This window comes from Microtus pennsylvanicus, chromosome 12 (assembly GCF_037038515.1).
Source record: "Microtus pennsylvanicus isolate mMicPen1 chromosome 12, mMicPen1.hap1, whole genome shotgun sequence".
NCBI classification, from domain to species: Eukaryota; Metazoa; Chordata; class Mammalia; order Rodentia; family Cricetidae; genus Microtus; species Microtus pennsylvanicus.
In genome coordinates this window covers 13,970,691-14,114,869 of record NC_134590.1, presented here as the reverse complement: position 1 = coordinate 14,114,869, position 144,179 = coordinate 13,970,691, and the positions used below count along the sequence as shown (strand labels likewise).

At 40.9% G+C, this 144,179-nt stretch overlaps 1 protein-coding gene across 1 annotated transcript; it reads right to left on the bottom strand.

Moving 5' to 3' along the window:
* Nucleotides 1-78,729: 78,729 nt before the first annotated feature.
* Btc (betacellulin) lies at nt 78,730-125,612 on the bottom strand. The gene is made up of 6 exons (XM_075942876.1): nt 125,250-125,612; nt 99,378-99,476; nt 88,264-88,381; nt 84,028-84,174; nt 82,313-82,420; nt 78,730-80,517 (listed from the first exon to the last, which is right to left on the bottom strand). The coding sequence occupies exons 1-5, from the start codon at nt 125,311-125,313 to the stop codon at nt 82,315-82,317; spliced, it is 534 nt and encodes a 177-aa protein (XP_075798991.1). The 5' UTR covers nt 125,314-125,612; the 3' UTR covers nt 78,730-80,517; nt 82,313-82,314.
* Between the last annotated feature and the right edge of the window lie 18,567 nt (nt 125,613-144,179).

Genomic DNA, 144,179 nt, shown 5'->3' with positions numbered 1-144,179 from the left:
TACTCTGCTGTACACAGCCTTGCGCAGTCTGCTCTCCTGTAGAACTGTGGTCCCTGTTCTGCCACTTTCTCTATCCCTGCTTCCCCCCAGGGTGTCAGAAGAGCCATGGCACAGCCAACATACTGCCCCTTTGGAGATCTTTACTTACTTTTCCCTCTGCAGAAATTATTTGTTTCAAAGACATTTGCTTAACTGACTCTTAATTTCTCCATCAAAGATCTGATGAGCCCTACTTCCCAGTGAGGCCTCCTTTGGCCACTCCATCTTAATCTCCTTCTCCCCATTTTCTCTTGCCATGAACCAATGCATGTTGATTACTTTCCTTTATTTGGAGTGAAGTTTAGTATTCATTAGTAGAGCTCATTAATGTGGGAGTCCCCTCTATGTGCTGTGATTACCACTAATGAATTAAAAAAAAACTGCTTTGGACCTATGGCAAGGCAGAACTTAGGTAGGCGGGAAAATCTAGGATGAATGCTGGGAGAAAGAAGGGTGGAGTCAGAGAGAAGCCATGGAGCCGCCCCTGGGGTCAGATGTGCTGAAACTTTGCTAGTAGACCACGAGCACATGGTGATGCACAGATTAATGGAGATGGGTTAAATTAAGATGTAAGAGTTAGCCAATAAGAAGCTAGAGCTAATGGGCCAAGCAGTGATTTAAATAATACAGTTTCTGTGAGATTATTTCGGGGATAAACGGCCGGGAACAAACAAACAGGCTTTCTCTAACAGCTCACAGTATAGTATAGTCACATGAGAGAAATGTTCAATAAAATCAAGGTAAATCTGCATTCTTTCAGTAACAAGAGCCTGACTTGGGAGGCAGGCAGATGTGAATTGGGAGCCAAGCTTTGCCCAGCCCAAGACAAGGTAAGTGACCATGCCACAGCAGGCTGCCTACTGGACAGGTTTCTCATGAGGAAAACTCTCTAATCCATCTCCTATAAGAACCCCATAAACAATGGGCATAACTTGCCTAATATGCAATGTAACTGATTTCCCAAAATGATTATTCTTTTTAATTTTTTTCCCTCTTACTTCCCTGCTTCATTTCACCCAGGAATATAAGCTCTTCTTATCACCAACATAAAAGACTAAATCCAAAGCCTCGACTAGGTGAAGAAAATGTGGCCTTCAAAAATATGAGCCCCAGAACCCCCAAGTTGAAGACTCACTGCTGTGACCCAGCATGCTGAGCCATAAGGTTTAAGACACAGCTGACTTTGGAAACAGACTGGGACATTTTCACAGCCAGATAATCTGCTGTTATCCCTCACAGTTCATCGGTTTTCTTCTTTAAAACCTTTCTTTGAAGAAACATTTTTAAATGACTCTCATTGGAAGATGCCAGGTCTGAGAACTGTCTGTACCCCTGGGAGGAGGTTTCCAAGTAGCCAGACTCTTTAAATATTTGAGGAATAAGTGAAAGAATAAATAAACGCATGGGTTAATTAATGAACACTGTTTCAGAGGCCGATGAATAGCCCTGTGGTTTTGGTCTTTCAGCAGCCACTTAGCAGCAAGGAAGGGTAGGGTAGCTGCCCGCGGGCCCTGCGGGTATGACAAGCTTTCTTAACTTGACTCAGGCTGGACTAGGTGGCTGTTTTGCCCTTTTGCTTCCACAGAAATCCTGGGTATGGCCACAAGAGCTGAAGGCTAATGTCAATATTTTCCTGGTTGAATTGTTTCCCTCTTAATCTCAAGAAGTCACTTGTTTCTTCTTAGCATTTGAACAGGTATTTGCTTGTGGGTTTTGACTGAGCACAGATCTGCAGTGGTTAGTGAGATCATACTAAGGCCTATCTGCCGAGGAATCCTACACTCCATTTCCTTTATAGAGCCGCGTGTTTCGTCCCTCTTTCTTTGTGCTTAGCACGGTAACTCTTCTTGATTTATAAATATCCCTTTGAAAAACATAAACAAGGCCCATGCAGATTCTTCCATTGAATTCTTGCAGTGATCAAATGCCCTGAAGAAAGCAGCTAAAGGGGGAATTTGTCGGGCTCACAGTTCCAAGTTACAGCCCTCACTGAGAAGAAGTGAAAACGGCAGGAACCTGAAGCAACTAGCCACATTGCAACTGCAGTAAAGAGTAGTAACACATGCACAGCAGTACTCACACTTGCTTCCTCCATTTTTATACTGTCCCAATCCCCTGCCAGCGGAATGTGCCACTCACAGTGGGTTGGTCTTCTCACCTCAATGTAATCAAGAGAATTCTCCACAGACCACTCTGATTAGACAATCCTGCAGTAAGACTCTCTTCCTTGGTCATCTAGACCATATCAAGTTGACAGGTAATTCTAATCACCATGATGTTATTGCCTGTTTTCTCAATTATAAATTATCCTCAGTAACATTACCCATGATGAGATGTTACAAGGAAGAGATACATACTGTCTCGAAAACCAAAAAAAAAAAACCAAAATAATTGAAAATGTTAGCTATTATCATTTTATCATAATAGACCCATGATATGTCATTGTTATTCCAATATATCTTTTAGAAATATATTACATTTATACATTTAATGATTTTTTTTTAATTTTTCCCTCATTGAGTACAACAGCAGCTAATCACCTTTTCTGCCCCACAACTTCCAATTTCAGCTTCTGCTCACACTGCTTTCTCTGAATGTTTTATTGGTGGAACTAACTGCCTTTCAAAGTTCCAAACCAACAAAGTCAAAAAAGAAAAGGAGACAATGAACAGAAAGATCCAAACAGTAGACAAGAAGCTACTGCATCTCTGTGTTATTTAGTCATAGCATCTACGCATGACTTATGCAAGACTATGGCTAAAAACATCTGAAATGAAAAGATGCAAAAGATTATAAATACATGACAGCTACAGAATGGTCCTAGAATTTTAAGAAATTAAAACCATGGTTATCACCCACAGAGTGAATGCACGCAGTTCTCTGTTTTCTAGAAACTGGAATATTTATATGCACGTCTCCCACTAAAATAATACTGATGGAAGAAGAGAGGCTCGGACGCCTGAGAATCAGAGACATTTCTCTGGAAAATTCTATGACAGACTATGACTACATTCTTAAGAACAGCTTATATTTCAAAACTTATACCAGAACTTTTGACATGAAACCATCTTGATTTTGACATGAAACCATCTTGGTTTTGAATAACAACGGAGTGTGATCTTAGCACACACAGAGTGAGTTTCCATCTAAACATCTTCCACGTTCTGCTCTTTGGCCTGCTTGCCCCTGGGTGTGTGCAATGGAAAGGATGCAGAGGAAATGGAAGTTCTCACTCTGCAATGTTCAAGCTGCAAGAGGAATTGTCTCACCTTGGGAATCAGCTTGTTGACTGGGCACAGCAGTCCCCAGTGAAAAAATAAAATAAATTTTAAACTAAATTCAGGAGTCTAATAGCTTGCATGCAGATGTTAGTGCAGAATGCAGTTTGCTTGAGGGGATTAAACTGCTAAACCTAAGAAGCAGAGTGGAGTAGTGCCTGCCAATCACCCCAGAACTTGGAAGGTAGAGGCAGAAGATTAGTAATTCAAGATTTTTCCCTCCTTCAAGGAGGAAAGACCCAGAACTCTTCTGAATCCCCAGCACCAAACACCAATTTCACATTCACCTCCACACACTGACCCTCACATCCACATCTCACGTTTGTCTCTACACATCCACCAAGAGAGCAATCCTCCTTCAAAAACAGCAAAAGCCAGTGCTCGGTTAGCAGAGAATAAACAAATGCTTGCCAGACTCTGGCCTTTGGCTTTGTTCTGGCGAGTCCATTACAGGTTGACATCATCACACGTTGGAAGAGCTTTGGATACACTCGACACGCAGGGTATCCTTGCTTAGCCATACCCACTTTCAGTATCTCAACTCGCATAGGCTAAACCGTATTTGGCCTTCATGAGATGCTAACAGAAAGAACCACATTTAAAGTATGGCATCTACTGACCATACTCCATGCTCACCTCCTTGCATAGTCAGTTACTCTAAGCTGAGGACAGTGTGGACATTGTGCCTACTTCACTGAAGAAAGCAGCTTTGTGAAGGTGACAGAAACGGGAGGGAATAGAGGGGTAGCAAGAACAGTGGCCGTTGAGCAGTTACCAGGCAACAGAGCCACTGTGAAAAGTTTGATGGCGTGTAATTTTACAAAAACCAAACAACAGTAAACAGGAACAAGGGGAGCTGGGGCCACAGCTAACCAGGAGTAGCCCTAGTACCATGAGATCAGAGACTCGTTTTTGAAAATCTGGGGATTTGCAATGGCCTGAATGTGTATTAGAAATTTTCCCTTCATAGCTTCTCCATGAGACTTCTTCGGATTGTATTAAATAACAATTCTTTGAAAATTTAAAGGTGTTGTATTGTAACTCAGTGTAAGATTCTCATAATCCTTAAGGTGAAACTTAGATCACTGACTACTAGGTTAAGGTTTCTTTCAACATAAAAAGAAACATCTGTGTTTATTGTTAATCAACGTCCTAATAAATTCCTAATAGAATGAGGAACGACTATTCTGAGATGCCCTTGAGCTGTGAGATGCCAGTGCGGCGATCCTCGCTGATAATATGCTTGCTCGCACCCCCTGCTGGCACAAGGTGACATGATAGAAGCTAATAGTTACTGAGAGCCGGTCTCTGCCAAACCCTGGCAAGGCACAAAAGCTACAGGGATCATCACAGCATGGTGCTTTCCCCCTACTGCCAGATGAGGCCAAAAGTACTCTAAGAATGCCAAGAGCTTTCAAGCCCTGGTCACTTGGCACTTGGTCCTGTTTCTGTGGGCCTTGCCAGGTCCCACTCCTGTGGGAGAGCATGGCGGTCGAGCTGATCCTAACAAAGGCACAGGCTGGGACCAAGCCTTTAGCATGCAGACATTTGAGGAACATGTAAGGTCCAAACCATGGATGTTTATACTGGAATCCTCCATTTTTTAAGTGCTGGAAGCAGAAGCAGAGTAGAGAGAGAGCACTCAAGTCTATTGCATAGACTAGTGCCCACTCAAGACTACGAGTTTCCGGGGAGGACACTGCACCACCATTCCTATAGGAGCCACTGGAAAGACTGCGAACCTGTCAGGATAGCCAGAGAGAATTTGTATAATAGGAACGTTGGTTTGTGTACAATATAATGAATATATTTTTTCAACATCAATAAGATAGTGAGTAAAGCATCAAATATTCATGCAGTGTAATACTGTACAGCAATAAAGATAAAATACGTATGTATTAGATCATCTTCTAGGGAAACCACCAAGAAACAGATAAGACACACTGCTGATGTGTAACGAAACAAGGCAGACACAATTCCATTTAAAAAATAGGAACATATGTTTCAACGTGTTACCATGGATCTCAGGGTATAATTCAACATCAGGCAGAATGCTTAGCATGTGCTCAGTCTTCATACACACACACACACACACACACACACACACACAGAGAGAGAGAGAGAGAGAGAGAGAGAGAGAGAGAGAGAGAGAGAGAGAGAGAGATAGGGAGAGAAAGAGAGATGTCTAGACAGAAATGTAACCAGTAGTTTTTGTTTCTTTATTTTTTTTGCACCTATATAAAGATCAAATGGTTTTTAAAAAGAAAAATACAATTGCTTTTTAGAAATCTAAGAACTTGGGGCTCTTACTAACCTTCCCTGTGTGTGTCTGTGTGTATGCACATGTGTGTCTCACATGTGTCACAGCGCATCGCGGAGGTCAGAGGACATCTTGTAGGAGCTGATTCTCTTCTTCCACCATGTGTGTACTCGAGACTGAACTCAGTTCTTCAGTCCACCAGGCACGGTGGCAGGGTTGCCACTGATCTGCTGAGTCATCTCGCAGGTGCAGAACATGGAGCTGTGAATGGACTACTCTTTAGCGTGGCATTTGCTATCTGTAATCTGTTAATTCTCAGTTTGATTGGATTGAACCCTTGATTGGATCAGGTAGACCATATTCCACAGTCATAATAGACTTATTCTCAGGGCTACTGAAACGCTGCCCATCAAAAATAAAAGAACAGGAGCTAGGGACACAGCTCAGTGGGGGATGTGCTGGTTACACAGCTGGGCGGGGGAAGTGCTGGTTATGCACGCGTGAGGTCCTGATGTCAATCACCAAAACCTATGTGGAAAAGTGGGCCTGGTGACACACTCATATGGAAGGAGAGGAAAAGACAGGAGCAACCCTGGGTCTCCGGCCAGCCATCTTGGCTTACTCAGTGAGCTCCAGGCCAACAAGAGATCTTGTCTCACAAAAGGAGGTTGATAGCACCCGAGAAATGGCATCTGGGGCTGATTTCTTGCCTTATCAGACATGCTTATACTCCTACCCAAGCATACACAGGCAATTAAAGGCAAACAAATAAACAAATCCAAGATTTAAAATTGTTTCTATCAACCAGGAAGTGGAGGCTAAAATATGTTGAACTTTAAATAAAGTCCTATGCCTAAAATTGGGAGAAATATACATAAAAGAATATGGAAGAAACCTAGTTTACAAGAAGATATGGAAACAGAGTTGATCTCAAGTTCAATATATATTAAAAATGATGAAAAGACATGGACCTGATATTTTCTAAGTATCCTTTCTGGATCAAGAGAGGTCACTGTCAAAAAGCATCTCTGAAGTTTTCTTCATTGTATGTTCAAGATGTTGACACACCGGAGGGGGGAAACTGGGCGTGAGGAGTCTAACTGAATGCCAGATGAGATCCTTCTTTGGAGTAGGAAAGGCTCTGTATCCAAACACTGGAGACCATGTCAGGCAGAATGAGAGAATTTCTTCAAGGTAAAGGACAGAATATATGAAAACTTCCTAAGACCCCAAGAACACACAAAACCCACAGTTTAGTTTGGGGGATAACAGTGTTAGTAACGATGGTGGTGATTTCTGAGGCCAGTAGCTTTCAAATGGAAAAAGCCCACAGATGAATGGAAAATCCCAACTCCAACTTTTCTGTCCTAGGTCATGGGATGTGATAAAGTTAGCCATCCAAAGGAATATAGAGAGCCGTGGCAGGAGGCAGGGAGGGTGGCAGTCTGATGGTGTGGACCCTAGCGAATTAGGAAGAGACTGCAGTGGATAAAGAGAGACTAAAAAAGAAAAGAATGCTTTTAAAACAGCATTTTTCTTTTCCTTTTCACCCCTGATCGTGCCCTTCTTAACAAATGAACACAGTGTTTCTTGCTGAATTGGGACACTTGAGGTTTTAAAGAGAGAACTTTAGAACCGTAAAAAACACAAAGTCATCTAATAAACATCATAAGATATTGCACAAAGTGAGAACAAAATGAAGCCAAAGTGGAGTTTAGACACACTGATGCAACACAAATTCCTTGTGAGTCATAAAGGAAGCTGGGGACAGGTCCTACCAAGATGACATCAGAGAGTCTGCACTTCCGTCTTGCCACAAAGTCCGTGGTGCTTTTCTAAGAGCAACAAACTAACTAGATGAATGGCAAGTGAGGTCTAGAGTTGACCTGCTAATGTTACTATTCTGTCTCCTTTTCCAAGTGAGACAGAGCCTGGGTCTGTCCATGTTAGCCAGTTGTCATGGTGAGAAGTGGGATTGCATAGTCTTGGACTGAAAATAAATATACCTAAGATCTCTACATATGTGCGACAATTGTCTAGCTTGGTCTATTTGTGGGACTCCTAGCAGTGGGACCAGGGCCTGTCCCTAACACTTGAGCTAGCTTTTGAGAGCCTTTCCCCATACTGGGTTGCCTCTTCCAGCTTTAATACAAAGGATGGAGCTTAGTCCTACCTCATCCTGGTATGTCATGCTTTGTTGACACTGTGGAAGGTCTGCCCATTTCTGAACAGAAACAGAGGAGTGGATGGTGGAGCTGAAGGGAAGCAGGGATGGTAACAGGAAGAGAGGACTGTGGGAGCAGATAAAAACCCATTCCTGAAGTTAAGCGAGAATAGGGTCGTTTTGTCATGGACACAGATGTAATTAAGCTGATTTAAAAGATAAAATAGATGTTGAACCCCGTAAGAAAGCAGATGGTCACTTGGTCAATATATCACTACAATATGGATGTGAGATAACACATCAAAGCCTGGGTTAAGCCACACAGACAAAAATGGCTTTTCGTTGGATCATCCAATGGTGTTGAGGGAAAGAGTAAGGCAGTCCAATCAGACTCTCATTCAAAAACAGCATTTCTCATATTATCTTGTTGGGAATATGAAAGAAGATGGTGAAAAGTAAGGTCTTCCAAGTTGTGTATTCCTTGTCAATGTAAACGAACAGGTTTCCTCCTTCATGGCTCTACCTTATTCCAGGTGTGTCTTGTACAATAGTGTAAGGCTCTCTACAGTGTTGATCTACAAAGGCAGTGCTGCCAAGGGAAAAAGGTAAAGATTGTTTCACAGGTGGAAAAAAAAGCATGATAAACGGGTATGGTGTGGTATATGTCTGTAATGCCAGGTCTTGGGCGGCAAAGGCAAGCAGATCTTTGTGTGTCCCAGGCCACCCAGGGCTGTGCAGAGAAACCATGTCTGAACCATGGTTTAAAGCTTTTTTGCTAGCAGAAAAAACAAAGGTACCCCAAAATGAAGATGGCCTCAGTCTCCTGCTTTTCCAAATGTTGTACCAATGTAGCTCACTGGTGGGATCTGCTTCCCATACAGAAGCTGATGAAGAGGGTGTTACATGGGAGAGCAGGAGCTGTGAGCCCTTTATAACCTTGCCACACTAGGAGGGGCTTCAAACCAAGCGATGTCATCACCAAGTCTGCTGCGGTCATTAACTGACCTCCAAGAGCTTGATCACCTAGATTCTGATCATTAAAATGGGTATATGAAAAACCTTCATCTGATGTTTTAGCTCTCTTTGATGGAAACATTCTGATCACAAATTTATTTCTTGTATTCATTGTCTACTGAAAGGGAATGGACCGGCCAGAGGGTCCTAGTCTTTCAGCGCCTGTGACCTCACAATTAACTCCAGTGTTTAACCACATTCCGTTTCTTTCAAAAGACCCTTAAGAAAAACAAACACACCTTGTTGGAAAAATTTCTCCATTGAAAGAAATACCTTATATTCTAAAGGGTTGTCACACTCAAACGTGCAATTTAGTATTAGCAAATGCAGGAATAAATTTGCATTCTTTAATGTCATCTGGATTGATTCTGAGAATGAAGTCCGTTTTAGTCTGTTCATGTGCTTTGGTTTCCAATATAACCCTGCTGAAGGTTAGTTAGGCTTGTGGGGGGCAGGACTTAGAGCCAGACAGTAGCATCCTCTTGCAGACCGCTTTTCATGACCACTGCATCACGCAAAGTTTCTTTCTCAATCCTTTTTAGGACTGTAATAACCACAGAGAAATGTTAGCAAAGGCAAAAGGCAGATGAAACTCACTCTTCCTGCCTCACAGTTTTGGAGTCAATAACTCCCATGACTCAGGCGCAGTACTCTTCTTATTTTTTTGCTACTGTTTCATATGTATCTTGAACCGTGAGAATCAATATGTGAGGTACCCTCAATCTATAACTAAACAAGTAAGACGAGATCAGAACTCTATGACCCAATCTTATGGAACTGGTCACCACCAGTCTTACCTTCAGTTATTTACCAAGAATCCAGCAATTGCGAGTTTGAGAGACCATAGAAGAACAAAATAGCAAATCCATATTCAGTCTTAGCAGTCTAGGAAATACAACAGAGAAAAACAAAGCCATTGTATGAACTCATACAATTACTCTTTCAAGGAAAATGTGGGTTGGGGGTCTAGCTTTGCATCTCCCTGTTTGTTCAGTTTTGTGAAAGCTATTGATATCACTAAATTTATATCTTCACAATAAAGAGATACGGCAGTAGCTACTTCCTGGCTCAAATTGACAGTAATCTATTGTAGGTAAGTGCTTAGTACTGAGTTCAGCAACGGGACACACTAAAATAGAGTCAGTATTCCAATTATTAAGTACGTAATTGTTCAGAAAGGTATCTAACACAAAGAACAGTGTGGGTAAATGGTGGAAAGTCTTTAGTGGAAGAAAACATGAAGCCACTGACTCCAGGATAAAACCTATTCTGGCCATGGATATAAGGTTTTAGCAAAGAATTTCTTTAAATGGCCTGAGGTGGCTTTGAACATGAACAAGAGAAAGATTTGAAGCATAATGGAAAATGATATACAGCAACAGAAGAGTTTCCCTGAGAATTGCATTCTACCCTCTAAATATATATATAGTGTCTTCAAGAGACAGGTATCAAAATGCCCGCGTTGTCCTGTCCTGATTCACAGAGGCCAGATTCCCTTTGGTGTTTACATTTGGCTTTAGAGTCTCAAGCTAGATTTAAACACAAATACCATTGACCTTAAAAACCCCGTCTTTATCCTGCTTTCATATCTGATCTATTTTTCTATGCTGTCCTAACAGTTCTTGGGAAAGAAGCATGCTTTGTAGGCATTATGTTTTCAAAGACAAAAATCATAGCAGGGTTCACAAATCCCTGCAAAGAAGAAAGAAAAATGATCAGGAGAAATAACAAATATGGCTGAATAAAGACTTTATAAAACTGAGACATGGCGATCACAAGTGGATGGATGCTTATGTAGACAACAGGCCAGTTCCTTCATCCCACCCCTTCTCCCTCAGCTTCCTGTTGTGGGCTGATGGCTCCCTATTCCTTGTCTAGACTGTAATGGGGGAAAGTGCGTGGCTGGCCTAAGCAAATTGGCATCATCAGTTCTTAAATGAGTCATTCGGAGGAAGTTACTCCCTGTTTCCTGTCCGGGGCCAGCTGAGCACACCTCTGAAGTGGTTCTGGTTCAGTTTATCTTGATGATCTGACCTGAGCTGTCGTTCGATTTGTTCAGTTTCCTACAGCCATCTCCAAGCCTGGGGTTGGGGAGAGAGCTCAGTCAGTAACATGTGTGGGATCATGAGGACTTGCGTTTTGCTCCTCAGAACCCATGTTAGAGCTCCATGTAGCAGTGAACATTTGCAACCCCAGTGATGGGAATGTGGATACAGAGATAGACGGCTCCCTGGAGCTCACTGGCTGACTCATCTTGCTGAACTGATGAGCTTCAGGTTTGGTGGGAGAATCTGTACCAAAGATTCATTAGAGGAAGACACCTGACATCAACCTCTGGCCTCTAACACACATGTTCACAAACATGCATGTATATATACATGCACATAAGCACTAACACATGGACACAGAAATGTTCGCACACAGAATCTCTAGTTTGCAGTTTCTCAGTAACTCAATCCACTGAGAGTAAAGTCAACCACAGCATCTCCAATTTTCCCCCAAAAGTATTTTTTTATTATTTTGTTCTCATAAGCCCAAAATTTAGTGCCTGAGCCTTCAGATGCACAGTCTGAGACTTTCTCAGTCACCTCGGGCTTCCAGAGTCTCTGTCACCAATAATGAATCAACGTCACAGTCATCAAATTTTCTCCTTTCCCACTGGGGTCACCCTGCCTTGAGCACTTCTGCCTTCTCACTTAGACTTCTGTAAATGACTGGTCTCCAATCTTCCTATCTTTCTTTGACCCAATGGAAAGAAACCTCATAGTCAGTCATTACATCATGAAGTCTTGTGATGCTTTAAAAGCCTCACATGCTCCCACCCACCAGTAAACTAGGACCTCTTAGCCCTGAAGTCAAGACTATCTGTTATCTTTCTAGACATTTCTCTCCCATGACTCCTGTACTCTTATCGATGTTCCATTCAAAGTGATCATAAATACCTACTGTCAACCTTGCCCTTTGTCTGTATTCCTCGGGCAATGGACTTCTAGACTTTTGACAGTAAATGAAGGACCGCTCTGCCACAGTGGCAAATTCTTTGCCTAGGTGCTCTTCTCTGGCTGCCCCCCACACACACGTAGGCTATTTTTTAGAGTGCTTTCTCCACTTCTTCTGCTTGACTTTACTGCATTAAATGTCCCAATGTTTGTTCTACCCTGTACCTTCTGTTTCTCTTATTACAGGAGTAGACAATAGTCCCCATCTTTAGAGGTTTCCCTGAACCTTTGAGGCATCCTTGAGAATGCAACCCACACACATCCAATGTCTTGAAGCAAGACTGATCAGGAACCTCTGGTTTTGGTTACTGTGATTTAAAATTAATCAATATGTCTATTCCGAGACAATGATTCCTGTGAACAAGCAACTTCCTGTAAGAAGTGACTTAGATTCATGTGATGACCAACTTTGAAAACTCCACGCTGGGCTCAGCGAAAGAGTTTTAGATTTTAGCTATATGGTAGGATGGTCTAGGATGCTTCCAGCTAGCTTTCCTTTCTTCTCTTTCAGTTGGAGTTAGACTTGCCTCCTTTCTTAGGGCCATCCCAGCCTTACTGTAAGCGAATTCTCAAGTATTTAGGTCACTCTTAGAAGTCTTGACATCTTGCCTCTGTACCATCTTGTTGTAGGAAGCAAGGAACAAAAACAAAGGATCTAAAACATGCTTGTCTGACCCCACTTAAGCTTGGCCTTTGAAGTCAGAAGAACAATGTGACCCCGGTTTCAGAACAAGATGGAGGCACCGAGTCTGTCACAAGAACAAAAAAATGGTCAGAGGACACTGCTGCTCCCCCTCCCCCCCCCAGTCCCCAGGCTAGCAGCTGTTTCAATGTTGTGAACACAGATCTGGAGAGCTATCTCAGCACATTGTTAGTGAGGACAGACAGTGTGAACTTGCTGTCTTTTGCCCATATCAGAGCAAGACACAGAGCAGTCACTTTCCACACATCTGAACAGGCGAGCAAGTGCTTTTCATGATGACTTCCTACATCCAACAAGGTTTTCCAGAAAAGAAAAAATGTCTTCAATAAATAACACCTGTTAGTTTGGCCATCATTAGAAGCCCATGCTGTTCGTAGTAATTCTGACTCGGCTACTCACCAACGAGATTCCTTCATCTCTCTGTGACTCAATTTCCTCTTCTAAAAATTGGAGCTAGTAACCACATGAACTCATAAAATTGTTACTGGATAAGAGGTAATTAAAACACATCAAGGGCTTCAAACAGTGCTCGTCATTGGTTAAGTGTTTTATTCGTGTTACCCAATAGAATGTATTTAACTAGGGTAGTAGGAAGAAGCAAAAATGTTCATCTACATCATCCAGAAGTACCAATAAACTCGTCGAAAGTTGGGAACTAGATAACAAAACAGCAGTACTACTAAAATTTTCCCTGTTTAAAGTGATGGTCTTGTTTTTAATTCTCTCTCTCTCTCTCTCTCTCTCTCTCTCTCTCTCTCTCTCTCTCTCGTGTGTGTGTGTGTGTGTGTGTGTGCTTGCTCACACATCCAGGTGCCAATCACCTTTGCAGATGCCGGTTGTGGGGTCTCCTGTTCACTGCTCCGCATACCAGCCTAACTGGCCACTGAGCTTCCAGAGATCCTCTGTCTCAGCGTCCCATTTCTCAGTCAGGGCACACCAAAAACCAGCGACACCTGCGAGTTCACATTATCTGTTCTCATCTAGTAATGCCTGGCTTTTATTATGTGGGATCTGAGCTCCGACCTCGGGTCATCAGGCTTGGCCTACTGAATAATCTCCACAGCCTCAGTAATATATCCTAATTGTCAGTCTATAACCCACACTGTAAAATATTTTACTGCCGTTATCTCCTGCAATAGAGAAAAGCAAATAATTTGACTCTGAAGGGAGAGGGGTCCCCGGAAAAAGAGTAAAGCATTGAGCTGATTTTAAACGCCCAGGTGGTAGTCTACTTTAGAGTTTCCATTGTCGCACTCTCGAATGTCTTGGGGCACAGTCCTTGGCGAAGTTCAGATAAGCGCGCCAGGGAGAGTTAAGTGGAGTCACAAGGTGCCTTCACCTCTTACGCGGCTGTCCCAAGGTGCGTTCCTCTTGCTCGGAGCTCCTAAACTCCCTGTTCCTGGGTGGGTGGTTTCCTGTCTGTGTTTGGTTTGAACCAGTTCCAGGGCTTGTGGTTTGGGCCAGGCTCACGCTCCGGACTATCAACCAAGCTGTTGGTTGTGCAATGGGCGTGTGACGCCAGCATTTCTCAGAGGGAATTACGCGAGCTTTTCTTTCATGTTCCGGTCTGCAAGCTCCTCTCAGGTCTCCTCTCACCCTGAGCTGCTCTCACCCGCCTGGTCCGCAAGCTTCGCGCATGTTTACGTTTTCTGTCCTCAAAGATGACAGATGGGGTTCGAGTACTAGAGTCGTTCATGAAACAGGAAATTCAACCAAAGCATTCAGCAAGAGAAACAATTAGAGAAGCTTAGATTTCTTACAAAGACAAGGGCAACACTCGAATATGAATTTGTCATAGGAGTAGGTAAAAAGAAGTATAAAAAGTTGTGAATAAGCCAGGCGATGGTGGCGCACACCTTTAATCCCAGCACTCGAGAGGCAGAGGCAGGCGGATCTCTGTGAGTTCGAGACCAGCGTGGTCTACAAGAGCTAGTTCCAGGACAGGCTCCAAAGCCACAGAGAAACCCTGTCTCGAAAAACCAAAAAAAAAAAAAAGTTGTGAATATTGAATTATTAAGAAGATGTGGAAGAAACACCTTTTATATTGTGGTTTCCTTGCCCATCCATTTAAAAAACTATTTCCTTTACTGAAATCCTGGGTATATTTTCCGAGTTTGAGATTCTATTCTTTAGTCAGAATATTTCTGGGAGGAGATGGTATTTTAGGACTTGATGCCAATCAGACATCAACTATGTCTTAATATCAATATCTATGTAATAGCCCCTCCCTCTTTCTCTCCAAATTGATAGCTACATCAAATCACCATGTGATAGGATAGGAGTCGGAAATCTTCTATAGCCATTTTATTTATCAGAAGGAATACATTGCAGATGCATTTCCTGTTACTACTATATCTCACCTCAGAACTAAAGACTAAACCAGACAGACAAACCTGGCTCTTTCAGTAAGCTGTCTGAGGAGAAGAAGAGACATATGAAAACAATTTGAAACTCTAATATTGTTTCCTTTTTACCACCTTAAATATTAGTGAGATTTTCCTGAAAGCCCTCAGGCTAAACAATATTACCCAGATTTCACCGGTCCTTTTTGCCATGGAGCTGTACGTCACGGCCCTGCAGTATGAACAATAAATGAAGCACAATATTATATTTTCTTCCTTTTCTTCACTTGTTAGAGGAATCCCAAGTTCTTCAGGACTGCAGAGGCTAAGCAAGAAAGTGTGAGCCAGGCAGTTGCAGGAGTTTGGGGTGCAGCGGAGCACAGTGAGAGTGTAAGGGAGGTGGTGGCGGGAGTCTGGGGTGCAGCGGAGCACAGTGTTCTAGACAGGAGCCCCACAGTGCAGGCACATACCATTGCATCGCTGGGTCTTGATAACACATTGACTTCTCCCGCGCTGCCTCATTTGGCATTAGCTTCGCTATAAAGCAGGAAATCGTGGCTATTACAGCTAAGACTTCCTATTACCTGAAGAAATAAGAGCGTCGTTGGAGTCCAGGTGACCGTCTACTGCCGATTCAGGTGAAGAGCTGCGAATATACTTTTATCTCATTATCTGCCACAGGACTGTGGTTAGCATTGGTACCTTTGCCTAGAGAAGGACTTGGCTGCTTAAGCACCTTAAAAAAGCCTTGTAACTATGATGAGCTCAGATTCAGAGCCATCGCTTTTTCTGCAGTTTGACAAAGGAACATCTTGATATATACAATTTAAGGAAAGAGCCTGTGACTGTGGCACAATGGTACTTAATAGAGTCCTTGTCACAAACCTGGAATTTGGTGTTTAAATTCATTTTGCTGATAATAAGTCTTAAGTTTCAGAAAATATATAATATGCATATTTATCTTAGGGGTAAAGTGGTATTGAACTAAATATACCCCGAGCAAGCAAAAGCCTTTATCGAAAAAAGAATACATAAATTAAGATTTTTGCTTAATAAAATTTTTAATATAAAAATCTGAACTTAAAATCAAGTAGTGGAGTGATTATTCACTTTATATAAAAGAAACGTGTGTGATTTCTTTAAATAATTAGTATTTGCCATGTTTAGTGTGGTTTTACTTCTCCATATTCTATTTCTTCTGGTGTGTGAGATAGGTTCTTACTGTGTGCCCAAGCTGATCTTGAACTCATGATCATGTTGTACCATTCTTCGTGAGTGCTGGGGCTATAGGTACGAGCCAACTTTGCTACTCCAAGCGCTACCTACCAACAACACATCGGAAACAATGCTTCCCAGTCTAAGAACGTCCCAGCAATTCTCAAAAGAGGCAGTCAATGTGCGTGAGCATCACAACTTAAAAGCTCAGCCAGTGAAACACAGTTCCTAGACATGGAAAAATCAGTTTTGAATATTCAAAAATAGGAATGTCGCCACTAAGAGCTACACTAAGAGAGTAGACCAAGAGCTTTAGTGTTCCGCTAAAGGAAGTCTGCTGGAATGTTCCCAAGGATGAAAACATCAAGAGACACAAGACACTATTAACACAGAAGTCACTGTGTTAACTCTATTCAAACAGGCAGACTGAAGAAGCCTGGCTTACAAGGCCTAGTGTGGGAAAGAAGGGCTGCGGTGGGGGGACTCTCGGTCCTAAGCACCAAAGCCCGTGATTCATCTGTCTCCAGTGCCCATCTGTGATCTCCAGTTGCCATGGGGAACCTGAAGAGAAACTGAGGCCATGGTAATAGATTTTGTTAGCTCATGTTTCCAGTTTTCCAGGAAAGCCTCAGCTAATGTCAGGCCACCAGTCCTTAGACGATGTGAGGAATTTCCGGCACTAAGCTCATATGTCAGACACACAGAGCTGTAACCCCATCACTCCTTTCAGTGTGGCCTTTGTCAATGAAATCTGCTCATTTCTCCATCAGTTCATATCGGGGAAGCTGTAAGGGTCACACACAGCTCATCCTTGATTGCTACTTGCTTCCTCAGGGATCTCTATTCTGGCATCGCAGTCTCAAGAAACTGCCCCCAATTTTCATAAACAAGTTTCGTAAAACAAGAAGATCTATGCTATATAATTTCTTTCTCTTTATCATGAAACCAGGAGAAATAGAAGTCGGTCCCCTCTAATTAATTACAATTGCTGAAAACAAAGTCACAGAAGACTAACACGACTATATTTTTCATGAACTCTTCATGTTTCTTACTGTTTCTGGGAGTTAAGAACATGGAGACAACAGCAGGAGGTTTTGATCACTGCTGCATGGCTATTGTTAGTTAAATTAGGTGATATGTGGGTTTTAACTCGTATGTCAATTCTGGCCAGTTGGAAATAACTTAAAATGATGAGGACTCTGACGCTGCACCTGCCACTCAGGAAAAGTCTTCCAGGAGGCTATGACAAGGAGGGGCACAATGGTAACATTTGCCAATGGTTCTGACCTGGGAGGCAAGTGCTCTGCTCTTGTTTCTACAATGATCTGAACCTCAAAAATACTTTGTTCTCTAGGTGACTTGGGATAAATATGGAGTATTGTCGTAAGAGGCCGCTTGTACATTTTCCAAGCCACCCAGACTCCTGAAATAATCATACAGAAACTATATTAATTAAATCAATAAGAAGCTCTTGCTTCTTCTTGGCTAGCTTTTACATATTAATTTAACCTATCTCTATTAATCTATCTATTGCCACATGGCTGTGACTTACTGGCAAGTTTTGGGCATGTCTGTTCCTGGTGGCAGCTCCATGACTTCTCCCTGACCCCGCCTTCTTTCTCCCAGCAATCAGTTTAGTTTTCCCTGCCTAGCTCTGTTCTGCCCTGCTCTGCTATAGGCGCAAATCACTTTCTTTATTAACCAATGGTATTCACAGCATACAGAGGGGAATACCACATCAGCATATGAAAAACAAAAATCTATACATTTAAATCTATCACTTTAGAATATCTCAAAGGGAAGTATATCTTAGATAATGGCCATCACCATTACAACATTGTTATTCTCCTTCTGTAAAATATGTTAGAAGTAGAAAACATTGGATACATTCAAATCTTCCTTGTAGGTAGCATAATTATAAATAAATATCTAGATAAATTTGCACTGAAAAAATAAAAATGGTTTATTGCCCATATCCTCATTTTCTGCACCAAGGAATCTGCAAATCTATGTTGGGTTATGTCTATCTTGAATATAAAAACCTGAATTTTGAAAGCAAATACTTCATTGATTGCTTTCTATTATAAGTATACATTATTAATGCAGTTTTACAAATACATCTGTGATAAGAGCACTCTTATTACACTTTACAGATAAACTGTGGGGAGGAGAGCTTAGGTGACCCAAAGCTAAGGGACAGAGCTAGAATTTGGGCACACAGTCTAGCTGCCAGTCTTGCTGTTCTGCACCACTAAGGTAGGTTTTATTAGATTTCTCTAACTTGTTTTGCAAGAAGCTTTCCTTAATGTCAGGTCATTAACTCCTGGGAGGGTTGGAGAAGTCGCTATTGCCAATGTACATGTCAGCCATGCAGACAGACTGCCTCACCACCCACCAATTGCTGTGAGGAAAAGCAAAAGGGATCCAGCCCCAAACTGTGACATCTTCTGGAAGATTCAATGTTTTTATTTAGCTTTAAAAAGAAAAGAGCAATTGAACATCACCTTAAATCTTGCTGTCTCTTATTTTCTAGAACTTTATTGACAAATAAATTTCTTAAAACCCTTTAGTCATATACAGGGCATTATGCACAGGACCTGTGAAAACAGAATGCAGTTGTTGGTCATTGATATGCATGTTGCCCTTATTTCTAGGTCCCAGAACCAAGGAATAGAGCTGTCAGCAGCCTAGCTGTTTGGACAGAGACTTGGGAGTAATAACAGAACCACTGTCCTCTGTGGCCTGGGTAATTGGGAGAAATTTTCCTTTTTAATATTTATTTTAATATTTAATTTTAACATTTATTTTAATATTTAATATTCATATTTAATTTTTTGAAAATATATGTGCAATATATTATAGTAAGATTATAGGTGATATTTGATCTTGACAGATTATTTCTTTCTCAATCTGTTTTAAGTCCCATTCATAAGGTTGTCTCTCTTTTCAGTGAAAAGAAATTAAGGAAAGGAACATCAAAGATAACAAACAGATCGTACAGCAGCTGAAGTCATATCAAAGTAAATTCAATAAAAAAAATTGACTGTAATCTAATAAATTCCACATAAAGCCCTATTATGGCAAAGATAAATATCCCAATATAAAAACAATGGACAAATTTCCTCATTAAAAATGAGACTCTTGTTGGTATCATATAATATTCATCAACTCTAGACTTTCACTAATCATTACCAGCTACACACTTGCTCAAGGAACTATTCACGCCCACTAACCACAGTTAATCGCAACATAGGTTAGGTTAAATATAAATTCCAACTCAGAGCTTTTAATGCACTGTTGGACTATCTTAAAAACAAGGAATCCACCCAAAGTATCTTCACATAAGTGCAAGAGGAAGGGAGAAGTACAAGAGGAGACTTGGTTTTTTAACATGGTTTGAATGTTTGTATCTGTTTCCCACTCAAAATGTATACACTGGAACTTTATCCTCAAGATGACAGGGTCAGGAACTGGGCCTTTGGCACCATAGCCAAGGACTCCAGGGGATAATGAGACCATGTTTAGCCTCTTGGGGAGAGCAGCCTCTTTGCCACATCTGCAAATGAGGTGACATCCATGTGTCAGGAGTCAATCCCTGAGCAGGCACTGAATTTACTTCCACTGAAATTGAACTTGTCAGTCTGCAGAATTGTGAGAAATGAAGTTCTTGGATTTTACACTCTACATAGTCTAGGGGATGGTTGTGTAGCTATCAAAATGGACAAAGATGTCATATTTTTACATATATCATGTAAAAACTAATGAATATATAAATACTTTTAAACTTGGGGATTACTATTACTAAAATTCTTATGAGGTATAGTATTCTATATCTTTTATATTAGCATTGTAACAGAAGTAGTCACCAATTTAGTGATCTAAAATAAAGGTAAAAATGTTTTGAAAATAAAAATAACTATAATTAGTAACAGATTATAAGATTTTCTATAAAGACATATTAAAGAATTTATAAGCATAATTTAAGAATTGCTGAGTTAGAATAATGTTGGGAACAATATCTATTATAATATTAATATGAGAATTAGAAGTGGGGTAGAGAGATGGCCCAGTGGGTAAGATTGTTTGCTGCCTTCCCAGATAACCAGAGTGGTTCCCTGAATTCATACCAGGCATCTTACAACTGTCTATAATTAGAGCTAAAAGGGACCCAATACTTTTTTCTCATCTCTGTGGGAACCCTCACACAAAGAGCATAGAAACACAGACAGACATGCATACACATAAATAAGAACAAAATTTTATGAATAATTAGTTAATCACGTCTACTAGTAATTATTAATTAGAAACAACTAAATTATAAAATCTCATTGAGATGTAAGGAAAGCTTGGGACTGGAGAGATGGCTCAGCAGTTAAGATCACTGACTACTCCTCCAGAGAACTAGGGTTCAATTTTTATCATCCACATGGAAACTGTCTGTAATTCAGCTTCTAGGAAATTAAATGCTTCTTCCAGCCTCTAAAGGCACAAGATACACATATGGTACACATACAAGAAAAACATTTTAAAAGTTTAAAACTTCTAATTACAAAGATAAGGAAAGATTATAATGCTTAGTAATTAATTTAATAACAGACATGTATGGAGAAAACTTCAAAATGTTACTTAAAGGGCATAAAATAATACTTGGAAATAAGGAGATATACCTGTTGTATAGATGAATCACCTCAATATAGTAAAGACGCTGTAAATACAGTGAATTACAATCAAAATGCCAGCAAGGGAACTTGTAGAATTAAATAAAGATGCTTTCTTACTTATGTAGAAGAAATTCATATAGCCAAAAATAACTCCAAGTTTTTAAAGATAGTTGGAAAAACTAATGTGTGTTGGACTTTTGCAGAGCTACAGTGATTAAGAAAGGATATTGGTTCAGAGACAAACCAGGCCAGCAATGACAAGATCCAACATCTTTGCATTCATGTGAAGATTGGCATATGTCAGAAGCAACATCAGAGCAAGGAAGGTGATCTTATTCTACAGCTCTTTAATTGAAGATCCACTCAAGAAGAGGGAAATTATGGCTGTTACTACAACCACCACTTTACTGAACAACCACTGTTCTCCATCAGCCCTCCAGATCTACCCACCTAACCTTGACTGCAGTTTTTATGCAGTTTATAAGCAACCCCATCCAGTGTGTGCTATCCATATATGCATAAGTATGGGACCATTACTACAAAGAGTGCCTGCCACTATTACACTTCTAAGGTTTTTGTGTGGTATTGTTGGTTGCTGTGCCTCATAGCTAGGTAGGACTGTTGGATGCATTTTTCTTTGGAATCTTGTGGTGTGCTTCTGGTACCATGAAATCTAGTCCTCAAGAAGGAAGCATTCAGGTCCATTCTAGCTCATGGGCCTGTTGGGAAAAAGATTTTTAAGTCATCAGGAAACTTATTTGAAATCAGAATGCTACTCAACAAAATGGTCATTTTCTAAACAATCAAACAAAAACAGTTTTCAAGTAATCTTCAATTAAGTGCATAAAAATTCCATAGCTATTTAGGAATTAGTTTAAGAAACAAAACCTCTTCAGAATGCACAAGGACATGTATATGCTGCAGGTTTCAAAAGGATCAGGGCTGCTGAGATGCCACATTTTCCCAAAGACAGGGAAATTAAAATCAGTTCTAGTATCTAAATACAGCCATCTTACCTTAAATATCTTCTGGAAATGTAAAACAATGAATGAGAAGTCAAAATTTTAGAGAAGAGCTAATCCTTTTGTAAATCAATTAAAATAAGAATCTGAGATGGGTATATCAAAACATCAACAGAAGAGAAAAGATCCAGTGGGAGCTATCTTCTGAGTCCTTTGCTATGGCACTTTACATGATAGAGCCTAGATTAAATTAAAGCCATTTGACATAACATATACTACAGCTTTCTCTTCAGAAGATAAATATGTGAGACTACCTTTAGAAAAAGAATATCATTAAAAAATATTGGTCAGAATACTAAAGTATATTACATAATTTAAATAAATAGAATAATGTGATCCATGGCAGAAATATCTCATGCAGATGAGACTCGTTGATTTTAAGTCGTCAATTAACTATTTGCTGAATGAATAAATTTACCAAACTGCCCATGATGAATCCATTTTATCCAAAAGACTTGAATGGCATTTGTCAAATATGTTAGTGTGTTCAAATTTTCATTGGGGTGATTGTTACAAAATCAAACCTCCTCCCCCCCATCCTTAGGATAGTCACGATAAAGAACCGAGATCGGGAACTTCAGTTTTTAACACATCCTGTGTAGCCCATGGCACAGACTGTCCTGGAAACATTCTAAGTTTTATCAAGGAAGAGCTAGGTTGGCCACAGAGAATGAATCACAGCTGAATGGGGAGTTCATTTTCACTCAGAGCAAGACAACTGTGTGGTTGTCTTGAGTGTCCTGCAATAGTTTGGGCGGGGGGAGGATATTCAACAGAATCAACTGTAAAGACTTAGAACGACACCTTGAGTCCCTGTGCTCCTCAAGCCCTCAACAAGATAGCCTCGCTGGGCGGCTCCTTCCCCCTTGTCACAGAAGTGGTGATGAAATCAGCTTGTAATTGTCTCCTATTGCCTACATTGATTTCAGAGAACGATGCAGCTCCTCCTCTCTCAGCCAGGTTTTTTAATCTGTAAATATCCAGTTTCAAAGAGCAATAAACAGCTTCCCTCGCTGTCTTTCTTTGAACTTTCGTCTCCCAGATTAGAAGCTGGAAAGATTAGGAAATGATTACATCATTCTTATTGACCTAAGACCTGTGACTCTCATGTTGTAGAAAATACAGCAGGCTTGTCTGAGTGGTATAACGTAACCCTTACTCAATTCCATTTAGGCTGCTCTTCTTTCTACACAAAAAGCTCATGATGTTTACAACTCTGATTTTTGACCTATTTATGAATCATAAAACTAATTTAGTAAATCTTGACCAACATTTTTCAATAGAAATAAAATAAGTTAGAATAAGAAATGTGATACATTTCACGGAGCTGGAGCCAGTGCAACTCCACTGAAGAAAAAGAACTTATCCTCTTATAACATCAACTAATAGCCATACCTCTCCTTCTCCCACTGGGAAATCTCTTGGTAATGTCTGGTTGTATGGTATGTGTATACAAATACAATAAACTTCCCAACTGTTCACTAAGATGGCCATCATTACCATCCCTTGCTGGTCTCCCGATTTTGAGAGATTCAATGAAATACCCTGCCTCTCGAATCTGAATTCCCAGACGACTATGATGCTAAGTGTCTAGACATTTGTGTATTTCTATACATTTTACATGATCATTTTTAGTTAAATGTCAAATTATTTTTCAACTGTCATCCTCTTCATATTTCATCAAAATGTCATTGGTCAGGCATAGCTGCAAATGTTTCTCTCCAGCTTGAGATCCACCCTCATGGTGTCTCATCATCTTCCTGCCCTGTGGGGTTTCTTCTCACTACTTTCTAATTCCTATTTTTGTGTTATTTTGACTTCACCTAATATTGCCTGCTCAATGTTACCAAGGCTTTCACTTATGATTTCTTCAAGATTTTTAAATTATTATCTTTATATTTGAATTTGAGTATAAGAAGCCTTTTTCCAAAATTAAAGATGAAATCTCAGTTCATTTCATATTTTTTCCAAACCTCAGATGAATTCACCAGTCTGGTAAAGCAGGCCTAACTCCAGAATGGATTAAATATTTAATTATTGTTGTACATAACATTGCATTTATTACTACAAGTCCCCTTAGATTATAAAAGGATATTCTCAGAGCTAAGAATTTTTATCAAGGATAACTTTAAATACAAAAAAAAAAGATGCCCTAAACAGAAACTAACTAAAGTTTATTCACTTTAGGAAATGTTTAAATTTTTTGAATGAAAACAATCATTCTCAATCTCCTCCACAGTTATCCTTGTCATTGTTGTGGTTTGTTTATCCTTATAGCTAAGCTTATTCATGACAGATGAATGACACCATGGGATCTGTTTGCCTTATAGAATCATATTCTGTCTGTATCTAAAATTCCACATAGGATTTGGAAAACTCACAAATATAACTATAACTTTTCTTTGGTGATGACTCTACACAATTATTTTTGTTTTTGAAAGTCATCAGATGTGGGGTCTGAGAAAATTAACTGCTTTTTAATAACTCAGTGGAAAAATGGAATACCAAGGCCACCTAAACCCCAGGAGGATACTTCCCGTGCATTTTCTAGGTGACCTGGTGGTGCACAGACCTAGAGCTATAAGAAGGGAGATGCACAGAGGAAACTACTGTGAACTGCACACTTATTCCCTTCTCACTTCCTCCAGTGTCTGATGAACCGTGATCTGACCTAAGGACTTTCTTCCAAGAATGCTAAGGAATGCTACATTAAAGAAACTGACCGCAACCTACGCCACTACCTCATAACTGCTATGGGAAACCTGAAACAGGAAAATTCTGGAGCGTGTCCCTGTGTCCTCTGACATCACCTTGCCAAGGTGTGCAAGAGGAAGCTGGGCCACTCCTCGTTGGTTAATGATTCTCCTGGGTGATGATGTAACAGGTAGAAAGGTAGGTTTCTCTAATACATCACCCCTGGCCTTGTTGGCAAGGGTTTGCGGGGACATAGAGTCATGCTGCTCTTTAAACTGAAGTTAGTTTGCATGTGAAAAATGATGATGTCACATGCATCAGAGCCGGCAATAAACCTCGTGATGTCCGGCTGTCCCCTTGGGATCTGATCTGAAGTATTTCCTTATTAGTGCAGGATTCTAACTTAGATTAGCTTTCCAGAATGAAAGAGTTCAGGGCATGGATTTGCTTTTCAATGGCTACCCACCTGCCTTCTACTGAGTGCAACTTCAGTTCTAGCGATGAATATGACACATCTCTGTCCTCGTCCAGTGGGATACTGCCAAGTCATACACCCTGCAGATGAGTATAAGTTACTGTGCTTTTCGTAATGCTCTGAAATATATCATAGTTGTCAACAATCTTAATTCCTTTGTACAAATCTCTCTGCCTTTCATCCCTTACCACAGTGAGTCAAAAATCAAAAGGGGGCAGGTTTCTGGGTCATCACCCTCAGTTCATGGATTTCCTTTGGGCAGAGGGATATATAACAGGATTTCCTAACCAAAAAAAAAAAAAAAAACCCACCAGGTCCCAAGTCAAACACTTTTTCAAAGGAGAGCCAAGTGCTTCACTCCTTTTTGCTGCCTTCTGTTCGAGGGAGGGCACTATGGAGGCTGAATTTAGTTTATCCTCTCTCAGCTCAGCACGTCAGTGTTTCCTCAACACTTCCATTCACCTGAGAGATTTTAACAAGTCGTTTTGCAGAGTTAGCATAGTGTGCAGCCCTCTAGACTAACTGAGCCTTTGGTATTAAGAGAAAAAAATAAGTTAAAAAAAAACACAAGCAAACGAAAGCTTGTGGTGGAAGCAGGGGACACAGGAACAACTAGACAACCAAGGGACAAGGCGAAGACTGATGTCCTGGTGGCCGGAGTTACATTTGAATACATACTTGAATGAAAGAAAGACAAGAGCAATGTCATTGCGTTTTAAGAGAAAAATGAGTTTTGTATAGTTTTATAATTTAAAAAAATAGCAGAGATGTGTGAGGGCACATAAGCTCCTACCCCTAGCTGAGGTGCTATTGGCAGTTGTGATTGCTGGAAGGGGAGAGTGGGTTTTATTTAGGGTTGTGTCCCTGCTTGGTTGACTGTGTTCCATTGGAAGGTTGCATGCCATGTATATGGACAGTACTAATTGGATTCACTGTGTTTTTTTTTAAGAGGACATCAAAATCTGAGGGGGTGTGGGGTCAGGAAGTGGAGAGGTTAGAGGGAAAATGTGGGCAATGAATAAACACGTATGACATTCCCAATGAAGATTATTATTTAAAAATAATAAATTTAAAATGGAATAAAATTGTTACAAATAACAACAAACTGTCAACTGTTCTTAGCACTTATCAAGGCAAAATGAAAGAGAATACCAAGCAAGGACCACATTTTGAAGGCTGTTTGGACCACAGTCTAGATGTAGAGAGAAGATACTGTTGGGTTAATTTTCACAAGAGAAGGACCCGAGATTTTCAATGGAAAACTTACTATGTGGAAAGGAGAATAACTTTCCCAATAAAAGTAAAATGCCTTTAATAAAGCCAGCTTGGCCTTCTATTCTGAGCCTTCCTTTTAAAGTTCCTTCATCTTAAAGCACCTCCCAGTACACTTACAGACCCAAGCATGAGCTGACAGGCACTGTGTCCACTCGTGAGCAAATGCAGGAGGAAGATAGCTCTCAAATCCCTTCCTCTATTCACTGACTGTCCAGGCCTTAGCTTGATGTGTAGCTTTGGCTCTGCACAGGGCTTCCATCCCAGTTCCCTCCTGCTCCAGCTCCTCCTCTGACATCTGGAAGCAGGATGAGGCTCCCTCTCTTCCCTTCTTTTCTTTCATTTTCCTAATGCCCATTGGGATATAGCTTATTGATAAAGCTCAGTTGTGTAACACTTGAAAGATGGTCACATGACATTTCAGTGTGTCCTCCAAATGTCAATTGAAGAATAGAAGCTCTCCTCTATAGATCTCTGGGGGATTCTCTCATGGAAAGATGAGAGATAGAATAGATGAAAACAAGCGCATGTGTATAAAAGGAGTCTGTGTTGTCTCTTACAGTGAATTTGAATGATGTATTCATCCCCACTATTAAAGAGAAAGCTCTGATTCGGTTGATGGGCATGATATTATTACCAAAGTGAAGACAAAAGCTATGCTAGATTTACCTCCATATGTTTCTAACATAGTTTCACTTTTTTCCCCAATAAAATTGCAAAAACCTTATTGAAGGTTTTACTCTAATGAGGAGAATATATATTTATATTTCAAAATATTATTTAGGATCTTTTTGTAGTAATTTATTTGATTTTTTGCTATGTAGATGCTTTAGATTTCTTCATGTAGCATAGCTCAGCCCCAATGCACAAGGCAATTGTAACTCTTAATGGCAAACACCTGATCCACATTCTGTCGGCTTTTTCTAAAATCTTTCCCCAAGGAATAGGGCACTGGTCTTGGAAAGGAAAAATGAAATAGAAATGATACTGAGACTAAGCTGCTGGCGTGAGGTTTTCTATTCTATGGCATGTCTATAAAATCTTGAAATGGCCAAAGTCTATTTTCATGATCAGTAGTTTCCTATAGCCAGCAGGTTAAGACAAGCGTAGTGTAGGTGTATGAATAATAATCATAACAAAATAACCAAATGAGCTTCCTGTCGTGTCACGGGTGGTAAGAGTACTTGCACAAACCACCCTTCAAACCATTATCCCTGTCCACTAAGTTACAACTTTTAATTCTTTAATTGTCTCCTCTTCCAAGCCCTCCAGTGAGTCAAAAATCTGGCATCTGGCCCTACTTCTGGCTGACTCAGAAGCACTTCCCTTGCAGCTGCCGCACATTTTTGGAAAAGAAGGGGTGGATCTGTGGCTGTGAGTCAAGAGACAATGGGAGACAGAGGCAAATAGAGAGGCAGAGTTCATAGCACAAATGCATTTCACGAAGAATGGTCAAGGGGATGGGAAATTCAAGGGACAGCAGGAGGAGGGTTAACCAAAGCAAAAGGTGTGTGAAAAAGACATATGGAGTCCTACTACCTTGTGATCTGATTAAAGGGAAACTCCACATGGCTGGAAAACACTGTTCACAGAAGCAATGGATTACTAGAGAGATCCAAGAATTAGGTACGGGATACCTATGTAGGACTTGCTTGTCGAGGAGGCCCTAGAAGTTTCCTTGGTCTCTCTACACATTGCAGTCCATGTGGGTGGTATCTTCAGTAGTAATCCTGGAGAATAACCAAGAGGAATGACAAAGGCCTTTGCCATTACTTTGTACACAGTCAGGTGCTGAGTCAGCCTTCCTCATCAGCAGTGGTAAGGGTCTTCAACCCCTGAGGACTTTGGGCCTTCCCAGGCCCACCTGTGCAATTGCGACACAGCTGTAATGGGGGTGACTAGCTGCTCGCTATTTAAGACCCACTTCAGAGGAAGGAATATAGCTTCTATATATAGTAATGTAGTACTGTAACCTAGTTAAATACCCATGGGTAAGAAAGCTATAGGTCCTCGTGGTAGGGGGGACACTTATCACTGTTATGTAGGTAGACCAACATAGCATCAAACTAACTTCAAAACATTTGTATCCCATAGACAAAGAGCACTCTGAGCCTTCATCAAAAAAGCCTCTTTGTGGTAAATCCATGATGGCCCAAGATGGCAAGAATAAGAGCTTATTTAAGGCCTGGTCCTAAACAAGACATTTATTCTACCCTTTCTGAGGGTCAGAGAACATTGTGTTAGAAGGGGCAGAAAGATGATAAGAGCTGGGAGACAGACTACACAGTGTCATCTTCTAGGAGGACACATGTGATTGTAATCGGGAACTAACAGGAGAAAAAGTCACTCTCACTGAGCCCACAGAAGACTGATCCTGTCAGCTATGAATAAAGAAAGGACACATGGTGCCCTTCTTCTTCCTGTTGACTATTGGCGACTCATAGATTCTGGGGAGGATAGCCATTATTAGTTGTATACCCACAGGGAAGACCACCAGACTCCAGTATATAATTCCAAACACAAGACCGCAAAGAAATCCCTTGATAACCCCAGCAGATTATAAAACACAATAAAAAGTAGAGACGTGAGATGGGGGAGGGGGGTTGTAGAGAAAAGTCATGGGGGAGGGGTGACCGGACTGGGAAGGAAATCAGAGAAGGAGGTAATGGGAGGGATGACAGTGCATTATATGCACATATGAGATTGTCTAATTAACAAAAAGACAATTTGACATATTTATCATAGAAACTTTTGGAAACATAAGAAACTAAACAAATTTGAATGATTTTTCTTTGGTAATGAAGCTCCTCTCTTAACCTCACACAGATATCCACAAGTACTGACAGTGGCCATGCTCCCTGTCTTAAATGTAAAACTCACCATGTTCTCCTTGCTTATCCAACATACAGTCTGCTTCAATTCTGGATCATTTTGTTCATTAATTGATTAAGGCCAGGCTTCTCTCTTCCACTTGATCACTGAAGGTGGCGCACAGCACCTTTGGCTATTGACTAGACAGAGACTTCTAGAAAAGTTCAACCAGAACAAGCTCTCTCAAATGATACTTACCATAATCACAGAGATTTAAAAAAACACATAAAACAAGCAAGTGTTCACTTGAACTTTGCAAAATAGTCTAACAAACCATGAGTCCAAGACTACAACCCAGTCTATGCCGCCACAGAAGTCATCACCTCTCTGGGGGCCAGGGAGTTCGAAAGCATTAAGTTTCAAGAGCACTAGTTCAGAACAGGCCCGAGCTACAGTTTTAGAATTTAGATAATAATTTTTCTCAATATTTCAAAAGACATTTTGATAGTCTAAAATATTTAAACACTGTTTCTAAATCAGTAATCTGTTTAATTTTTACTTCCATAGTGTTACTATTTCTGAAGTACAAATAGCCAAATTTTTAGCCAAATGATTCCAGGACCAGTTGGATGTCAAGTGAAAGAGAAGAAAATGGAGAGCAGTTGTGCCATGGTCTTCCTCCCTTCCATCTGCTCTACGGAATCTTCTGGAGTGACCTTTCTGGACACAGTAGATGGAGTAAACAACACCAGGTTGATTTGTGTGGCTTGGAATTGGTTTCCTTTTATCCTCCACTCATGTATTTAGCTTTCAACCTCATTGTGCCCTGCTCTCTCCAACCTTAAAATGAAGATACTCAGTTACTTGCTTAGCAGACTTAATGCAGACATTAAGTGTGAAGTGCTCAGAACAGGGCCAGGTACATAGTAGCTGTTGGGAGAAGGAGCACTCCAGGAACACAATGGTGGGGTCAGGAGAGTAATTCCTTTACCTTGGACACCACACCGAACTGTGATCTGAAGGGAAGTCTCTGAAAGCCCTTTTATCATGGTTGCTCATTCTTCCTTACCTGGAGCTATGTACCGGGTGAATAATTGCCATGTGAAATAACTATAAACATTGAAAGCTTTAGCTAAAAACCAAAGTGAACTTTTTTCTTTCTTTTTAAAAAGAGAGGTTTTATGGAGCAATTAAAATCTTCTGAGCTAATTAAACTCATTAAGAAAGAAAAAGTTATAAGACTGGATGCCACAGGGGCTGACATTATCCTGGAAGCCAATGGACTGTTTCTTCACCTGGAAGACCCAAGTGTAGAGAGAGCTGTTGTGGTGGCCATTGTCACAATAGAACCATGACTTCTGTTTTGAAGGACTAGTTAATGACAGAGCGACAGAATAAGGCCACTGACTTCAGCCAGCTCCTGTAGTCTCCAGATCTCGGCACATAGCTGCTGACTCGGTACTATGAGAGACACCATGAGTCCCTCACAGTCATCACCAGCCCTTCACGCTGCCAGTCTCCTCCCCACAAAATACACCTTTTTCTCAAGACAAGGAAGTCGCCTGAGACTCAGCTTCTAGTCAGACATGATGGCATTTTCACTTGCTACAGGATAAGACTCGCAGGGAACGTATGTGATGCAACTGAAGTCCTGGACGTAAGGGCACAGTGGAACACATCAATCATGGCAGGACTCCTTCTGCACATGACTCACTGAAATGAAGAAGGCTGTCCATTTTCACATTCGGGTACTTTGGGAATGCAGCTCTTTATAAATTCTATAAACTACCGGTTGTCCCCTCAAGAATGCCCCTGGCACCATTTTGAGGTCTGAGTGACAGGTGACTTGCTCTTTAATGTAGCTGTCATGTAAACTGGATAAACTAACTTATGGTAAACACTCTCAATTTCTGCTCACCCCACCCCGTCCTAACTAACAGAAATTCTAACCCAACCTAAAATTCCTGTGATGAGTGGGTCCTCCAGGTATGATGATGGTTCTGACAAAACCTGACTAAGAGTCTGCACGACTGCCCCTCCCCGGCAGAGGAATCAACATGCAGAAAACGCTAAAAGACAATCATTCTGTTCCTTCCATGACACAGCTCCCCTCTAGACAAATATTAGTCAGTCTGGAGGGCGTTCAAAAGAATTCCGCCTTCACTTGGGCTACCAGTGTAACAGCCATCATCCTTATCAAAAACCAGTAGCCAGATTTTACATATTTGCCTGGTCTCTCAAGTTACCTGTATAACTATTTACTAAGGGTTCTGCCAAGAACAGAGACAAGGTATAAAGGTCGTACCTATTGCTGTATGCAGACACCAAACAAAAAGGAAACAAACCATCTCCTTGGGAATGGAAGTGCTGATAAGAATGCAAGGCATTTTCAAATACGGTGGAGAGTGGGTGCTTATGAGATAGGAAAATGACCAATGTAAAACAAACAAATGTAAAATAAGTTGTGTTAAGTGAAAAAACATATGTAGCATTGCTACAATAATATAGAACACATCAACAATGACAAGACTTGGGAGTTATAGACAGAATAAAAGAATAAACTGAACCACAGCAACTCCTTAGCAGACATAAGTTTAATTAGTATAGTTAGTAACTGCAGCGTTGTCTCTGAAAACTATCCATGTCGGACTAACAATGGCTTAACCAGACATACTTTCCTTGAAATAAATAAAGTTTTCTGAAGATGTGTAGAGTTTGGATGAGATGGGGAAGATAGGGAAAAACTGGAGGAGAAATTCCAGACAAAAAGTCAGTCAGGGCAAAGTTCCAGAGACCAACATGGTCCTGTATTCCCCAGAAGTCTAAAATGAGGAGAAAATAATTCCTTTATGAAACATGATTAATAAAAACTCAGGAGCAGAAATTGGGGTTCAAGCTGAAGATCTGAAAAGCAAAACAGCCAGCCACTGGCTCTTACCTCACCTCAGTCTGAAAATGACGATCCTGCCTCCAGGAATCTCGGAAAGAGACTGTCTCTGAAGAGCTGTCTTCCCCCATCTTATATTCCTCCCTAGGGATGGGATTAAAGGCATGCACCACTGGGATTAAAGGCATGCACCACCCTATTTCTATGACAACTAGTGTGGCTACTGGAATTAAAGGTGTGCATAACCTGGTTTGAAAGGCTCACCACTGGGGCTATTTTACTCTCAGATCTTCAGGTCTTTATTCATTGAAATACAATTGAAATGCCACTACACCTTTGTCTTGGTTTGTTGGAATGAGGTAGAGAAATATGAAAAAGTAGAGTCATACAGCAGTGTAATGTTTCAGGGAAAGGACACCGAAGAGTAACAACAAAATCCAGCAGTTATTCTAGCAACACCATGAGCAAAAGAATCAAGTCACAGGAAACAGAAACATCCTTGATCATCCTTAGATGTGAAGTGAAAAGCAAGAGCTAAAGCCAAGATGAGGTCGAGGGAATCATCTAGACAAGGGTAAGAACCATAAAAGGAAGAGGATGGTTGGGTAGTAATATAAATGGTAGCTTCAACTGATACGGAAGGAGAAAGACGCGAAAGATTGGTGTTGTTGCTCCAGGATAATGCGGCATTGAAGTAGAGATATTTGTTTAGAGTATACAAGAAAACATTATAGATCAAAAAACAAACACAGATATACATCGTAAGTGGTATGTTTATAGGTGTTTCTTTTTTAAAAAAAAACTGTGTTACATGCTGTGTGTGTGTGTGTGTGTGTGTGTGTGTGTGTGTATTTGCATGTTTATACATGTATCGTGAGACTCATATGGACTCTGTTCTCACCTTCCACCACTTGGGTTTCAGGGATTGAACTCAGGTCATCAGGTCAGGTTTTATGGTGCCCACCCTTATCACTGAGCCATCTAATCAGCCCAGAGTGTTTCCTAAAGTAAAAGGGCACAATAGTGATGATGTTAACCCTTTGTTTCCAGAAGAACTTTCTTTAAACCAAACATAAGCTAAATGCTAAATGTTTCCTATCATTAGAAAAAGACTAAATGTTTTGCAGGTGTGAAGGTTCTAGAACCACTTTCTGTACCTATTCCCCTATTCTATGTGTTCTAGGAGCCAGTAGACATGGGGACATGCATAAGAAGGCAATGGAATAGTGGGCTGAACCCGATTAATCGCACATCTCATGAACTGGGTGAACGTGAGCCATAATACTACAGAACTCCTGCCTCAGATCTGACAGACAGAGGGAAAAGGCCAACTCCAAAGAGAAGCAGAGATGAGAAATGTCCTCTTGGGCCTTTGCAGAGACAGCACAGTGACTGGTTAAGACTACCAAAGACCTAACCCAAACCTCTAAATCTGAGGTCAAACTTGCTCCTTCTACCCAGCTTCATCTGACTAAGCCGAGCTTGTCCTCTCCTTGTTTACTTAGGGGAGCCCTTACCCCACTTCCAAGCTGCTGCAGAGCCTCTCTACTGCTATCCAGATAGCCCTGTCCCTTGCTACACAGCGCTGACACACCACAGTGTGATTGGTGTGCGTATGTCTACCGCTGTCTCTCTTGACGGCCTGGTTCCACTTTCTACCCATAGAGCCTACTGCAGAAAACAGTGCTCGGTAATCATTAGTGGGAGGAGGTAAGGAAAACAGAAGGAAAGAATGGGAAAGGGAAGCAAGAAAGCGAGAAATGTCCACCGGAAATCACTATCAACACAGCTTCCTTCCTCCCCAGGGGTTGAAGGGTGCATTGATGATTTCCATATCAAAGACAAAGAAGAAACTGGTAAGCTGGGTCCCTCACATCCTAGAGATTTTAACAAAGTTTCTTACATGTTTTCATTTATTTTTACAAATAAATCACCTTTTATTGCAGTGGAATAGAAAGGGTAGCAAAGCCTCCAGCTGAGTTCCATTGCCTTTGGCAGAATCCTCAGGGCAGCCCAAGAGAGGGGCAGAAGTGCTGACATAGAAGGGAGGTTTGATGGAGGGCAAAGTGGGGAATAAAGGACCCAGGTAGGAGGTTGTTCCTTCCCATTGACTTCTAAGGGATGTAGGCAGCTTGATAACTCATAGGAGAACAGCCTAGTGATTGTCAATTGGGTAGAACAAAGCACATTCCAACAATAAAACTAGGACATGGGTCACATGACACAACTGGCTTCAGCTGTAAGACTAGAAACTCTGCAGAGATATTCAATAAGTCACTGGGTCCCCTTCTAGAAGAGTATTCAGCCATCTCAGCTGAAGACTGTGTTTTTGGTCACCAAATCCTCATCCATGGCCGCAGTACCGGACCTAGACTAAGTGACAAATGGATGCTCACTGAATGAATGCCTGCATATGCTGTGTTTCCATTAACAAGAGATGAAGCAATGCAGTTAAGTGGCCTAACTCTCCTGACGGGCAAAATGCTTCCGCTGACTCAGGTGCATCTGCGACTTCTCTGTGGACGCGATATGCTGAGCCTCCCGTTCTCGGCCCTATTGTTTATTATGCTTTCATATAGGAAGTTAAAACAGCAAAAGAGTATTAACACTAATTAGCCTCGGACATGAGAGGAAACCCACGCACAGTTTAGTGCTCGTTGACAGCCTATGATGAAGGCAGGAATCATCAAAAAGCAAGCCATTAGGCTGAGCGTGTAATTGTCAACAGAAATGCTATCTCTTCATCGGCTGGGCGTTAGTCAGTGGAGGGACCTCGGTGGTGACATTCATCTTCGCAGGTCTTTCTAATGTGTTAGTGTCAGAGCTCCAGCTCAACCGTCACTGCCTTCTGTTCCCTATACAGGCTCAACTGCACTTTTACTAAAGAAATACCGACTCCAGGGAATTCTGGCCCACACCGGTGTCCTACAAATGCCCAGCAGCTAATCCGTTCCTTTCTCTCTTCCCTTCCGTCCCCCAGGGAAGGTGAGCCTCCAGCCCTGAGCAACGCACTGATGACATCCCCTGTGTGTGGATTTCCTCTTGTGAAGTGGAAATCCAAAACAATCAAAAATTGGTTGGTTTATCCCTATAATAGACATTATTACACCACCCCATATTGTTGCACACAGGGTCCACAGCAAAGTTAAGACTGTTCGACATGAGTTTTCCCCAAGGAGGATGGATAGTACCTTCTGGAACTATGAAAGGAGGCTTCCAACCAAGTGTCAGTGTGATATCTTTATATTCTGCGACCAAGGCATTTGGCCTTTTCAGTATCAGGGTCTTAACATCTAGTTCCAGTGAGAAACCAACCAATACAAGCAATACCAGGGATGGGAAAGATGGTTCAGGAGGAGAGAGAATTTGCTTTACAAGCATGAAGACCTGTATTTGGGTACCCAGCAGCCAATCACATTAAAAGCCAGGCATGGGCATGTGCACCTATAAGTCACAGCACTGGGTAGATGAAGGCAGGAAGACCCATGAGGCTTGTTGGCTGCCAGCCTAGCTGAAAAGTGACGGGCTCTGGGTTCATTGAGAGACACTTTCTTGGGAGAAGAAAGCAGAAAGAACTAGAGGGAGCCTGATAGCTTCTTCTGTCTCCACATGTGTGCACAGGTGTGTTCTCATGTGCTCTCACACACACAAACATACAAAGTCCATACACAAAAAAATTAAAAACCAACTTATTCTTTTTCCTGTGTAGTTCAATTATTCAAACTTCTGCCTCCCTTTTGACTTTATGCAAAAGACAAGATGCCCGCGTCACTGCCTCACAGATATATGATATGTAAAAGATGCATAAATATTCATTGATTTTTGACACGTGCTTATATGATGCAAAAATTAGAAGCACTACTTATATGATAGACGGTTCGATTTTAGACATCAGAGGATTTCCGGGCATTGGATTGCCTTGAAGATTGTCTTTAAATTAAATAAAAAGGACTGAATTTAGATGCATTTCCTAAACTTTGTACACCTATGTAGTGGAAAAATAAAGTTAGAATCCACCACTTCAAGTCGAGTAATTTATTTATCATAGTATTTATTTCTTCAAAGGCTAATGTATGAGTAACTAACTGGTGAATACACAAGAGTGTGGCTGAGGGCTTCCTTTATGTTAGGATTGCTCCACCACTTCAGGGAATAAAGCAATCAGGGTCACTGTTTTCGTGGGGGAAATGATCAGATGCCTATGCTAGAAAGAAAGATATTGCGGTATATCAAGAACACATGGCTGAAGAAGAACCCGTCGTTTCCTGGGCGGTTTGGTGCTCATATTTGGAGTTTGATTTCCACCCCATGGATCTACAAGGAGGAAATAGCTGGGGGTGGAACCTGGATGGAATAAGGTAGGTCATTGGGGCCATGCCCTTGAAGAGAATATTGGGGTCTTGGCTCCCTCTTCGCTGTCTCTTGCTTCCTTATTGGTTGATCACTTGGTGACTGTTTCTCAGCTGGGCTTTTGCTGTATAGCCTATGCTGGTCTCTACCTCACTGTGTACTTTAAACATGCAATCCTCCTGCCTCCCAAATACTGGATTACAGGCCCTTGTGACCAGGCCTAACTTGTTCAAAATTCTGAACTCACCTTAAATTTCTTCCCATTTCCCTGTTGCGACCTGGTTCTAACATCCTTTGCCTAGGCCCTGAGAGCCAGCAGGAGCAAGAGAGACCAGAAGGCAGAGATTCCCACATGGATTCAGGCTCCAGACTCTAGGTCTGGCAAGAAGCTGGCTCGCTCTCTTCTGGGATCCTACAGGGGCTGTCAAAGACCTCCAGCCCTTCCCCTGGTGCGGGCAGAGGCTCCTGCTGGAGGTGGTGGGTTGGTGGGTAGGGGCCCTAAGGATTCGCCCGTGGCTCACAGGCATCTAACATCTCACCCGTTCTTCTGGGTGACTAGAAGGGAGTCAGTTTCTGCCGATGGTCAATTTCCACTCTCCAGACACAGGCTGAACACCAGCTGTGTCGCCCAGCTGATGACCCCATTTCAAAGCACTCTCAGGACCTGCCAGCCATTTCTAGTCCAAGGTTGGAACGATAAAAAAAGAAAAACCTCCATTGTTTTGTTCTGTTTTCCAAGAGAAAGAAGATGAGGCCTCAGATGAAGGCCATTATCCCTTCATTTCAAAGTCTTCTGCTGGCCAACACCACACCCAAATCTCACCTGCAACCCACCCCATATTTGACTTTATCTGTAAACTGGCCAACGTTCTGGGTCCTGTGGGTCAACATTTTGCTTGTAAAACTGCACCTCCAGCCTGGGAAGGCATCTTGGTGTTCAATTGCATATCGTGTGCCTGTTGTGTGGGTGTTTGAATAGCCGCGCATCTCCCTAAGCTGGCCCCACGTGGAGCATCTGCAGAGGAAGTGAGGGAGGGGGTCCCTTGTCATAGGCTGTAAAGGTTGCATAGAACCATCTTCCTTGATTCATGACCATCTTCTCTTTCCTTAACTCAGCTGGGAGTTATCAACTTTGATCAACTGAATTACAGCTTTTAAGAAAGATAAAAAGAAAACTAACCGCAGTTGTAATTCAGAAAAGGTTTTACAAAACAATACTTCAGAAAAGCACGTCTTTCCTATATAATTCCATGTTATTCAGCTTACCTCCAGGTCCTCTGCAGTGACACCGGCTACCAATGTCTGTGTAATTAGCTGGGATCGTTGCGCCCTCTTGTGGTAACTCCTAAGTGCTGCAGCGCAGGGGCCCATGACTTTCCACAATTCACTCTTCCGGGAGTGCTACTGTTCACTTAAGCCTGGTGGTTTTGAGTGACAGAAACGCTCTTAGCCGCCCTGTGATCTAAGTAACTTCTGGTAACATTTTGCCTGAAAATAGTGTAAACATTCAATGACCAAAAGATTATTAGGTACATTTGCAAATTATTTCTTGCTGCTGGCACGTTAAGACTGTAATAATTCTTTTTTAACTAATTATCTCATCTGTTTTTAATTAAACTTTTGATTTTTAGATAATTTTAAGTAAATTTTTACCTGTGGAAAATGTCACAGGGATTCTATGTGTTCCTTACTCGTAGCTGCAAATGGGGACATCATGCAAAGCTTCATGGGAGATGTGGGATACTCACACCACTGAGACCCCTGTAACGTCGTTCCCCTCCCCCTCTGCATGCCCCTCCACAGACCCCTCGCTTCCGCTTATTATCATCACGTGGCAATCATTAATTTTATGTTTTCTGGAGTCTTATTGTTTCAAAAATCCCAGTTCCTTTCATTGGAGAATACTGTATGATGTTTTACTCTTTTGGCTTTTTGGGAGGAGTCTTATTGTTCCAAAAACCTCAGTTCCTTTCATTGGAGAATACTGTATGAAGTTTTTCTCTTTTGACTTTTGGGGAGGCCCACCACCCAGCTCCCATATAAATCACACACGAAGGCTATGCCTGATCATAGCTTGGCTTGTTTCTAGCCAGCTTTTCTTATCTTAAATTATCAAAACTACCCTTTGTTTCTGGGCTTTTTTTTTATCTTTCTCTATTTCTATATACTTTTCTTTACTTTTACTTCGTTTGCTTTGTTTTGTTTTTTGAGACAAGGTTTCTCTGTAGTTTTGGAGCCTGTCCTGAAACTAGTTCTTGTAGATCAGGTTGGCCTCGAACTCACAGAGATCCACCTGCCTCTGCCTCTTGAGTGCTGGGATTAAAGGCGTGTGCCACCACCACCCGGCTCTTTCTTTACTTCTTTCTCCGTGGCTTGCTATGTAACTGGGTGGCTGGCCCCTGATGTCCTCCTCTCCCTGTTTCCTTTCTCTGTTCTCCCATTTATTCTCTCTGCCTGCTAGCCCAGCCTATTCTTGCTCCTGCCTCACTATTGGCTGTTCAACTCTACTAAGGACCATCAGGTGTTTTAGACAGGCAAAGAATCACAACTTCACAGAGTTAAACAAATGCCACGTCAACAAAGTCACACACCTGAAAACAATGTTCCCCAAGTGGAGAATGCCATTAGGGGCCAAGATGTGGGTGCTGAGCATCCTCTTGGTTGTGATATTTTTGCTTCAAGGACCTCTGAACTCTGCTGCAGAGTAACATTAAGTTACGGAATAGTATCTTAACTAGGCAAAGATGTGTTACATCTGTTTATGCTGCAGAACGTTATTTTAACTTCATGTGAAGGTGTGTTACTTCGGTTTGTGCTGCTTTGTGTAATGATGTAAAGATGTGTGTTTAACTATGTAAAGATGTGCTGCGTTTGTTTCATCTGGTTTGTCTTGCTTGCACCTGATTGGTCTAATAAAAAGCTAAACGTTCAATAGTTAGGGAGGAGAGGGATAGGCAGGGTTTTCATGTAGAGAGAAAAACTAGAGGGGAAAAAAGGAGAGAGGAGAAAATGAGGGAGCTATCTGGGGCCAGCCAGGCCGGGGCCAGCCAGTACACACAAGAAGCAGTGAAAGTGAGATACACTGAAATAAAAAATAATAAGCCCAAGACAACAGGCAGATAAAGAGAAACAGGTTAGTTTAAGTTAAAAGAGCTAGCTAGAAATGAGCCTAAGCTAGGCCAAGCATTCAAAACTGATAAGTCTTGGTGTCATGATTTGTGAGCTTGTTGATGGCCCAAAAGAAAATGACTGGTACAAACACATGTGTGTATGCTAATGCATATATGTCTGGGAGTATTCTGTCTGTGTTCATGTTAATACAAACTGGAGCTAATACTGACTCTAATCCGTCACTGCGGCCTTTTTACTCTACATGTGTGTAACCTTCAAGCCCAACAGGAAAACTATTAGTATCTTTATTCCTCTCTATATTGGCTGCCTATTATGAACCTACAGTTGCCTATTACCTGTTCTAACTAGAGAGACTGGAACACTGAGAACAAAATGCAGAATGTCTGATGTTGTGAAGATCCTAGGAGCCAGCTGACGTAAATGAATACTCACATCTCATGTCTGTGTTTCTTGCTCACTTCTATTTCAGTGATTTTAAAATGTTATTTTTCTATTTATCCATTATTGTTTTCAGCAAGAAATTTTCTCAGAATGCCTATTCAGACTTGTTACCAGAAGAGGAAGTCAGAAACTTTTTTAAAACTTAATTAATTTACAGGCACTTTGTGAAATGATTCTTGATCTACAGATACCAACGCATTGTTAAATGTATTTGCCACTTGGCATAATGTAATAACACTTACCACTTATCCTTATTTCAGTCTGTGTCTATGGCCTTTCCATGATTCTGTTAAAGACATTTACAGTCCCTGAAGCAGAAGTGTTTGGAGGGGATCTATAGAGTATGCTAGAACAGCCTTTTAGTAATCATATAGGAAGATCATTGGGAAACTCAGAGACTATGTCCTAACAAAATGGTACAGACAAGAACAGGGGAAAATGTACCCAGCGTGCCCTCTTGGTCTCCCTCAGCTTGGTCTCATGCTCCTACGAGATTAAAGGAGAGATTCTGGTGGGAGAGGAGATGTCAGGGAATAGATGAGCTGGTGGGAAGAGGCATTGCCCAGAGCTTTCTGCTGGCTGCTCAGTTCAGTAAGCCCTGTGGGAACTAACACATGCAGTAGCCATGGCTCCTCAGAGGACCAGTGCTCTTATCTCCTTTCTCTGGGTTCAGGGCTTTCTCTATCTAGTTCTCCGCGTGAGGTCTGTGTTTTATCCACCATCCCTGAGGCTTTACGGAAGCCCATTATTCTATTCTATAGTGCTACCACTAGACTGTGGTCAGCCATGTCAGACAAAAAGCAAAACAAACTCCGATCCTACCTCTGATGAACATTGGTTGGAAGTGTAGGGCAGAAGTGGACATCCACATGTGTGTATGTGTGTGTGTGTGTTACAGATGCATGCGCACACAGGCACACTCACTCATATACACACACATATCTTCTTCATTAGACTTAGGACAGACTTAGACTGTTTAAGTATATCTATTTTGCCTTGTTGTAAATAAAGCTTTAGGGGAAAACTACAGTCATCCTAAGGATGATGACATGCGTGGACCTGGAAGATGTGCTTTCTGTCACTGTACCCTGAGCACATCAGTGGACAGCAGTAGCCAAGAGGCCACCAGCAAGCACTAAAATGGAAAATCTCTGCATCCTTTGGGAACTCATGAAAGTGAATTATTTATGATTAAGCCCTTAAGTTCTAGGTTTAGCACCCAAACCATTTAAGGCGTACAAAGGCTCCTGGCAACAGTGAGAACCACTGCATCCGATGCCAGGATTCAGCCACAGTCTTGGCAGTGGGGCCAGGGGCAGCCACTGTAGCAGCCAACTCAAGTGGATTCTCCCAGAGAAAGGGTTTTGACAGGAGAGGTGTGGAATGTCAACCGCAATAAAAGCCAACCTGCCATGGACTCTACTTCTGCTAACTCAGGGCTAAAAATACCAGGCCAACATCAACATACCCACACACACCTCATTCATCTCTGTCCCAGATGGCATGCCAGCAAATCATCTGCCCCTGTGAAATACCTGAAGTCCAGCAAGCAAGAGAGAAGGGAGACTTGGAAGGCAGCTTAGAAGAAAGATGGACAGAGCAAAGATTTCACCAACATCCCTTCTTATTTATATTTTGTGTGTGTTTCTAATTGTCTAAAGTCTCAATTTTAAATTGGCCATAATTATACACATATAGGGGCTACACTCTAGCATTTTGGTACCCATCTACGGTCCACAACATCACATCAGAGAAACTGGAGCATCACCTCAGGCAGACATCATTCTCTTGTTCACCAATGTTTTATAAAGGCTTCTAATTGGAGTCATCAGTTACTCAGGCTTGTAAAAAAATGAGTGTGTAAAAGGGGATCTGTGCAGCATCTCTTCATCAATGACGCACGAACCCTCTTGTGATAAGTTTCAGGAGTGTTTCACACACCGAGTGAAGGGGAATCTCAACCAATCATCTTGTTTGGAAGGGTGTTTGCTTCGGGGCCCCCCAAAGCTTATAAAACCATCCATGTGCGCTTGTTTGTCTCTTTTGTTTCCTGCTCTTCATTGGAACCTTGGTTTTGCAAGTTCTCCCCTTATTAAAGCTGATACTGAGCTTGCCTGGTTAATTCTGTTCGCCGTTCGTTTACGCCGTAACAACCGAGCTCACAGCTCACCAGATGGTGTAATTACTTTGGGGCTTACACATGCACAGAAGAAAGTGGAGACACCTCCCCAGACACAGAGGACCTCGGAGGCTACAACACCCTTCTGTGCAGCAGCCCCTTGTCGTCACGCTTCTGTCTATGAGGTGTTTGCCTCGCGCTATGCACCCTTTCAGCATTGTCTACACCATTCTTTTCTCCTCAAGGGAAGAAAAGTGTATAAGTAAACAAAATACTACTCCGGAAATGCAGCAGCAGAACCTACTCCCGACATAATCAATGAGCAGCAGGGGCAGCTTTACAGGACCTGAAACTTGGGGTCATGTGCTGAGGTTCAAATACCTAAAAACCTACGTGCCAAAAGCTACATCCCCTAGCACCATAGAGGTGAGCCTTTAAGATGTGAAGCCTGCTAAGAGGTCTTTAGGTCCTTGGGGACATGGATCCCAAAGAAGACAAGATCCTTTTATACCTCCTGTCTTTTTCTCTTTACTTCTTGGCTTACAACAGTTTTGATGGCCACCCAGTCTTGTCATGATAAACTGTCTTTGCCAGAAGACCAAAGCAAATGGAGCCACTAGACTGGGTCTAGGGGTTCCAAAATTAGGAGCAAAAGTAAACCTTGTTTCTCTTTAAGTTAATGGCCTCGGCTACTTCATGGTAGTGATGGAAAGTTATCTTTTCCAGGAAATTTCAGATGTTACTTATTTCCTCCTTGATGATAAAGTTCTTGATGAATCATTACGCTCCTTTTCCATAGCCAGCTTCTAGCCTGTTAATTGCTATCTGCTTGGTCTAGGGAATCACCTTTAATCTAACAGGTGATTACTATGGATCCTCTCAACTAGTCATGGGTTGGCTTATCCAATCAGAATCTCTTTCCTAGGAATGGCTGTTAATCATGTTGCTTCTAAGGATGGGTCCCAAGTACCAAGCCAGCACAGCTGCCAAACACTCTTTCATGAAAATTGTCTTCTTTAGGATGTAAATGCAAGAAGAAATCCCATTACATAGCATAGAAATCCAGTGTCTTCAACTGTACCAAAGGATAGGGAATGTGCAGAGTTCTACTACGTGTAGGCATTCCATATACAAAATTAACCAGAGAAAACAGTATAGAATTCTAAATTTTGAAATAACTGTGACTCCTGAGGAAACCCAGGCTTGGCTGACCACGTGTTTACTCACAAGGCAGTATCAGTGTTGAGAAGGTTCCATTGAGAAGGGGCTGAAATCGATGTGCAGTGCCCAGGATGGTGCCATCCCTAGGTCTGTGTGGGAGAAGCCGCAGCTGCAGTCCTCACTGAGGCAGGACTGGGTTCCTATTTTACCTAGCTGGAAAATAACCTGCCTTCCAGCCTCAGTAGATTCTGCAATTCCTACACAGCAAGATTCGATATTTTCTATAGATCAGGGACTACTTTGGGTTTACCCTTCTCTGACACTGCACATTGAGCATACTGAACACCCTAAGTTTGGGGTTATAGGTCACTAGAACACGAGTTCCCATCAGACCCAATAAAGAAAGCAGAGAGGTCTTGAACATTAAGTGATACAATGAGTCAATGAGACTTTGGTGTGCTCTTCCCCCAAAGAAGAGCAAAGGGGAGCATGCTCAGTGATGTAAAAGGACTGCCAAGGAACTAGAGGAGGACAAGAATTTTGTTTCTTCTATCAACAGCTGTTTAAAATTCCTTTCTCTTATATCAGCATTTCTCAACCTGTGGGTCACGATCCCTTAGGGGGGCTACCAACTCTTTCATGGGTGTTGCATATTAGATAGCGTACATATCAAATATTTACATTATGATGCATAACAGTAGTAGAATTACAGTTACGAAGGAACAATGAAACAATTTTATGGTTGGGGGTCAATACAACATGAAGAATTGTATTAAAGAGTTGTAGCATTAGGAAGGTTGAGAACCACTGACCTAGACCTTCTCTCATAGAGACTGGGAAACAGAAAGATCCATCTCACTCAGAACCAGCCCTAGGGATCCACGGGACCAGGAGAGGCTTAACGAGAATTGCTCATGAATCTTCCAAAACATGTGATTGAGTTTTAGGGGTCAGACTTAGCAGGAATTCCCTTTCACGTTGACCATTTTATCTTCTCTCTAGAGAAGGCATATTAATACCTGGAGCTTTGGCAACCATTTTTGCAGTAGTGATGATGATATTTAGAAATGGTAGGAGAGGAAGACTGGAGAAGCCACTTTGACATCCTTGAATGGAAGCAACAATGTCATCCCTGTTACCGAATGAGAAGACAATTTCCTGTCCAGGGACACTCCAGTGATCAGCACTTCTGCTATTTGGATTTGAATTAATTTGTAACTGTTACATAAGTACATGTCCAAAAGCAATTGAAACTCATATATGAGAGAGAAGAATAGTCACTCAAAAAAAATTGTACTAAAAAATTTGAAATAAGAAAAAAATTGTTCTGTGGACAGAAAGACTAAAGAAATACTTAAACCAAATAACTATACGAAGAAATACAATACACAGAATGTCTCAAGCTTGTTTCTTCCTCCATTTTAATGACTAGTTTTACTAGAATAAATATTGGTAAATGCTTCTATTTAAAATATTAAAAGGGTTTGGAAAGATGGCTCAGTGTTTAAGAACACTGGCTTCTCAATTCCCAGCATGGCAGCTCATGTCTCCTATCTAACTCCAGTTCCAGAAGATCTGACACCCTCTTCTGGCCTTTAGAGGGCACCAGACCCATATGTGGCTCACAGACATGCAGGCATTCAAAACACCCATACACATAAAATAAAAATAAATTAACAAAAATAATATAGAAAATAATGGTCTTAAGCAAAATAAAACAAGTTAAACATACCTACTTTTAATTACTAGATTATTGATTATCTGTGTCATCTTCTTTATATCTATCTGTAACTATTCATCTTGCTTTGCTATGCTCTAAATGAAATACCACCTCTATAAATCATTTATGCAATTACAAAGACACAGTCAATATCATTTGTCACGCTGCCGTTCTGCTTGTCTGGGTGGAATGAAATGAACTAATGTAAGCTCCTGCACATTGTGCTAAATTACAGAATTGCATTCTGGTAAATTACCTGGCTGGATACCATGACTGTTCTCGGGTTGTCTCACAGCTTAATGAACGTCTGTTTAAGCCAGATGTGGTCCAGTGCCTATTATCGTAACTTTGAGGCAGAAGGATTGTGGTTTTGAGGCCAGAGTGGACTACATACAGAGTTCCCACATTGTAAGACCTTGTGTCAAAAACAAAACAAAACAAAACAAAACAAACAAACAAACAAAACCTGTTTACTGAAAACCCTTCTGACCTTTCATGTGACCAGTTGAGGTGGTAGCCATGGGGGGGGGGGGGGTTGGATCTGGGTCCTCAGACTTTTGGCTAAGATGATCCTGAGGCATAAATGGAAAATTCCAAAAGAAGATAGAAACTGCTCCATTAGGGTAATATGAAATTCTTAATGCCAATGCCCCTTTGGAGCTGTCAAAGTGATGAAAATAGATTAAGGGATAATTCATGAGTATTCGGATTGCCAATATATCATTTCTTCTGTGTGTATCCCAGCAACTGTATATGGGTGCAATATAGTCAAAAACTTTTTGCCATAAGAATATCAACTATTTTCTGTAATTTGTTTGAACAGTGGCTGTTTTTTCTGTGCTTAAAAGATGCAAAAGGAAACACATAACTTGAATATCAAATCGTTTTGCTATCATAGTCATTAAAAATGGTGTCTGAGAGTTTTGTGGGAATAATATATGACTAGCATTCTTTATAAGTTCTCTCTTTTCTTTGCAACATTTCTCTAAGTTTGCAGCCATTATAAATGAATGAATTTTCTAAATATATAGTTAACAAAATACATTAAACATCATTCTTCACCTCTCTAAGCCTATTTCGGGTCACTGAGGAATGCCAGTGTTACTGGTTAGAGACAGCCAGTTGACTTGTCTGTAGACACGGATGCTACAGTGATATGGAGGATGGTCTCTGAGTATGGCTCACACTGCTGAACCCCTGACATCTGTGTTTAGGCTTGAACGGGAGGCAGACCTTTGCCGTTGAGCGGCTAATTTTGTAAGTGAAAGTTCCATAAACTAAAGTAAAGAGTAAAGATTGTTACTTCATAACCCTCTATACTTTCCCAGGTAGTTCCCCTGCAGCTGCAACAGTGGGGACCCTTCTTGCAGATCCCTTCTATGTGTCTCGATCCTTGAGGACTTGGCACTTCTTAAGTACGTAATAGTCATTAGTTGGGCAAATGAATGTTTCGAGGTTGCAATTTATACCTTGATCTGCTAAGAACCCATTAAGCCTTTCCACTAAGAATAACAGATATATTAATAAATAACACATTTACTAATTGTCAGGTTCAAATACTGAAGCTAAGGCACAGATCTAAGGTTCATAGAGTGGAATCACAACCCTTGTCACCCTGAGGCTCTGGCCCATTATCCCTCTATTATTTCCTGTTGCCTTCTGATGAGAAACCAGTGACGTCAGCTGCAGGTAAGGAAGTGAACTGAAACATGGGGTGCAGCTTAAGCATAGGATACCTCAAAGCCAGCTCCCACAGAGACACACATCCTCCAACAAGTTCACATCCCCAAATAGTGAGTTTATAGGGGGTCTATTACATTCAAACTTTCACATTGGGTATGAACACCATGACACAGGTAAGACATAAAAATCATAATTTATCCCACGTGCTTATCCTAACAGTCAGAATGGTCAGCAAGCATGGAGTATTGGCTTTCCTGATGTCTATTTGAATATTTATATTAGTAAACTTTATCATCCAACTGGTGCTTCAGAATTTCTTGTTTATAAGGTTTCCATGAATTAAAATAGAAAACTCCTAAATTTAGCAAGTCTCATCCACATTTATGTGTTTGTCTATCTATGCTTTGAATAGTGTTCAACTTCATATTTGTATTCCCATATAGAGTTGCCCAGAGAATTCACAAAAGCTTTCTATATTTGGTAGATCTGCCTCAGACAGGAAAAGGTGCACATTTGATTCCAAAGAACATACTGTGCTTTGCACAGAAGAGCTCCCCGTATTCTTGGCCTTTTTTTTTTCATACACAAGAAGAAATATTTTCAAGCTATGCTATGGCATAACCATTTCCTTAAAACCAAGAATCACCTGTGGGGGTCTGTGGGCTTCCTAAATAGAAGTGTCTATCAGGTAGGTGCTGATTCACAGGACCAGGCACACAAAGTCTTCTTTAGGACAACAGCCAGAATTTTCATCCTTACCCACCTGATATAATCTTCCTCTAGTTTTAAAAAGTGGATATTGCACACAAACCAGGCATTCATATTTAAGAACTACAAAATGGGATACGCCGCAGGGGATTGAATGGTAGCTCCTCGGTGGCAAGTTCTGATCTGCAGATGCTACAGATGTCACCTTAGGTAGAAGAGAGCGGTTTGAGAATGTGACTTTTTTGAAGAACTGGGAATGAGGAGGAAATCCTGGAGTACCTGGCTGCCCCCTAAATGTCATTACAAGTGTCCACACAACAGAGAGACCGAGCACATTATACTTGCCAAGAAGACCACTGCAGAGATGGAGACCAAGAAGGGAGTGAGTGGCAGAGTCACAGCCAAGGAATGCTGGCACCTTCCAGAAGCTTCATTAGACAAGAATAGATTCTCCCTGGAGCCATTTAATTTTAATTCATGGAAACTAACTTTGGAGTCTGACTTCCAGAATTTACAGTCAAATAAAAGTGACTTGCGTTGCTGTTTGCTGTGGTAGCTATAGCAGGTGGATAAATATGCCAAGCTGACATCCACACTTCAACTGGCCCAGAATATAACTCATTAGGATAAGAGAACAAATCCTCAACAACTCACAGCTTGATTAAAGCGGTCCTTTCAGGAGTTTTATAGCCAAAAATGATAAGTGGCATGCAAAACAGGTATATCTTAATATATTTAATATGAAGATTCCAAAATTAGGAGTTCCTAAAAATGTGAATGCTTAGCATAGTCTGGGACCAGAAATACTCCCTAGTTACATGAGAACTTTCATGGTAGCTTCTCCAGCCTAAGCAATTAGTGGGGAAAGGCCATTTCTCCTTTACATATTACCCATCCCCTACATAAAGTCACCTTTGATGAAGATAATATTTTGTTGACTGGACTTACTTTTAATTGTTATTATCTTTTTCCTTTTTTCTTAGTTTTTTTATTTATTAGATTTTTTTAAAAAAATAACAATCTAAGATCCCACTCCCTCTCTCCTCCCATTCCGTTAACACTCCCTCCCACTCCACCCCCATACAATCTTCAGAGAGGGTAAGGCACACTGCTTTGTGGAAGGTCCAAAACCCTCCCTACTATATCTAGGCTGAGCAAGGTATACACCCAAAGAGAATAGGTTCCCAAAAAGCCAGTACATGCAGTAAGGGATAAATCCTGGTGCCATTGCCAGGGGCCCCTCAGTCTGTCCCAATCATGCAACTGTCAATCACATTCAGAGGGACCAGTTTGGTCCTGTGCTTGTTCCTTCCCAATCCGGCTGGAGTTGGTGAGCTCCCATTAGCTCAGGCAGATTGCTTTAGTGAGTGAACCCATCATGGTCTTGACCTATTTGCTCTTATTCTCATTCCTCCTACTCTTCAACCGCACTTTGGATACTCAGTCCAGTGCTCTGATGTGGGTTTCTGCCTCTATTTTCATCAGTTGCTGGGTGAATGTTCTATGGTTATATTTAAGATATTCATCAGTCTGACTACAGGGCAAGTCAAGATTAGGCCCCCTCTCCTCTATTGCTTAAGGTCTTATCTAGGGTCATCCTTGTGCATTCCTGGGAATTTCTCTAGAGCCAGGTTTCTGCTAACCCTATAATGACTCCCTCAATCAAGATATCTCTTTTCTTGCTTTCATCTCTGTCCTTCTTCCATCTCAACTATCCCATTCCCTCAAGTTCTCCTCAACCCTCCCCTTCTTCCCTCCTCTTCCCCTTCTACCTTCCTTCCACCCCAATGCTCCAAATTTTGTCAGGCAATCTTGTCTGTTTCCAATTTCCAGGTGGAATTATATATGTTTTTCTTTGGGTTCACCTTTTTACTTATCTTCTCTAGGATCATGAGCCATAGGCTCAATGTCCTTTGTTTATAGCAAGTATCCACTTATGAGCGCATACATACCATATTCATCTTTTTGTGTCTGGGTTACCTCACTCCAGATAGTGTTTTCTAATTCCACTCATTTGCATGCAAAATTAAAGATGTCATTGTTTGTTTTTGTTTTGTTTGTTTGTTTGATTTAACCTAGGAGTAGTACTCTAATGTGTAAATGTGCCTTTTTTTCTTTATCCATTCTTAGGTTGAGGGGCATCTAGGTTGTTTGCAGGTTCTGGTTGTTACAAATAATGTTGCTATGAACATAGTTAAACAAATGCTTTTGTAGTATGATTGAGCATCTTTTGGGTATATGCCCAAGAGTGGTATTGCTGGATCCTGAGGTAGCTTGATTCCCGATTTTCTGAGAAACTGCCATACTGACTTCCAAAGTGGTTGTACAAGTTTGCATTCCCACCAGCGATGGATGAGTGTTCCCCTTACTCCATATCCTTTCCAGCATAAGATATCATTGGTGTTTTTGATCTTTGCCATTCTTACAGGTGTAAGATGGTATTTCAGAGTTGTTTTCATTTGCATTTCCCTGATGGCTAAGGATGCTGAACATTTCTTTAAGAATCTTTTGGCCATTTGAGATTCTTCTGGTGAGAATTCTCTGTTTAATTCTGAGCCCCCTTTTAAAATTGGGTTATTTAGAATTTTAATGTCTAATTTCTTGAGTTCTTTATATATTTTTGGAGATCAGTCCTTTGTCTGATGTGGGATTGGTGAAGATCTTTTCCCATTCAGTAGGCTGACTTTTTGTCTTATTGACTGTGTCCTTTGCTTTGCAGAAGCTTCTCAGTTTCAGAAGGTCACATTTACTTATTGTTGCTCTCAGTGTCTGTGCTACTAGGATTATATTTAAGAAGTGGTCTCCTATGTCCATGCATTGAAGACTAAGTTCCCACTTTCTCTTCTATCAGGTTCAGTTTGGTCATTTTATATTGAGGTCTGTAATCCATTTGGACTTGAGTTTTGTGCATGGTGATAGATATGGATCTATTTTCATTCCTCTACATGTTGACATCCAGTTATGACAGCACCATTTGCTGAAGATACTTTTTTCCATTGTATAGCTTTAGCTTCTTTGTCAAAAATCAGGTGTTCATAGGTATATGGATTAATATCTGTGTCTTCAATTCGATTACATTGGTCAAACTCTCTGTTTTTATGCCAATATCAAGCTGTTTTCATTACTGTAGCTCTGTAATAGAGCTTGATGTCAAGGATGCTGAGGTCTCTGGAAGTTCCTTTATTTTAACAGGACTGTTTTGGCTCTCTTGTTTTTTTTTTGTTTTTCCATATGAAGTTGATTGTTGTTTTTTCAAGTTTTGTGAAGAATTGTGTTGGGATTTTGATGGGGATTGCATTGAATCTATAGATTGATTTTGGTAGGATTGCCATTTTTACTATGTTGATCCTACCTATCCAAGAGCATGTGAGATCTTTCCATTTTCTAGTATCTTCTTCAATTTCTTTCTTAAAAGACTTAAAGTTCTTGTTAAATAGGTCTTTCACTTCTTTATTTAGTGTTACCTCGAGATATTTTATGCTATTTGTGGCTATTGTGAAAGGTGATGTTTCTCTGATTTCCCTCTCTGCTTCATCTTTTGTATATAGGAAGGCTACTGATTCTTTTGAGTTGATCTTGTATCCTTCCATATCACTGAAGGTATTTATCAGCTGTAGGATTTCTCTAGTAGAGTTTTTGGGGTCACTTATATATTCTATCATATCATCTGCAAATAATGAAAGTTTGACTTCCTCCTTTCCAATTTGAATCCCCTTGATCTCCTTTTGTTGTCTTATTGCTATTGTCAAAATTTCAAGAACTATGTTGAAGAGATATGGACAGAGTGGACATCCCTGTCCACTTTTCTTTATGACCTCTATTTCAGTCTTCAAGTCTTGAACTGTTTGTTTCACCTGTTTGATTGTTTTATCTTGGATTTGTGTTTGTTTTCTTTGAGGGATTTATTAATTTCTTCCATTTTTATTTGTCTTTTCCTCCATTTCTTTAAGGGAGCTTTTTATTTCCTTTTGAAGGTCTCCATCATTTCATAAAGTTACGTTTAAAGTTGTTTTTCCTACTTCTTCTGGTTTAGGATGATCAAGCCTTCCTGTTGTGTAACCGCTGGGTTCTGGTGTTACCATGTTGCTTTTTAGGCTGTTGGAGGAATTCTTGCATTGGCGCCTACCCATCTCTTCCTTCAGATGAGGCCAGCAGTGTCTTTATGTCTTGGTCCAATCCTTGCAGTGGCTGTCTGAGTGGAAGTTTTTCTTGGTCTGCTTTGTACTGTCAATGTCTGTCTCAGTGAGCCTCTGAGGTCTCTATAAGTCTGCTCTCTTGGTCTCCTCTCCTGGTTTGCTCTCTTGGTGCTGTCTCTTAATCCCCTAGGTGTTGTAGCAAGCTATTGGTCCCCTCAGTATTATAGCAAGCTCTTAGCTCTTAGGCAGGGTGTGGCTAGTAGTGTGGAGGGTGCAGTGAATGGGTTTGGGTTTGGGGGAGCCTACCCGCATGAAATTCTCTGTTGGCTGGCTAGAAAAACCAAGGGAGTTGGGGGAGGGGTCCAGGGTTTTGCCCCACTGTGGAGGTCCTAGAGAGTGCCCTATCCTACCACATGGCTGTTCATGTCCCCTCAGTATTGAAACAAGTTGGGCAACATAATAGACTTGGCTCTAAGGGTGTGGGTGAGCCAGCCCTAATGCCATGAGAGTAGGAGAAAATCTTAATCGTCATTTTCTTAATGACCCTGACCACATATTAAACACAAGTAGAAAAATGTGAGCTTTGTTTATAATCCACAATATTTTGCTTTTTCCAAGGAGTTCTTCGCTGAGATATCTAATAGATTAATGGTTTTCTCAAAAATATTTAGAAGCCTAAATAACTAAGTCTAGGCCCTGCTTGAGCAAACTCTGAGCATGGCTGCAGTTGACAGTGGGAGCCAGGCACTGACTGCTCCCAGCATAAGTAGCTCATTTGCAAACTGAGGACTGTCACGTGACCTTTACACAGTCGCTTTCCCTTCCAAATGTGTGATGCCATTTGAAAAATGTCAAAATCTGTTTGATACTATCTTTGCCATGTGATTTTCCTGTGTGTCTTGAAATTTTTGTCAAAAGCAATAATCCCAGTGAGAAGCAGAAAACAAGAGGACAAGGAAGAGCACTGTTCATTAGGTTTGCTCATCATGTGTGTTCTAAGACAGAAGCAACTGCCATTGTTTTGCTCCCTTGCCTGCCTGCCATCAAAGCTGCCTCTTCCACACCGACCCAGCCTAGATCTGCACTGCGCTTTGCTGGATGCTGGCACTGTGTTTCCTATATGCTATGCACTAGTCCTTTCTGGATCGCCAAAGGAAATCAGTGTGACTTATTCAAGTCCCTATCATGGTGAAACTAAGCAAACACAAACAAAAACTGCTTTTTATGAAATTGTCCTGTGTACAGTAATGTGCTTCATTCAAGACGACTTCAGTCTTAGTCCCACTTTGACCTGTGAGGCAGCAACTGCGGTCTTCATGTTGATCTCCCTTCAGCTGCGCAGTCTTTGTGATCTCCGGGGAATGCAAAGAGTGGAAGACAAGAAGAGTCTATTGCAGAAAAGGCTGGGATACTCTTGAGGAGACAGTGACTGGAGTCCCTCTCTGGAACTCTTCCATAAGTTGCTTTTGGTCATGGCGTTTGATTTCTAGCCATAAACCAAGGACATTGAGCTTATAATTAGTGATCCTAGAGAAGCTAAATAAGGAGAACCCAAAGAAAAACATATAGGCATCCTATGAATATTAACCTTCAGCAAGCGATGAAAGGAGACAGAGACCCAAATTGGAGCACAGGACTGAAATCTCAAGGTCCAAATCAGGAGCAGAAGGAGAGAGAGCACGAGCAAGGAACTCAGGACCGCAGGGGGTGCACCCACACACTGAGACAATGGGGATGTTCTACTGGGAATTCACCAAGACCAGCTGGCCTGGGTCTGGAGAAGCCTGGGATAAAACCGGACTCTCTGAACATAGCGGACAATGAGGACTGCTGAGAAGTCAAGAACAATGGCAATGGGTTTCTGATCCTACTGCACGCACTGGCTTTGTGGGAGCCTAGGCAGTTTGGATGCTCAACTTACTAGACCTGGATGGTGGTGGGGGTTCCTTGGACTTCCCATAGGACAGGGAACTCTGATGGCTTTTCGGGCTGGGGGGGACTTAATTGGGGGAGGGGGAGGGAAATGGAAGGCGGTGGCTGGGAAGAGACAGAAATCTTTAATAAATAAATAAATTTAAAAAAAGAAATCAAAAAAAAAAAAAACAAAAAGTAACACACTGACTGCCATGGTACAAAAACACATGCAGTGCTTACCTGTCTCACCTAAGACGACATGACATACTGTTAAAAACGGAGTCCTACTTAGTCTGACCCTTATTTCTTCCTTCTAGGATATTATGGATGAGTGGATGGATGGATGGATGGATGGATGGATGGATGGATGGATGGATGGATAGATGGATGGATATGTCCTTTATAAATGAGTGTGTCTCCTTTGTGTAAAGAAATTCTATTCCCAATGCCATTCAAAAATCAACTCCCCCATCTCCTCTCTCTGTCTCTGTCTCTGTCTCTGTCTCTGTCTCTGTCTCTGTCTCTGTCTCTCTCTCTCTCTCTCTTCAGGAACATAGCCATTATGTAAGTGAGGCTTTAGGCTTCAAAGTCCAGCCATCTGTTCAGTCTTCAGTATCCTTTATAAAACGGCCTTCAGTAGATAATGACCTGACAGATGTACACTGGCCTGAAATCCTTCCCCAGCTCTGACAATTACATTTTGTTCCTGCCCTCTGAAAGCCAGGGTAATGTTTCAAAATGGAAATAAATAAAAATAGCAAGAAATCAATGTACAGTTTTCGTAATATCCTTAAGCAACGACCTAGAAATAGCAACTGTGGAGTCCAGGCACGTTTAAATCTGGCGGGATCACCAGTGATATCAAAAACCAGCCCCCTTAATCCACAGATAAGGAAACTGAGAGTCAGAGGGGTGAAGCATTTTACTAAAGGACACCCAGCTAGCAAAGGCCAGGTCTAAGATTCAAATCTAGTCCACTGCTGTTTGAAAAACCAAGAAAATGCAACTTTTCAGTTTCAGGCTCACCTAGAATTTTGTCCCCTTTAACTCCATTCTAGGACAGTGATCAGTAAGTTTTTCCCCTAAATAAATAACCCTTTTATTATTCATAATTCTGAACTGGTGTGAGATTATTTGGTATGATGGAAGTCACAAAATAATCAAGCAGGAACAGAGTCTAGCAGCAGGAAGCAGAGCCAGAAGCAAGAGAGAGCAGGTGCACATTTACCGCTGCTTTTACCATATAAGAGACCACACCCAAGTGGGCTGGTATCTTAAAGGCTATTGGCTGAAGGAGTGGAATGTGCTCCCACAGCACTCCGTGAAGTATTTGGCCAAGGAGGTCTTCATTTGCCAGCTACATGCATTTAATTAAAACATTCCAAACCAAGGCGGACTGTGTCTCCTAGTTGTGTGTCATCAGCAATGCTGTGTCTGGTTATTTCAGTAAGGTCTGTCCCTAGAACCACTCTTGTCAGAAGGCCTTTCCTGACTTGTTTGTCCAGATTTTAATCTTTTTGTACCCAATCGTTACATCACGACACAAGCAGGTTTATTGACTACTCAGACAAAGCCTGGGCAAACCAAGAGCTAAACATTCATTGTGAAATTTCTTGTGGTTAGCTGAAAATTAGATCAAATAAAAATCTTAAAATGGAAAACACTAATGTTTTACATTATCTGTTTTTATAAAGAGTCATATTCCAAAAATGTAAATGAAATCATACCTTGATATAAAATTAGAAAGAATAATCCCAAATTTGTTTATTTTATGGTCATGTATTTTAGCCAATTATATTAAGTTATGTTCATTTTGATTTTAAAAAATGAAAATGAGATAAACTTTATTTGGATTTAGCTGCACCTTCAAGAAGCATAAGAATTTAGACAATCTAATTTTCTGAATACTCCCAGTTTCTTATTTGTGTATTAAGGGAGGTAAAAAACTAGAATTGACTATTTCTTAGTTCCTGTCCATCCTGTCCAGTCCTGCTGGCTGTGGTCTTTTGTGCTCCATACGGTGCAGGGGGATAGTGGAGAAAAAACTCAAATGTGTTCAAACTGTGAAGTGTAAAATATAGATTTGTTCCAAGATTCTGAATATGCTACTTCTGTTCCTTTGGTAAAGTGGGCTTTTTTTTTGTTTAGAAAAATCCTGACATCTACACAGCATTTATCTAAGAAGAAAATGATAGTTAGCTTGTCTGCCCGAATACTGTTACAAGCCACTGGGGAGAAACTAATGAACAGCTCGCTGCTGTTGGGAAACGGGCTAGAAATCCTCCACACTCAGCTAGCCCATTTTGCTTTATTTTTGTTCTTACATTTACTTCATTTTTTTTGAGAATTTCATACATGAATACTCTGTTTATATCATTTTCAACTCATCCTCTGTCTCTCAACTCTAACTCCTACCATGTGTCTCATTCCCTCTTAAATTCATGGCTTCTTCTTCTTACATTTTTTTAATTACATATATAAATATAAATTCTGAGTCCATTTAGTGTTGCTCTTATGGGTATGTGTTTAGGGTTGATAATCTAGGATTGGATAACCCATCGCAGGATGCATCCCTGGGAAAATGATTCTCCCCTCTCTTAGCAACCAGTGATTAACTGTCCATAGCTCTCCATGTAAGAACAGGTCCTTGTGAGGTGTCTCCCAACCCCAGCACAATGTCAGCTGGTGCTGTCATTGCTCACTGTGTCTCTACATTGGCCCCTCCAGTGCTCTACAAACATCTGAAGTGCCGGTTCATGTGTAGAATGCCAAGTTACTTCTACTCGTCGAGAAAAGTTACCAGGAATATAGGACACCTTAGTGTTGTTGGCCATGACATCCTCACCTTACATCAATCTGTTCTGTTACTAACCCAGTCCACGTGTGAGAGAATCCTTCTTTCCCATAAGAACCCAGTTCTGGAAGTACAGTTCTACTCATCAATCACCTGACTGCATCTTAAAGACCCAACTACTGCTCAGGACCTTTTTGTTGGGAAGGGAATTTCAGCATGAATATCAGAATGGGCAACTGATATTCCTGTGGTGATATCTTCGTACAAATAATGCTTGCCTGAAAATCAGAGGGCAGAGCTAGCCATTAGCTAACCATAGAGGTCTGGATGTCTATACAGACAGACAGGAAGTGATATGGATGGGCAGAGGGAGGAAGTGATAAAGTGGGAAAAAACAATAACTCAGCCTCTTTTTGGCTGGGAAGCTCCTTCGTCTCACTGATCTCACTACATTTTCTCCAATATCTGACTCTGGGCTTTAATTGTTAAGACCTATTAGAATTTGTGCTACATATTCCTAAGCATAGGGCTGCTTTTTAAAGATTTATAAATAAACCCCCCTTCTTCATAGGAAATGCATAAAATATTATGACATTTTTATTTCTGTCTACCAGTCCATTCTGGATTCAATTACATTGACTTCTTCTGATCCAAAATGTACTGGCCTCCTTTGGCTACCTCAAGACTCAATACAAGGTGGGCCAGGTCTGACCAATGAGTATCTTACAGTTTTTAACTTGTTTAAACAGGAATGATATTCATTGGATGGGGTGTCTTACTACCTCCTCATATTGTACAAACTTCCAAACGTAAAAATGTCAGTTCTTCACGTATGTAACATTCAATAGTGAAAGAGGCACAAATGACAAACTCTCACACAAAGAGAAAAAACACAGGAGCAGGCGACAACTGCTCTCTCACAGCAATTCTGAAATCCAGCTGAGTGCTGTTCCCCAGAAGCCCCTCCAAGGAGAACAGGAAATAATTAGAATACAGTTGTGCTTGCAGGAGTAGGTTCTTTGTCCGTTGTTCTTTGTTTCTTGGATCCCCCCATACTCATCCAGCTACCAATGAGACTCTGCTCATGTTTCCACAAGGAATGAGAGCACTTGAAACTGGGCTGAGTTCTCAGAACTCTTCCCTCCTCTTTTTCAAAATGTGAGCTCTCTCTGTCCACTTTATGCCCAACAACTAATTTGCCGCTATAACATTTTTTTAAAAAATTTCATGGATTTTCTTTTGAGTTCATCTTCTGTCTCTTCATAATTCTTTTCCTGGCAAGCTTGTCTCTGTTTTGGGTGTGCAGGCTAGCACTATGTCAACTTGACCCAAGTCAGAGTCATTTCAGAAGAGAGAACTTCAATAGAGAAAATGCCCTCATCATACTGGCCAGTGGGCAAGACTATGGTAGTTTTTTTCTTTTTTGATTGATGATTGATGTGGGATAGACCAACTCAGTGTGGTTGGGTGGTGCCATCCCTGGGCAGGCGGTCCTGGGTGCTGTAAGAAAGCAGACTGAGCAAGCCATGAGAAGCAGGACCGTAAGCCGCGTTCCTTCATGGCTTTTGCTTCAGTTTCTGCCTCAAGGTTTCTGCCTTGAGTTCCTGCCCTGACTCCCTCCAGTGATAAACTATTAACTGGAAGTAAAAAATAAAATAAACCTTTCTCCCTAAGTTGTCTTTGGTCATGGTATTTTATCCAACAATAAAAATTCTAGTTCATAGTACATAGCCACTGTTCATCATACTTTAAAATACTTAAACATTATTTATTTACTTATTATTTTAAATTCTGTTATACTTTATAACTTTACAAAAATCTCAAGGTCTTAACAAAAATCTCAAACTTTTCAAGGTCTTCCAAAGACCAATAAATACTACTTCAAACTGAGAAGTTATCATTGATCCTTTATCTCCCTTCTCAGATACTTTGAACACTTTGCCTATCAATCTGATTGGTTTACTGGAAACACCCTATCTTCCAAGGGACTGCAGCCATTTTGCTAGCACATGCTACACGAGACTGATTCTAGTTTTCTACTTGCCAGAGCACTTTCCACTAATTTCCACTCCAATGTCTGGGCAACTTTATCCAGCACTTCCCTTTCTGATTTTCAAGCTTGTATCAACCACCTTGTCTCCAAATCAGTGCCACTCTTTAGGTTTTGGTCATGGAAATATTCCATGTTTGTAATTTCTTTTATTAGGTCTTTTCTTCTCTTGTTTGACATACCACCTCCAAACTTGATGACATAACAGCAACCATTTCTTCTAGATTACAGTGTGAGAGTGCTGGGGTAGCTGGAAGCACCATCTAAACCAGCTTCTATCCTGAGCTAGCCCAGGTATCTTTGAACTAGCCTAGGTATCTTCCCTTGGGGAATTATTGCTTGTTTGCTTTTGATTTATTGTTTTTTCTTATACTTGTGTTTTGTCTGCAGGTATGTATGCATAATTCATTCATGCCTGTGGAGACCAAAAAGGTATGTCAGATCTGAAACCATAGTTACAGTTGAATGTAAGCCACCGTGTGAGTACTGGTCACCAAATGCGGGTCTTCTGCATGAGCAGTGAGTAATTTCTCCAGCCCCTTCCCAGAGTGTGTGACATCCTGATTCCCAGTAGTAATTTCTGTGACATAAAATATCTGGTCTTGTAAGGAAGCTCTTTAAGGAACAGAACTCTCGAAAGGGAAGTAAAACATTCCCTCCTGCTTCAAAGAAGCTCCTTAACATGCAGGGTGTTCTGAAGAGAGATGAGAGGCTCTGTCCTAAGGAACACTACCTAAACTCAGCAAATAAACAGCTCAGAAATTTTAAAAAGATTCTGAAGCCGATCAGACTCCCTATGCTTGTCCTATTCATAAGTGTCTCCAACAGTAAGAAATGTTGAGAAACACTCTTCAAAGAGCTGAGCTACCTAGAAGATTTTTAGACAAGCTGCTTTAAAGTAGCACAGGCAAGCTGAGTCACCTGGAGGTGACAGAGACCAGGCAAGCTGCCTACAAAAGGCTCAGACCAACTGAACTGCCTGAAAGAGTCATTGTCCAACCCGATGATCTGCCTGAAAGTAGTGTAGTGCACTCCAGGTTTTCAGCTCTCAGCACCCTTGCTACCATCAGCTTTTGGTGATGCAACTGTCTTCAATTTCATTTCAGCTGTTATATGTAATCCCTCATACATACGCCTGCAAGTAACCCCAATAAAACTCATTGAGTGAGATGGACTTTGAGAGTATCTGTACTTTGATCTGCTATTGGTTCCTTATCTGTGGGGAGTCATTTGCTCATATCTCTCCAGGAACAGTGTCACAGAGCTGATGTCCTGTCCCAGGGGGCACATACTTTCCAAATCCATTGATACATGCAAATACAAAACTAACTCAGCACAGATTCAGGGGCTGTTAACTGACCAGACTGGATCCTTGGTGGAAGAACTGAATAACATTGTTTACATTTGGTCTTAATCCCTCATTCCCTCAGTTCTCCATACTCCTCACAAATCTGCTAAATTACTTGGATCCTGGGTCTTCCCCTCCATCCAGCTGTAACCTTGGATAAGCAATTGCATGGCCCACACCCATAATTTCCATCTACAAAAACAAGAAGCTTTGGCTCAATGAGAAATGAAAGGTTTACACATTTAAGTGATATTTTAAACAAGTCAAAACAATGAATACTAGGCTCAAATTAAAAGGAAAAAGTTCATCTACCCTCATTTCACCCCTAAGCAAAGTTATCCTCCTTGGTATTCTTTTTTATTTATTTTATTGAGCTATACATTTTTCTCTGCTCCCCTCCCTTTCTCTTCCCTCCTCTCACCTTCAACCCTTTCCCATAGGCCCCATGTTCCCAGTTTACTCATGAGATCTTGTCTTTTTCTACTTCCCATGTAGATTAGATCTATGTATGTCTCTCTTAGGATCCTCATTGTTGTCTAGGTTCTCTGGGATTGTGAATTGAAGGCTTCTTTGCTTTGCTTTAAGTCTAAAAACCACTTATGAGTGAGTACATATGATAATTGTCTTTCTGGGTCTGGGTTACCTCACTCAATATGATGTTTTTTAGATCCATCCATTTGCGGGCAAATTTCTTTTCTGCTGTATAGTACTCCATTGTGTAAATGTACCACATTTTTATTACCCATTCTTCAGTCAAGGGGCATTTAGGTTGTTTCCAGGTTCCAGCTATAACAAACAATGCTGCTATGAACATAGTTGGGCATATATCCTTGTAGTACAATTGAACATCCGTTGGGTATAAACCCAAAAGTAGTATTGCTGGGTCTTGAGGAAGGTTGTTTCCTAATTTTCTGAGAAATCTCCACACTAATATCTAAAGGGACTGTACCAGCTTGCATTCCCACTAGCAATGCAAGAGTGTTCCCTTTACTCCACAATCTCTCCAGCATAAGTTGTCATCAGTGTTTTTTATCTTGGCCATACTTACAGGTGTAAGATGAAATCTCAGAGTTGTTTTGATTTGCATTTCTCTGATGACTAAGGATATTGAGCATTTCTTTAAGTGTCTCTCAGCCATTATAGACTCCTCTGTTGAGAGTTCTCTGTTTAGGTCTGTACTCCATTTTTTATTGGATTATTTGTTCTTTTGATGACCAATTTCTTGAGTTCTTTGTATATGTTGGAGATCAGACCTCTGTCTGATGTTGGGTTGGAGAAGACCTTTTCCCATTCTGTAGGCTGTTGTTTTGTCTTGTTGACGTGTCCTTTGCTTTACAGAAGCTTTTCAGTTTCTTAGGTTCATTTATTGGAAAATTTTTTCCTAACCCTTTACTCTGAGGTAATACCTGTCTTTGAGGTTGAGGTGTGTTTCTTGTATGCAGCTAAAGGATGGATTCTGTTTTTGTATCCATCTGTTAGCCTGTTTCTTTTTATAGGTGAGTTGAGTCCATTTATATTAAAAGATATTAAGGACTAGTGATTGCTATCTCCTGTTAATTTAGTTTCCATTGTTGGTGATGTTATTTTGTGTGTTTTTTCCATCTTTGGGATTTGCTGCTATGAGATCATCAATTGTCTGTGTTTTTGTTTGTGTAGCCAACTTCCTTGGGTTGGAGTTTTCCTTCTAGTATTTGTGTAGAACTGGGTTTGTGGCTAGGTAATCTGGTTTTGTAGTGGAATATCTTGTTTTGTCCTTCAATGGTGATTGAAAGTTTTGCTGAGTATAGTAGTCTGGGCTGGCATCTGTGGTCTCTTAAGGTGTGTATAATGCTTGACCTTCTGCTTTCATTGTTTCCATTGAGAACTCAGGAGTAATTCTGATAGGTCTACCTTTATATGTTACTTGGCCTTTTTTCGTTGCAGCTCTTAATATTCTATTTTTATTCTGTATGTTTAGTGTTTTCATTATTGTAATGAGAAGCTGCTTGTTTGTTTCCCAGCTGCCTGGCAGCTTAGACTTGAAATATTCACATAGAAAGTATATTATTTAAATCACTGCTTGGCCCATTAGTTCTATCTTCTTATTGGCTAACTCTTACATCTTAATCTTAACCCATTTCCATTAATCTGTGCATCACCATGAGGTCGTGGCCTATCAGCAAAATGTTTGCATGTCTGTCTCTGGCAGCAGCTCTACGGCTTCTCACTAACTCCTCTTTCTTTCTCCCACCATTCAGTTTAGTTTTCCCTGCCTATCTCTAGTCGCTGCACAGGCCTAAGACAGCTTCTTCATTAACCAATTCATTAGTAAAATGCTAACAGCTGGTACATTAGCAAGCACATAATGCATTTTAGGAGTGGAGGTAACATCCAAAGGTTGATGACCTGGGTGTGAGTCCTGCATCTGCACTTCCCTAACCGGGCAGTCCCCAAATAAGCACTGAAAAGGTATTCTGTGGCTCCTAAGAAAATTAAGACTCCAAAACTGTAATGACGTTCAAAAGTTTGATTATCCACTGTGTAGGTAAGGCATTGAGTGTATGATCTGAAATTCAGGCATACTGTTTCTGATCCCAAATTCACACCATAAGCACTCCCCTACATCCAGTAAAACCTGCCTTCCTAAAACCGGAAGGAAAAGCTGTTGGCTAAGTGGCAATAATATTGTCATTGCCAACAATGTCCTTCATCCTTTACAGATTAGCAAAGATGTTTTTCTGAAGACATTTCTGAACTCTAGAGAAACCATTAGAAATTTGCATCACTGATTTTTTTTCGTATCAAAATACTTTAGCTACAGCACTAGGAAAATTATGTTTATCAACAGAAACTAAGCCTCATACTTGAATATGAGCAGTAAGATGTTGGGGGAAAATGCACTGGCTCTTGAAGCTCTCATCTTCTAGAGACAAAGAGAGCTGTTCAACTCCAAAACACATTGTCAAGATGCTCCATGAAATGAGAATTTCCTGTGTCAAATGATAATGGGAACATCCTGTCGTGTCATGCTTACCCGGGTCTGTCTGACTCCAGTCTCTGATCGTGTCTGCCACATGATTGCTGCCCCTCAGGATCATTTCAATGCGATTCTCAGAATTTCTCCAAGAGGTCAAGATAGGACTGGTGAGGGACACTAAAATGTGCATGGCTTTTAGGACAGCTGTAGCTTTTCAGAATTGGAGAAAATTACTCAGTAAAGCCAAGCAAACTCTTACTATTCAGTCTTAGCACTGTTCCCTTTTGGCTTGGTTGCCATGACAACGTGTATTTATTGCTTGATTCCTGGTGTATTTGCTGGGGCAAGCTTCAGCAAGCGGTTGCTTTCCCTCAGCCTCGGGTGGGTATGAGAGAGAAGTCACTCAGAAAGCCACAAGTATACAAGGAACCTTGTTTATTATTTTTGTGACTATTCTCTTAAAATGCCTGCCTTCATGATAATCATAATCAAAAAGTAAAATTAATGTCAATAATATGATTAGGATGAGGAAGAATGAGGCAGAGGGGAATATACACAATTAACCACCAGCTAAGTAAGCCATTTGTACTACTTGTCTTGATGCTTGAGGCATTTCTTCATGCCCTCCCCTCTCTATATCCTCCCATGACCACCACTGTAGCATGATTAATAAAGACCCAGAGACAGATATTGTGGTTCAACCTAGCAGCCAGCCACTGACTCTTACCTCAACTTCAGTCTGAAAATGCCAGCCACTGACTCTTACCTCAACTTCAGTCTGAAAATGGTGATCCTGCCTCCAGGAATCTCAGAATGAGACTAAGAGCTGTCTCCTCCCATTTTATAACCCTCTCTAGTTCTGGGATTAAGGGTGTGTACCATTGGGCTTTAAGGCGTGCACCACTGGGGTTAAGGGCAGGCACCACTACCACTTGGTTTCTATGGCAAGCTAGTGTGGCTACTGGGAGTAAAGGTGTGTGGCATTGCTACCTGGTCTGTAAGGATAGGCAGTGTGGCTGCTTTATTTTTCTGATCTTCAGGCAAGCTTTATTTATTAAAATACAAATGTAATTCTATTACACACCCCTCTCTGCATCTTCTCCATGCCCAGCCCTTTCTGCATCTTCTCCATGCCTAACCTGCCTGCATCTTCCCCATACCCACCCCTCTCTGCATCTTCTCCATACCCACCCCTCTCTGCATTTTCTCCATACCCACCCCTCTCTGCATTTTCTCCATACCCACCCCTCTCTGCATCTTCCCCATACCCACCCCTGCCTGCATCTTCCCCATACCCACCCCTGCCTGCATCTTCCCCATGCCCACCCCTGCCTGCGTCTTCCCCATACCCACCCCTGCCTGCATCTTCCCCATGCCCAGCCCTCTCTGCATCTTCCCCATGCCCACCCCTGCCTGCGTCTTCCCCATACCCACCCCTGCCTGCATCTTCCCCATACCCACCCCTGCCTGCATCTTCCCCATGCCCACCCCTGCCTGCATCTTCCCCATGCCCACCCCTGCCTGCATCTTCCCCATACCCACCCCTGCCTGCATCTTCCCCATGCCCACCCCTGCCTGCGTCTTCCCCATACCCACCCCTGCCTGCATCTTCCCCATGCCACCCCTCTCTGCATCATCTTCTCCATACCCAGCCCTGCCTGCATCTTCCCCATGCCCAGCCCTCTCTGCATCATCTTCTCCATCCCCACACCTCTCTGCGTCTTCCCCATGCCTACTCTTCTCTGAGATACCTCTCATCTTTCTGCATCCAGGCAGTGATGTCTGCTCCTGCGACTGAACAGAAACAGAAAATAAGCACAGGCTGACCTACAGGGATATTGTATGCCAGAGGTACCACAATGTTAGAATCTCTCTTGTCTCTGATTCTCTGACTCTTTACCGGAGAGTTCACTGCAACATCGAAGGAATCAGCTGTTAGCAGCACAGTACACAGGTAGGCGATTATACTGCTATTAGTGATAACCCCCAAACAGTAAGGAATGGGCATCCATTAATTAATACTCGATCTCAGCACAGTTTTGGTGGAATACTTCTGTGGGTATTGACCAGTTCTTCTGAGAGACCTGCACTAAATTGTTCACAGCAGCAACCCATTCACTAATACACCCGAGAGCTGCTCAGCTTCTCAACATTCCAAGTTCCCACATACATTCAGAAATTAATTTCTGGAAAAACAATCATTCTCAAATTCTCATCTCAAAGCCTGCTTTAAAATGAATGCAAATGAAAATACTAAGGTACTCCTTTATTGACACCACTGTTTCTAATGAATAATATATTAATAATTATTAATATTGCTAATTAAAGCAAAAGTAAGTTGGCATTTTGAGGGTCGCCACTAACCAATGTCTGCTTCACCGTGGGTTTTGTTCCCTTGGTGAAACAGAATCTCCATGTACCCCCATCAGAGGGCTAACTGCAGAGCATTTGAGGCTCAACAACCATCTAAGACTAAGGCATGGAAGGTTAAGACAGAAGCAAGTGACTTGGTTACACACTGGAAAGCATTGCTCAAGTTAGGGCCGCTTTCTGTTCACTGATTTCCAACTGGGGGACCGGATCTCTGTCCTCTCCTACCTCCCACACGGTGTGAATTAAAGTTCTAGCCTGGAACCGCGAGAGGAAACGTGAAAACATGCAGCTCTGGGTTTGATTTCCTCCTTAAGATTCAGAGTGGACAGAGAAGGGGATGCTCACAGAACAGGAAGTGTGCAGCACACGCAGTAGAACCCACCAAAGAAGCCAGAACTCAGCGTTAGACCGTGCTGGACAAACAAGGAAAACACTTACCACCCAATATCTAGACAGCACAAACACCATCATGTGTCATCCTTTTGTTTTATTAACCAAAATTAGGCAGAAATTCTAGTCCAGGTAGACTCAGACCATGGTAACTGAGACCTAAACATACATGTCCATTCATCTTAATTAGTCAGACGTCCCTAGTTACCCTGTTCAGCCCTGCATTTAGGAAACATCTTAATGAATCCAAGTCGTAAATCATTCTCCCTTCTGCAGCCCAACATGCCAAGACCCGCTCCTCCTGCCAGGTTCCATATTTAAGCTATAGCTATGCATGGAGGAACATTTACTTATGAGTTTACTTTGTGAGATAAGTGCTGACTCAGGTTTTACTCCAGGCAGGACCGTGTGCCAATGCACAGATACCTGCAGCTTTCTGCATGTCGAATTAACTGTAATTTCATCTCAGTCCACCCTCCTAGTGCCTGATGCCCCCATCCCTTGCTTGCTGGCTTCCTCCCACTTTGGCTTTGGTTTTCTTCACACCGAGTCTGTTTCTCCTCCCATCTCTGGTCTTTCTTTCTCTTCTATGGTTGGGTCTACCTTTTTCAGTTGGGTATCTCCTCCAAATCATCGTTGAAAGTCTTCCAGCTTTCTCTCTGGAGATTATTAACACTCGAAGGTCTAATAGTCATATTGAGATTCTAATAATCCTTCAAGCCAGAAGAACTTGGCATGAGGATAAATGATCAGATTCTTGTGAAATTTCACCCCCCCACCCTTGACTATAATCTCTTGCTTGAATTCTCTGGTCAGAATATCCAGTTACCTCAAATAAAAAAAACCGAGTTTCTAGGCATGCTTTAGTTTCTATGTGGTTTGAATACTGAGCTAAGAATTAGACAGGCCCCCTGAGGCTGGCAGTGGCAGTGCAGAGACAGCCTGAAGGTGTGAGGGACAACTGGACTGAAGGCAGAGGGAGAATGAGAGAGAAGTCAGCAAGACAGCAGAAAGGAGTCAAGTCATAGGGAAAGGATGAGTCCTTAGTTCATGCTTACACCCAGGAAATAGGAGCCTAAGTTCCTCTGCCGCAAGAGCCAGCATTCATGACAAAAGAAGCAAACAACAGCCAGGTGATCCAGGGTCATGTTCTCAAGGCAAGACCTCCACCCTTGGATCAGACATAAAACCATAGAAAAATAAACAGAAGGTTGGAGACATTCTGAGAATTTGAGATTTTTTCTTAATTCCAAACAAGCCAAGAAATGTCTAGAAAAGCCCCTTTAAATTGCTCTAGTGAATTTAAACCAGATGGGACATTTCATTACTTTGGTTTTATCCTTTTTTTTAAATAGGAAATGAACATGGCATAAGAAAAGTGATTAATATATAATTTACTATATGTATTTCATGTGCAACCAATTTGGAGAGTGAAAATCTCTCTCTCTCTCTCTCTCTCTCTCTCTCTCTCTCTCTCTCTCTCTCTCTCTGTCAAAGCTCACAAAATTGCAAGCCTCTCCAAGGCATTCACGGCACTTCTGAGGGTTAAGATTTAGATTTTATATTCGTATCCTCAAGATCACTATCAACTTGTCATGACGATTTTTCCCCTTTGCAAACTCCGTGGTTTGGGCTGTGATGTATAATTGACGCTAGCAAGATACCTTCACTCGCAGCTGCATAAACAAGCTGATGCCCGGTGAATGCACAACAGAGCCACCGTCCCTCCTCACACTCAGCACTACTTCACCTCGGTCTCACTGTCCTGAGCATGCCCAGTTTCCTTGTCCACACTAGCATCAATGTCTCTAGGCCTCATCTGTGTCTCCTACATCCCCACTGCAGCCCAGATCTGCTGATCTTTCTTCTTCCTGTATGTCTAGTGTCTGTTTCTTATCTCTGTTCCTATTGTCATTAGTGCACATCAAGATGCGGGTCCCCTCAGGGTCCCTCCCTCTGCCCCGTGGCCTCATTATCTGGATGCATTAGTCCATTTTTAATTCAGCAGTATCAATCCCTAAACATACTGATTTTCCTAGCCCTGTGTGCATAAATTGAATGCCTTCGCCATTGTGATGAAGCGCATAAGCTGTGGCAGTAAGTGGTGCACTTTGAGGCTTGCCTTCGCTGCTAACCTGAATTTCTCTCCTGTCTTTCCACGCTGCATAGCTAGGTTTCCTTTTGACGTCAGCACAGGACTCTTTGCTCTTCACCATTTCAATAACTTACCTTTCAGCCAAAGGAAACAGTCGGTGGCTCTTTTAGAACGTACCTGAATTCCCATTTCACTGTTTTCATAATTGTAATTTTTAATTTGCAATTTTATCATCCATTATTAAGTAAAATAAGGATTACTTGAACATAGCACTGTGAAGCTGGGACCTCCAGTCTGATATCTCCGGTGACTCTTAGGAGACTAAGGGGTGGGTAATGCACACAGTGTAGGGGTGATTGACAGACAAAAGCATCTTTCACATTCCAGCTGATGGAGAGCAAGACAAGATCCCCTCCCACGACTTCAAATGGTGTACAATGATTAGTTCTAATGATTCTCATATAATGTCTTGGTACTGGGGTTGATGGGGGTAACTAAAGCCACGAGAAACAAAATGCTACCACGGGGAAACTGCTGTTATCTGGGGCATTCCTCTTGGAGCTTTGCTATCTCAGTCCCCTGCTTAAACAGTCTTTGTCTTGGCCGAGACTATAATAATTTGCGAATTCCAGGTGATCACTCTAATATATTCAGACTCTTCAAAACTACATTATTGTTCTGAAACCAAAGTCATTCTCACCAAGGCCTCCAGCCCCAGTGCTCCTTGTTCCCCGATCCACATCATAGTTAATCATAGGAAAATGTCATAGACGGGGGCTCAGAGGATAAAGGTGCTCACTGTCCTTACAGAGTCCCTGAGTTCGATCCTCGGCACCCATTTTGGGTGGTGTACAACAGCTCGTAAACACAGCTCCTGGGGTTCTAATGGGCTCTCTGGCCTCCACGGTAGTAGAGGGGGCCTTGGACCTTCCCCAAAGCAACATGCCTTACCTTCTCTGAGGACTGGATGGGGTGGGGTGGGAAGGTGTGTGGAGGGAATGGGAGGAGAAGAGGGAGTGGGAACTTGGATTGGTATGTATAATGAAAAAAAGATAGTTTGTTTTCTTTTTTTTAAAAAAATGAAATAGCAAAAATAAGAACTGTTTTTATTGTTTTTAATTATGTGCCTGTGTGAGTGACTGGCATGCGTGGGCAGCCTCTCTTGAGGTGCCTTTGTACCCTATTTCCATTATTCCGCATAAGGGCTGTCAGATTGAGCAACTATACAGAGTGTACAACTGAATGTCAGTATTTGACACATACTTAAATACACATTACTTGTTATTTTCTACAAATGCAATTCCAACAAGTCTCTGACAGCTGGCAGCGTAGACCAATGCAGGAGTCACCAGATGCACCCTCACTCACTAGCCCATGATAACTCATCTCTGGCTGTTTTCTCTTCAAATGCAAACCTTCATGACACCTCCCCATCATTCCATCAATCTCTTAGCAGTAGATGCGGTCCAGCCTCTATTCCCCACTAGGGCAGGCATTATCTACTTCCCTGTATTAAGATGAACTTAAAGCTGCACCTTCCTCTTCTTATCACTGCAAGAGATGAAGTAAGGCATAATTTTTTTGCCTTACATAGTAAAGCCAAAATATTTATTTTCAAGAAGCAGTGTTTCAGTTAGGGTTCTAGTGCTGTGATAAAACACTGTGACCAAAAAGAAAGTTGGGGAGGAAAGGGTTTGTTTGGTTTACACATCAGCGTTGCTGTTCATCACTGAAGGAAGTCAGGACAGGAACTCAAACAGGGCAGGGTCCTGGAGGCAGAATCTGACACAGAGACCATGGAAGAGTGCTGTTTACTGGTTTGCTTCTCATGACTTGTTCTGTCTGCTTTCTACAGAACCCAGGATGGTTGATCACTAGTTGAGTGATCAATTAACCTTCCCCATTGATCACTAATTGAGAAAATGCCTTCAAGCTGGATCTTATGGAAGCATTTCCTCAACTGAGGCTCCTTCCTCTCTACTGACTCTAGTTCATGTCAAGTTGACACACAAAACCAGCCAATACAATCAAATTTAAAATTTCACTAATAAATAGCACGAAGAGTTCTCTCTGGGGCATGATGGGAGGTGAACTCTCTTAGGGGAAAATTTACTTGGCTAGGTGGGTGAGGGTGAAACTGGTAGACTTTGAAACAGAACCTCACTGTGAATAGACACCACCATCCCATGGTTGAGATCCCTAAATTTGTAAGAGGACCTAGGAACAAAGCTAAGGGGCCCTGGAACAAGGAAGGAGTGGGGTAATGAAGGCAATACTTGTTAGATAGAAAACATCTGGGAAGTTGGAGCTGTAGGGAAGAAAGCTACAGGCCTGGGCTTGAATCCCATTGAAGAGCAGGGATGCCTGAGTTTGGTTCAGTCTTCTTCCTACCTATTATGAATTGGAAAGTTTTGTGGAGTCACCAAACTATTTTAAAAGATAGAACAGGTCCACTCCCCAAATATGTAGTGTGCACTTGGATGAGGAAGAGTGGATGGAGCAGCATCTGGAACAGAGACAGCATCTCCTCCGTTCTGGGCACAAGCTGACCAGACACCTCCTCAAAGGAGTCGTGGGTTCCTCCAGGCCTTTCCACACTGATGAGATCCTAGCCAAAAAGAGGTGTGTGTGTGTGGGGGGGAGATCGATTTAATTACAGCTTGGCCCTCCCTAGAAGTTAAGGACTTACAAGACTGAAGTATCAAAAAGATGAAAGCAGCCATGTAGGCACCTCTGTGTAAACATTTATCAGCCCTGCCTTCTTTGACAGCAGTGATTTGTTGAGCATGTCAATATGCTGAGCTAAATAAAATTGCGTCGTCTGACTCAGACGGAGCAGGTTTGTTACCAGAGAGTGCGTGAATGCTTTTCTCTTCCCTCCCAGAGGCAAGCAGGCTTTTGCTGCCAATTCTTAGCCCTTTCTGGCAGGAAGAAGTATATAAGATTTTGTTTGACCACTGAGGATGGAGAGCTGCCAGAAGAATGAGAGGGAAAAAACTAATAAAATCATAAGCAATTGAATTCCAGTCATTTCATTGCCTAATAAAACAAGGACATTTTTTTTGTGGTTAGGTATTGAGACAACGAAAGCAATGCTGCTAACTGGACCTGAGGAACACCCAAGTTTCAGGCTGTTGCCAGCTGACAACTGCCCAGAGGGACAGGGCTGACTGGAAGCCAGAACCCAAGGAGGCTGTGAATGTCTGAGCACTGCCTTGGGGACTAAGTAGATGGGTGGACCACTTGAGGTCAGGGCATGTCGATGGTGAACCAGTTCTGCGGCGGAGGTCCTCCTTTCGGGACTGGATGTTTTACCCAATGCAGTGTGCAGCTCAAGGGGGGTGAAGGCTCGGTTGTCTGGGTGACGGCGTCTGTCACCACTAATCATTTTGTCCCTATATGCTCTCTGCTGTCTTGCCCCGTTCCACTCTGGCATCCCTTTTCAGAAGGCAAAGGCTATAACTAATGAGACTTTGTTTAAACCTTCACATCCCTACAGGCTGAAAACAGGGCCAGCATTTCAAACCACAGCCACAAACCAACCGCAGTGTAGCTGGTAATGCTTGCGTTCTCCTGAACACCCACTGTGAAGCAGGCACCTGCCACAGGCCAGCTTCAAAATTCCCATGCTCCAGGGCTAAGGGAAATGCTGAGCACCCCACGCAAAGATTAAGAATTTGAAGCCTAAGTCCACCCTAAGTACAAGTCCTTTCTACTCAGCAGGTCACAGATCCAAAAGCCAGATCTGAGCAGGGACTTCATGAGCTCAACACTAACACATGGGGAGGGGGACCATTCTATCAAGTTTATTAAGAAACTGAAGCTGGATAAATTGATCCAGCCACAGTGGCATTCACACTAAACTCAGTCAAAAAGTGTTTAGGTTAATATCTAGAATATTGATAGGTATGACAAAAAGAAAAATTATTTTTAACTTCTAGTAGAGACATTTGTGTATTTAGGGAAAAGTGTGTGATCTCATAAAGTTCACTAATTTTTTTGATGTTTTGTTTGGTTCTGTTTTGACACAGGATCTCACTAAGTAGCCATGACTGAATCTCACAATGTAAGCCAGGCTGCTTGTCAATTTACAGATCTGCCTGTCTCTGCCTCCAGAATACTAGGATTAAAGGCTTATGCCAACATGCTCACCTAAAGCCTGACTCAAAGGAACCTTCTGACTTGCCTTTTTTCAGTCTGGATTGGGATCAAAATAAGACACTCAACTGCTCTTGTTCCATATTTAAAGAAAAGCCAAACACCGTGAGTCTAAACAAATACCTAAAGTTCACATAAAATCCCCGTGAAACAAAATATTAGAATTATAAATAAAGACGGGCTGTGGTGCCTTATTTTATAGCCTTGCATAGCTGTACAGCAGGAATGGTCTGTTTCCAATTAGCCTGCTGTTCTCTGGGCTGTGACGATGGGATCCCAGAGGTGCATGTTTATGAGGGCTGATGATGTTCTGTGAGGGGAGCGGACACCTCCAGTCTTCTGTGCAGTGGGGCTCCGATGCTAAAACTTGCTTTGTATTTTTCCTACTGGGTTAAAACATCAGGATAGTTCTATAAGTATCTATAGAAGCAATCATTCTTTCTTTTGCCTCAGAGTCCAAAACGGAAGGACACTGTTGATAACTAATCGTGTTTTCTATAACCCCCGTGGTTATGTTTGGCTCCTGCTTACAGCTGTGCCGTGCACAGTTCCAGGGCAATTGGAGACACCTGTGCCTTTCGGGTACTTGGATTGTTCTCATTTGTGCTTGCGCGTTACAATGGTCCATTCCATCCACGCACCATTTCTTCCTTTTCCTGTAACCTCCCTGCATGCAGACATTTTAGCGCATGCGTCTGGTCGGCTTTCAGCATCACCTATTCAGAGCCGGACCTGAAGGGAGATTATACAATGACGTGTTTGCGACTTGTGTCTGTTATGCTGCCTCTGAAGTCTTAGAATGTTTTATAAGACAGCACTGATATCTCACTCACACACTCATGCTAGGTTTTTTTTTTTTACAGTATTGCACGTACTAGTAGTACAAGCCTAAATAAATAAATAAAATAAAATATCAATAAAAGTCCAGGTTTATGAAGAAGACTAAGTATTAACTATTTAATGCTATTTAAATTCAATATATTTTAGCTGTATCCAGTTAATTCTGGCCATCAGTAAAGGCGTTTTCATCCTAATCGCAACAATTTGCATAAAACTTTTCTGATTATAAAAGCACCAAGAATGGCCCCTAAAGTTTTCCAATCTTTCACTTTTTCATACCCCGTGTTGTTTGGTTGGGATATTTGTTTTCCTTGGTCTACCAAGATGCTCTGCTCTCCAGGTAGAGAATCCTTTGGGTATGACTCTCACTGCCCTTCCCTGTCCGTGTGTGTTATACCCGATGTCCTTTCTCTCCATTTTGGTGTGCTAAGCAGGCTACTTACATCCACATCCGGGTGAAAGGTTGCTGTAGAGCTCTCGGGTTTGTACCCCTGTCTAGGTTTTCACTTTTTAAACTGTTCAACCATACAATCTTATTAGTTTATTTATTTAGCAGATCCAGAGCTCAGAACAACATATTCGTTATTTTAGCTAGATTGGAGAGGTAGATATTTTAAATGCACTTTCATTTCAGAATTGAAGATGCTAAAAGTTAAGATGCAGTGACAATGGCGGACGAGCAGTGCGGTCTTTGGCTCTGTCCCTAAGCTCACAAGCTTCAGTTTTGCCTTCTAGGAAGTGTGCAGCGATTCTGTGAAGTCCCACTGTGGATAACGGTGGGAGGTTTGTCTAGTCCCTGGACCAAATTATTTTTAAGCCCATCTTTGGTGTTCACCAAAAGTATCTAACTTACAAATATCCCAGTATTAGCTTAAACATCGCTAGTCCTTGTGTTTATTTTCATTCGTGTTAGAGCTGTTTCTTAATATTTTCCCCATGCTCAAAAGAAAGAAGTAGAGAAAGACAGAATGGCAAGCAAGCAGCTAAACGAACCATCCTAGGACAGCTCCCTGTGGTGGAATGTCTCACCTAAGCACGGGTCCTCCCCACAGGAATAGAAAGACACTCTTTTCCAGAGGACTCAGAAACCTCCAAAGACTTAGTGAGCTTGCCACTTGATCTGTGTGGTCACTCAACTTGAGAGGACAGACCCTGGCTTTCCATCACTAACACCATCACTCCGACTATTGATCTCAATAATGATAACCGCACTTCTTCCTGGAATCCAGGAATATTCTTGGTATCACAATAAGTATTTAACTGATGTAATCTCACTGAATCCTCTTATCTCACCCTATTCACTATCTGTTTCAACTTTGTAAGGAAAACCTTAGCTTGGTAAAACAGTCAGCCCAGGGCCTTGTGGGTAGGTAGCAAATTGAAGCCCTAACATCCAAACAAAGAATATGCTCCCCACCTTCACATTGCAATAGTTCAGAGGCGAGCTTTCCCTTCCCACAGCAACTGTGCAGTGATCAGGAGCGTTGGTTTGGTCAGGAGCTCAAATATTTCGAAGTCTAGTTAGAGTTAGAAGGCAGAGAAATGTTCCCACAATAATTCAAGTATAAATTCCCCTTGTTTCAAGAGTGAAACGACTAAAAGCCAACCAAGCAGATAAAAATTCTCTGGAAGTGACATTTTAGAAATTTTTCTTCCAGTCCATTGAGTAGACAAAATGTTCCTTAGTATGTTAAAAATATAGAGTATAAATAAGTTTATTTTAATCAGTTTGTACACTGCAATATTTCAAAAGTGAATCTAGAGATCAAGTTTAAAATTTGCCCTTACCTTTTGCTAAAACCCAGAACAAGGTGCTTTACTTTCTAGCTTGGGCCACACAATTTCAAGATATTTTATTATTTTTCATCCATTTAATATAAAATAATTGTACTTGTCACGACGAGCTCTGTGCTTGTGGGTCACCTTGCCTCATCAAAGAAACTGGGAATGAAAGACGTAGGGAAGCAGCCTTTTGGCAGACTTCTGTATTCACACATGTATTTATTTTGCAATTTAAGCTTCAGTGAAGATAACATAGCATGGAGGGCCAAACCTTTTGAAAACACAGTTGGTCAACTTTGCTTTCAGAAGATAAATACTGACTATAACCGTTGGCCAACTGTACCTCAAGACTCACATTTTGAAACATCCAGCAACAATCTTATCACTTGACATAATTAATGATACAGTTTTCAGAGTTATATAACTTTATAGTTTCCTAATAAAGAATTCCAGACTCCATAAATGTCAGTAGCTGATGGGGGCTTGGGAAAAATGACCTGCTTGCAGATGTGCCAACTTGATGTTATGATAAGACACACATTCCTGGGTCCAGTAACATTAGCAAAGAGGCAAGAGGGGACTAATTGCTCCTTATGCTCTGGCGGTAATGCTTGGCTGCCAAAGAGGATCACGTGGGAACTGCTACCTAGGAGGGAAAAGGAATTGCATTGACGCATAAAGGACTCCGCAGAACAGCCGGTCCCCAAGTGGGGCACCAGTGCTCCTCGGGCATAACAAACAGAAGTATTAAGAGCTAGTCTTAGACCAAGGAACTATAGCTATGCATGGGTGCTCTTAGCAGCCATTATAAAATATATTAGTTATTGAGAGTCTGAGAACTCCCCCAATCCATCTATATGGGGTTCTTCTGTGAATATTTGCCTTGCCTTTAGGATGGTCCTGCCCTTCCTTCTTTCCTTCTTTCCTTCCTTCCTTCCTTCCTTCCTTCCTTCCTTCCTTCCTTCCTTCCTTTCTTATTAAAACACCTGGAAATAACTTAAAACATCAGGCTTGAAGTCTGATAAGTTCCTGGTAACACAGTGTTTTGGATAAGTCTCACTTAAGTTCTACAGTGTGAAAGACCAGAATCACTAGAAAAGGGTCATGAGGTCAAAGGTTTGTTTCTTTGTTTTGAGGATTTTTTGTTATTTTTTAATATTTTAATTGTTTTATGTAATTAATATAAATATAGCAGTGGCAATACTTGGCACCTTGAAAATACAGATGGATGAAGAAAGGATCAAGCCATCATAAAAGCTATGTGAGGGATTGCTCTAAAATAAGTATTTCTTTAAGGAAATATCCTGGTATCAAAATCATGGATGCTAAATATTCTTTAATTCCCTTCATAAAATTTTGCTCAAACTGATTATTTTATATTTATTTTGTATTTTATTTTAGAAAATTTCCATATATTTTGATTACTTTGTTCCCTTTCCCTAACTCTTCCCAATTCTTCCCCACCTCCCTACCTAGTCAACTTCATGCTTCTTTGTCTCTCTGTCTCTCTCTTTCTTTCCCTTTCTCCTTTCCTTCCTCCCTTTTCCCTCCCTCCCCACTCCTTCTCAAAGAAAAACAAAAGCAAACAAACCAACAAAACCAATAAGACAAAAGATGCCAAAAAAAGTGAACATAAAACCCATAAAAACATGGTGTTCATTTTGTGTTGGCCAACTATTCCTGGGCATGGTCCTGGGCTGAAGTGTGGTTGATGGAGCCAGTGACACTCCATTAGGGAAAAGTGATTTTTCTCTTTGCAAGTAGGTATCAATTGCAAATAGCTTCTTGGTTAGTGGTGGGACCCTGCATCCACCTCCTCCTCTCAGTGCTAGAACCTCCATCTGACTTAAACTCCTAGAGACCCTAAGTATGGCTGCCACAGCCTCTGAGAATTGCTCAGTTTTGCTGTGCCTGGAAGTCACTGTTTCCTTGGAGTCATCCATCACCTCTGGCTCTTACAACCTTTCTGCCTTCTCTCCCAAACAGATGTCTGAGTTATGAGGACAGGAGTTTTGTTGTAGGAGCTGCGGGCCTCTTCCCACAGCCCGGCTCCTAGCCGCCTGGCTAGCTTATGCCCCGAAATAACAACACACAAACTGTATTCTTTTAAACACTGCTTGGCCCATTAACTCTAGCCCTAACTGGCTAATTCTCATATCCCAATCAACCCATCTCCAATAATCTGTGTAGCACTAGTCTTACCGGGAAGATTCAGCATGTCTGACCTGGTGGCTTGCTTCATTGCTTCTGCCCGAGAGAGGGGAGCATGGCCTCTGAGCTCACTTCCTCTTCCTCCCAGCATTCTGTTCTGTTTACTCCACCCACCTATGTTTTAACCTATGAGGGCCAAGCAGTTTATTTATTATAATTAACCAATGACTTTCCTCCATCAGAGTTTTATGAAGACATCTCATTTAGGACTGAGTGTTCCAAAGTCTCTCACTCTGCACATTGTCCAGTCGTGAGTCTTCGTGTATTCTTATTTAAATATATCTCAGAATTATATAAATAGATCTCGCTGGCTAGCATGTGCAAGGCCCTTGGCTTTGTTTTCAAGTACTGATAATAAATGTATAAATGAATATATACGAGGACCACTAAAGTATACAAATAATAAATAGTATGTAAATAATAATATTATTTCTGGGCATGCCGGTGGATATTTCCAAACCCAGCACTCAGGAAACAGAGGTAGAGAGATGGAGGAGTTCCAGGCTTGTCTTGCCTGCATAGACCAACCCTGTGAATGCAAACAAAATAGAAAATAATTACACGTTATATGACTGGAAACTTCTTTGTGCATGTTGAAGAAGTGTCCTGCCATCTGCCTTCCCCAGCCCTTCGCCCAAAACATTTCACTGCATTTCACTAATGCAACTGCTCACACCGGGGCCCTGAAATTAGGGGAAAATAGAAAGGGTTCAAATAGTTCACTGCAGAAAGGAAATAAAGTCTCTCCTCAAACAGAGGAACGTCTCATCTCATCTTCCAATGTATGTGCCACATACTTGATCTGAAAATGCCCAGGGCAATGTGGGATGAGGCATGAAACTTTTGGTTTCTTCTCTTTTCTTGTTGTCTACTAGCAAGACTCACTGGTGCCATAACTCCTGATGCTTTCTGGGTAATTCTGTAGAACTTGAGAAGGGCTCAAGAAACATCTGTGTGTGCCCAGGATTTGAGACAGAGACCTTTATTTTTGAACAACATGTTATCAACTAGGTTTAATTTCCTCTAGAACCACTCCAGGGCTCTCTAAGCTCTCCAAGTCACCCCCTTAGAACACATACTCTTTATGACTCCCTGAGCACCTGTGTCTGGGCTCTCTCGAGCAAGAACCAATAGAACATGCCTATGGCTGCATGGATGGGAGAAGTAAGGGAATTGGTTCGTGTGACTATGGTGGCTGATAAGCTATTCAACAAATTTTTTAACAATCTGGAGACCCTGCTATCACAGCAATGTAGCTTAGTTCAAACCTATCTCTCTTGATACAGAAAAAAAATACTGCAAGTTTTCATGTAAGGCTAAGAGCCCGAGAGCCCAGGAGGATGCTGGTTTAAGACTCAGAGTCCCAAGACTGAACAGCCTTGAGTTCTAATGTCCAAGGCAGCAGAAAGATGTCTGTCATAGGTCTCAAAGCAGAGAACTGCTCCCTCATTCTCTCTGGGCACCCGACTGAGTGGGTGCATTCACCTGCACTGAGGATGGGGTTTCCCACCAAGTCCGTTGAGAATCACATGATCCTTTCCTCTGGGAGCATGCTGAGAGCCAAGTCCAAAACAACACTTTACCAAGTTGCTCAGGTATTCCATTGTCCAGTGAAGCTGAGCCTAATATTAATAGCATCACCCTATCCTGAGATTATCAGTGCATAGCTCATTTCCTTAGATACTATGCCTGCCTTATTCCTCCTTACGGTTTCCACCAGGGGTGGCCACAGTACCTGCGGTTCAGTGGAGCTCAGTCAATGTTCCGTGAATACAATGTTCCCCCTGCATGCTTCCCAGGTAGTAAAAATGGAATAGCATTTCTAAAAGTGGCCCTCTTCTTACACATTAACACATACTATTTGAAAAAAAAAAACATTTTAGCAAAAGACACCCTTTTTATCAGAAAACTCTTGTCTACAATCTCAGGATGCACCTGAATCACTCAGGCCCTTAGGTTCTAGGTTAAAGAAACTCAGAGTTATTTAAGTCAAATGAGGAATTTACTATGGAGATACTAATGTGTCTCAAGGAACTTATAGACAAGGATGAACCTTAGCTTTGACAGTGGATGCAGCCAGCACTATAACGTTGCTCACTGAGCACTTACTAGAAGCATCTGCCTCCCTAATCACCATCTGTCTTCTCCCCAGGAGCTTCACTTACTTTTCTAGACCACACGAGACAAAGTACAGATATCAACAATGTTTAAGAGGACATATTTATACTTCTTGAATGTCAAGTTCCCAACTCCCCAAGAGTTACTCCAACTGACCATCCAAATACAGCTGGAGGTAGAGTTCAAAAAAAGTCAGAGACCTTGGCAGATAGTCACCTAGGTACCCCCATACTTCCAAATGCTTCAATTGATAAAAAAAAGAAAACTCATAAGCCAAGTAAAATAGTTCTAATGTTTCAATGAATGGTTTCTATAAAGGTAAACTTTGCAAAGCAAATATGCTTGCATTTATTTCTATTAATAATTCATGATACTAGTAGAAAATTTTCAAGAACAACTAGGGCTGCTTTGTTTAAAAATAAATTTATTTTATTCCATTATAACCTCAACAGTCTATATAAATGACAACATAGCATATGCAAAAAACAATTACAAAATACACTCTAAAAAGACATGAAAATTCTGGAAATTCTTTCTAGATATTGGAATGATAAGAAACACCATTAAAAGCTTCAGATAAAAATAAGTTTCCTAGCACTGGCTTCTTTTAAGAGATTGCATTGGTCAGCCAACCGGAGACCAGGAAACAGAGACGATTACCAGGATTGGTGACATTTTTAGAAGTTCTAGTCATTGTTTATTTCAGGCCTGGTTGGTATCAAATATGACTGGTGAGAAAAGACATACGTGAGCCCACGGAGGCAATAGAAAATAAAGCATGAATCCGGATCCAGGCAGGGGTCGTCTTGTTCCAAGGATGGCCAGTAAGTCACAAGCAAGAAAATTCATCTTGAGACATGTCAGCTCTTTCACTTAGCTTTTCTTGGCAGGTGAGCTATTTCTTCATTAGTGAAACCCCAGTCTGCTTCCAAACACTGTGCTAAAAGAACATAGGGAACCCAGGCTTTTGTTTAAATCTATGGAATCTCTACTGTGAAGTAGAATTTACAAGGATCCTGACTGGCAGGTAGCACCACAGTCTAAAGATATCTTCCCACCTTTTGTAAGTGACCCACTTAATCAATGTGAAAAAAAATCCATGTTCTATGGAATGCTGACTAAATATAAATTTTATTTCTTATGCCTAATATATTTTCTACTAAAGAGATTACATAATCAAAGGAGCACATGACAAAATAGTTTAAATAATAGAAGCCATGATCAGGATGTCATGGCATCAAAGTTCACCTGAAAGCACTCCTACATGCCTTGGAATTGAGGCTATGTTCTCATATGATGATCACATATTGTCACATATGGTCAGCCGCACCATTGCTGATATTAATCTTTTACAGTGCTGTTTATACTGAGCTGAGCATAAATACCTATTGAGGGTTTAAAGAACACCAGTCATCTACTTTTCCACCTCTATTTATTACTATAACTATGGGACAAATCTGTTTGCTTTGGAAATACAAGAATTTACTCATGTCACTGAGACTTTATGGAAAAGCTAAATAGCAACAACATCAACAACAATAGAAGTCAGCTTTGCAGAAATCATGATGATGACGTCAGCACTAACCATGACTTTATTTCCTGTGTTAATAAGGGAAAATTGCCCTACCATCTCAGAATCATGGCTAAGTACAATTCAGAGAGAAATCTTGGGTTATTTATTGAATTAGGTTACCAAAGCCCAAATTAACAAAAGTAATAAGAGCACCAGTTTTGAATCAGGGTCCATCCCAGTTCTGACTCCATCAATTTCTCAGTCTCTAAATCTAAGTGAAATTATTTAATTTTTGCATGTATGGGAATGAGGATAAAAGAAATATTATATTTTAAACTCAGTGTATGATAAGTATATAAAGCTGGCAAGCCTTATTTTTGACTCAGTTCTTAAAATCTAACCTCTTTCCTACCTTTATTTGACTAATAATCCTGGCAACAAAGTTTATTTTGAAATGTCCCTTCTTATTACTGTTACTTAGCCAGGTCCTTTTTCTCAATCATCAGATTGCAATAAAAATATTAATAAAAACAATAGCAAGTGACACAAAGTTACAAATAAAAATAACAAAGTCAATACAATATTGAAACATTCATTGTTGCTAGCTGTTTTCCTGAGACGTGTCCCTTCCATCTGCAAATGAGTAAGGTGTTTTGGAGCTCACCGCCAGCTTGTGGGAACTTTGTAACCTGTGAGAATGAAGAAAATAAGAGCAGCAACTTTAAAGTGCTATACAATAATTACAGCAACAACAGCTCATCAGCATTTGTGCTTGAAGTTGTTAGTGCTGACTATGTAATAAATGGGAAAAACACTGTCATTCCTCAGCAAGGGTTAGTGTTCACTATTGGCTATTGAGACGTTTATGAGAAGGGATATCATTTTCACAGAGAGTCATGGAAAGCGACAGCTTTCTCATGCTGAGAGTGAACAAGGAAACACCAGACCTGATTGCTCCCAGTCTCTCCTCTACTCTAGAGGAACTGGCCAGGAATTTAGCCAAATCTGTGAACAGTTAGCAGAAGAGAAAAAATATATTTCCTTCTGAGTCTCAGGTGCCACCAACTGTGGAACTACCGTTCTTGGGTCAGCACACTACTTATTTATTAAATAGTTGGATCTCATGTCCAAATCTCCCCCATTTGATTCTGCTAGCGGTGCCCTGTGTGCCCCTTGCAGATTTTCCAAGGGGCTCCTGTTGTTGATTAGACTGGCACTACACTCCATTGTTGATTCATTTTGGCTTGTGGCTATCCAGTGCCAGGCTAGTGCTGAAGATCTGAAACAGGGGCACGTTGGGGAGCTTTCTTGTTGTCTTGTTTTGGGTCCGTCTTTGTTTTTTCATTCTTGTTTGTTTTTCATTGTTTAGTTTTCAGCAGGGGCTCTTTCTGCCACAGCAAATGCTCCCACCTGGAGGTGTGTGTGCCAGCCAATGCTTGCCATGGTGCCACCAGGGCATTCAATGGCTTCTTGTTGCTGTCAGAGTCATGGCGGTCCTCCTGGACTTTTGGGAGAGTGACCTGGCAGTGTGCTCATCAGAACCTTTCTCCTCAATAAACTGAGAGGATCTGTGACTACTGTTGGGATCCTGACTCACAAACACTTAAAGAGTTGAGAACTGTGCTTCATGCATCCTAAATTCTCCATTATCATCATCATCATCACCATCATCATCTTCTGCTGTGGGACAATGGTCTTATACCCTATAAAGATTTGTCAGTTGTATTGGTTTAATAAAACGCTGATTTGGCCAGTAGCCAGGCAGGAAGGATAGGTGGTGCCACCAGAATAGGAGAATTTTGGGAAGAGCAAAGGTTCAGTCTGTAGTCTTCACCCAGACACAGATGACACAAGATGAGAATGCCTCACTAGTAAAAGGTGCCAAGCCACATAGCTAACACAGACTATGGGTTAATTCAGATGTAAGAATTAGTTAATAAGAAGTCTAAGCTACTAGGCCAACCAGTTTATAATTAATGTAGACCTCTGTGTGTTTCTTTGGGACTGAATGGCTGCAGGACCAGGCAGTCAGAAACCTGTCAACCATCTTCTTCACATTGCTATTGTTATTGTATTTCCTCTCTTAATATGATACATCTAAATTAAAATACTTCTTTTTTACTCAAAAGTGTGGAAGAAAAAATATACAAAATAAGCATGGCAACAATGTAGCATTAAAATGCCTAGTTCTGTGGCCATACACTCACCATAACAGAAAGGGTAGACTTATCCTTTGAACATACAGTTAGAATCAGTCATTTTATCAGGATCTAACAAAAACGAGTTGCTTATTTCTGTTTTGCTGTCTTATTATGTCATGAAACAGTTATAACAAAACTTTTAGGTCTCATAAAGAAGATAAATTTATCTTTGGATGTTTTTATACATAACCCAATTCTAATCAATGATTATTAGCCATAATTAAGCCGCAATACAGCGTTCACAGTCACCAGGCTTCCCATCTGCTATGCCCTACATACTCACCATTAAGCAATATTGGTCTCTTGAATATCTTCACTTATGGGAGTTTTATCTTTACCCAACTTTTCCGTGTTCTCTTCCTTCCTTTTTTTACGATGTTTCCGAAGAGGACTTCAAAAATGTCATGTTAGAAATGAGTCAGAATATGTGAGTTCAGATCAGCATGCAAACATTCAGTAAGAAAGCATATGACCTTCTCTCTATACTATTCAAGATGCGTAAGTTCCTTTTCATCCCAACTCCATTGGCTTTCTCTTTTGACACATTTCTTTTAGCAAGTTCAAGAGCTAGCTACCACAGACCACAGTGGGTGTGATACACACTTAGAGAAGTAGCAAGAATTTCCTGCCTGATTATTGAGAGAGATTAGTAAACAGAAGAAAAATTTCCATAAGTTATTTCACAGGGTAGAACAATTAACACTACTTGGTGTGAAAAAGAAGCAATGAGGGCTGAAAATAGACAAGAAACTGGGAGAGTGGCAGTAGCCCCCAGAAATATTACTAAATTTCTAGGCACATTAATAATGAAACTGATTTAATATTCTGGGCTGAACTTTAGTTTCCCGAACATGTGATTCAAAATTAATATCAAGATCATTTGCCAGCTGTGCCCAACTCCTCCTCTGCGACATTTAAAATATCCCTTTTTACCACAGAGCACAAATCTCAAAACAAGTTTTCAGTTTAAGAGTGAGGATTACTGTAAGTTTTCAGTTTAGGAGTGAGGATTTCTGTAAACCCTCTAGTTCAACCCTTGTACTTCACAGAAACTACAATCTGAGCTCAGAAACACTAAGACCTTTGTCCAAAGTCTCAAAAAAAAGTCTCAACAGTGAAGACGGTCAGAATTAGTATTTGCATTGTTTTGGTTTGTTTGTTCCTGTATTTTAATCCAAGAACACTATAAAGGAATTGTGAGTACCCCCCCAACCTCTCTGCTTGTTTTTCGAGACAGGGTTTCTCTGTGCAGCTTTGGTCCCTGTCCTGGCACTCACTCTGTGGATCAGGCTGGCCTTGAACTCACAGAGATCTGCCTGACTCTGCCGCCCAAATGCTGGGATTAATGGCATGTGCCACTACTTTGGCAAAGTCCACAGCACAGAAATGGAAGCAATGTTTTAGGGAGGTAAATTACTCAAGACAAGAAAATATTAAACTTAATGATGGGTCTCCAGAGAAGCTGCCCATGGGTTAATAGTTGTCCCAACCCACTTTCTTTCAAGGAAAAAGAAAGGCAGCTCTGATTTCAAATGCAAAATGAAAACTCATGATAATGAAAACAGAGGACTGGACCATGCATCTAAAATTAATTATTTTAACCTGGTCACACAAATGTATTACTTTGTTCCTATTCTTAAGTGCCATTATGTAATTAGGCAGTTTTGGAAAATGAAACTTTTATTTAACTTACTAACAAACACAAAATACACCTGTGCTCAGGGCTAAATGACTAGAATTTTTAGCCCAAAAATATCTATAAATTTTGTTTCAACTTATGATTATTACCAGTAAATTAATAGAAAGTATCTACAATGTGTTTCATGACTAATATAAATTTTTTATCAATAGACACATGCTTCAAAAAGCTTTAAATCAAAAGCTTTAAATCAAAGCAAAGGGGAAGAGAAGGTAGAAAAAAAGAAGAGAAAGAAGAAAAGGGAAAAGAAACATTAGATGTAATTTCTCGGGTTTAAAATTCAGTGCAATCACACTTACTGACAGCAGGTGCAAACCCCGATGACCAAAATGATGAACACCACCATGACCGCAATCAAGCAGATCACCAGGATCTGCCCTCGGTCTTGCTGGAGGTAAAACAAATCCACTCGCTCACACCGTGCCCCAAAGTAGCCTTTCTCACACCTGTACAAGGAAAATACTTTTATGAGTCTCTACTGCTTTTTGTCGAGACAGGGTTTCTCTGTGTAGCTTTGGAGCCTGTCCTAGAACTCATTTTGTAGCCCAGGCTACCTCTCACATCTCTATCAATATAATCTCAAGATAAAGTTCAGCTCAACAGATTTTCTAGGTCTGTGGTCATAGTTAGAAAAACTTTTGACCAAGCTGGGAATTATTCTTTCATGTCTCCCTGAGCTACTGACTTCGTGTTATATGGATTCTGCATAGATTCCTGAGTTGTTATAGAACCTTAAAAGATACATAAAATATTGAGCACATTTTAATAAAATTTATCTCATGCTATCCTAGCATCTTTGCATTACTATTTGCCGTTATTCTGTACAGATGCAGCCAAACACAGAGAAATACTGTTATTTAAATATCGAAACAATCAGATTCTGCACCTTGAAAATATTTCTGTGCAACCTCATCTATTTGTAAACCTCAGAATTTATTGCCAGATTGTTCCATAGCTGATGTTCAACAAGAGCCAATGAAGTTTATTCCCACAAAGCCAGCTATATCTCCAGTAAGGAGATCTCAACTGCCAACATTTAGCTGACAAAATGCTTCCAACGCTAACAGAAACAAATTCAGAATGTCTCCATGGGAAGAACTATTATGAAGAGAAAGAAAAGGCACACCTAAGGATGCAGCAAGAAGCTCTCAGGATAAGTGAGGAAGAACTGCTTCATTCAAGAGCACTGGATAGCTTTATTCTATGATAAAAACATGAGCAAAAGAGCTGGAGCCGTGACTCAGTGGTTAAGAGCACTTCTTACTCTTCCAGAAGACTCAGGTTCAATTCCCAGCACCCAGATGGAAGCTCATAGTTATTTGTATTTCTACTTCCATATAATACAATGTCCTCTTCCGGCTGCTATGGGCTCCTATGTACATATGATGCATGAATACACACTTGGGTGAGTGTGCGTGCATACACACACACACACACACAAAATAAAATAGTAAATATTTAATTTTTTTAAAACCACAGGTTGAGAACTTAGAAATGCATTAAAATATTATAATGCTCTTAAAATTAGAATTGAGAAAAATCACCTTAAATTGATCATGACAAAGAATGCTTTTTTCTTTGTTTTTTTCATGAGACTTTTTTATTCTTTATATTGAGTTATATATTTTTCTCCACTCCCCTTCCTTCCTCCTCCCTCCCTTTCTACTATCTCCTATGATTCCCATGCCCCCAATTTTCTCAGGAGATCTTGTCTTTTTCTACTTCCCATGTAGATTAGATTCATGTGTGTCTCTCTTCAGGTCCTCTTTGTTGTCTAGGTTCTCTAGGGTTGTAAATTGTAGGCCTGTTTTTCTTTACTTTATGTCTAAAAGTCACTTATGAGTGGGTACATATTATATTTGTCTTTCTGGGTCTGGGTTACCTCACTCAATGTAATGCTTTCTAGATCCATCCATTTGTCAGCAAATTTCAAGATGTCATTATTTTTTCAGCTGTGTAGTACTCCATTGTGTAAATGTGCCATATTTTCTTTAACCATTCTTCAGATGAGGGACATCTAGGTTGTTTCCAGATCCTGAATATTACAAATAATGCTGCTATGAACATGGCTGTGCACATGTCCTTGTGATATGGTTGAGCATCCTTTGGGTATATACCCAAAAGTGGTATTGCTGGTTCTTGAGTTAGATTGTTTCCTAATTTTCTGAGAAATCACCATATTGATTTCCAAAGTGGCTGTACCAGTTTGCACTCACACAAGTAATGGAGGAGTGTTTATCTTACCCCACATTCTTTCCAGCATAAACTGTCATTAATGTTTTTGATCTTGGCCATTCTGACAGGTATAAGATGGAATCTTAGAGTGGTTTTTGATCTGCAGTTCCCTAATAACTAAGGATGTTGATGAGCTTTCCTTAAGTGTCTTTCAGTCATTTCAGATTCATCTGTTGAGAGTTATGTGTTTAGGTCTGTACCCTATTTTTTATTGGATTATTTGTTCTTTTGATGACCAATTTCTTGAGTTCTTTGTATATTTTGGAGATTAGACCCTTGTCCAATGTGGGGTTAGTGAAGATCTTTTCTTATTCTGTAGGCTGCCATTTTGTCTTGTTGACCGTGTCCTTTGCTTTACAGAAGCTTCTGTTTTAGGAGATTCCATTTATTAATTGTTTCTCTCAGTGTCTGTGTTACTGGGGTTATATTTAGTAAATGGTCTCCTATGTACTTCCCACTTTCTCTTCTATGAGGTTCATTGTGGTTGATTTTATGTTGAGGTCTTTGATCCATTTGGACTTGAGTTTTGTGCATGGTAATAGATATGGATCTATTTTCATTCTTCTACATGTTGATATCTGGTTATGCCAGAACCATTTGTTGAATATGCTTTCTGTTTTTCATTTTATATTTTTAGCTTCTTTGTCAAAAATCAGGTGTTCATAGGTGTGTGGATTGCTATCTGGGTCTTTGATTTGTTTTCATTGGTCTTTAAATCTTACACACATGCACACTCCCTTTTAATTAGCTTAACTATTTCTTTAACAAGTTCACTACAGGTGACTTTTTAAAACAAAAGTTTTGCCCACAAATAGCCAGCCATGACACACTGCTCTTTAGGATTTTTTTTTTCTATGAACTCTGGGCTCGGTAGCTTTAGCTTAGTGTCTCAGCAAGCAGAACCTTCCATAGGTTGTAAATTTGCTACCAGTCGAATTTTAACGTGGCTAGAGCACCTCGCCTGTCATTTTGCCCTCAATAAATCAGCCGCACATCAGGTGATGATTATTTTCACTGAACATCTCCCACATGGAAAGTAAGAGGAGGAGGGAATGATGCTTTATTTTTTTTTAATTGTTTTTATTGAGATATATATTTTTCTCCATTCCTCTCTCTTCCTCTCTCCTCCCCTTCTATCCTCTCCCCTGATCCTCATTCACCCAATTTACTAAGGAGATTCTGTCTTTTTCTACTTCCCATGTAGATTAGATTCATGTATGTCTCACTTAGGGTCCTCTTTGTTGTCTAGGTTCTCTGGGATTGTGAATTGTAGGCTGTTTTTCTTTGCTTTATGTCTAAAAGCCACATATGGTAAGTACATATTATATTTGTCATTTAAAAATCCAGTATATGCCTCCAATCCAGTAAAAATAAATAAAGAAAAATTCAAAAATTCAGGTCTACTTATACACACACACACACACACACACACACACACACACATAGACACACATACACCCCTTACTTTTTACATTATCAACTCCTGTCTGTCCTCTAAGTATTATATGAGCATATTTAATTTTAAAATTGAATTGAATTAAATTCTGAGGAAGTCCATGACTCCTCAAGCAAAACATGCTTGAGAGATACTTAATGGGAAATGGTTTATACCAGGCAAGATGTGAGGAACATACATACTCTATGAGCTCAAGGTCAGAATTATGCTTAAGGAATAAATCAGTTGATCCCTGTATGAAGTCAAGTCCTAGAATTCTCTTAGAAGGGACATCCCTTTAGAAGAAAATGAATATTGATAATGCATGAAAAATGTTGAAACTTGGCCTCTTGAGCTAAAGTCTGCCCCTCTCCCCACTCCCCAGTGGGCTAAGTAGGCCTTGGTCAACTCCACTTGCATGCACTCTGACTCCCTCACATGTTACTGGCACCTGCAGAAGGATAGCATCTAGCCTGGCAGGAATTCCTTCACATTTACATCAGCTGCGGAACCGCCTCACACATGCCAAAGGAGCTGCTTTCATTTGAACCACCCAGGAGATGATTGGGACTGACGAGATCCTCACGCAGACAGAATCGGCTCTGCTTGCACAAGGGAGCAGAGGACACCGCAGGGCAGAACTGGGACTGGGCTCTCACACTCATATTTCAGGAGGAAAGTCTGTGTCAGTTCCTCCACAAGTAGGTGCTGAGCCGGGCCCTAAAAAAAAGTAGCCGAAGGCAGGACCCGATGGAACTGTGTCTGGACAGATGGTAGGGTTAGCTCAGACTTTCCGATGCTGTCAAGTCCCAGGCTGGGAGCATGCTGCACCCCTTTGCTCATGGGCGCAGGTCCTTCTACTTACATGCAGGAGGGAGTTTGCTCATCCACCAAGAAGCGGCATCTCCCGTGGATGCAGTAATGCCTGTACTGCTTGGGGCACCGAGAAAAGTGGGTTTTCAATTTCTGCTTGGGGGTTGTAGCTGGAAAAGAGAAAACACAAGTAAAATGCTAACTCCCCATTTCGTTCATAAATTCATAGCTAACATATGCCAGATATATGAGAAAATAGCCAGAAGCGAGCTCCCACCTAGAACTAAACTTCCATGTACATAGTACAGTCAACCGTTTACAGGACTGAGACACAGGGAGAGGAGAGGCGGAAGAAAGCTAGACAGCAGTCTCGGCAGGGACTTGTGTGTCAATGACAGGAAGTTGTGTTTTTGTTGACAGCGATGACCACTAAAGTCCTTAATATAAACTTAACACAAAACAACCCTGTGGGGCAGACAGAAGAATCTGGAAGACTTTTGAATAACCAATATACTGCAAATTTCTGTGATGCCAAAATGTAATACAGATCTCTCCAGATCCATGGGAGACTGTTTCCAGGCCCTTTACAGATGCCTTAATCCAAGAAATTGAACATTTTATATAACGTTGTATAACATTATATATAATGTATATACATCCCTTATAGAGTCTAAATCACTTATGGGTACTTAGTATAACATGGAAATCAATTGAGTTGTTATGGTGTACTGTTAGTAAAGAATGGCCTGCCTCTCTCTCGGACAGATTTGAGCCCCAGCCGGATGAATCCATCATGCAGACCTCACGGGCTCTGCGGGCTGTTCTACAGTCTCAGTAGATGCCAGACTGCTGCGCAGGAGCTGGCTGACCTGGTTCTCATTGTTGAATCACTTGACTCCAGGCTGAAGGCCTGGGCATGCCAGATGCTTGGCTCTCATGCATATCAGCTAGTGGGACTCATCAAAGAAGCTGGAATTCTCCTAGAAATAACTACAGCTCGTGTGAAAGCAAAACCATGTGCGTTTTGCCAAATCACTGGACAAGGCAGCGCCCACCGGCTGAGTGTTTTCTAAGCCTTTTAAGAGCAGGTTCTGAAGCAACAGTGAGTACGGTGGCCTCTTTGTGTTTCGACGCGCGCAAATTGAAAATAACAAACCGGGAGAAAAACAGTAACCATAAAAGTAACTGCAGTGCGCTGGAAACAGTGGCAAGGACGCTGAATTAGGGGGAAAGGGCAGTGTGGGATTTCAAGGTCTTCACTAGCGGAGTCCAGATGTGCTAATTAAGCCATCTGGGTCTCTGTTTTCTCACCTATAAAGGGAAGGTTATAAGGTCTACCTTAACTGCTGTTGCGAGGTATAAAAAAAATACATGAAAGTGCCCAGCAGAGTGCCTTAGAAAAGGTAAGAGTCCAGCAAATCAGCTGATCCTTGGTCCCGTAAAATCTTAGTCATTTCAAAAAAAAAATCTTGTGTAAGTAGGAGAAGTGCTTCCTTAATAAAATAAGAATTTTTGGAGAATGTCATCTTTAGGAGTCAGTCAGCAAACAGTTTAACATTGGGGAGCCCTAAAAGCAGAAACACTGGGAGCTAACAGGAGTGGGCTCCTAGAGGCAGATGTAATGAAGGGGGAGGAGCCTGTCAGGAGCAGCTCAAGGTGCAGGGGATGGCCTTAGGGATGTTGAGTCGGCCTGGACTACAGTGACAAGTAGAGCCAGAGAGAATAAAGGGCTGTTTGGGCAATGAAGTTACATGGTACCTGTAAGGAAAAAGACCCCACATGAGGAAGGAGTCTTCCGTTCATCAGGCACGGCAGGGCAGACTACGGGACTAGCAAAGGGAGATGCTGCGCACTAGGAGAAAGCCAAGGAATACTGGGAAACGCCAGCCAGTCTGATGTGGGCCTGGACCAGGCAATGAAAAGCAAAGACATACGTTCAAGAGGTAGCAAAGCCTAGTTCAGATCTTTTATGCTCCAGGAGGTCTTTCTTGAAATGCAAAGCATCCTGGTCTTTACATCTAAGACATAAGGTTTTGGGTCCAAAACTTGGACTAATTCCTCTTTGCTGGGTTCCTTTTTATGCACCCAGACTTGCAATCAACACCACGTAGAATATCATCCCAAGAGACAAACTAACTCGCCGCTGCTGGATGCAGTGGTTTAAGCAGCCTCTGTCTATCCAAGCAGCACAAATCCGTGCCAGCCAAGCAGATGCCAGGTTCTGTTTGGATCACTCAGCTCAGCTCGCCAAAAAAGCATGCTTTTAAATATTCCCAGAGTCATTTGGATTTAAAACCCTTTCCGTGCCACCAGGCAGAAAATGTCTGGTGGGACTTTCAGAGCAGAAACAGAAATAAATCACACATCTTGATATGTAACACCGAACAAACAAAGCCCAAACAAAAACCTGTCTTGCGCTGTCTTTGAATTGAGAAAGTTTATCAGCATCCTTCCTACAAACAGCATCTGGAGTCATAGATCCTTCTTATCCAGTGTATTTCTTGGTCACAGTGTCTGAAACTGAGCGGGGAAGTCACTTTCTGACTATCATGAGACCTGAGAGTAGAGGTGGGTGAGTGGAGCCGGGCGGGGAGGGGGGATGTCATTCTGCTTTTGGTGTTTGGATTTTCATCAAGAAGGAGTTAAGCCTATAACAAAAGTACTACCAGTCCCAACTCCTGTATTTCTTTCTTGAAAATTAAACAGTATGCTCCTAAAAATGGACCAATAAGGCACCTTCCATAACATTAGAGGTGAGTTTGCTTAACTGGTCTTTTCCCTCTCCGCTGAACCTGGTCCACTGCACTGCATCCTAACAGGTACTCCCTTGGCAGTAAGACAGCATCTCTGGATTTCACAGAGCAATGACATCTGCGTCAAGGCCAACTGGCCAGGCCAGAAGCATTACCTCAGACTTGGAGGGTTGCTACAGATGCTGTCTCAGTCTGTTGTGGGACACTGGCTTCTCAAGATTCTGACAGTCAGAGTTCTGACAGGTCAGCGTATGCAAGCATCTGGTTCAGAGATTTTGCAGTAGGGGTCGGAAACAAAGACATCTTGCTTGGCTCATATGGACCATTCAATGAGAAGAACTTGTTCCTGCTGGGTCATAAGGCTAGATAGATTAGATAGGACAGATTCCTGTGGGCTAAGCTAATGGACAGAAACCCAAAAGGAAACTAAATAATTTAGTTCTGATATGGGGTTTTCCTGAGTTTGGTGTACTTAACAATATTAGTATAAAACAGGGGTTTTTGTAATACGATGGGTTTTTGGAACAGCTGTGACTGAAGCTCCCCAGAATGGACGCTGTCATAGTTAGGGGGGGGGGTATAGCTGCAGTGAAACACCATGGCCAAAAAGCAAGTTGAGGAGGAAAGGGTTTATTTGGCTTATACTTCATCATTGCTGTTCATCACTGAAGGAAGTCAGGACAGGAACTCACACAGGGCAGGATCCTGGAGGCAGGAGCTGACAAAGAGTCATGGAGAGGAGCTGCTCACTCCTTGCTTCCCATGGCTTGCTCAGCCCACCTTCTTATAGAAGCCAGGACCAACGGCCTAGGATGGCCCTACCCAAAAGGCGTTGTTTTCTCCCCCACTGATCTCTAAATGGGAAACTGCCTTACAGCTGGTTCTCATTAGGTTTTTCCTCAACTGAGGCTCCTTCCTCTGATGGCTTTAGCTGCATCAAGTTGACACACAGAGCCAGCCAGTAGAGACATATTAGGTCGTTTTTCATAAATTCTCTGCTGACTATTCCAATAGTGCTTGTTATGAGTGTATTTAATAATTCTGTAAATGGTATGCTACTGAATGAAGGCATAATTGGCGAAGTCTACAGGAGCCCAGAACAAAGGATAACAAGTATTTCTTTATTTGGGAAAAAAAACTCACAATAACGGTGCAGAATTGTGACTCTCTGTAGGTGCTGGAAGTTGCAGACAGAACTTTGACCACCACCCAAGAGAGAGCGTGAGCATGCTTCCTGTCTGCGCTTATACTTCCTCAGACCACACCCTAGTGGGCTGTTAGCCAAAAGGCTTTGGCTGAATAAATTCCCACCACCACCAATAACTCAACTCAGCAGGCCATTAACTCTAAGGGTAACTTATATTGTAATTATCCTGACATTTAAACAGTTTGTTACATTAATTATTTCACTAACTTGCACGTGTGCATGGGTGGGTGACACATGACATGGTGTGGGTGAATAAATGCATGACATGGCATGATCGTGGATGTCAAAGGACAGCTTGAAGCAGTGGCTCGTCTGCTTCTACCATGTGGGTCTCAGGAATCGAACTCAGGTCCTCACACTTGGGCAGCAAGTTCCTTTACCTGCTGACCCATCCCATCACACTGGCCCAGTGGTGTTTTTTGTAATGCTTACTGCGGTGGTTGTAAATTCACGTTATTTCTAGCCCCTTGGCTACACAGGCAATAAAGCTAACTACAGGATGATGCTAAATATTGAAATAGAAACCTTACAGGGATAAAGAAAGAAAGAGGGGGGAAGAAAGGCAAATGACTACAAATTAATCCTCCCATACACATATCTGACCTCTAAGTGGAAGAAGTATGCTCCAAAGAGAGCACGCAAGGCCCCACAGAGCATGGGAATAGGCTTTCTTCTAGCCTGTGAAGTGTTGTCGAAGGCTTTGATAATCTGCCTCTGAGCTTCTGGGGCTCTTCCCAGTAGAGGTTCCCTCATTTTATCATCTTCTTGTGCCAAAATCTGAAGAACACAGTTGTATATTTTTAAAGCTAATTTCCCTTCTTATCTTACCAACTGCCTCCTTGAATTGGGAGCATGGAGAATTCACAATGTCCTTGAAGCAAGGAAAAAGTTGGAATTTGGGGAATCTCCATGAGTCTGGCAGCTACATGGCATTTTCTGTAAAAAAGTAGAAGGTAGATGCACCCCTTTCTGAGTAACTGGGATCTACTCTTGAGGCTGTGGGAAGTGGGAGTCATGGGATGGTGTTAAAGCCAGGTTAATCGGCATTTTGACCAAGTCAGCCAAGTTGGCCATTACAGAGCTAAGATCTACACTGAGAGCTGACCTGATTTAGTCTACTAAAGGGAAAAAAATGATCAATCACTTTTTGCTATAGATTGGGTAAGTATGATCAAAAGCTCACGTGTTAAAGGCTTGATCACCTGTCCACAGCCCTATTGGCGATTGTAGAACCTCTAGAAAGACGGGTATTGTGGGAGAGTTTGGCTCACTCAGGGTGTGCCTGGAAAGGCAACTGGAGAACATTGGCTTCTTTCTCCCTTGGGTTCCCAAGCGTCATGAAGTGACTGCCTCTGATACACATGCCCACCATGAAGTATTGCCTCACCACAGGCACCAAAGCAACAAGACCAAGTGTCCATACAGCGAAACTACCAAAACTCTGAGACAAAAATCTTTTCCTATAATCAGTTGATTTTCTTGGGTATTTATTGCTATGACAGAAAGCTAAATGCCAGGACTATTGAAGTGTGCTACGTTTGCATCCATTCAAAATTCTTCATGGCTGCAGCAAATAACCAATGGTCAAGAAGAAAACTTGTGTTTTCTTTTGCTTTTAAAACAAGCATACTATAAAATTCTGAATGAAACCAGAGTTTCTTTGCTCAGCCTCCTGGCTTCCTATACAGAGTCTTTCTTGTCTCTTTTAAGGCTTATGGGTCTCTCAGGGTCCAGGATGGTCTCCTTTCTCTATACTCATCTGTGAGTGAGTCCATGAAGTCCTAGTATCATGGCAACAGTTCCCAGGTTGATGCCCCACCTAAGATGTCTTCACATCATGTGAACTGTCCAGCTAACCACACAGTTGGATATCTAAACTGGCATTTCCACTTGAGTTACAAATGTGAATCCTTCATTTTCTTCTTAAGCATGTCTTTCCCCCTTACATCAGTAAATTGTATCCACTCTGTTTATTTAGAACAAATACCTCAGCATCATTTGGACATCTTTGACTTTTATTCTACATCTATTTCATCAGCAAATCCTATTGGCTGTCTTCAAAACACATGCAAACGAACCCCGGCAAACATTCCACTGGACTTCAGCCCACCTCAGCTCTAGGCAGGGAGGTGTCCCCTTCCTTGTGACACCTGAAACTCTTTGGCTTTTATATGCAGCATCTCAGCTATCTACAGCTCAGAAGCCAGAAGAGAAGCTCACAAAAAAATGGACTAATTAACCCGAGGAGTTCTACAAATCGCTCCCACTGTTTTCGTGACCTTGCCTTTGTCCCCTTCTGTTCATTGTTTATCCCTGGCATGATAAAGAAGGCCCATGGTGTCCTGGATGCTTGTAAGTATGAGTGAATGCGCTCCTTACTCATCAGGAAAGGACAAACTGCAAATACAATTCTTAGATACTGAGTTTATTAAAAGCAAAAAAAATAAAAGTATTATATAGACACAGACAAACTGTCTCCATGTCTTCTAGCCTGTTTTTTGGAGCTACTCACTGTAGATTTCAGGTTCTAAAAGCTTACTGATTTGCCCATGGAGAGAGTCAGTCATTACAGGTCTGCTCTTAATAACAGTTATTCCTTCAAGATCCATCTGGACTCCACGTGAGATTTGCTGTCAGGCAGATTGTCTCTTAAGTCATTCCCTCACATCACTTTGATGTACATCGAGGTGGCCAATAACATACATTCTATAGATGGCATCAGATAGCCTTATATCAGGCTACTCCACTTACTGTGTAAGCTTAAACAAATGTCTTAGCCTCTCTCTTCCTCAGCAGCTTCAAATGAAAAAAGAAATAATAAAGTTTCTTTTATTATTAAATCAAATTAATAAATGTAAAACACAACAGTACTTTGCATGTATCACAAGTTTAATGGATAATAGGTATCATTGGTGATGTTGATCTCAATGCTAGATATCCTTTATGTGAATTAAAACCTAAATAAAGAAGTCTTGTATGTGATCAAAGTTGAGTTGTTACAAATTTTAAATAATTCTTCTTTTATTTACCTTATTAGTTTATTACATTATCTAATTATTTTTATGTAAGCTCCCTGCCAATTACAGATAAAACACTCATAGAGAGGAAAAATCAAAATATACTAGTAAAAAAAATCAACACAGTATAAAGCAGACAGGAAGAGAGAAAAAAGAGAATAAAAGAACCATGGGTTGAAAAATAAAAACTAAAATAAAATGTATGATTTTTTCCCTACCAGTAATTACTTAAGACATGAGTGATATGAAATCCTCAATCCTAAGTGGTGAGATTTACCTGTGCATTCACTGCGTATGGGAGTTAGACTTAGGGAAATGCACATGCCTAAAGTGAGGGGATGCAGGGCACCCACACCAATGTTAGACAAAGGACATCAGTATCTATAATCTATGCGGTTATGCATAAATTAGACCTAAGAAGCTTTAGCTCAAAATCTGCCAACAGACACCAAATATCAAAGATAAGCATTATTGTTTGATAAGGTTTTCAGTTCCCAACTATAAATATACATACACCCAACGCAAGAAGACCTAGAAATATAAGCAAATATTGGCAGACCTGAAAGGCAAAATGATTCTCACTACATACGGAGTCCAGCAGACAGGACACTTTTGTGAATTAATGAAACATTTTTGCTACTCACAGACAGGCAACAGGAGATGGCAAATTACTGAGATTAGTGGCAAGTGCATTGTTTGGGGCTCATGAAAGCTGTACATGCAGAGTGGACTCTGACCTGTATATGTGCCACACAGCATTGCAGTTGAGTAGTAATGAAGAGATGCCTGCCTGAGTCTGTACCCTTAATAAGCGAAATGCCATAGGCTCAAACATATCTCATTCCAAGAAGGACAGGAACAGACTCCAAGTTTCTCTGGATAATACTTCCTGCTGTTGACTCCTAGAACACTCTACAGTCATTGCTAGGAACTACAAGCAAGAAAAAGAATCTAGGCTTGTCCAGGGCCACCCAGGGAACTGTCACACAGGTAGAAACAGCTGTAATAATAGAAGGGCTCAATATCTCAACTTTACAATGGATGGATCAAGGCAGAACATCAATAAGGAGACAGTGGCTTGATTATTACAGACTGAACATCTCTAACCAACATATAATCAACTTTCCTCAAGCAGCAACAGAAGGTGTAATCTACATATATGATACATATACATGTAGCAACAATTAAGGAAAAAGAAGTCATGAATTTTAAGGAGATAAAGGAATATACATGGGAAAGATCAGAGAAAGAAAAAAGGAAAAAATGATGTAATTGTATTATAATCTCAAATAATAAAATAAATATAAATAAATGAAGTTTGAAAATGAATAGCATATTTAAAAAGAAGGAAATTTGACTCCTTTCTCACACTATTCACAACAGTATGCTCAAAATGGATTTCAGATTTAAATGTTAAGACACGAAACTTTAATACTTGTATAAGATATCATAAAAGAAACTTTTTGATGAATATGACACCAAAAGTATAGGCAACAAACGTCAAAATGAAAGCACCACGTGGCAAAGTTATCAACAGAGTCAAAGGCACCTATGGGATAGGAGAAAACATTTTCAAACTATAGTATAATAAGTTGTTGATATCTAAAATATACAAAAATGCTTAATAATATCATAGTTACTAATATTTAATAATCTAAACTTTGAAATGGGACTATGGAATTAAATAAGTATTTCCCTAAAAGAGACATAAATGGCCAACACACACACACACACACACACAAACCTGCTTAATTCCATGGATCATCAGAGAAACACACATCAAAGCCAGGGTAAAAGACAGTTTCATTCTTGCCAGAATCAGAGGAAGTCAAAAAATGATGTGGTGAAATTAGAACCTTATAACGTGTGGGTGAACATTTACTCTCGCAGGCTGCGATGGGAAAGAGTGGAGGTTCTTCAACCAAAACTAAACTAGAGCGACCACATGACGCAGGATACCCCACTCTGGGATATTAATTCTAGAGAGCTGAAATCAGGAAATCAAAGCGATATGTGTGCTCCATGTCCATTGTAGCATCCTTCACAAGAGTCAAATATTGATATAACCCAAGTGTCTTTTGATAGATGAATATATAAAGAAAATACAGCATATACAATGAGGCAATAGTCAGCCATGTAAAAGAAGAAAACCCTGGAATACACAACACCTTGGATTCACCTGGAGAACATCATACTACACTAAACAGGGCAGTCAAAATGAATTAATTGTGTATGTCCCCACTTCTCTGAGCTATCTGAATTAGTAAAATTCACAGAAACAGACAATCGCTGCATGGCTTCTTGAGGAAAAAGGATATGGGGAGTTGCTATATAACAGGCATAAAGTTATTTAATCTCAATGAAATAAATTCAAGATATCTATTGTACAACATCATTCTTTTAATAACAACTATATGATACACCTTAAAATTTGTTTTAAAAGTAGAGCTGTTAAATATATTCACTATGACAAAATTAAAATTGAAAAAAATCTTTAGGATTATGGCAAGGAAGAGTTTTGAATTTGTCAATCATAAGATCATGGAATAATTTTTCATAGTGATCATGTGGAAACTCTCATATTTATGTTTGAAATTTTACTGAAGAAAAACAATCAGCCACATAAAGTTGATCTTGTTATCCTAACAAGGGCAACAAGACCAGGCCCCCATAAGCAGGACCCAAGACACCAGTGGATTCCGTGGCCTCTGCACATCCTGCAACCCACCCACTGCTCTGAGGGATAAAATAAGAAGATCAGGCCAGAGCTGGTGACCCAGATGAAGAAGACTTGCTCAGCATGACCCTGGCTCTGTCATAGTGCTCACTGTGACAGTGTCCCTGGGGTACTAGACAAAGAGTACTCACATCCAGTGACCATGTTCCCAGTTCAGGGAACCTCTCAGGAAAGGCACCAAGCGCTTCCCCACTACACCCAAATATTTAAATGGTTCAGATCACAAAAATATGTGTAGAACCAAAAACGACTTGCATCAGCCAACAATAGCAAGTGGTGGTCCAAGAACCAAATCTGGTGCACAGCTTGTTACCCCAGCCTAACACCTTGGAGGATATTAATTCAAGCATCTGCAAGATAAAGTATGTAAAAATCCTTTCCTCCTTCCCTTTTTTAGAGTATGGAGTAGACAGAGTTGAAAAGGATGGAAGACACCAAGAATTCATGAATTCAAGCCCGCATAATGGAGTCTGGAAGATCAGGCATCGGTGACACTGGGAGAAAAGGTTAATCTTGATCGATGACTTGACAGAACTCAGAACCATCTAGGAGATACACATCTGGGCATGTCTATGAGGATGCTTTCACAGAGATTTAAGTAAAGAGGGAATACCCATCCTGAATGTCCACAGCAGCTTTGGTCCAGCTACTATGCCTGTGCAAATATAAAGGAGAAAACTAAACAGCCCCAGTGTCCACCTCTCAATGCTTTGTGACTGTGAGTATGATGTGAGCAGCTGCCTCAGGCTCCCAGAACCACAGCTCTAGCCATGGTACAGTGTATCCTCAAACTGGGAGCCAAAATAAATCCTTCCTTTCTGGAGTTGCTTCTATCAAGAATTTGTTTTTCAAGCAACCAAAAAAAGTAGCTAAGACTCTTAGTATATGGTGGCTAAACAAGGAGGCACTAAAATCAGGGAGACTGGAGCTCAATTCACAGAGTTGCAATTTACAGGCTTAGGACCTTCAGTGGGATGACCTTGCGGGGAGTTTTGTAACCTGAAATTTCCCCATCTTTTCTGTCTAAAACTATATTAGATCACTCTTACAGTATTATTTAAATGTATAAAATACAGTATATTGTTTTTTATTTATTTTTGGTTTTGGTTTTTTTTTTTTTGGTTTTTCGAGATGGGGTTTCTCTGTGGCTTTGGAGCCTGTACTGGAACTAGCTCTGTAGACCAGGCTGGTCTCGAACTCACAGAGATCCGCCTGCCTCTGCCTCCCGAGTGCTGGGATTAAAGGCGTGCGCCACCATCGCCCAGCTGTTTTTAATTTTTATCTCACTCTTACACATAGTGAATAATTTACTGCATGCAAATTACTTAACATAGTACCTAGTATATTACTATATGCACAAAGAACCACCTAGTAAAATGAATACATTTTTTTTTAAAGATGAAACCTAAGGGATGTGGTTTTCCAGGATTAACTAAGAAGCATCAACATTACCTGTGCAGTTTTCCCCAGGAGCCCCACAGAGAGAGCCATTGGTTTCAGGTGTTCTGGTTGTGTTCCCATCTGCCACCACACAATGGAGAGTTGCAAGACCTTCAGATTAGAAACAGAACCAGAAAATAAGTTTGAAACTTTGCTTAATATAAAATATTCTCTAAATGTCATGCTCCATTCTGGACAACAGGAAGCCTTGCTTTATGCTGCATGAAGTCCTCTCCCAGCAGGGAGCAGCAGGACTTAATGTGTTCAGCTCAGTGTAAGACAGAATTTTCAAGTGAGGACAACTTCCTATAACTACACGTCCTTAGGGAGGAGACTTGTCTATAGCCCACAGTGGAGGATTGTCACAAAAGCATGGCGGAGGGATGGGATCCTGGTCCCAGATAAATACATGGATGAAGATGCAGAGAAAATAAGTGCTGAGCACTCATGGCAGAGGAACTATTTCTTTCATCCCCACAGCCATGTGCTCTGTTGTTTCCCAGAGGCTAACTTCCAAGTGTACTTCCATTGCCGAAGCAATTTTATTGTTCGTATTAAACCTAGGTTTCAAGCATACTCGGCAATCCCTCTGCCATCAACCCATATCCCCATAATGATTCTTTAAGAATTTTAGGTCTCTCAATTTAGTAATCTCTAAGAGGGATTTTATATTTTCCTGAGAAGAAGAAAGGTGCTGTTGTTAGAATGGCTGAGAAAAAGAATGCCTGTACCTGTTTCAATCCTGATTCAAGTATGAGAAATCATATATAAGACCACCAGGAAATTAGCATGGGCTGGATGTTAGATCTGACTAAAGAATTGCAAACATTTCAAAATACAGTAGGGACATTGTACTTTATATTAAGAATTCATATATCATAAATATATTTAAATAGTCATTAGTTAAAGAAGATACATAAAATTCACTTTATTATTATCATAACCATTATTATTTTGTGATATTGGCAATCAGACCCATGGCCTTGGATTGCTGGGCAAGTGCTATACCACTGAGCTACCCCTGCCTTGAGCATCATTTTAAAATAACATTATGGGTCTGTGATACAAGATGAGGAAAGAAAGACAAAAATGAAGTCAAATTCATCACGTTAATAGTTCTTGAAGTTGGATCAATCAAGGTTTAATATGCCAGTTTTTCTAGTTCATACATGTTTAAAATGTCCATGCTGTAAAGGAAAGAGAATAGGAAAGGGTAGAAGAGACAAGAGGAAGAAAAAAATGGCTTGGGAATTGGCTGCTCCTTAATTCAAAGCCTTGTTGACAGTGTTGAGTATGTGAAGTATGTGTTAAGGATACAGATCACCAAATATGTCCTGGCATATAATCAGTGCTCAGTAAATTGCCTCATTGTTATGCAGCTGACAAAAATAACAGGCATTCCTATTGATTGTTGGAAATTATACATCTGGACAACAGTTGCTAGGCAACATGTTCTTCAATTCCATTTAATTCAACAAACAATCATGAAGCTTTGGAAACATCCAGGTGGATCAGATACACTTGATTCTCAAGATGCTCTGTGGTGACGAGGCAGACAAGGAGCTGACCAATTAGCCATGACACAAAACAATAGCAGTGTGCCAGGAAACAACGGCTAGCTAATTTTATCATCAAGATTCCCCCACAACAGCCTTTATAATGTCAGATTTGCCAGTTATCAAATTGGAAAAGATAGTTTTAAAGAAAGAGGAAGAATTAAATGTTGGAGAAATTGAACAGAAGTAACAACTCAAATCACTGGTGATGGGCAAATTAACCCTTGTTTTCTGGAGGACACGTTAACACAAAGCATAAAACAAAAGTAACTAAATGTGTGCAATCCTTCATGTCCAGTACTTATAAACTAGTAAGTTCTCCTATGGAAATAACACGGGATAAATGTAGTATCATATCATCAGCAAAGAGCGAAATATTGACTCCTTTCTTTTCAATTTATATCCCCATTGATCTCTTTTTGTTGTCTTATTGCTCTAGCTAGGACTTTGAGTACTATATTGAATAGATATGGACAGAGTGGACAGTCAAGTCTTATTCCTGATTTTAGTGGAATCATGTTGAGTTTCTCCCCATTTAGTTTGATGTTGGATGTTGGCTTGCTGTATATTGCCTTTGTTATTTTGAAGAATGTTCCTTGTATCCCTGTTGTCTCCAAGAATATTATCATGAAGAGATGTTGGATTTTGTTGATAGCTTTTTCAGCATCTAATGAGATAATCAAGTGGAGTTATTTCCTTCAGTTTGTTTATATGGTGGATTACATTGATGAATTTTTTGTATGTTGAGCCATTTCTTCATCTCTGAGATGAAGCCTACTTGATCATGGTAGAAATGTTTCTGGTGTGTTCTCGAATTCAGTTTGCCAGTATTTTATTGATTATATTTGCAACAATGTGCATGAGGAAGATTGGTCTGTAATTAATTCTCTTTCTTAGTAATGTCTTTATGTGGTTTGGGTATCAGGGTAACTATAGTCTCATAAAAAAGAGTTTGGTAGTGTTCTTTCTGTGTCTATTGTGTGGAACAATTTGAGGAGTACTGGTATTAGCTCTTCTTTGAAATTCTGGTAGAATTTTGAGTTGAAAGCATCTCATTGATTCTTTGTATTGCTTTCTTTGTTTCTATTTTATTGATTTCAGCCCTCAATTTGATTGTTTCCTGCCATCTAGCCTGCATTTGTGAATTTGCTTCTTTTTGTTCTAAAGCTTCCAGGTATTCTGTAAATATCCTAGTGTGGGATTTCTCCAGCTTCTTCATATATGCATTTGTTGCTATGAACTTTCCTCTTAACACTGTTTTCATTGTGTCCCATAAGTTTGGGTATGTTGCATGGTCATTTTCATTGTATTTTAGAAAGTCTAAAGAGACCACAGATGCCAGCCCAGACTACTATACCCAGCAAAGCTTTCAATCACCATAGACGGAAAAAAATAAGATATTCCAAGATAAAACTATATTTAAACAATACCTATCTACAAATCCAGTCCTACAGAAAGTACTAGAAAGAAAACACACACAATGTCATCAACAACAACAAAAACAAAAGAACAGGAACTAGCAATCACTGACCATTAATATTCCTTAATATAAATGGACTCAATTCATTTATAAAGAAGCAGGTTAACAAACTGGATAAAAAACAGAATCCATCCTTATGCTTCATACAAGAAACAGACTTCAACTTCAAAACCAGACATTACCTTAGAGTAATGGTTGGGAAAACATTTTCCAATTAAATAGTTCTAAGAAACAAGCTGGTATAGCTACCCTGATATCTACCTTTTGTTATATCTCCAAAATATACAAAGAACTCAAGAAATTGGTCATCCAAAGAACAAATAATCCTATAAAAAATTGGGTACAGACCTAAGTAAAGAACTCTCAACAGATGAATCTAAAATGACTGCTTTCTTTACACTTAAGGAAATGCTCAAATGACATCCTTCGTCATCAGGGAAATGTAAATCAAACTAAAATCAATCAAAAAAGATGAAGAAAGACATATTTTATTCATTACAGGAAAAATTCATTAAGAGCAAGTCTCAATTCTGAATATCTATGTCCCAATTACAAGGGTACCAACATTTGTAAAAGAAACATTACCAAAGTTTAGATCACATATTAAGCCACACACACTAATAGTGGGGAACCTCAAAACCCCACTCTTACTACTGGACAGGTCTACCAAACAGAAACTTAACAAAGAAAGTCATAGTCTTAACTAACATCTGTAGAACATTCCACCCAAACACAAAATAATATACCTTCTTTTCAGCACCTCATGGAACCTTCTCAAAAACTGACCACAAGCTCAGTAGCAAAGCAAACCTCAATAGATACAAAAACATTAGAATAACCCCATCAGATCACCATGGCTTAAAGCTAGAATTCAACAACAACAACACTAACTTCAGAAAACCCAGAAGCACATGGAAATTGAACAATACTGAACAGAACCACCACTGGGTCAAGGAAAAAACAGTCTATTTTTAAATCCAAAAATCCCAGCAACAAATTCTGCTGAGAAACGCAGTTAACTAATTTCTAAAATCTAATTCATGAGTTGGTTTTCCCCCTGGAACGAAATGAGGAAGCCTTAACTCTATAGTTCATGTACTCTAATGGCTTGGGGGGAAAAAAGAAAAAGAGGGGGAAGGGAGAAAGGGAATATGGGGGGGGGAGGGAGGAAGAAAAGAAGGAAAGAGGGAAGGAAGAGGGAATGAGGAAGGAGAAAGGGGGAGATGAAGGAAGAAAGGGAGGGAAGTCTAAAAGAAAAGGATGTACTGGGGAGATGACTCCATCAGTAAGGGACAAGCATGATGATCTGATCCCCTGGCACCCACTTAAAAAGTCACCCTGGTGGCACACATTTGAAACCTAGGTGCTGGCAGAGGAGAAAGAGACAGTTGTCCATGAAGCTTGCTTTCCCACCAGTATAGCCAATTGGTGAGCTCTAGGTTCAGCGGAAAACCCTGTCTCAAAAAATAAGGTAGACAGCAATAGAGGAAGGTGCCCAATATGAACTCTGGCCTCCACGTGCATGTCCACACATACATGCACACACACATGTACATGCGTGGAATTTGTATAAAGAAAGAAGAAAAGAAGGAAGGGAGGGGAAAGGAGGGAGGGAGAGCAATCTAAATCTAATAGAGATTCAGTATTTATAAGCTGAAAGTGGAAATATTTATTTCTCAGGATTATTATAAAGGTTAAGTATTATCAGAAAGTAGCTTAGACTACTACACCATTTTAATCTAGCAGCCTTTATTCCTAGTATTACTTATAATTTAACCCACGATTCTACACTTCTGTTTAATGGAGGGAACACAGATTTCATTGAAACCTCACAATTATTCCCATAGACCATCAGACTAAGGTCTATGGTCAGGCTCCTTCTGCTAACCTCCACTTCACATTCTGGCATCAGGTGACAAAAAGAGGCCACAAGCTCAGAGGTAGACGGTGCCAAGAGAGGAGGCATTTCCAGATAAACCAGCCAAGAAAAGGGTTCTGAGCAACATATGCTCAATCTCCTACTGCCGTCCAGCCCATCTCCAGCCAACAACTGGTGGCCATGAACCTCTCTGGGAGAAAAAAGCACTTTTGGCCCGAACAGATTCTAATAATTGAGCCAAGGCAGTTCCTCTCAAATCTTTATAACGGAAGATAATAACTTTCCTTCAGAGGACCTGGCTGGGATGAAGACATAGTAGATCTTTAAGTACCACAGACCCCATGAGGTTTTCTGTCTTCATTTTAAGATGACTGGGATCTTCACAGGACTTTACGATCTGTAAGAACAGACTGAGAAATCAGCGAAAGAGTCACGAAGCCAATTACCAAATACTACAGGCTGCTTCACAAAGAACACTCTTGCTCCATTTATTAGTCAACAAGTACCCATTACACACATGTGCTTAGTACTGACGCAAGACGCTGAAGGCCGAAAGATAAAGATATTAAGGCTAACCTTAAAGCTCTCATATTCTGGCCCGAGAGATGCACAGATCATGCGGGTGCTGTGCAATTAACAATGAGAGAGGTAACACAAAAGGAAGCCCAAAAGAAAATCAGCTCTGCTTGGGGGCAAAGGTTTCCTATAGAAGCTGAGGTTTGGGCTGAGTTTTTAATGGGGAATAAATGACTTTTCAAGTATCAATTAATTACTTGTTGAAAGATGTGCAAGCAGAATCATCACAGTGGTCAGCATCCATGTGGTCATAATAATGCAAACATTGGTCATTCACACAAAGCTCTCATAAAATTGGAGACAATAATTACCCAGCTGTTGTGGGCGCTTGTCCATCTGGAATAGCAGCTGGTTTTATTATTATTATTATTTTGAGGTTTTGGTGTTTTTTTTTCTTTTTTTTTCTTTTCTTTTTTTTTGGTGGGCGGGAGGTTTGGTTTCTTGAGAAAGGATTTTTCTGTGTAGTTTTAGAGTCTGCTGTGGAACTCGCTCTGTACAGGCTGGCCTTGAACTCACAGAGATCCTGCCTCTGCCTTCCAAAGGCTGGGATTAAAGGCGTGCGCCACCACTGCCTGGCCTGGCCTTTCAGAAGTCATTCGCTTGCACTTCCTGCTAATTCAGGTCATATTATTTTCCTTCTCAGGTCTTTAATAAGGTTGAAGATTAGATAGCTACAGTTCCAACACTCTCATATTTTAGCTAGGGCATATTAGATACAAGACTTAGACTTTCCAGGATAGGAAAGCTATTGGAATAATCTCTGTGATTTGCCAATTACCTATAGCCTGGTCATTTAGTATGTATTTCTTGTTTGATGTTGTTCTTGTTGGACGTAGTTTCATTTTAGTTTATTATTTTATTATTATATTTATTTATTATTATGCTATTACCTTTTCTTTCTTCTGCACACCACTTGGTAGTTGTTTTATTGTAAATAGTTTTATGTTAGAATTAGAACCTTCTTATTTAGAAAAAAAGAAGGAAGGATTGTGGGACTTTGATCTGTTTAGCCAATGACTTGGAGGGCAGCAAACCCTGGTGCCTGGTCTGCCTACATGACAACTATGAGCTGAGGTGAAGGGTCTCTCGCTCTCTTGCTCTCACGCTCACTTGGGTGGTCAGAGCAGAGCAGGCAACTTGCTATTGGTGTTCTTCCCACGTGGGCAGAACGACTAGACAAAGGAGCTGGATCAGCGGCGACTAAGTCATTCTGTATCAGTGAGTGTTTACCCCTATTTTATACCTAAATAAATTCTTGAGAACCTTTACCAGACTCTCCTGGAGTCAATCTACATCCAACATTCACTATCTGGTAGTGATTAGTCGGTTCCTAACACTTTGAGTATCTGCTGTCAAGGTAGCCGTGCTGGCACATGGAACGCTATCATGAAAAATGGGGGGAAAAATCATAGAAAAATAAGGCCTTACAGATATTCCATGGAAGACATCATGTTTAGGGAAGTTCAAGTTCTGTTGACATCTAGGGCTGGATGGATCTTGGCCATGAGGGTTTGTGCAGTATAGAATGGTTAAGTGACTTTGGCCTTTACCTACTGCATGTCAGTAGGATCCAGTGCCCCTCTGCCCACCACACCTGAACTATCACTAGGAAAAATGTCCAGATATCACCAAATGCTCCTAGGGTCAGGGGAGTTCCTCCACGTGAAAACCAATGCAATTCTCATCAATTTTATATATTTTAATCTAAAGTACAGCTTGCATTTTGCCATATCCCTTTAATGTGGATCAGCTGCACACTGCTCAGCCTTTGGGATGGGATTCGATCGGCTCTAAGGCAGATACTCTCAAGACAATCCATGCATGTTTTCAGTCACAGCCATTCCTTCGTCCAAGCCTGCCTCTGTCTGTACAGCTCATCTTTCTTGCTTGTTACCTTTGGAATCACCTAAAATAAGTCTAACCTCTCCTTCCCACAAGACATTCTGGAATATTTGTAGCTGGCTCCCAAGTTTCCCTATGGAGTTTTCTCTTAACATCTAAACATCCTGACTCCTTCAACCCTATTTCATTACTATGTCAAAAAGCCTTGTCATCTTCCTGTAAATGCAAAGTACCATCCAACATGTTTTTTTTTTTTGGCCCAAGGGGAACACGCCCAAAACAAAATGTGATTGGCTGAGGTTCCCCATCAGGTGAGCCTCCCCTGGGAAGTCTGTCCCATGACCTTACTGGGGCAGGACCAAGTCGCTACCCCATACCCACAGGATTAGGCTGAACAAGGTATCTCACCATAGAGAATGGGCTCCACCAAGTCACTTCATGCATTGGGTTTAGATCCTGGTCCCACTGTCAGTGGATACACTAGTAAGTAGCCCTAGACATACCATTGTCATCTGCACTCAGGGGACCTAGTTCAGCCCTATGCAGGTTCCCCAGTTGTCAGTCTGGAGTAGGTGAACTCCCACTAGCTCAGGTCAGCTGATTCGGTGGTTGCACACACCTTAAATCCCAGCACTCGGGAGCAGAGGCAGGCACATCGCAGTGAGTCAAGGCCAGTCTGGACTACAAAACAAGTTCTAGGACAGCTAGGATGCTAGGAATGTTACACAGAGAAACTCTTCCTTGAAAAAAAAAAAACATAAAAACAAAAACAGCCGTCAGCTGTTGGGATACTTGGCCATTAGAAAGAATAAAAAAAAGCTGAAGTTCAATAGTATATCATGTGGGGAGGGAATTATCAAGGCATCTACTTATTCCTTTTAAAATATACTGTCTGAAGCTTTAACTGTCAAAGAATTCTCTTGCTTTTGGATTCTTTTACTGAGCCTATCAAATATTCCACTTTACATGACCATAGAATTCCTCGGGTGTACGAAAAGAAAACAGTAAAAACAGAATAAGAAGAAAAATACAATGTCAGCTATGCTTCTATGTGACTAGAAGTTGAGTTTTTATTTCTGGAATTAGCTTTTACAATATCAACCTTATTCATAAATTCAGCGAAAGGGGGAAAAATCTGGCCCAAGCCTACCTACGTTAATACACTTTGAGATCGTCAAGTTAAAAATTACAGAATATATTAAATTATTATCCCCACCAGTCAGCCTAGGGAATGAAGTCAGTAGGAACAATACAGGCATTCAAAAGGAGACAGCCTGACAAGGCCATGACACAATCCCAGTCACTGCTAACGCTGAGGTAAGAAATAACCCAGCTGGATCAACTATTTAAAATGATCATATGTGACCATACAGTCATGTACGTTGTATTTGCCTCATCTCTGAGCTGAACTTTCCATGTATAATGCCAAGAACATTTTGTATTTTAAAAACAAATACATTATCACAAAATGTTCATTTATCTCCACTTTAATGACTTTAAAGACTTTAAAGACTTTAATGACTTTAAAGACTTCTTAGATACCTTGCAGACCTCACTTATCTACTGAATTCAAGGTCTTCTATCATATCAATTTTAAAATTTGAACCACACTCCATGTTCCATTAAAAACTGGAAGACTATTTCATACTCAGGCCCCTGGGACTTCATTTATATTAAAGGGAAATGGTATTGAGCCACAGAACAACAACAGCTTTGCAATCAGATGAAACAGGACTTGGATTCTAGACCTGAATTTTAATTGACTAATTTGTGATTATGATTCTTACTAAGTTTCAGAGTTCTTTCTGCAAACTTAACCTCCATGTCACTGCAAAAATTTAACCATCTGTGTAAACGAAGAGGGGCAAAGGAATTGTATAAACTTTACCATGTCAACTGCTTTTGAATTTATGCAAAGCTACATCCTCACTCTCATAAACGGTAAAGGGATGCTGACTAATTTCTACATTTAGATTGTAATCTCACTTGTATAGAAAATGTTTGAAACAATAGCAACAAACTAGCAGTGCATACACACACACAGACACACACACACACACACCATTTCCACAATGTGTTTTGTAGTTAATGAGACAAAACTGAGTAGAGGAATCTCCATGCGCTGTTTCTTCCTGGTGGTTTGGTTTTGTTTTTAAGATCTCCTAAGTTCAGAGGTCTTGGCTGATTAATAGCAGTGTGGGGTCTTTCTCGTGTGTTGGGTCTTTGTGTTCCTGGCTGTGAGTCAGCACACCATTTATGTGAGCTGGGATTGCTGACTCTATTGGTTGAGTCAATGGCACAAATAGAGTTGATAAGGTCAGGTATGAGACAGCACAATTCAGTAACAATTGACTGAATTATAATCATTTCTCTAGACTTCCAAAAGCATGGTTAATAGAGTTCGTGGACAGTTTAAATCAGTATGAGGAGCAACCTCGGAAGCATTTGAGGACTTTTCCCATAGCACCTTTGCTGCCAAGAAGAGAAACGGAATCTGGAATGTGTGAACTAAGAGTGGTTCCCACGTCCAGAAAGAAGCCATATCTAACATGAAGCTGGAAACAATGACAGGGTGGAGTTGCTGATTAACACCGGGCTTAAAATAAAAAACTGTGAAGTGGGTGAATTTTAGTATTTGTGCTCTCCTTAAAGTAAATTAACTCCCTTTCTATCTTTTCTGTTGCTGTCTTTCACGATGTATTAACTATTGCACTTAAAAATACTGCCCTGAGTGTAACATTAACATTTAGCTTGTTTCCCCAGAAAACCCATAAGAATAGAAATTACTTAGCTCTGAAGAATTTTCCTAGAGCCTAGAACATCTCAATCCATGTCCTCCAGGAGCCAGATCCTGAGACATGGATTAAGGAGTTACAATCCTAAAGCCATGAAAATGATGGAAAAGGAAATGAAAGAGAGAAGGGAGGTACTTTAAAAAGTGTCTTCGTTGTATCACACAGGGACATAAGAACTCCCCCACTGGCGTGTGTACTCAGACACAGGCCACAGAAGTGGCCCAAACAGTAACTGAATCTAAAGCATGCTTCTGGAAGTACGGAGAAATGAATTGATCCAGTCAGGCTCATCACCAGTTCCCCACTACTGCCGACTAATTTCCTCAGTTATGATGAACAAGAGGCCAAGACTTAAGCCATGGGTTGTGATATTTGAATCAAGGTCCAAAGTGGGGTAGCCTGTGTGGGTGAGGAGCTGACAGCGAGGCAAGGGAGGCAGCAGGAGAGCTTATAGGATTGGTTCACTAGGTTCCAGCACAGGAGTCTGGGCAGCAGGTCATCTCTTAGGAAACAGAGAAACAGTATGCCAAGATAAAGTGGAGTTTCCAAGTTCTTTTCAGTGATTTCATCTGGAAAATGTCCTATTAGATCAAACTAAAAGATGGGCTTCTGGATTCCCAAGGACTAAAGGGGAAGCATGGACAAACAGAAACAGTTCACAGGGTCTCCATATATATGTCACATTCATGCCAAATCAGGAAAGGAAAATACATTTATTTCTTCCTCCAATATGCAACTCTATTTAAAATGGAAGATACAATATCTTGGTGTCTAATAAAGACTAAGAATGAGAGATAATAGCATTTTTAACACAGGATATAACAGTCATGCTTCAAGGCATACCCCATTCTCAAGAGTCATCAGCCAACACAAATTGGACTCAATGTTTTTTTAAAGAGAAATGAACAATGTTTTAAAGAGAGAAGAACAGGAAGTTTAGTGTCAGGATAGAGGGAGAGGAATTGGGAAGAGTTGGAAGAAAAAAAGATGATCAAAATATATTGTATGAAATTATCAAGGAGTATATAAAAAAAAAACATTGTTTTAAGAAGAAAACAGGTCACCAAGTTTAACAATAGTAAAGAAAAGACAATGGATTTCAGAGTGGAGACTTACCCAGCCTTTAAAAGTCCCAAAGTTCTTTAAATGAATTTGAGTAAACCAATTTCCCTTAACATTCATTATTATCTATAATAGTAACATCTATCATTTTCTTTATCGGTAAAACTGATCATAAGGACTAAATATATGAAGAAAGAAAAGCACATTATATTAGGATTATCTTTGAAATGTAAGAAATATAGAAATAAATTATACTGGGATCCCATAGAGAGACAACGTGGTAATCTTGTAAAATATGAAAAAAAAAATCTTCATTAAGAAGCAGAAAACTGAAATGAATCAGAGGCAGTGATGTAGAAATGAACTCCATGTGTGTTGGAGACTGTGGGCAAAGCTGTGTGGCTGGGGAAGAAATGATAAAAAGAAAAAAAGTCTCACGGATAAAGGGCCCTCTTGATGTGTGGGCTGTGACTGTGAAATAATTCAATTGATTTCCCCGTGTGACTTAGGAAAATAAGACTCATTAAGAAACAGTCACACCACATCTTTCCAGTTGACTCTTTGCAATGCCTGCTCACCACATCATGAAAGACAGATTCACAATTATGAAGCTGATTAGTCTTAGAAAACCACTCAATCCATGCATAATAGTGATGATTACTGTTGAGTAGAAATCAATAAAAAAGAACAATGGGTTGTCATTTAGTAGGCTTTTGCCTGGGGGGGGGGCTTCTAACTATGTGTGCGACCTTGTCTTGCAACACAAAGCCACTTGATCAACACGCAGCCACTCTTCCGGCTCTCCATTACAGACTGACTATAATTAATCTAAAAACAAACGCAGAGCTTTCTCCCAGTTTTCTTATATAGCAGTGGTTGAAATTTTCAGCAGTATGATTTAGCAGATATAGCTGTGATTCCCATTTTCTCCACACTGAGGTATAATAGTTATTACTCAACTATCAAATCCAAAGAATCTTCAAGGTAGAAACATTCTCAGGCATTAGACTACTGCTATTTTCCAGGATGAGGTCCATGCGAAGGAAGTCGTGGAACCCAAGTTTGGGTAGGAAAGAATCAAATAATTTTCTTCTTCAATGTTGGCTTCCAATTCTGATGGCTCTGCCTCTTCTGATATTCTCAGGGGAGGCTGACAGCTTCTTCATTTGAAGATCTCCTAACCTTCAAAGTAGCCTCAAGTTAAACTAGCATTAGTCAGTATTCATAAAAATACAATACTCCCTGGAAGTCTCTTGGTCCACTTGCCTTCTTACTGGAAGATCACCTCTGCATGTTTCCCATCAGTTCTAAGAACACCCCCCAATGTGCCCAGGTGTGGCAAACTCACCACATCCTGGAGCATTCACTTCCATTTTTGTTTCCAAAGCTTCATATGGAAAGTGAATTCTTCCTGGATTAAGTGAGATTTGTCTTCCATAGACTTTGAGTTTATTAGTCTAACTTATACTCTGAACCACATGGAGGGCACCTTTGTTGAAATTGCTTTTCAGAAGTGTTAAGTTGTATAGGCGGATTTTGGAGAGAGGGCACCAGTGATGACCATAGCTCATGTAGTTAGCTTTTCCATCCTCTTTGCTCCCAGCATCCATAGGGTGAGCCTCAAACCTTCAACACTACGAAACTGCTTCAAGCCTCTCATTTCCCTCAACTCTTCTTTATTGTGATGAAATAAACATAACATAAAAGTTAAAATCTTGCCTTTTTAAAGTATAATTCAATGGCAGAAAATTCACTCAAATTATTGTGAAAACTGCCCATATTTGAAATTCTTTTCATTTTGTAAAATTGAAACTTTTATTCTTATCAAACAAAAATCCCCTCACCCCACTTGACTCTACCATTGGGAACATCCATTCTCCTATTCTTTGATGTAGGAGTCCCCTCTGTGTGCTGTAATTACTATTAAATGAATAAAGAAACTGCCTTGGTCTGTTGATAGGGCAGAACTTAGGTAGGCAGGGAGAACTGGACAGAATGCTGAGAGGAAGAGGACGGAGTCAAAGGGACGCCATGGGGCCCAGGCCAGAGTCAAACATGCCGAAACACTGCCGGTAATCCACTACCATGAGACAATACACAGATTAATAGAAATAGGCTAAATTAATATGTAAGAGCTAGCCAATAAGAAGATAGAGCTAATGGGTCAAGCAGTAATTTAATTAATACAGTTTCTGTGTGTTTTTTTTCAGGGCTGAACAGCCGGGCAGCCGGGACAAACAAGCAGCCTCCTTCTACAATTCTTTATGATTTTTGCCTCCATTTCCTTTTCTGCAGTGTCACCCAGTGTCACAAAACACTCATGGACTCAATTACTGAACACTTACTTACCAGGACAGCATAGTGTGCCCAGCATAGTGCTAGAGACATTGTAGTCAGGGAAACAATTAATTTCTATTTCAGCCCTGTTTTCTTTGTTAAAATTTTTTATTAATTTTATTGAGCTATACATTTTTCTCTGCTCTACTTCCATCCTCTCCCCTACCCTTCTACCTTCTACTATGGTCGCCATGCTCCCAATTTACTCAAGAGATCTTGTCTTTTTCTACTTAACATGTAGATTGGATCCATGTGTGTCTCTTTTAAAGTCCTTATTGATGTCTAGGTTCTCAGGGATTGTGGTTTACTTTGCTTTATGTCTAAAAGCCACTTATGAGTAAGTACATATGATATTTGTCTTTCTGGGTCTGGGTTACTTCACTCAATATGAAGTGAGGGTAAATTTGTCTGCAAATTTGAAGATGTTATTTTTTTCTGCTGTGTAGTACTCCATTGTGTAAATGTAACACATTTTCCTTATCCATTCTTTGGTCAAGGGGCATTTATGTTGTTTCAAGGTTCTGGCTATGGCAAACAATGCTGCTATGAACATAGTTGAGCACATGTCCTTATGGCACACTGAGCATCCTTTTGGTATAAACCCAAAAGTGGTATTGCTGGGTCTTGAGCGAGATTGTTTCCTAATTTTCTGAGAAATCACCATACTTATATTCAAAGGGGCTGTACCCATTTGAACTCCCACCACCAATGCAGGAGTGATCCCTTTACCTCAAATCCTCTCCATGAACCTCATAGAAGAGAAAGTGGGCAGTACACGTGAATGCATTGGCACAGGAGACCACTTCCTAAATATAATCCCAGAAGCACAGACACTGTGAGAAACAATTAATAAATGGGACCTCCTGAAACTGTAAAGCAAAGGACATGGTCAACAAGACAAAACGACAGCCTAAAGAATGGGGAAAGATCTTCACCAACCCCACATCAGACAGAAGACTGATCCCCAAAATATACAAAGAACTCAAGAAATTGGTCATCAAAAGAAAAAATAATCCAATAAAATAATGGATTACAGACCTAAACAGAGAACTCTCAGCAGAAGAATCTAAAATGGCTGAAAGACACTTAAGGAAATGCTCAACATCCTTACCCATCAGAGAAATGCAAATCAAACAATTCTGAGACTCCTTCTTACACATGTAAGAATGGTCAAGATCAAAACCAGCCCTGTTCCCTAAGCAAGTTGTTGTTCAAACAGGAGTCTCTTTTTAAAGAGGATGTTTTATATTAGAATTTCGCATTTATTAAAAACTTGCAAGGCATTAAGTATTAATGATATATCTCTCCCTCACTTTTAGCTGCCTCTGATGTACCCTGGTCACATTACTGTGACATATTGACCAGAGCTATTCTAAATGCATCACTGTTGCTGCTCATATCTTTCTGTGTCTAGGTTTTTCGACTCCTCTGCCCTGTAACAGGACTGTCTTTCATTAGTGCTTATGACCTCATTGACACATTAAGCATCCTGCAGTTTGCCCCTCGGTTTTCCATTTGTTGCTGTTTTTACATAGCTCAGCTGTGGTTAGAATTATTGGAGAGCATACTACAATGTTGATTCATTCTTCACATTATAATGCATTAGAGAATACGTGGCATCTAAATGATGGGTTTGTTGTGTTAACCTGGATTACTTGGTTAAGGTGTTCACACCAGACTTCTTCACTATACAGTCACTACATTCCCCTTTCACACTCTGTTACATGTTAGGAATTCAGAACATGTTTTAAATACATGGTGCATGGTATGTGCATGGTCAAGCTCAGCACTCTCTGGGGAGTCTCCAGGATTGCCATATTGCATCACTGAATCCTAGCATCCTTAGGGCAATACCTCCTCATTTCTCAACCACCTCCGCCCCTGGAAAACAGCAGTCTACCCTCTACTTCTACAGCTTTTCTTTTTTAGTTTTGTCTTTATTTTGTTTTGTTTGAGACTGGTTCATACTAGTAGCCCCAGCTGATCTTAATCTGAAAATATTTCCCCTATCCCAGCTTCTGAGTTGATGAACCATCATTTCTGGTTCTGGTTTTGACTACTTTACATTATTCACAAAAACACAGCAGTCCCTTTCCTGGGTGCATATGCAAATACATGGAAATCAAGAGTTCTGTGAGGGGTCTGTAGTCCCAAGATCACTATAGCAGTAGGATTAGCCAAAACATGGATACAATGTCAATGTTCATCAACATAGAAATGAGTAAAGACAGTATGGTATATACACGCAATAGGATATCATTCAACCTTGAAAACAAAAGAAAGCACTCCACATGTGATGTTATATTGTTCTTTGAAAACAAGTCACTAAATCAGTTCTCATTGAAAGGTGTCAAGGAATTAAGTTCCATCTCCTGAAGGGAGGAGTATCTACATACATATATTTACAATTACTTTTAAAGGAACACTGTTCTTCTAGAAAGCCTGTGTAAAATGTAGAGTCCTAGGGGTGTGTTAAAGAAGAGTTGGATAAGTCTGGAATGAGGAATGATGATATGTCCTTTACACATCCCCAGAGATAACAGCCCAGGTTGGGTACCACCCCTCTACCTTCCAGTTGTCCTCCATAGTTTCCGATCCTGATCAGGCATTGAGTGTCCCAAAAGCAGATCACAGTCCTGCAACAAAACCATCTTCTTCCAAATATGGTACCATACACTTTCTCTGTCTCAGACAGTCAGCTTTGGAGAGAACTGTGAGCCTTGCTTCTCCTTCCTTGTGTATCCGTGATCTGTCAATACAGCTGATGAATTCCTACACTGAAATGTTTACAAATCCTCCACTCTTCTCTCAGTCAGGCCTTGTATCAGGAGAGTTTTCCTTTGCCTTTGCACACTAAAGTCTATTCTTCTGCACACTAAAGTCCCTGTGTTCACCGTGCTACTGCCCTATTGAGAGTACCAAGGTAATACCTTTATACATTATTATTACATCCCAGTGAAGACCCTCTGACATTAATTAGAAAAGAGCAAAACAAAACAAAAACAAACAAACAAAAAAACCAAAAGTGTCCTTGAATATTATAGAGCTTCCATGCAATAAGAACTTTAAAGATAAAAGAATAAAGCACATTCCATTTTGGTTCCTACCGTCTTGGGTCTTGAATCAATTCTCTCAAATATGTCACTAAATCATAATCATTAAAAATTTTTAATACTATTGATTATTGAAACATTTGTCTCTCTTAAAAATGCTATTGCTATTGCAAAATGAACCTACTGCTGCCTCCAAGTTGTAAGCCATCTCCAAGCTTATAAAGCCTAGCAGTGAGTGAGTGGGGACCAGGGAAGTTGAGCATGGTGTATATACCTGTAACTTCACCATTCAGGAGTCTGAGGTAGGAAGATTATGAGTTCAAAGTCAGCCTGAGTTCTATAATCAGACCTTATCTAATAAATACAAAATAAAGAAAAGAACCATGGGACACACCACTGGTCCAGACTTTTGGTTAAGGTGAGGAAGTCCATCACTGAACAGTAGGGAGCAAGGCGAAAGGCAGTCTAAATCTTTTCTCAGCATTCAAAGAAACTGACAACTAAGAAACCATAGAATATTTTAAAGCTTCACTTGTTATTAAAAGATGTGACTTTATCTGAACGACAAAATCTCTTGGCTCCAGTCCCTAGGAACCCCATGGAGAGAACACTGCCTCAAGAATTCGGTGTCCTGACTAAAGGCTTCATTTTAGAAAGCCCTTCTTTCTGTAGTCAGTCTTTCCCTTGATACACCACAAAATCAATTTTCTGTTCTAGGCATTTGAACATTCTCATTCTTCTGTTGCACACATAAAAATAGCAGCTATTCATCTACCCACCTCTAAGTCTTTCCTATGTACTCTTCCACCTCTGTCATGGAAGAAGTGCCACCAGTCTCTACTCCATCAGTGGATTCTCTCAATCATCCAGCCCTTACATACTCCTTGTATGGGAATCATACTTAACCCATATTATGAAATTAGATCAGTCTATATTCTTTCATTTTTGATAAACATTTTAACCCAGCATATGATAAAGTCCTTTCAGAAAATAATTGTTTATAAATAAATAGTTCTTAATTCATTGATGCCTAATAAGTCACAGACATTCTTTATAATAAGTGGGTGTACTTTTGTAAAATTATAATAAGTTTAGAGCTTTCCCATTATTATATGTTCTATAAACAATAGTGCTTTCTGTTGATCCCAAGTATTGTGCCATGTACAGAAGAGCCCTACTTTGGGGTAAATTGATAATGTTGTTAACGGTGGTTATCAACACTAAAGTCCACAAATAAATGAAATTCTGCCAGGTCACCTCACTCAGAGACCAGGCTCAGATGCCATCTTGGTAAGGAACCGTGTAGTGAAAATAAGGTGTTTTTTTTTTTTGTCTTTTTTTTTTTAAGCAAATCTAAAGACAAATACAAAGAGTTGTGGAAGAAAGTAAAGGGTTCCTACATGTTTGTTACCAAAGAGCCCTCTCACATGCATTCTCTCTCTCTCTCTCTCTCTCTCTCTCTCTCTCTCTCTCTCTCTCTCTGTGTGTGTGTGTGTGTGTGTGTGTGTGTGTGTGTGTGTGTGTGTGTTATAGTCTAAAATTTATACCAAACACTTTGTGACATACTATGAGCAGATACAGGTCTAGAAATGCTTCCTGGACTAACTCACATTCATTGCTCAGCAAGTTATTTACTGAATATTTCCTGTATAAAAACATGATTCTAGGTGCTCAGATATAAGGGTGAAGCAATCTGAGGACCTCTGTCATGGTTATGGACAAAAACGTGCTTTCTTTCCCTCCAGAAATGAAAAAGGGTGGCAATTCCCTTCTCATTTGCTCAAAGCACGAAGTCTATCATTTCGTTTGGCTTAATGGATAAAGTGATTTTATTACTAGTTTACAAATTATAGTTATGAATATTTTGAAACTTATTCAAGAAGAATAGTAGTGCTGCTCTGGCCATTTGTTTACTGATTATCCTGGTAAAATATTTCCCTGTATTATTCTATGTTGTCCTCAAAATGACCCTGTGTCCCTAAGTAGTGATGATGATTTTCTTGAGTAGATCAAAGAGTGAGATGTGGAAAAGTTAAGGAATCATCTCACTGTTATAAGAGAGTGATGGAACCACTTAATATTTTGAATGGCTATCTAAAGAATCTGAAAATTTTCTCCTAAAATTTATGAAATAATATATTTTTCATCTTTCTGATATTTAGAAATGAATTTTGACATTGCATCACTACCCATTCTTCCAAAATGACAGATCTATTTCATGTTAATTGAGGTAATTATTTCTGTAATTCAAAGAAATGAGACAATCCCATTTTGATGAGATGACTTCAAATATCAAAATCGCCTTTTAAATACATTCAGCCACACAGGATGACTTTCTGTCAATGTCAGTGTCACAGAGTGCTGTGAAGCTCTTAACTACAAGAATCTGGATGGGAATTGGCAGGTAAAAAAGAATCTGTGGAGACATTTAATATTCAGAGCATAGATATGCATTTCATTTTTGCAAATTTATATTACACATTTTCCTTGCAAAATCAACCAAAGTAAAATTATGTGGGGAATTTTTGTCTGTTACCTATTTCATAACTTGCAGATCAGAAACTTGACAGACAAAGACAAAGAATGTATAATTAATTTATACATTCTTATTATAATCAGAAATCCAGGCTCAAAATTACAACAAAAATGGTAAGAAGGTATTGGTCATAATGACTTCTCCTGTGATTTCATATCATAGATTATGCATACCTAGAATGTACTCTTTGGATACACTGTAGGTGTTTCATAGAGTGATGAGGGTGATCTATGCAACCGCCTTGGTTCCCTTCCTATCGACTTTTGTAAATGAGGTTTTGAAGGCTAAGAAGATTTAAGGGACTGAAGCCTCAGAGTTAATAATTCATAGCACCAGGGATTACAGTCAATGGTCTGGCTGAGTCTGTCTCCTAACTCCTATATTAGCCCAAATCAGAGTAGACTTTTAACCAATTTCATTAATAAGCACTTTGATATCGTCTAGAATAGTATAAAAGAATAGCCTCCCCCGATTTCCCACAAGAGCATGTGGGTGTCCCGTGGCTGAAAAAAGACCTGGGAAGATGCAGGAATCATCAGATGTTTTCAGGTTTATTTAATATGTGAATCCATTGTCAGTTTTTCTATATTAATGCAGTATAACAACCTGGGCTTTTAGCATCCTATCTGTCCCTATCTGTCACATTCAGCAATAAATGCTTATCTATGAGCACCTAGGTACTCCTCAGTTTAAAATTCATATTCAATAAAGCCACACACCTGGACTTGTTGCATGATCCCTGTCACTCTATTCCTCCTATATAATGGGATTAATAATGAAAATCTAGCTCCTTTACTAGGTGAATATGTTTTATAGAATAAATAAGTCTTTGGTCTTTTAGACCAGTGCCTGCCCTGTCTCTACATTATTGGTTGGCTACTACTTTTGTGCTGAAGACCAAATAGGACAATAGGTACAGAGATAATTTTATAAAGATCCCCCAAAGCCTAAAGAGCAGTGATGCTGGGATTCTATACTAAAGATCCAGCAGAGATCTACGTACACAGAAGCATCCTGTGTCCATCAGGAGCCCAGAGGACAGACCACTAAGAAGATACTTAAGAGGAAGGCAAGTGCAAGTCCACCAAACTTCTTTACTCAGTTCCACTAACAATCCTTTGGCCTTGCTCTGTCTGGGATCCATTCCTGCTCTGGACAGCTTGGACCGTGAAGCTATCCAAGAAGAAAGGATAAAGGCTTATGTGCCATGTGTTTAAAACTTAGCAAATGGTAGCTTTACCATCTTAATGTGGGATTTAGAATCAGTGGTGATTTCTGCAGTACTGACAAGTCCAAGAACAACAGCCTCTGAAGCAAATCTATTCCGATGTCCACAACGGCTACCAGAAATGTATTTTGTTTTTTTCTTTTTCCTACTGAATATCACCCAGAAGCCCATGAATATAACAACTTCATACTCACTATCAGTGAGAAGCATTGTTCTAATCAAACAAGAGACAAATTACCTGACATCCCAAGAGCGTTTTTGATGAACCGCAGGAGACTACCTCAAGCCTGCTGTCCTTCCCTTCCCCACATCATCACTTCTTTTTCTTTCCTTGGTGTTAGATATGAAACCCAGGGCCTCAAACATGCTCCAAATCTCCAAAGACTTATTTTGAATAGCTTTTTTTAAGCAATCAAATCTGCCCTAGATCTCAGCCTGTAAGAGGGGTATAGTAAGTTTGACTCTTCAACACAGAAAAGAGGAAATGATCTTACTTCTTGCAAAAGAAGACTGCTTTTATGGAAGTCTCATTCACCCCTCCATCACCAGGCCCACATAGTAAGAGATGAAGAAACATGTCCTACAGCATCTCTGAGCTGTTGGGTTTTGTTTTGCAACACAAAATCAAAAGATTTACTTGACCTTGTTACATTTTTAAAATAAATTTGTTTATTTATTTTACATCCCAACAACAGTTTCCCCTGCCTCCTCTTCTCCCAGTTCATTCCTCTATCCGCCCCCCTCTGTTCCCACCCTCCAATCCATGTCCACTCCATTTCTGTTTCGGAAGGGCAGGTCTCCCATGAGTATCAACAAAAAATGGCATATTAAGTTTCAGTAAGACTAAGCACCTCCGCATGTATTAAGACTGGGCAAGGCAACTTAGTAAGAGGTAGGGTCCCAAAAGCCTGTAAAAGCATTAGAGACAGTCCCAGTTGCCATTGTCAGGAGTTCCACAAGAGACCAAGCTACATAACCGTAGCATATATGAAGAAAGCCTAGGGACCTGTTGCATTTTTAATGGGGGCATGCTCACCAACAGCTGTGTGCATTTACCCATTCATTTAACTAATTATTTTGAATTTCTACTTTATGCCAGGCATTCTTCATGCAACCCCCTCATGAGCAAATTAGGCCAAATAATAAACTTATAATTTTTAAAAGATGAAAATGTTCTATTAGTAACCCATTCCTTTATAGAACCCAGGCCACACTTTCCAACAAGAAAATTGAATGTGAACACTGATGCATTCATTCTGTAATTCCTGCCACTAACTTTAAGTCAATAAATAACAATCTACATATCCTTCAAAAATGTAAAGAATGAATGAAAGTATTTCATGGCCAGTTGACTTGAACAGCTGATAACCAATGTAGGCAACTACTTAATTGATATGAATTCGATTAAATACCCCATCTCTCTCCAACCATTTAAAAACCTCTCTTTATTTCTTTAAATTCTCACCACTAAAGACTCACCTAAGCTACTGGGATTTTTTTCTTTCTTTTTTAAGATACAGTCATTAGCCTTGAAAACATATTCATTGCAGTTGGGTTGCCTTCCTCTTCAGTGTGACTTGTGAGCATTCGGTAACACAAAGGGCAATCATACAGATACTCTATCTGTATGAGTAGCATAAAGAACTAGGAAATCAGCTCACTGTGTGATGAGTAAGTCCCTGGACACTCTAAGCAACTCTGTAAGTTAATTGTGTATCAAGTTCTCCATATAAACAACGAACATAGATCATCTTGACAGGAGGCTGGGAACTACTTCATCTGGAGAATTTTGTGCTTGTTATATTGGTGTCTTAAGAAAGGTGTTGGCTTCATAACTGAATGATGATATTATGTACTTGACAGATCAGACAGCATTTGGTGTATAAACCTTAAGTCAAAACCTATTCTTTTCCTTAAAGTCTGTTATCACCTATCTTAGGAACCAGTGCTCTGTGTTGGAAAGTGTCATGAAAATACATTCAAGCATGGCCATCAATTATATAGGCCTTTCTCATAAAAGGTCATCAATCTGTATCTGTGGAATGCATGACAGATACAGGATACACTGCAGATGTTACCTCATTCCCACCCTCCAAAGTTCTCACTTATGAGAAGCAATACATCATTATCAAAGTGTAATGGTGAAAGCAAACATGTTATCTGTAACCTGATGTTTGCTCCTAGATTTAGATGCAATATTATTATCATTAGTTCTACCCGTTCATTAGTACATTGTAAATCCATAAGTTTTTTATGACTCAAGAGGGACTGTCAACCACAACCATTGTTGGCATAGGGTATGTTGTGGGATGTATGTTCACAGTGTCTACCGTGAATGCTAGCTTTTGGAATATAAGCCGTTGGGAGGTCACCAATGGTGGTCACCTGAACCAGGCTCAGGTTCTCAGGCCTTTACACAGTGAGCAAATGCAAATGGGACCTAGGGTGACAACACTACAGGCAAGAATTCAGGAATTGACTTCTTTGTTAGTTCAAGAATCATACAGGACATAGATTGGACTGCATCCTCTCACCCACACCTCTAAGAGCTAGGACTAATTCCACTGGGCTCATTTCTCAAACACAATGGCAAGGCTAACAAGGCAGTATTCAATATCTCCACCTGAATGGTGCCTTCTCGACCACTGGAATTAGATTTCTAACCGAGGCTGAATTTGATTAACAATTAAGAGAATACAGACAAGAAATCGAAGCCAAGGTTTCCAGTGACTCAATAAAAATGTTCTTAGGTAGGTAGTTTTTGTAAAATAAAACCAACTCAATGTGTATAAAGGATATTAAGTACACATATCAACATGTATAAATACACATATAAGTTTATAATATGTGTGTTAAATTTATTTGTATCATGTAAAACTGTTTTGTGTAATACTTTTTTCTATCTCCAACTCACTTATTTCTTAATAAAATTTGTAAAGGGAGCATCACCGAGTTTTCATATATATGAGAATGATAATTACCCTATATAGATCAATCTGCCAAGTGCCCCCATTATCTTTAGATGCATCTATACTTAAAACACATAGCTATTCCTAGCTAATAATAATATTTTGTGCATTTTTTGTGAAGAATATGATAATGGAAACCTAACACCTCCTCATTTTACAAAGGAAGAAAATTATGTCAAGAAAGGTATAACTTACAGGTATCCTAGAGTCCCGGAAGAGCAGGGGTGGAACCAGCTCTCCCCTCCGCTCAGCAACAGTGCTCAGTGTTCCTTTCCACTGTCATACGGGTCATGTCACATCACATTGCATTGCTCCCAGTGTTTGCAAAAGTAACATAACATATGGTTTAAATTAGGAATGGGACTTCGAGTGTACGTGTGATAGACGTAGGAATGCCTAATGGAAACAATGATGCCAACAAGTTACATGGCACTCTGCAAGCATATAGGGTTCTGGAGACAGAACCCAAGCTCCTAACTCATCAGTCATCAAGGAGGCTCTATATTTAGGTTTTCCTGGTAACACTGGGTTAGAAGATTTCTTTTTCCATTCTTGTCTCTTGGCAGGTTGGGAGTATGAAAGAGACGGTGTGACAGTAAAGGAAGAAATATCCATCAGCCCTGAAATACCATTTCTTTCCTGACTCTCCTGGCCCAGCAACATAGCTCATGTTTAACTCATACTCTCGAGACAATCAAGCTATTTAGCCCATCGTCCCTCCTCCTCCCACACTGCACCCGAATTTTATCTCCTCTGATTCATTGTTTACATCCTCCATTCATGAGCTGTAATTGAGTCTGTTTAACTGCCTATTGATTTCTGATCAAATAGTTTAATCTGACTTGTCTTTTCGGTTCTTCATAACCTGTTTACATTTTCTCTCAATCCAACTGCTTCTTTTTCCAATAGAGAATTACCATGAAATCAACATCCCATTACTAAATGCTTCTGCCTTGCTCACACCTACCCTGTCTGCCTCTCTTTTTCTCAGATTTTCCCAGTACCCACACATATCTTTCATGCAGCTTCTTGTCACCTTTCCATATTCACCGTGGAGCTCTCCCATCACTGCTTATCTGAATGTTTCCCTAACTGTTCTGTATCATCAGTGTGGTGTTCCCAACTCAACATAAGTGCACGAACAACATCGAAGAATCTCTTGAACATTCCTTTGCCCACTTCTTATACACTTTAGCATTTCTGTTCACTCTAGCAAGATGAAGACCTTGACTAAAGGTCCAGACAAGAGAGAAGATGAGAGAACCCGTTGCATTGAAGTGATACTGATCATTGCATCAGGGTTCCCTCTGGACTTTCAAGTCAAGGCTCTTGGTCCACATCACTCCACCGCTTCTACAGCAGGCTCAGCCAACCCTTCTTCTCTAACCTGGGTCCTACATCCAATCCACATGCCACCAGGTTGACAATCATTTTATCTTCCCTTCCCATTCTGAAGACAAAGTCAAAGAAACTTTCACTTATAATGCAACCGTTTTTCCACCTTGAGAGACAACCGCATCCCTTTTGACCGGCGGAATCTCTTTTTCGGGTTTGGAGGGAGATTTAATAACATGATGGCCCATGGGAGGCTCCTCCCAATGTCTCAGTCTTCCTTAGACCCCACCTAAGGCTAGGAAATATCACTAGCACCCATGCCCTTCTAGCACCCCTTCCCTTCTAGTGCCTTCAGGGACCTCGAAGTAGAGGTCTGAAGACGGCTGGACTTTTCACCAGACTATCTTCCTGTCCCCTACTCAGAGAGCAGAGATCAAGGTGCCACCCGAAGCTCCCACTCTCATTTCTGAGCTCTGGCTCCAGGGACCTGTCTTTCCTCTCTTCCCTCCTTCAGAAACCAGAGCCAGGAGTTCTCAACCAGCTGATCTTAACTTTACAAATGAAGAGAAATATTTTCTCCTGTGACTTCTTAAAGTAGGAGACGACAGGTCCCAAGTGAGGCAGTTTGATATATTTTTTCTTTATTTTAAATTTATCTTTGCTTATTTAGTCGTGAAAGGAAGAATCACAGAACTGTCTCAGAAGAGACCACTCCCAGCTTCAGCTTCTCCCTAACGGAACAATAAAGAAAAAAGACAAAGAGGAAAGGGGTGTGTGTGGGTGTAATTCCTCCTAGGCCACTGATAGCTTCAACAGTCGTCCTGGAAAACACACGCACATTCACACGCACACACGCACGCACACATGCACATAAAGGCACGTTTCTCTCTCACCCTTGTATGAAAGGAGTTCCCTCCTCTGCCTCCTGCTGGTATCCTCAGTGTAGACTCCCTTGCCTCACCCACCTACTATATGCCTCCAGGGTCCCCACCAAGACACCCCCCCCCCCCGGGTTCTCCTCCTGGCACACAGAACCGGCAGTGCCACCTGAGCGCAACCCAGCAGCTTAGCCCACAGAGTCGCTTCCGCCCCTCGCACACAACCGGGGAAGCCTCCAGCAGGTGCAAGCCAGAGGCGGGATCTTAACTTAGCTGCCTCCCTCTTCTGATCAAGGTTATCAAGACTCCAGCACCTTGTCTTTCCTCCTGATCTGCAGCTCCCGGAATGGACACTTACCCAGGGCAAGAGCCAGGAGCAGCGGCAGGGAGCTGACGCTGCTGCCCGGGGCGGCCGGGTCCATCAATCGTGCTGTGCGGGGCAGGGCAGCCCCTGGAAGAGCCTCCCTGCTCCTTCTTCGTGCCCTTCCCAGGCCCGGGCACCGACAGGGTGCTTGGAAACTAATCCCTGAGCCAGGAGGAAGCGAAACTACACAGCAGGCAGCCTGGCTACGGGGCAGGGAAACACCCGGGGCGGGCAGCCAGCGGGCTCCAGTGTCGCCCAGCCCTGGGAGTCTCCTATTTATCCTGGAGCCTTCTGCACACACCCCCGGAGAGGCGCACTATTTGGTGCTGGTAGCCTGCACGCTGCTCCCACCCTGCTGCCCCACACCCCATACCCACACCCAAGGACATACTCAGATGGCCATGGGGCCAGCTCACCCACTCCCCCTGCTGGGTCTCACCTGATTCTTCCTTTCTCTCACCCCTGGGGAAGTAAGCAAGGTAAAGTGGACCCAGAAGAGTGACAGAAAATGACCCACTGCCAGCCCGTGCCTCAACTCCCTCACGGAACCCTCTGAGGGAAAAGTCAGAGCCAAACACTTGTGGAACTCTCCATCTGGCTAAGCTGGAGTTAAAGAGACCTGAGCCAAGTTCCTTGAAGAAACTCAGGCATTTGACAGTTGACACAGGCAGGCAATTTCTCCAGATCCATAGCTGTCTGTCAATTTCTTAAAAGAGGCAGCTCAGTTTTCAGTGTCTTCTATCAACTTATTAACTTTTATGAATTTATTAACGAACTCTTCGGTAAGATTTTAGCTCACCAGAATCTCCTTTGAAATCTGCGGTGGGGCACACCTGTGATCCCAGCCTTTAGGGCTGAAGTAGGAGAAATAGCAAGTTGTCAGGATCAGCCTGGTTCACGTAGCATCTTAGCTTTGAAGCTAACTTACTAACGAATCCACTAAGTACACAGATAAATGAAAGAACTTGATTCATGGTTTATTTATCCATTATATTTCGTTTGTTTACCCTCTTCATTCTAGTTGGCACTTTCCAAATAAGACTGTTTTTTCTTGTCTTGCCAAGCCTTGTCCCTACTTCAACATGCCTGGTTATGGGAAGTTGTTATGCACGAAGCTGTTTCTGGAGCCCAAACACATGCTCAACAGCCTTCAAAGAGGGAAAAGAGCTTCCAGTTTTACCTTCTATTGTAAACCTATTTGCCTCTAAAATGGCCAAAGAGTTTTGGTCTTGGGTACTAACTTATTGATTTTGTAAAAGCAATACATAGAAGCCTCCCATGTTCAGAACTTGTATTTCTGATATTTCTGACATACAACAAATATCTTTTACATATGAAATGTAAGTCAAGCCTCCCCCCCCCCTTTCCCATCCCATTTTGTTGCTAAACCAATCCTAACTATTTTAGTGCTTTAGGCAACTAATGTATCTTGAAGAAGGAAATTTGGTTCTTTGGTTTTTAAATCGATCCATTCCAGTTTCCCCCTTAGAGACCTGGGAAAGAGGGCTTACTGAGACAGAGGGTGGGGGTGGGGTCTAGAACATCTCAGACTGGGGGATAGAAGGGGTGCAGATGGAGGAGGCCAGTGGGCTCTAGAATCACTGCCATTGGCTCAGCACTTCTCTGTCCTTTTTCTTTCTGGCGTCTCCCTCTCTTATACCAAGGCACTCTCTGAGATGGCACCATAGTCAACACCTGTCCTCTTACCTCCTACAGACTGCTATAGTCCTCTTGTCCTATCCAGTATCTGTAAATGTGAATTATAAAAAAGAAAGAAGGAAGGAAGGAAGGAAGGAAGGAAGGAAGGAAGGAAGGAAGGAAGGAAGAAAGAAAGGGAGGAAGAAAGGAAGGAAGGAAGCACACCTAAGCAAAGTGCACCATATGTTTACTGAGAATTATAAAGGGCCAGGACATGATATATATATTTAGCATTCCTGACATTCAAATGGTAAATTAACTTTTTCAGGCCACTAGAGGATGAAATAGTCTAATTTAATAATCTAACTAGGCCAGATAAATTAGTATCTTTTTATGAAAGCTTTATTTACTGACAGAAATAAAATAAATGCTCCCAAGAATATGTCCTCTAGATTTCCAGGCATCAGAGAGCCAGTCTCTTCAAGGTCAAGAGAATCTCTCTTCCTCTTCTACTCTCTTCCTTCTCCTTCTTCTTCCCTCCCCTCCCTCATTCTCCTCTTCCCTTCCTCCCCCTTTCTCCTTCTCTATCTCCCTGCTTCCCAAAACTCTACTTGTTTAAGGAGGAATTTAAATCTGAAATCCAAACTTTAATTTTGGGAAGCTGGAGGTTTAGCTTTGATCTTCCTGTGTCCTTATTCTTGTTGCTAAGGTGTGTCTCAAGTCTTCAGAGAGTATGCTGGGCTATAACCAAAGAGGAATAACTCAGTGTGGCACAGAAGTCACAAACAGAACTTACATCCACTGAGCTAGACATTATTAGGATGACGTCATTCTTGTGCCAGGATTAGTCAAGCATAACCAGCACTCCCAAATCTGGTATGAGGCTCAAGAAGATTCTTGTGAAGGGCCTATAAGCATCAGCCTTGTCTACTTCCCACACAGAGGAGCCTCCATCAAGAACATTCCTCCCCCTCCTCTGGAAAAGACAAAGTGAGCCACAGCACATAAACATACACACATGATGATGCAAGGAAGATTCCAGAACGCTTTTATTCTAGGTCAAGATAGTTTCAAAATTTTGGCTGTAGACTGGGGAGGTTTTGAAGTGAGTATCAGTACGGCTTAATTCAATAAGAATAGCAAATGAACATCTTTTTATAATACATTGCTTTTATATAATGCTGAAACAAATTTTATAAAATACTGAGTTATTGTCTAATAAAATGCTGATTAAATATCACTGCTCAGATTTTCTATTTACTTGGCTGTATTTTACAGTTGAATTAGTCTGTGGAAGACTCCCTGACATTTTGCTTTGCCTGTCTTTTTCTTGCCCACTTTTAGGTTTGGGAAACATTTCTGTTCAGTGTCTTGGGTAATCTACCTTTTTATAAAATGCCTATTTGGCTCACTATCTTTTCTAAAGAGCAGACTTGAGATTTGAGCAGATCTCAACATATTTACCCATGGAATGTTAGTTCTGATCATCTGGGTTATCTTTTCCTTTAATCAAAGGATTAATGCTATAAAATAAAAATCATCTGTTTAAAAAGGAAAGGGCAAATAGCAAGCACCTGAGGAGCATGACTTTCAGTTCCCTCCATGACAAGGCCCTAGCATCCCTCAATCATATGCTTGCTACCACAGTTTGCTTTCATGTCCTCCCACACGGTGCCAGGCTCCCGTCAGTGCAGACACTCCTGGGGTGGGATAACAGGGGTGGGATACTATGAGACACTGGTTTAGGACTCAGTTCAACTGGAGCTGGATCACCGGATGGATGAATCACAAAAGAGTCACTCCTCCAAGCCTCAGTTTCCCCAGCTACAGACTGTAACAGTAACTGGTGTAGTGTTTATGGCACACAACAATAGACACCTCTTAGGCCAAAATCTGGTGCATTAGAAATTATCCAATGAGTTACAGCTGTTAAGCTATTAAACTTTAGAAGAGCCATCGAGAAAGATAAGGGGAATGGTTTTCTTACTAATAGCTGAGCTGGAGTGAAGGAAATAACAGAGTAAAGGCTGTGCTGAAATAGTACCCTAAGTTGAGATTCTTTGGATCTGGGGTGCCATTATGCCTCCTCACACTCCCTTGGTCCTCTGGTCCTCTTCTCCATACCTTCCCATCCATCGATCCATCCATCCTCCTTCAGTTCTTCTTATTAGGAAAGGTAGCCCATGACCTAGTATACAATATTTTACTAAACAGTGTCTTAGTTACCTTTCTATTTACCATAACTGAATACCATAGACTTGATGACATATGAAGAATAGAATTTTATTTATCTAGCTCATAGTTCTGACAACTGGGGTATCCAAGAGTATAACAGCAGTACATGATGAAGGCCTTCTTCATAAGATGTTAGGAAACATCAAGTGGCAAGACAGAGTATGTATTGCTTGGACCTCATTTTCTATGTACAAAGTTACAAATATCATTGTGACCTCATGAAACCTTAATCACTACTCAAGAGCCCCATCTTAACACATAATTAATGTAAATAACTTTCTAACACGTGAACTTTTGTTTAAAAACACTCAAATCACAGAATTATTCCTCTGGCTCTGCAATGAAAGAAATACGTCTATTCAACCTCAGAAGTCTCAAAGTCTTAATTCATTCCAGCAGTAGTTGAGAAGTCTAAAATCTAGAGTCTCATTTGACTTAGATGTGAGATTCAAGACTGGATTAACCCTGGATCAGATCGCACCAGCTCTGAGCCTATGAAATCTAGAGTAGTAATGTCCTTCCAAATACAGTGGTGAGACAACCTCACTCCAAATGAGAAAATGAAGTGAGGGAAAGGGAACAATAAGGCCCAGGAACTCCAAAACCTGACAGAGAAAATAACACTGTTTCAGAGATCAGTCTCATTTGACTCCATGCCTCACACATATATCTCTGTGGCCTTCTTGGGTTTACCCCAAGCAACTACCCCATAGCCTGAATGCTTTGCTGCTCAGAATTCCCCCTGAATAGGGAAAGGGGGCTTCAAAGTGTGCATAACAAATTTAGAGGGTTTATTAGTCAAGATTCTCCAGAGGAACAGACTAATGGATGTGTACTATGAAAGGAGATTTATATTAGGTTGGCTTACATGATTTCAGGAGATATCTTAGAAGCAAGAGCTCAGGCGAGGAGCGCCCTCCTGACCCATGCACTATCACTGTGAAGCTGTCGGGGCAAAAAAGATCTCATTCCTACCATGCCCCTAGGTTCCAGTTAGTTAAATGCATAGATGGGTGGCGGCATATCCCTTCAATCCCAGCACTCAGGAGGCAGAGACAGAGACATCTTATCTCTTCAATAGGTCATGTTCACAGACTGGGGAAGACTTTCCTTAGTTAAAGATACATGAGGGAACTTACTAACTTTAATGAATTCCACTATAATGAAATACTGGAGGCAATTCATTCATAAAGAAACAAAAAGATTTATTTTGGCTCATAGCTATGAAGATTCCCCTCCAAGATCAAATAACCCCTTTTCTTAGGGTCTGTGGTGATCATAGCTTGTCATGTAGAGGACGCATTGTGCAGCAAACCACTCACCTCTTGGGGCAAAAAACAGAGAAAGAGGAAGAGACCAGGGTATTACAACTTCCTTCAAGGGCATGCCCCTAGTAAGCAAGGGATCCTTCTCTAGCCTCTGCCTCCCAGGCTTTACTACTACCCAACAGCACCTTTATGGAGACTGGGAATGTAATAACATGTGAGTCTTTGGGAGACACTGAGTAAAGAAATGCTAAATTGTCTACTAAAATAATAGCTGGGCATTTACTGATGCTCACTATGCACCAGAAATCATTCTGCACATTTTATATACATTAACTTTTAAAACCTGCATCCAGCACATCGTGATCTATGTCCTCTTGTTACACTAATTTCACATTCGCATTCATGGCAAGAACACAGACGCTGAGCCATGGACCCAAAACAGCTTGTAATAGGTGGCAGAGCTAGGCTATATTCAGGTTCTGAGCTCTCGGTGTATTCTTCAAATTCAATGGACTTCTCAGAATCTGATTTTGAAGAGTTAAACAGTAGTGGGAGGATAAGAAGAGGTCAGTCTTTTTTATTTTATTCTTACATAATTTTCCCACAGAGCGAAACAAAGTAGGCAAGAAAAACACCTGAAGAGGCCTGAAAACGCAAGATGAGAGTGGAGATCTTGAGATTTCTCCATGCCTTTGATGATGAATTTGGTACTGTGACTTCATCCTGATTGTTTCTCAAGACACCAGGGGTCAAGCTCAGCTTAGGGTGATCTGGTGAAATCATGACCGAAGGACTATGGAACAGGGAGTTTGTTTTTAATGCTCCACAAAGAGAAGAACACATTATCATGTAGATACCAAAACTTCTCAGACCCGAGAGACTTCTAATCCCTGGAACACACCTTTCTATATGTTTAGCTTTCAACAGAGAGGGCAGCGGCAAGGAGAGAAGAAAGAAGACTGGCAGGAGAGATGTCGTCAAACACTTGAAAAGCTGTCACACTGAAAATGAATCATATTAATACCTGTCAGCCCCAATGGCTGCAGTGACTACCTAAGGGTTAGAGGCAGGTGAATTTCAAATCACTGTGAAAAAGAACAGTCTAAAATGCTAATGACTGAACACGTTTCTGAGCAACACAGTGAGTTCTTGGCACTGGGCGTGTTTATACTGTGTACTGCAAAGTAAATTCAAATAATTTCATCTCCCTAATCTGGAGACCCTGAGATTCAAAAGACTAGATGACCACAAACAGCCTCTTATCGGCCCCCAAATGCTTACACAACATAGTAGGATTTGTTCCTCCAATATCATTTTAAAGTCACCAGATGGTCACTAAAAAATCATCTGCCATAAAATTAGACCTTAAGATGTAATATAAATCAATTAATTAACTTAAAAACAGTTAAAAATCCCCCTACATACATTCTAGGCATCCTTGGGTTGCATCTATAGTATTTTGAGTTCATGGCTCATAATATTTATATGCTCATTTGCTTTCACAGAAATAAAAAAACAAATCCTAAATGTATTTATTACAAACTTTGGATTTCTGGTCTCCAAAAATGATATAATCTCATAATTTCTGCACTCTGTAGCCTATCAAGAAATTCAAGCTACCATCAATTATCAATTATTATCAATTACCATTCTGATGCAAGTTACTAAATTTTGACACAGCACAGACAACTGTGGATTATCTAGAATACAGTCTTAAGTGCACACCTAAGGACACAAAATGATTTGAAACAGTGATAAGACTATCAGATGGCATCTACATGGTGCAAATATTCACGCAAAAAGAGCTTGGGGCAGGGTTCTTTTCAGCTATAATTGGTGAATGTTGAGTCTGAGATCTCATCTAGATTGGAGAGCTATTACTAAAAGAGACTTGCAGCCATGATGACAAATGACATTTATAAACCTTAATAACTTTTAAGTGTTGTACCCCTCTTTTAGAGCAAACTGTCAAGATGAGCAATCCAGCATATCTCCTAAAATAAATAAATGGCCTTCAAATATTTTTAGGTTGAGATTTTAAGTTATATTAGTCAGTCTTGGAACTAAAATAAACATCTCAATTTTTTATTTTTTGAAAAATTATTTGTGGGCACAAGTATGTGTGTCTGCATGTGGGTACTCAGATGACATGGCACATGTATGTATACCCTTTAGGACTGATTCCAATCAATAATCTAGCTCACTAAAGTATTGACATTTTGTTAATAAATACCTTCAGGCAATCTGGACTTACACATTGTCCTTTCCTGTCTCTTCAGGGAGGAGAGAGCAATTATTCCCTCAAAAAATTTAAAAATTATTTTAAAAAGCTTCCCTCAACCCTCTAGGTTTATGTACTTCCACAGTGCCTCTGAATTTAAGAATATATTTGAACTGCTGTTATTCTTAGTCAGCTCCCTACTAACGTCTGAAAGATTTTCCTTTGGACTCAAATGATAGCTCTGCCAGCGATGAGCATCTCCCAGACTTTACTGAGAAAGAGTTTCCAAATGTGTTAGCATCCAGGAAGAGAACGGAGCTGCCTGCACCAGCTTAGGGGATTTTTTTTTAAATGCCCTGCTCAGAAAGAAGAATGTAAGGCAACTAAGGACAGAAATCGTCACCTCTACCCATCCAGCTCTTCACAGCCTGATTTCCTGCTCAATGCCTCTGCATCAGCTGAGATCTTTACCTCGCTGCTGGCAGTGTCAGCTGACTGACGTGCGTAATACAGTACCATTTCTCTGCATGCGTGCCTTACCATGCAAAGTGGAGAACAGTGACCATACCATTGCTGTTGGGCTCATCGGAAGTAAAATGTGCAACGTACAGAATGTGTTTAAACAAGAAACTGGAACATAGAAAGCACTTCAGAAATATTAACTTCACATAAAAATTCATCCTCTATGCTGGGCCAAGGCTCCTGGACGACCCTGCAGTGGAAATACAGATCCATCGAGATCCTTCATTCCCCATCAATTCTGTTTGCGTTGGTCTGGTCCACTCTTACCTCTTGCCTGGATTGTTACAATTGGCTTCTGATGGGTTTTCCAGCTTCTATCTGCGCCCCTCCAGACCAGCGTCAATTCAGGACAACTCAATGACTGTTTTTAAATTAGATCTTGTCACTTCTCTATCTCCCCGTCCCTCCCTCTCCCTTCCCCATTATCAACTTATTCTCTACCTTACCCCCTCCCACCAATACTCAGCAAAATACTCACAATGAGCAATAAAGCCAGAAGAGGGGACCGAGACCTCTTTGGTCTCTGCAGGTTGCACACATGCCTTTGTGGAGGTAAAGTTGTATCCAGGGTGTGTGATAATATTTGCAGTGAAATAAACTGAGATATATCTTGACCCCATTTCTGAAAAATCTCTCTTCAGTGCTGCAGGCTCTTTCTAGTCTTCATTTCTTGGTGTATAATTTGAAATCTATCTGACCTTCATGTTCAGAAGCCTGGTAATGAATTCAACTCATCTTTGGGCAGATGGTGATAGAACAGATCCTGCACATCAGGAAAGGAGGGCATTAATGAAGCAATTAACTTTAGTCAGCGTGTCGCGTGACCCTGGCCCAAGACCAGATAGCAAAACACAGAAAAATGCCTGAACCGAGAAGAGGGTTTATGATCAGTGGGAAGTGGGAGGGATCTGAAAAGCCATGGAAGAGAGCAGTGACATAAATAAGGTTAAAGGGGCTGGTACTCGGGGGTCATCCCTCCTTGAGGAAGTGACAACTGCATAGCATTGCAGGGATGGGTTGGGTGGAGAAAGACATCCTTTATTCTTTCAAGCGTTCTTCATTTGGGTTTTTTCTTTCCTTTCCATTTTCTTTCCTCCTCCTCCTTCTTCTTTCCCTCCCTACTTCTTTCCCTCTTCCACTGCCTCTTTCTGTCTCTCCCACTCTCCCATTGGCCCTTTCTAGGTTCCACATTTTGTCTAGCATCCATCATGTTCTGCTATGTAATCTCTCCCTGGGCTTCCTCCAATACCTCCAGTCGAGAGAGATTCCCAGGTTACAACAATTCAGGAAAGATACAGAAAAGGCAGGTGGTCAGATGTGATTTTCCCTTCACACTCAAGTTTTCATCAGTAAGTATGAAGACAGCGTGAGAGATTCTTCACGAACTCTTCACCAAGTCTCTGATCTGCCTTTATCTTCTCGTGCATCTCAGCACCAGCCTTGAGTTCCCATCAGCCCACAAACTAAGCATTTGAATCAGGAGGATGTTGTTCTCAATGTGTGGGCCTCTGTCAACCGAAATCTGCCATAGGTGTGAACAGAACAAAAAGCGAGGGAAGAGAGAATTTCCTGTCTTCCTAACTTTGAGCGGATACACTGAACTTAAACATTTAGCACAAAGTCTTCTCAGATTTCAGAATCACACTATGCTGCTTAACTCTCCTGAGTCTCGAGTTAACAGATGGCAGAATGAGGGCTTCTCGGCCCTTATAATTGTGTGAGTAAATTTCTTATATCCATTTTTCTCCCACTCCATGTCTCTCTGTATGTGTGTGTGTGTGTGTGTGTGTGTGTGTGTGTGTGTGTGTGTGTGTCTTCCCTGTTGGATATTTCTCTAGAGAACCCAGAATAATGGGTACAACATTATTCTCATCAGCATCTCTTTGTAGCTCTTCAGCATGTCTATGTCCTTGGTTAGCACTTCTGAATGCAGATGAATGTTAGGGTATGGTATTGTCTCCATAGCAACATGGCAAATACTCACAGAGAGAAATTATACAACTCAATATCCTTTTCCATTTCTACACTGAGAGCTGCTCTGTAGTATGGCTAACTAGCAAAATAGACCAGGATTTAGCTATGCTTGACAGCAACAAAAACCAAACACATCTTCTATGGATGTATGTCATCTCTGGAAGATGGACAGAGAGCTGGATGAAACCACTTCCTTCCAAAGTGCTTAGAAGACTTCTAGATACCACACTTTTGATTTTAGTGTACACATATATTTTATTGATTTTATTGAGCTATACATTTTTCTCTGCTTCCCTCCCTTTCTCTCCCCTTGCATTCTACCCTCTCCCATAATCCCCATGCTCCCAATTTACTCAGGAGATCTTTTCTTTTTTCTAATTCCCATGTAGATTAAATCCATGTATGTCTCTCTTAGAGGCCCCATTGTTGTCTAGGTTCTCTGGGATTGTGAATTATAGGCTGGTTTCGTTGCTTTATGTCTAAAAACCACTTATGAGTGAGTACATATGATAACTGTCTTTCTGTGTCTTGGTTACCTCACTCATTATGATGTTTTCTAGCTCCATCCATTTACCTGCAAATTTCAAAACGTCTTTATTTTTTCTGCTGTGTAGTACTTCATCGTGCAAATGTACCACATTTCCCTTATCCATTTTTCTGTTGAAGGACATTTAAGTTGTTTCCAGGTTCTGGCTATGACAAACAATGCTGCTATAAACATAGTTGAGCACATGTCCTTGTGGTATGATTGAGCATCCTTTGGGTATATATACAAAAGTGGTATCACTGGGTCTTGAGGAAGGTAGTTTCCTAATTTTCTGAGAAATCACCATACTGATATGCAAAGGGGCTGTATCAGTTTGCACTCCCACTAGCAATACAGGAGTGTTCCCTTTACCCCTCAACCTCTCCAGCATAAGTTGTCATTAGTGTTTTTGAAATTGGCCATTCTTACAGGTGTAAGATAGAACTTAGAGCTGTTTTGATTTGCATTTCTTTGATGGCTAAGGACATTGAGCATTTCCTTAAGTGTCTTTCAGCCATTTTAGATTCCTCTGTTTAGATTCTCTGTTTAGGTCTGTACCCCATTTTTTATTGGATTATTTGTTCTTTTGATGAGCAGTTTCTTGAGTTCTTAAATACACCCATCAACTCAAATACTTAAATACTCAAAATTTTGTGGTAAAATATAAAAAATTATACTCTTAGCAATTCTCAATGTGCGGTATTGTTACTAGCAGCATTTACCATGACATACAGTAAGTTTCAAAAAAAATTACAACTAATTTCAGATTTTGGAAAACACCTTGATCTGGGATAACTGGATCAGAAATCAATATTCTTATCACTCCTAATTCTTAAACAAAAAATGCATAAATATAGATCTAGATAGATATCGTGTGTGTCATTTTACCACTGGTTTTTTACAATTAACAAAATATCTACCTGAGCACCCAGAGTTTCCCAGGGGCACCGATCTCTACAATGGAGTTGCACAATGGTTTATTCTATTGTTCATTATTCATTGATATTTATTTGGTTAATTCTCAATTTTGTACTATAAGCAGCAACATGCATGCCATTTTTAATGTGTGTTTTTAGAAGAAACTTCCAGAAACATCATTATGAGGCCAGAGGCCAAATTCATTCACAATTTTGATAAATCTTACTAAATGGCCCTCCGAGAGGTTGATTATTTTGTCTCTCCCAGAAATGTCTGACAATTCCTATTTCCCCCACAGCTTTGCCAACAGAGTTTTTGCCAGTCTGATGTATTTTAGTGTCATTTTAAATTTCATTTATCTTTTGTGGAAGGTTCATCATCAATTTTCAAGTCTTGAATAGTTCATAAGTGTGATTTCTTTTTCATGGTTTTCTTTAAGGGATTTGTTGAAGTCCCCAATTTTTTGTTTGTCTTTTCCTCTATTTCTTTAAGGGAATTTTTTTATTTCCTCTTTAAGGGCTTCAAACATTCTCCTAAATTTTTTTAGGTTATTTTCTTCTACTTCATTGTTGTCCAAATCTTGCTGTTGTAGGGTCACTAGTTTTTACTGGTGTCATGTTACTCTTTGCGGTGTTGCATGTGTTCTTACCTTGCCTACCCACCTTTTCCTCTGATTGGTATAGTTGGGGCTATCTGTGACTCTGGTGATCAATCTTCCAGGTGCCAGTGGATCCTAGGCTAAGTTGGTTTCTCCTTCTGGTGTATTTAGGGCCACAGTTCCAGTCACCCATTGGTCAATCTGTGTTCTTGGAGGTTGCTCAACACTCCTAGGGTTTGCACTGCAATACCAGGGGTCATTCAGGCCTGCTCACAGAGATTTCTTGCTTGAGGCTCTTTCTGCTGAGATTGCTGCCTTGGCTCTGGCAGAGGTCTTGGCTCAGGCCTACTCCCCTGAAGGATCCTGATTTGTGCCCATGACCTGAAGAAGTCTCTTGTTCCTGCCTACTCCCTCGGAGGTTCCAGACTCACACCAAAATTCATATTTTCATATGACCTAAGTAAGCATCCTCTATGTGACAAATATCATTCTAGTAAATATGGATATAGTATTAATCAAGGAAAAATGTATCTTGTTGGAGCATGAAAGAAAAACATGATGAAGGTGAAGCAACCAATATCATCTTACTTCCTGTTCATATTAAGTATCATGAAGAGTTGAAGAAGCAGTATAGAATACAGATTTAAGAGGTGTATGTCTGTGTGTGTGTGTATATATATTTTAGGTAAATTTCTCAGATGAGAATTCTCTGGGGCAAAATCTGGAATACAAATTATGACACTACCTAAATATGGTGTTTCCAGTGCTGAAGCAGTCAGTGAAAATGTCCTAGAATGGGCACAGGCTTCATGTATTTAAGGGACTTAAGGGACTAATAAAGTCAACATGGCAGAACCATGAGCAGCAGGGAGAATGTTAGAAGATGTGGTTAAAATTAACCAGGGCCAGAACACACACACAATGTTTTATAGAATATAGTAGCTTGAGCTTCTTTCCTAGTTTGACTTTAGGACTTGGGTATAGCTCAGTTGTAGAACAGGAGCATAGAATGTGTGAGGTGCTAGATTCAATCCCTAGTCTCTCTCTCTCTCTCTCTCTCTCTCTCTCTCTCTCTCTCTCTCTCTCTCTCGCACACACACACACACACACACACAGAGAGAGAGAGAGAGAGAGAGAGAGAGAGAGAGATTCACACTCCAATATAAATTTTTTAGAAGAGAAAAATGACATGAGGATCTAATTTGCCTTTTTTACAAGATCATTCTGTCATAAAAGAGGGGCAATTGTAGACTATGTGAGAGAAGTTAAAAGTATCACACAGACCAAGTGAGAAGTGGGAGCAGTTTAATCTACAATCAGCAACGCTGTAACATAATAGGATGAGATAAGTGTTTGAAAGTAGAGCTGTGGGACTTACTAATGATCTACATAGTGAGATGGAGGTGAAAGAAAATGACTTCCAGAGAGAGGAGGATCCACCATGAACCTAAAAATGCCTGTGCTTCAACAACACATACCTAAAGGGTGGTTTTCCAAACACTCAACAGATGACCTGGAAAACTGGATTTATTACTATATAATTTTTGTTATAGAACCCTTAAGATTTCAAGTTTTGTAAAACATCCCCATTAGTTCTAGATTTTCTCCCTAAGAAACCAAACAAAAAGGAAAATACCCACACTAACAATGTTACTCATGTTACACCCAAAGCACCAGCTTCTAAATCTGTACTAGGTAATTATAGCATCGTGTTTGTCAACAATGCCTCAAGGAACACCATTATAGAACAAGCTTAATTCTGTCTTTGGGATTTTTATCTTATTGTTTATCTTAGTCTCTTATTTTTATCTTATTTTATTCTATTGTTTTTATCTTATTCTATTGTGTTTTTCTTATTTGTAGGGTGAAATTTCTTCAAATGATATGAAATGTGATGCTTCCTTCGAGTTGCAATGTAGCATCAACTCAAAAGCAGACTGCCTGGTCCTCACTTACAGGAGAAACGTCCCCCTTAACCCAGCCAGGTCTTGGTGCAGGACAAGGTTGAAGCCGAAGGGCAGAACTACAGTTGGCTTTGTCTCCTCCTCATGTGTATTCTCCCCCACAGACGGCTGCTATTTCTGAAGACTTGTAGACAAGGATGTGGGGTTGGGAGGAAAGAAATTGATTGGCCCTGTCATAATCTGGCGTTTTGGAGCCTGACAATCCTCCAAACTGGCTTTCCTTTTGTTTGGGCACATTGACTGATTGTTGGATGCAGAACCCTTCCATCATGAGGGTGGCATTACGCTGAAGTTCGCTTGACTTATGAAGGGTGCATCTCTCTATTCCACCTAGTCATCAAGATCCACAGAGCTTGGCTATATCCCCAGTGTCTTCTCTCTAGGCAACACCCTTTAGCCATGTAAGGGATCTTTTGGATGTAATACATCCTTCTTGCTGTGCATAGCGGACATCTTGAGGAAGGAGAACAACAGTCATACTTCCACAGCCATCTTCTGGGTGAAGGCAGTGCCCTTCCATTGATCCATCAGCTGACTTGTCTTCGCTTTATCTGCAGATAGGCCACAAGCCATCACTGTGAGCCTCCAACTTACTAGTAACTCACAATGATCTCAGCAAACTCTCCTGCGAGCAACCACCTTTATCTTTTCAAGGTGCTATCATAAAATATAGAGTAGGCATCTTTTAAACTATATAGTAAATATATTTGTCGCAGTTCTGAAGGCTCAAAGTCCACAGCAAATTCTGTATCTGTTGAGGGCCTGAATTCTCCTCATGCTCAGCTTCACCTGGCAGAAGGCCAATATGTTTTCTTGACTTTCTTTAGAATGCCTACCACAAGGAAAACACTTTCATGACTGAAGCACAACCCAAAGTTCCATGTCCTATTACCATCACCTTGGGAGGTTGCAACTTTAACATATTAAATTTGGAGGTCACATTGAATAGTTACAGCACATGGCTCCTTTCAGTTAGAGAGAAACGTTCTGCCCCTTTCCCTTCCAGGGGATGGCAGTGTCGCCAACATAAAAAGGAGTCTCTCCAAAATGGTCTCTTCTCCCAACGTTTCTTTTGCTCTAATTAAAATTCACCCAATTCTTTGGCACTTAAAATTTTCAAATTAAAATTAGTGTTTTCTATTACTACCTTACCATCTTTCATTTTGAGACCGTAGATCAGTTTCTCACTCCACACATAGAGAAGCTTCCTCCTGCAGTAGATGGAAACCAATACAGAGACCCACAACTGGGCACAGACTGAGAGACCTTGGAACATTCAGTCCCGAATAAGATGTCACCACCAAATCCCTCCACTCAGGGGTCATGGGGCTTTGCAGAGAGTTGAGGAAAGGACTGTAAAAGCCAAGGGAGAAGGCAGGGAATGGATGATCCCAAGGAAACTGTGTTATAGAGACAATTAGACTAAAGCATTGTGACTCTATGAACTCACAGAGACTGTGGTAGCATGCAGAGGGGCTGCACAGATCCAAGTTATATTCTATGGAAATAACTTCATGTTGAGGTGCTGACAGTTACATCTCCTGTCTTGGAAATGTGTATGCAGGCTGTAGAGCTCCTTCTCAGCATGAAGCCCCCCTCCTCCTAAGCACTAGGATTAAAGACATATGTACCAAAAAGAAAGTATCCATAGAGTCCAGCTTTAATAAAAACTATTGTTGAATTTGGTCTTAAGGAGCAGAGAAAAATGACTATAGTCACCTTGTCTAAATATCACAGACTCCGGGCTGATACATCATCCAATCTTACAGCATTACACCTCCCTACTCATGAGCTTAATAGACTTCCTGAAACTGACAATTCTTCAGACTCACAATCAGATGAGGCCATGCCCTTAGGAATGTTCAGTCACCCCTCCACTTTGTCCTCTAGCTTATTCAGTGAAAACATCCGAGAACCACGTATCTATTAGGATCACCTGTGTTACTTTATCTCTCACTGATTGCACAGTTTGGGAGAATAGGTAAAAGAGAGGGCATGTTCTCAACTACCTTTGAGCAAGTAACTCTCAAATTTCATTATGCATGGAATCTTCCCTGGCAATGTATTTATTTTTTATTATTCTTTATTGCTTTATAAATAATACCATTCAAAATTTCCACTTCCTCCCGTCCTCCCATTTCCCTCCCACTCCTCCACTCACCCTCCTTCTCTCCCACTCCAGTCCTAAGAGAGGGCAGGGCACCCTGCCCTATGGGAAATCCAAGGCCCTCACCCCTCCATCCAGGCTTAGGATCCAAATAGACTAGGATCCCAAAAAGCCAATACATGCAGTAGAGACAAATCCCAGTGCCATTATCATTGGCTTCTCAGTCTGCCCCAATTGTCAGCCACATTCAGAGGGTCCAGTTTGATCCCATGCTTGTTCAGTCCCAGTCCAGCTGGCTTTGGGGAGCTCCCATTACACCAGGCACACTGTCTCAGTAGGTGGACCAATCCCTTGTGGTTCTAACTTCCTTGCTCATATTCTCCCTCCTTCTGCTCTTCAACTGGACCTTGGGAGCTCAGTCCAGTGCTGCGATAGCCTGACCTCAGAGCTTCCATCTCTATAGGCATTGGCAGAGACAGAAAGATCCTAGGGATATCTGTCCACTCCATCTAGCCAAGTGAGAGCTCTAGGCTCAGTGAGATGCCCTGCCTGCTCAATAAACTAAGACAGAAGGGTCAAGGAAGACATCCAACATCAACAAACATACACACACATACACATGTATACATACACACACAGGGGGGAGGGGGAGAATAGGAGATAGGAAGATAGAGAAGAATTTACGCCTTTGGAGAAAACTTCAGGACTCGAGGTAGAAGCTCATTCCCTGGCTATGACAGAAGAGCTCCCGAACAGGCCGTTCCCAACAACAGCTAGACTCAGAGTAAAAACAGAGGCTCATATGTCAAATAAATAAGTATAAAAATAGAACGAGCGATGCGTGTGGGATGACATCACTAACACAAGCCTATTTTAAGGAGTGAGAACACACTGGGAGCTAAGTTCTTCTAACAAACATGCTTCATCTTTTATGCTAATGAGTAGAACGATTGGGGGAGCTGAGCTCCTGTCTGGGAGTGACAGGGTTATCTGCTATTGTATAAGGGTGTGATTTCTGGCTGATATATCCCTGAGGTGTAAGAAAAAGACAGTCAATTCATCAATTATTTTTCTTTTTTCAAAACTGTTCTTTTTTATTTCCTTCAGCAGAACCACTATGCTGCTATAACCATGATTACTCATATAACGGACCCCCATGGATAGTTTAAAAAGTAGAGACTGGTGGCATTTCCAGTGGAAGGTGTGTGTCTTTCCTAAGAGTTCTAGCAAAAGGCCAGAGACTGGCGCTTACTGATCTCACTCTGGTCACGTGTCCACCCTGAACCTACCATTGTGGTGGGAAACGGAGTCCTCTGATGACTGGTCAGTTCAGTTTCATCTCGCAGGAGTTGAGGATGATGGTCTGGCTCCTCCTTCACCTACTGCCTCTCCCTGCTTCTGTGTTTCTCTAGTTCATCCCCATGTATCACAGGGATTCAAAAGGTAGAGAATTGCAACAGGAGAGCCAGGCATGTGAAGGGTTCAGTCAGAAGCCAGAAAGAAATCAAAGTGAATCTGAGCTGAGAGTGCCCTGTCTACTGGTTCATCTCCAGAGTGCTATGAGGTGCTAAGGAGGCTATTGGGAGAATTCTATCAGGTCTTACTCAGCTGCCAACCCCATGTACAGAACCAACTGGCCAGGCAAGATGAGCTCACTGGTACAACAGGAGCAAGCTTTTTATGGGGGGTAACAAACCCCATTCTAATTGGGTTTGATGCACACTTCACAAGAGAAAAGTAATACCAAGTAGTGTAAACCTAGCCAAAAATACATGACTTGGGGGGAAATAGGCCTCAGTGGCTTGGAGCGTGGGGGGTGGTAATAGGCCCCAGTGGAGAAGCTACTGCAGTTGTTTGCTGAATGGACATGATGTGCCCGTCAAATCACCTCCTAAATAATTATGTTTGTACCCATAGAATTGTCCCTCTGGCAGCTCTGGTCAAAGAGAGTTCACAGTGATCATGATTGACAACGGAGGCTCATAACTAGTCAGAGTGCTGAAAATAAATGATTAGCCTTATGCGGGATGCCTGCATCAACTCCTCTGAGGCTCAGGGAACATCTTGGAAGAAGAGGCTGAAAGAATGTAAGAACTAAAAGAAGAGGGAGAACGGTATGGAACACTTAATTCTAGACATGGCAGAGCTGTTACACTCTTGAACTCATGCATAAAAGCTCCACAGGCTGGGCACATCAGCACCCTGTGATGGCCAGGTGAGGGGCTCACTGCTCCTGGGAATTTCATACACAGTTAATGGCTGATGAGGTTACAGAGACATTTTCTCCAGTGACGTAAGGCTCCTGTGGACAAGCCTAATGGAACTCATGGACCATAGAAGGACATGAAAACTGAAGGGGGCTGGTTGGGAAGATGTAGGGAAATAGAGGTCATGGGATGGGGACAAGAGAACATAAAAGAATAATGGATGTGATTCAAATACATTGATTATACACATATGTAAACATGCCATAAACCCATTAGTAAACACGCCTAACTAATATATGCTAGCAAAAGCACCCGAAGAAGAGGAATTGGGGATGGTGACACACATCTGTGATTCCAGCTCTTAGGATGTGGTAGCAGAAAGATCAGGAGTTCAAGGCCATTCTTGGCTATATTAAAGTAGCTGCTGAGCTAATGAGATTATATCTCAAAAAAGGTACAATTAGAAGCACAGAGTATTGCTACTGCTCTTTCTTTTTCTTTCTTCTAATTTATATTTAATTGAAACAAGAAATGGGGAAATCTAAAATGAGATATCCGTAATTTTTTTTTTTGCAAATGATACTTTTAGTAAGACTTTGAAATGGGACACATGTACTCGTTATAAATCTTGCTTTCTTTCTATTTTTATATAATTTAAAATGTTGTGAAACTAAAACCTCACAAAATTCTGAGAGCAGCTACCTCTGAGAAGACAGAGTGTGGATTGCAGCAGCAAAGCCCTCCAG

Coding starts and splice junctions, on each gene's coding strand:
- Btc (XM_075942876.1), bottom strand. CDS start 125,313: ATGGACCCGGCCGCCCCGGGCAGCAGCGTCAGCTCCCTGCCGCTGCTC. Junction 99,477..125,249: donor GCTCCTGGCTCTTGCCCTGG/GTAAGTGTCCAT, acceptor TCTAATCTGAAG/GTCTTGCAACTCTCCATTGT. Junction 82,421..84,027: donor GGGGTTTGCACCTGCTGTCA/GTAAGTGTGATT, acceptor ACATTTTTGAAG/TCCTCTTCGGAAACATCGTA.